Source organism: Leptodactylus fuscus, chromosome 3, assembly GCF_031893055.1.
Source record: "Leptodactylus fuscus isolate aLepFus1 chromosome 3, aLepFus1.hap2, whole genome shotgun sequence".
Lineage (NCBI taxonomy): Eukaryota > Metazoa > Chordata > Amphibia > Anura > Leptodactylidae > Leptodactylus > Leptodactylus fuscus.
The window spans coordinates 57,073,385-57,217,563 of NC_134267.1; the positions used below are offsets into that span (position 1 = coordinate 57,073,385).

At 46.1% G+C, this 144,179-nt stretch overlaps 2 protein-coding genes across 2 annotated transcripts; both read left to right on the plus strand.

Moving 5' to 3' along the window:
- Nucleotides 1-25,355: 25,355 nt before the first annotated feature.
- LOC142196886 (sulfotransferase 6B1-like) lies at nucleotides 25,356-87,548 on the plus strand. The gene is made up of 7 exons (XM_075266871.1): nucleotides 25,356-25,566; nucleotides 28,356-28,465; nucleotides 30,330-30,419; nucleotides 40,885-41,011; nucleotides 43,395-43,489; nucleotides 83,610-83,766; nucleotides 87,418-87,548. The coding sequence occupies exons 1-7, from the start codon at nucleotides 25,356-25,358 to the stop codon at nucleotides 87,546-87,548; spliced, it is 921 nt and encodes a 306-aa protein (XP_075122972.1).
- A 20,180-nt stretch (nucleotides 87,549-107,728) lies between these two features.
- On the plus strand, nucleotides 107,729-132,966 carry LOC142197382 (sulfotransferase 6B1-like). Its single transcript, XM_075267619.1, has 7 exons — nucleotides 107,729-108,002; nucleotides 113,466-113,575; nucleotides 115,861-115,950; nucleotides 117,585-117,711; nucleotides 120,235-120,329; nucleotides 123,781-123,937; nucleotides 132,805-132,966. Exons 1-7 carry the CDS (start codon nucleotides 107,780-107,782, stop codon nucleotides 132,933-132,935), a joined length of 933 nt encoding a protein of 310 aa, XP_075123720.1. The 5' UTR covers nucleotides 107,729-107,779; the 3' UTR covers nucleotides 132,936-132,966.
- The last annotated feature ends 11,213 nt before the right edge of the window (nucleotides 132,967-144,179 follow it).

Below are 144,179 nucleotides of genomic sequence, written 5' to 3' on the forward strand. Positions count from 1 at the left end.
ATGAACACTCCCTCCTGACTAGGCCCATTCATTTGTGCCTAATCCAAAGCGGAATGCCGTGACTGGATGCCGGTGCACTGGACCTGATTCTGAGGCGGCCTCCACGTCAAAATCTGGTCCAAAAATTCCCATCTGAACCCAGCTTTAGAAAATCCTAGGAGTTGGAGTCGATCTACCAAGTGACATGCCCAGGCTCGGACTGGCCCGCCGGGGAATCCCCCGGTAGGCCCCGAGCCTTGACTGACAGTGCTCATTTCCTCAATGCAGAAGCACTGGTCAGGGGCCCGATCGGGATGTCAGGGGCTGGTTCGGGCCCCTGTCCAGTGCATTTGCATTGATAAACTGAGCACTGCTAGTGGAAGGGGCCGATCGGTAAGCTCGGGGCCCCAGGCTGCCGGCAGCGCTGTAATGAATAAAGAAGCACGGCTGCTGGCAGTTTCCCAGGGCCCCGACACTTACACAGAGGGGCCTCCTGTCAGGGGTATACTTTCCCTATTAATATAGTATACCCCTGACAGGAGGCCCCTCTGTGTAAGTGTCGGGGCCCTGGGAAACTGCAGGCAGCCGTGCTTCTTTATTCATACATGGGAAGCACACCAGGGGCAGCAGCTATCCCTGCAATCTTAGGAAGCGCTCTCTCTGCAAGCCCGGACTTTTCCCCCCTCCCCCTCCTCTTCAGAGTGAGTCATCGCTTACATCGGCCCGTGTGGGACAGAGGAGTCTGCTGCTGCTGCTTCACAAATGTGAGTATATTTTTTTCTTTTTTTTTTGGTAATATTTAATATGTATGTGTACATTTGTTTAACCCTTAAGTCCTATCATGGTGTCTATCATACACCACTACTGTCAGGATACAGAGTCGCCGCGGTCTCCTTGCTGCGCGGCGTCTCCCTGGGAGACGTGTTAGGAGTTCTATTGGGTGTGCTTAGGTCATTAAGGGTTAATCTTTTCCTTGCTCTCAGTCTCCATGCCATTAGCCATCAGGTGTGTTCTCTGCTGCTATTTAAACCCCACCCAGGCATGGATCCTTGCCAGCCATTCACTTGTGTTTCCTGGTCCCCCTGCTCAGTCTGATTCCCTGTCTGTTTGTATTCGGTCTGTTTCTTGGTTTTTATACCCGGCTTGTATTTTGACTATCCCTTGTCTTTTGATTTGGTACCTTAATTATATCTCCTGGCTCGACCTTTTGCCCGTCTGACCTCGCCTTCTCTTCTGTGTCTTGCTGGGACTTGTGGTCCTCCCTGGTTCCATGCTGTTTTAGTCTTTTGTTTTGCATTGCAGTTACACTGTGCTTTCTGTTTAGGTGTGACCCCCGTGACTCCAGTCCCTAGGACTTTCAGGGCCTCCTCTTCCCTTATCCTAGCCGCCGGGATAGAAGTGTAGGAGTTGTGGTAGGCGCACTTCAATTAGGAAGTGCATTGGTCTGCCTCATCTCAGATATTACAGCATAGTCATAGCCGCAGGGCCTACGACCCCTTTTGTCCTTAGCTGCACAGTGTTGCTTTGCCAGCTGTGTCACTTTGCACTGCCTGACCCTGACTCCAATCCTTACAACTATCATACACATATCATTATGATAGACACCATGATAGTACTTAAGGGTTAAAGCGTGTATCTTGTATACTGTGTGAGGACTGTATGTTTGTATACAGGTATGTGTGTGTATATACAGTATGCTATAATAATGTGTGTATGTATATATGTGAGTGTATATATAGTATATAAATGTGTATATGCTATGCTAATTATATATATATATATATATATATATATATATATATATATATATATATATAATGTGTGTGTGTGTGAGTATATATGAATGTATATGTACGAGTGTATAGGTAACTGTTGCAGTTTTTGGAAATCGCAGCACTTATACCTACGGAAACACCTACAGTGTCCCTATAGGTATAATGGAAGCCGAAAGTCCTCAGAACAAACCTCTGTGGAGTTTCTGCAAAAAGCACTGCAGGAAAACTGATATGTTGCCGCCGGGTTTTTTTTCCTGCAGCGCTTTTTGGCAGTGGGACGCTGTGTTAGGTCTTATCCTTATAGTGTGATGTACAGTATATTGAGATGTTAAAGAGGAGCTTTCACCTCCTGGGGCACATGCGGTTTTATATACCGCCGACAGTGCGCTGAATTCAGTGCAGCTTTCCTGTTCTGTGCCCCCGGTGAAGAGCTATCGGTCCCGGTACCATAGCTCTTCACTGTCAGAAGGGAACGTCCTTCATCCCAGCAGCGCCTATTGTGCTGTACTATGAGATCGGGGAGGAACGCCCCCTCCCCTCCTGATAATGCTCGTCCATAGACGTGTACTGGGGGGAGGTAGCGTTCCTCACCACTCAACGTCATCACTAGGTGGTAAGCAAAGCCCCCTCACACAGTACAGCGCAATAGACGCTACTGCACCGACACACGAGCGGCCGCTCGTAGACTCGGTCGGCTTTTTCCGAAACCTAGTGCCGTGCAACGCGCATGCGCACTGGGGTAAGCACACGAGCGGGTCCGACCGCTCTCCCTAGACACGAGCATCTCGGAGTGGCCAATTATTTCTATCCAATGACGCTAGATGTCTCTGTAATCCACAGGGACAATCTATATTTGGCCATGTGTCTGTTCAGTCTCATGGCCTTATTTCTGGAAATCCTGTATCTAATTGGTTTCAGTGGTCCCATGAGGTGCAGGACTCCCAGCATGGAGGCGCCGGCACGAGACTAAATGGACACTGGCGGCGGACAATGGAGCAATGGGGACAGGTGAAGGCGCTTTTTATTTATTTTTTATTTTACACCTCCCGCCAGGCACATGGGTTGATTCAATTCCTGGACAAATCTTTAAAGGATTGATCCATCTTTATAATATTGATGGTCTGTCCTTAGGATAGGCCATCAATATTACATCTGTGATGATACAACAGCCAGGACCTCTACAGATCAGCTCTTCCAGGACAGTGTGGCTACAGGTAATGGTAACATTTCTAGGAGCTGCGCTGTTCACTTTCCATACAGAGTGTAGCAGTAGGTTTAGGTAGTATGTTGTTGCACATTGTATGGCAGGTGAGCAGCATGGCTCCCGAGATGGTATTACTATTAGCCGCCCTGTCTCGGTATCGCTAGTCTGCAGGGTCCTGGTGGTGGGCCCCTAGAAACAATTCCACTGGTGGGCCCTAGACACCCCAGTCCTACCCTGCCTGTACACATTATTATTCTCCATAGTGGCCCCTGCACACAGTATTATGCCACATAGTGACCTCTGTACACATTATTATTCTCCATAGTGGCCCCTGCACACAGTATTATGCCACATAGTGGCCTCTGCACACAGTATTATGCCCCATAGTGGCCCCTGTACACAGTATTATGCTCCATAGTGACCTCTGCATACAGTATTATGCCCCATAGTTACCCCTGTACACAGTATTATGCTCCATAGTGACCTCTGCACACAGTATTATGCCCCATAGTTACCTCTGCACACAGTATTATTCCCCATAGTGGCCCCTGCACACAGTATTATGCTCCATAGTGACCTCTGCATACAGTATTATGCCCCATAGTGGCCCCTCTACACAGTATTATGCCCCATAGTGGCCCCTGCACACAGTATTATGCCCCATAGTGGCCCCTGCACACAGTATTATGCCCCATAGTGGCCCCTGTACACAGTATTATGCCCCATAGTGGCCCCTGCACACAGTATTATGCCCCATAGTGGCCCCTGTACACAGTATTATGCTCCATAGTGACCTCTGCACACAGTATTATGCCCCATAGTGGCCCCTGTACACAGTATTATGCCCCATAGTTACCTCTGCACACAGTGTTATTCCCCATAGTGGCCCCTGCACACAGTGTTATTCCCCATAGTGGCCCCTGCACACAGTGTTATTCCCCATAGTGGCCCCTGCACACAGTGTTATTCCCCATAGTGGCCCCTGCACACATTATTATGACCCACAGTGGCCCTTGTACTCAGTATTGTGCCCCATAGTGGCCCCTGCACACAGTATTATGCCCCATAGTGACCTCTGCACACAGTGTTATGCCCCATAGTGGCTCCTGCACACAGTATTATTATTATTATTATTATTATATTATCATATTCACGCTAAAAATAGGCGAATGTATGCGAATGATATTATCATATGACCATATTCTTGCTAAAAAGGCGAATGTATATAAATGGTATTTGTCGTCAACAGTATCTTCTTGACATTAATTCCTTTAACCCATTGTAATGGTGTTTAAACTGTCCAGGACGTTTGTACATCTGAAACATCTACATACAGTTTTGTAAAGCAGCATCAGGGACCGCTGCTTCCATAATATAGTTTGCCCAAACACCAACTCCTAGATAGAGCCTTAAGAAGCTCTTTGCAGTCTGCCTAAACTGACTAGCATCCATCTAAACAAGCTACCGTAAGAATTTAATAGGCAGGTTCTGTCAGTGTGCTGCTAGTGCCGGTCTTTGTGGCCGGACGGGTACGCGCATGCGCAAGAAGTCCGACACACGAGCGGCCGCTCGTAGACTCGGTCGGCTTTTTCCGAAACCTAGTGCCGTGCAACGCGCATGTGCACTGGGGTAAGCACACGAGCGGGTCCGACCGCTCTCCCTAGACACGAGCATCTCGGAGTGGCCAATTATTTCTATCCAATGACGCTAGATGTCTCTGTAATCCACAGGGACAATCTATATTTGGCCATTACGGGAGTGTTTTAAGTTACTGACGAGGAGCTTTGAAAAACTCCTGACACGTGACCCTCCCTACCAGCCCGCCTAGGTGTAATAAGCCCGCGTTACACACGTAGCTCATACACTCCACGCTGTGCATCACATTCTACTCGTGCAAGGAAGCTCCTGCCCCTGATCCATGCTCCTGACTCCTTGTCTGGTATAGTTATCTATATTACCATCATTTATTGTCTTTGTCTAGGCTATGCTTATAAAAGAACTCTGTTATTTTACACCTTTATCATACCATTTGCTGACCTTCACTGTACACTCTATGGGTTTTGTAGCCATTGCTAACTGAACACTCCATGTGGTTTACAGCCATCACCAATTGCTGGGGATAGCAACTATGTTGGACTTTGCTAAAACAATGTCAAATAATGCTAAGGACTTTTGTAACGGAACATTTATATTTGTGACTTGCCATCCTACCTATTTTTTTTTTTTTTAATATATATATATATATATATATATATATATATATATATATATATATATTTATATGTTTATTTGTATTTATTATGCTATTTGTTGTTTTTATTAGGGTACATTGTGTGTTTCTGTTACACTTGAAAAAGGGGAATCCCCGAAACGCTGTGTTGTAGCGTCGTGTTTTTAAGAAAGTGGAATAAAGTGCGTGTGTTGGTTTATCCCAAGAGAGTAGCGCGGTTTTCTTCATATCCATTGGTCATTCTCCTGCATCTGCACACAGTATTATCCTCCATAGTGGCCCCTGCACACAGTATTATGTCCCATAGTGGCCCCTGACCACAGTATTATTCCCCATAGTGGCCCCTCTACACAGTATTATGCCCCATAGTGGCCCCTGCACACAGTATTATGCCACATAGTGGCCCCTGTACACAGTATTATCCTCCATAGTGGCCCCTGCACACAGTATTATCCTCCATAGTGGCCCCTGCACACAGTATTATGCCCCATAGTGGCCCCTGCACACAGTATTATGCCCCATAGTGGCCCCTGTACACATTCTTTTCAGACCCCAGATTATAATAATCAAAAACCCAGGGGAGGATACAAACATAAAAAACGCTGTTACTTTCCTCTCCTGAGCTCCAGCACACTCCTGCCTGATGTCAGCCATCTTCAATGATGGAAGAGACATCACTTGAGCTGGGGCTTGCATTGCAATGTATACGTATGCCACGAGTAGGCCCAAAGCCTTCTGGAGCCAGAAGAAGTGAGTAAAGGGTGCATTCAGACTACGTAACGCCGGGCGTGTATGAGAGCCGTACACGCCGGCATTACGGCAGACTGCCGAACACTTCCCATTCACTTCAATGGGAGCGCTCGTAACAGCGGCGTTTACGAGCGCTCCCATTGAAGTGAATGGGAAGTGTTCGGCAGTCTGCCGTAATGCCGGCGTGTACGGCTCTCATACACGCCCGGCGTTACGTAGTCTGAATGCACCCTAACAGTGTTTTTTATGCTCCCTCATCTCTCCTGGGCCTCCAGTCATTATCTGAGGCCGGGTCCTGTGGCAGTTGCTACCATTGCTACCCCGGTAGTTACGCCCCTGCTATGAGCTCAGTCCCCTTTACTTATATCAAACGTACTTGAGATTCAAGATATGACCCCTGGTGTCTGCTATATTTGGTGGCTTTTGATGACTCAGTCTTCAGTCTTCTTTGAGGTAATATGTTGTGTATAGAAGAGAGGACGCGCAATGTTATTGTCCCCAGCACAGAGACTGACCCCCATAACACTTCGGACAGGATTTATGTGTGATGTACTCTTGGTATATGGCATCTCCCATAGTCCCCAATCCTGCCACCATGTACACTTGGATCAGCAGCTGAATCTAGTTCTGGATTACTTGGTGGCGGCGATCACTCTCATCATAGCTAGTATGTAAAGACAGATCCAAATAGAAGACAAAAAACACCATAAAGTTGTTTATTTTTCTTTTTTTTTTATTGAGTAGCAACATTGTAATAAAGTTATTACTGGACCTTTAACATAGAATAAATGGGTCACTGACTGAGTGGTCAGGCCGGTGGATACCATGGAGCTCGCTGCATTCTGACCACCATGTCCTGAGATGAAAGCCATCTGACCCAAAGGATCCAGAGGAAGGCGAAACGAACTCCCCGGAGCGTTATACATCAGGGGGGCAAAAAATTCCTTCCTGACCCCACGTGTGGCGATCGGATATCTCCCTGGATCCAAACTGTCCTGCTGCATACTGCTTTATATTTGTATATTTTTATTTGTTGTGGAGATCTGACCCTGTAAGGAAAGAAAGAGACATCCTGCTCCTAGGAGCTTACAATCTAATACAATACACATTCTGCCCTTAAGAGCTTACAATCTAATACATTACATAATGATATGATATTAATTATGTTAACCACTTCCGGACCGCCCATATACTATAAACGTCCGGGAAGTGGTTGCCTAGTTCTGACAGGACGTACCGGTACGTCCAATCAGAACACAGCAGCTGGATGGAGATCGTGCAGCTGCTGAAGCTGGGAGCCGGCTGTAACTTCAGCCGGAGCTCCCAGAGAGATGGCAGGGAAGGTTTATTCTTCCTGCAACTGAGGCTAAATGTACCAGCCTCAGTTCTAGGGGAAATCAGCCTCCCTAACACAAAAAAAAAGTGATCAGATGTCCCCAAAGGCCTCTTATGACCTTATGGGGACACAATCTGAAAAAAAAAAAAAAAAAGTTTTAAAAAATGAAAATAAAATAATTAAAAATAAATAAATAAACAATACGCTAATAAAACGCCGTTATGAAAGGTTATAGCCCCACCCACGACAACACCATCCAAAATAAAAATTACCGTAACGGAGAGGAAAAACTATTTTATAAAGTTTTTCAGTGACACTTTGTGTTATTAAATAAAAAAAAAATAATAATAAAGTGAAAACCAGACACAATTTCCCTCCTATTTTGTTTATATTTTCCCAGATATAAAAAAAATTAAAACACATTTGAAAATGTGTCCCCGAAAAAAGACGCAAAAATTAGTTGAATGAGACGTACGAGAAAAATGTTACAGCCTTCAAAACCGCACATACAAAAATCCCGAAAATGTGTCTGGTCCTTGATCACAAATTGGCCCGGTACTGAAGTGGTTAATCACAATCACACAGCGCTGGCAGGCCTTAAGACCCAAAGACTATAATGGGGTCCGCATGGTCACCTGACAGACACCCAGAGGACTCCATTATAGTTAATGGGGTCTGCCCATGTACGTTTGTTACCGTAGAAACAGTGATCCGGCCTCTGTTGTTCAGGTCCCCCGGTGTCCTGAATAACGAAGAGAAAACCGCTTGTATGAACCTAATGTCAGCAAGATTTTGGGGGGCTAATGGTTCAGTTCTGTGCCGCACCACGCAAGTCTCAGCCTGGTCTACCTGGTCATACTGTCCTCTTCAAGCTATTAAGCTCAAGTGACCCAAGATGGTGTCAGTGCACAACGTTACACACTCCATTCTGATTGTGATGTCATGCGGAATGTGTGATGTCAGCTGCCTTGTGATGTCGTCATAGCTGCCACTGTTATTTTATGTATACTGACTCAACTAGAAACGTAAACCTATAAATAGCGAAATAAAACTACATTTTATTGATATTCATTAAAATATGGGATCCTAAATACGGTGATATAATTGTCAATTTCAACACAATAAATGAACAGAGAAAGATAGAAATTGATACAAATAGAGAAGCAGCCAGCATGGCCATGAAGCCCTCTCTGCAGGGCCCCACAGTAATCTATGAGGCCAGTGGTGTAACTAGGAATGGCAAATTTTTGACATGGGTTCGTCAGGGACTCCGTCTCCTATCCTGCTTGACAAATGTCCTGCATTTTTCAGGTGGAAACCTAGTGGATCCCATTATAGTCTATGGGATTCATTGGTTTCCACACGTAACCACTAGAGTTGATTGGAATAGTATTCGAAACATAGATTTGAATACCTCGCTCCCATAGGAATGAATGGGAGAGGCTGAACAGCAAGGGGTTAAGCGCCGGCTGCCAGATTCCATTCATTCCTATTGAGCGAGGTATTCGAAACTAGAGTTTCAAATACTATTCGCTCATCTCTAGTAACTAGAGAAACGGCCCGCACCCATAGGAATGAATGGAAGCGGCCGGCACGCCGGCTACGTCAATTCATTCCTATGGGTGCGTGCTATTCGAAACTGGAGTTTCGAATAGTACTCGCTCATCTCTACTAGTAACCACTTTTCAAAATCCCACAATGCCGCCACCCTATCCTAGACTGACCGAGGCCTTATCCAAATGACCCATAAATAACCTAAATCTGTTATTGTAAAAAATATAAACTGCGGCTCAATAAAACATGGCTCCATAAACTCCTAAATTCTAAGGAGTCTAAGGGTACGTTCACACACAGGATTTTTTGTACCGGCATCCAGTTGCACACTCCGCACCAGATTAGGCCCAATGGATGGGCCTAGTCCGGAGGAGAGAGTGTCTTCAGGCTAAATCACAAGGCGAAACGGCCTGAAGAATGAGCACCTCGCTTCTTTTTCCAGGAAAAAACACCTGACCCGCACCCATTGATTTCAATGTGAGCCGTCTTTTTGGTCAGGATTTGGAGGCGAATACAGCCTCAAAATCCTCACCAAAAAACTCAGTGTGAATGGACCCTTATAAGGGGGCATTCACACAGAGTAACACCGGGCGTGTATCACAGCCGTACACGCCGGCGTTACGGCAGACTGCCGAACACTTCCCATTCACTTCAATGGGAGCGCTCGTAACGGCGGCGTTACGAGCGCTCCCATTGAAGTGAATGGGAAGTGTTCGGCAGTCTGCCGTAACGCCGGCGTGTACGGCTGTGATACACGCCCAGCGTTACTCTGTGTGAATGCCCCCTAAGACGTGCAGGACTACTCTGCATCCCTGAAGCAACTTCAGTCACGGCACAGAGTAGTTTCTTGCAGTTGCAAAATGAATAGACCTTAGGCTGCTCTTTACTTAGTTGGGAGAAATTTCCAGCAGCAGAAAGATTTTCCGCTGCTCTCTCTGCGATGGTCAACCCGCAAACTAAACCCAACCCACTTGAAAAGTGTCCGGGTGTGAGCGCCGGTGAGCGTTTTATGCTCTCCGCGGCGAAACCGTTTTTTGTTTTTTTTTTAACTGGACACAAAGTCGAACATGCAGGACTTTGTGTTTATATAAAACGGTTTCGCCACAGAGCGCATGAAACGCTCACCAGCGCTCACAGCCGGACACTGTCTGACAGGTTTCCGTCTTCTGCCAGCAGTAGATGGAAACCTGATAACGGAGACCGAATGCTGGTGTGAACCCAGCGGCAACTAAACTTGCCAACTTTTTGTATACGTCAGATGTAGTATTAGGCTCATGTCATTTTAACGGATACTTTTTTTAATTAAAAAAAAAAAAACTGATGCAAACTGATGTCAATTCATTCATCAAAAAACTGATCCATTAACAGATGTGCATCAGTTTTTTATGTTTACCTCTGCCACCCCCACATGTGCTTCATCTAATACTATCAGGGGCAGCACATGGGGGTGCAATCATTAGGATAGCACACTTTGGGGGTGCAATGAATCGCTAATGGCTGCCCCCCTTGTCAATAGCGTAACTAGGTATGATGGGGCCCCCCTTCCTCCCGAAGACCCTGACCAATCAATCCTCACCTTACCCCGCATTCCTGCACGCACTATTATGCCCCATAGTGGCCCCTGCACACAGTATTGTGGCCCTGTACACAGTATTATGCCCCATAGTAGCCCCTGTACACAGGGTCGGACTGGCCCGCCTGGGAATCGGGGAATTTCCCGGTAGGCCCCGAGCCTTGACTGACAGTGCTCATTTCCTCAATGCAGAAGCACTGGTCAGGGGCCCGATCGGGATGTCAGGGGCTGGTTCGGGCCCCTGTCCAGTGCATTTGCATTGATAAACTGAGCACTGCTAGTGGCAGGGGCCCGATCAGTAAGCTCGGGGCCCCAGGCTGCCGGCAGCACTGTAATGCATAAAGAAGCACGGCTGCCAGCAGTTTCCCAGGGCCCTGACACTTACACAGAGGGGCCTCCTGTCAGGGGTATACTTTCCCTATTAATATAGTATACCCCTGGCAGGAGGCCCCTCTGTGTAAGTGTCGGGGCCCTGGGAAACTGCAGGCAGCCGTGCTTCTTTATTCATACATGGGAAGCACACCAGGGGCAGCAGCTATCCCTGCAATCTTAGGAAGCGTTCCCCCCCTCCCCCTCCTCTTCAGAGTGAGTCATCACTTACATCGGCCCGTGTGGGACAGAGGAGTCTGCTGCTGCTGCTTCACAAATGTGAGTATATTTTTTTTTCTTTTTTTTTTTTGGTAAAATGTAATATTTAATATGTATATGTGTACATTTGTTTAACCCTTAAGTCCTATCATGGTGTCTATCATACACCACTACCATACACATATCATTATGATAGACAGCATGATAGTACTTAAGGGTTAAAGCATGTGTGAGGACTGTATGTTTGTATACAGGTATGTGTGTGTATATACAGTATGCTATAATAATGTGTGAGTGTATGTACTGTGTATATATATATATATAGTATATATAATATGTGTGTGTGTGTGTGAGTATATATGAATCTATATGTATGAGTGTGTAGGTAACTGTTGCAGTTTTTGGAAATCGCAGCACTTATACCTACGGAAACACCTACAGTGCCCCTATAGGTATAATGGTGCAGAAAGTCCTCAGAGCAAATCTCTGTGGAGTTTCTGCAAAAAGCGCTGCAGGAAAACTGATATGTTGCCGCCGGGGTTTTTCCTGCAGCGCTTTTTGGCTGTGGAACGCTGTGTTAGGTCTTATCCTTATAGTATGATGTACAGTATATTGAGATGTTAAAGAGGAGCTTTCACCTCCTGGGGCACATGCGGTTTTATATACCGCTAGAAAGCCGACAGTGCGCTGAATTCAGTGCAGCTTTCCTGTTCTGTGCCCCGGTGAAGAGCTATCGGTCCCGGTACCGTAGCTTTTCACTGTCAGAAGGGCGTTTCTTACAGTCAGTCAGGAACGTCCTTCTTCCCAGCAGCACCTATTGTGCTGTACTATGAGATCGGGGAGGAACACCCCCTCCCCTCTTGATAATGCTCGTCCATAGACGTGTACAGGGGGGAGGTAGCGTTCCTCACTGCTCAGCGTCATCACTAGGTGGTAAGCAAAGCCCCCTCACACAGTACAGCGCAATAGACGCTACTGTGAGGAAGGGCGTTACTGATTGACTGTCATAAACGCCCTTCTGACAGTGAAGAGCTACGGTACCGCCACCGATAGCTCTTCACCCGGGGCACAGAACGGGAAAGCTGCACTGAATTCAGCACACTGTCGGCTTTCTAGCGGTGTATTAAACCGCATGTGCCCCAAATGGTGAAAGGTCCTCTTTAAGGATTAGGTGCAACAGTGAGACGCAGTGTTTTTCATTGAGCTTTTGCCCCCAGCGCCCCGTTATCCTCCTGCCTGTGTCTGTTCAGTCTCATGGCCTTATTTCTGGAAATCCTGTATCTAATTGGTTTCAGTGGTCCCATGAGGAGCAGGACTCCCAGCATGGAGGCGCCGGCATGAGACTAAATGGACACTGGCGGCGGACAATGGAGCAATGGGGACAGGTGAAGGCGCTTTTTATTTATTTTTTATTTTACACCTCCCGCCAGGCACATGGGTTGATCCAATTCCTGGACAAATCTTTAAAGGATTGATCCATCTTTATAATATTGATGGTCTGTCCTTAGGATAGGCCGTCAATATTACATCTGTGATGATACAACAGCCAGGACCTCTACAGATCAGCTCTTCCAGGACAGTGTGGCTACAGGTAATGGTAACATTTCTAGGAGCTGCGCTGTTCACTTTCCATACAGAGTGTAGCAGTAGGTTTAGGTAGTATGTTGTTGCACATTGTATGGCAGGTGAGTAGAATGGCTCCCGAGATGGTATTACCTTTAGCTGCCCTGTCTCGGTATCGCTGGTCTGCAGGGTCATGGTGGTGGGCCCCTAGAAACAATTCCACTGGTGGGCCCTAGACACCCCAGTCCGACCCTGGACATGCCTACACTCAGCCTGGCTGCAGTCAGGAGGAATTTGCAATGGGGATAGGGGTGGGGGGAAATCAGTGGAGGTTTCTGCAGTTAGACCCCCGCCGATCGGGTATTCATCCTATAGATAATGGATCAATATTTTCATGTCATGACTCCTTTAAAGGGGTTAAGAAAAAAGTCAAATTTATCTTTTCTAGGTCCTCTGTGTCCAGTGGAAGTTGCTTATTTCTTTTTATTCTCAGTTGTTAGCACATGATGGTTCTGTTTGTATCAGGAGACCACTGTAGGTAAATACTGGACATCGTTGTCACTGCCACAATATCGCTAAGGCCAGTAATTGGCTGATGGTCGTCAGTGGTCAGTGATCATGCACCAACATCTGGAGAATCTGACAATAGAAAGTAACAAGCTGCTGATGTTTGACCTAGAGAACCTGAAAAAAAGGGGAGTAGACTTTTTCCCAACTATTTATAGCAAAGGGGCCTCTTTTTAAAAGATTTGGAGAACCTTTTTAACCCCTTCCCACCGCGGGCATTTTTTGATTTTCATTTCAGACTCCCCGCCCTCCAAACCCCATAACTTTTTTATTTTTCCACTCTCAGAGCCATATGAGGTCTTACTGTTTGCGGGACAAATTTTTCTTCAGGATGCTACTATTAATTATTCTGTACAATGTACTGGGAAGCTGGAAAAAAAATCAGAATGGGGTGGATTTGAAGAAAATGTGCATTTGTGTGAGTTTCTTACGGGCTTCGTTTTTACGCTGTTTACTGTGCAGCCAAAATGATTTGTCACCTGTATTCTATGTTTCGGTACAATTCCAGGGATTCCAAATGTGTATGATTTTATTTACATTTTAACCCCTTTAACAAAGTCGCCATATTCTTTTAAAATATTTTTATTAATTTTCCAATAAAAACAAACACAACAAAGAACAATAGGGGTCGCCACAAAGACTGCATTGATATGAATACATTAGTCATTTATACATTGATAGTTAAATTTCCAAGGGAATGTTTAATGTCCATAAAACATTAGGTAGGTACGGTCAACGCTTAGAAGGTAGAACCTAAGAGGGAAGAACAAGGTTAAGGGGAAACAAAAGGAACAAGAAAAGTCCTTACCAGTCTAGAGCGATGGTTTATATCTATCTATCTATCTATCTATCTATCTATCTATCTATATATATAACTGAAAATCTGTAGTAGTCTGCTCTATACAAATCCACAGTTCTCACCCGATTTGGGTGAAATTTGGCACGCCCCTTCTCCACGCACAGGAGCAGAATATTGCGCATGTTATCTCTTGCTAGCGTCCCCCCGTCATGAGATTGGGGCCCCCAAAGTTAGGCCCTATACATATAATGGGGAAAAGTGAATACGAAAGTGCTGAGGGGAAAACAACAGTTGTGACTGACAGGGATGGATTATAGTGACGGCGCCAAAGAGTCGCTGCTAAAGGGGCCGCCCCACCACACACAACATATAAACATTTCACAAACCCCATATAAACATCACACAGACAGCACACATACACCAACCCACAAGCACAATACCACACAAATGCCACAACACACCACACAAACACTAGACCACTCTAGACACACACAACACAAACACCACCCCATAAATACCACATACACACCACACACACACATATACATACACACGCACGCGCACACGCAAGGACCACACACGCACGCAAACACACTCAGATGAATGCACACTACGCATATGGACAAACAGAGCACATGCATACTGACACACAACTACCGCACAGATGGACACTTGCACTGTGCACGAACAAACACATGGATCACATGTGCACAGACACATTTACGCGGACCACACACGTGCATGCACACACGCATACATACGGATCACACACGTGCACACACACATGACATGTACTGACAAAACACGTCTGGTATCCTTAGTGGCTGTTTGCACACTACAGTATTTTTCAAGGGCTTCCAGGCCATGGCTTTGGCTGTTCCATAGATTTCTTTGTGCACAAAGCTGTGTATTTTGGCAATTATGGCTCAGATTTCCAGTGGAAATGGGGAACTATTTTTCCTAGATGCACCAGGAGGTTTTGGTAAAACATTTTTAATTAATTTGTAGACATTGGCTTAAACAATGACATTGCCTTGGCTGTTGCATCATCTGGGATTGTGGCCACTTTTAGATGGAGGGCGTATGGCTCATTCAGCACTAGGATTGCCCTTTACTCTAGAGCTGTCTGTAATATCACTTAGGCTGGGTTCAGGCAAGGTTTTTTGGTGCGGATCTTGAAATGGAATCCGCGTCCAAATCCGGCTCAAAAAAAGCGCTTCCATTGAATTCTTGACGCGAATTCCGCAGCTGAATCAGCCGTGGTTGTCCGCAGCACAACACTCCCTCCCGGCTAGGCCCATTCATTTGGGCCTAATCCGGAGCAGAATGCTGCGACTGAATGCCGATGCACTGTATGTACTTCATCAGCATCCAACCATGGCTACCTATTTTTTGGACAGAACTCTGAGGCGGCCTCTGCATCTGAACTCATCCTAAGGGCTATGGGAAAGCTAAGGTATTACAAACTTGCAAAGTAATTGTTTGGGATGAATGTACCATGGCGCGCAAGAAAGTGGTCAAGGTCCTTGATCGCACCTTGAAAGATCTGCAGGGAACCGGTTGTTTAATAGGGGGAATTGTTGTAATTTTTGCAGGTAACTTCTACCTGACGCTACCTGTTCTTAATGGAGCAACATCAACGAATAAGCTGAATGCCTGTCTAAAATCTTCTTATCTGTGGATACATGTTCAGAAGCATACTCTTACTACTAATATGCGGGTTCATTTGATGGGAAATACAACTGCGGATAAAAAAAATTTTGATTCAAAGATTTTCATTGAATTTTTAACAACAAACATTAAAGATTCATTATAGTACAATACATATGGATAAGTGCACATCTCATAGAATAGAATAAGTACCATAGGCTATATAATAGACATCAGGAGAATGCTTGGCTACTGCAAAATAAAACATATAAGCAGTTAAGTCATTCCCATAAGCATCAGTAATGTATTGTGCAACTTCCAATTAGAATTAGACGTACTTAGACCAGGGGAGGAAGGAGGGTAGAAGAAGACAACAAAAAGGGAAGGGGATATAGGGAAAGGAAGGTGGGGATGGGAAAGGGGAAATTAGTACAAGACGGTGGGGAAGTGCGAGGAAGATAACTGCGGATAAATTTACACACCAGCTACTATGTCTTGGAAATGACAAGTTCCCTACTGATTCCACTACTGGTTGATTTCTTTTCTGGAAGATTTTTGTGAAATGACATCTTCGGTAATGGAGCTTATTGACTAAGTTTTCCCTGATATTTTAACAACCATCAGTGGCTTTGTGAATGTGCAATCCTTGCGCCTAAAAATGATAGTGTCAGCTCCATAAATGTACTAATTCGGGGAAAGCTGCCTGGTCTAGTAACCACATAAATGTCCATTGATTCAGTCATGGAGAGTGAACAAGCCGTAACGTATCCATTGGAGTTCCTGAATTCTTTGGAGCCTCCTTGAATGCCACCGCATAAGCTCACTTTAAAAATAGGAGCCACAATAATTTTGCTTCAGAACCTTGACCCACCAAAAATGTGTAACGGCACAAGATTGTGCAGTAAGAGTCTCATAACCAATGTTATGGAAGCCACTATTCTTATGGGAAACTGTAAGGGAGCAGTGACGTAACTAGGAATGGCGGGGGCCCGTGGCGAATTTTTGACATGCCCCATAGTGGCCCATGCACACAGTATTATGCCCCATAGTGGCCCCTGCACACAGTATTTTGCCTCATAGTGGTCCCTGCACATACTATTATGCCCCATAGTGGCCCCTGCACACAGTATTATGCCCCATAGTGGCCCGTTCACATAGTATTATGCCCCATAGTGACCCCTGCACACAGTATTATGCCCCTGCACATAGTATAATAATCGGAGACCGTGGGGGGATACAAACATAAAAAACACTGTCACTTACCTATCCCCTATTATCTAGACCAGAAATAATAAAAATACATTCTATTTATGTAGTGCCAACATATTTAGAAAGCAGCAGCACTTTAGAAATTGTAGGGTTCAAGTACACACAAAAAGATACAGACTTATATCACATATACAGGAGCAGAACTAGCAAAGACTGGGCCCCATAGCAAACTTTGTCTTGGGCTCCCACCCCCACACAGTATAGCGCGCCCTTTCCTGGTTCCTACATGGTATAACGCTCCATTTAGACGCACTATTATGTCCCACAGTGGCCTCCACCCAGTATAATGTCCCATAGCAGCCTCTTCACACACTATAATGACCTATAGTGGTGCATCTACACACTACAATGCCACATAGTGGCCCCTCCACACACTATAATGTCCTATAATGACCCATGCAGTTTTCTTTATGAATGTTCCAAACATTTCAATCTTATATCTGAAATTTTTGGAGGTTCGCCACCATTATTAACCATTATCATACTCTTTGGTTTCTTCAGATGACCCAAGGCCCCAGGGAGGTGATTAAATATAATAAACATGATTACTCACCTCTCTTGGATCCGGCACTAATCTTCTGGCATCCTCATCTTATTTGAGATGTCATGAATGACACCAGCGTAACGTCACACCAGTGTCAATTTGCGCCATGACACTGACATCAGAGACTGCAGTGGCCATGATCGGTCCGGTGACTGGATGTCAATAGAGATGAGCGAACAGTGTTCTATCGAACTCATGTTCGATCGGATATTAGGCTGTTCGGCATGTTCGAATCGAATCGAACACCGCGTGGTAAAGTGCGCCATTACTCGATTCCCCTCCCACCTTCCCTGGCGCCTTTTTTGCTCCAATAACAGCGCAGGGTAGGTGGGACAGGAACTACGACACCGGTGACGTTGAAAAAAGTAGGCAAAACCCATTGGCTGCCGAAAACATGTGACCTCTAATTTAAAAGAACAGCGACGCCCAGCTTCGCGTCATTCTGAGCTTGCAATTCACCGGGGACGGAGGTTTCCGTCCAGTTAGCTAGGGCTTAGATTCTGGGTAGGCAGGGACAGGCTAGGATAGGAAGGAGAAGACAACCAACAGCTCTTATAAGAGCTAAATTCCAGGGAGAAGCTTGTCAGTGTAACGTGGCACTGACGGGCTCAATCGCCGCAACCCAGCTTTCCGCGGATCCTGAATGGAATACACTGACAGTGTATTCCCGTATACCCGATATATACCCCCGATACCCGTTCCAACGGTGTGCCCCCCCACCTTCACCCCAGAAATACACTGCAAGTCCCGTAGCAATAGAATTGGGGCTATATACACCCACTATTTTTGCTACTGCCATATAGTGCCATTGTCTGACTGGGAATTCAAAGAATATATTGGGGTTACGTGCACCCACAATTTTTGCTACTGGTATATAGTGCCATTGTCTGACTGGGAATTCAAAGAATATATTGGGGTTATAAATGCCCTCATTTCTTGCTACTGGTATATAGTGCCAGTTTCTGACTGGTAATTCAAAGAATATATTGGGGTTATAAATACCCTCATTTCTTGCTACTGCCATATAGTGCCATTGTCTGACTGGGAATTCAAAGAATATATTGGGGTTACAAATACCCTCATTTCTTGCTACTGGTATATAGTGCCATTGTCTGACTGGGAATTCAAAGAATATATTGGGGTTATAAATACCCTCATTTCTTGCTACTGCCATATAGTGCCATTGTCTGACTGGGAATTCAAAGAATATATTGGGGTTACAAATACCCTCATTTCTTGCTACTGGTATATAGTGCCATTGTCTGACTGGGAATTCAAAGAATATATTGGGGTTACAAATACCCTCATTTCTTGCTACTGCCATATAGTGCCAGTTTCTGACTGGTAATTCAAAGAATATATTGGGGTTACGTGCACCCACAATTTTTGCTACTGGTATATAGTGCCATTGTCTGACTGGGAATTCAAAGAATATATTGGGGTTACAAATACCCTCATTTCTTGCTACTGCCATATAGTGCCAGTTTCTGACTGGTAATTCAAAGAATATATTGGGGTTATAAATACCCTCATTTCTTGCTACTGCCATATAGTGCCAGTTTCTGACTGGGAATTCAAAGAATATATTGGGGTTATAAATACCCTCATTTCTTGCTACTGGTATATAGTGCCATTGTCTGACTGGGAATTCAAAGAATATATTGGGGTTACAAATACCCTCATTTCTTGCTACTGCCATATAGTGCCAGTTTCTGACTGGGAATTCAAAGAATATATTGGGGTTATAAATACCCTCATTTATTGCTACTGGTATATAGTGCCATTGTCTGACTGGGAATTCAAAGAATATATTGGGGTTATAAATACCCTCATTTCTTGCTACTGGTATATAGTGCCATTGTCTGACTGGGAATTCAAAGAATATATTGGGGTTACAAATACCCTCATTTCTTGCTACTGCCATATAGTGCCAGTTTCTGACTGGTAATTCAAAGAATATATTGGGGTTATAAATACCCTCATTTCTTGCTAATGCCATATAGTGCCATTGTCTGACTGGGAATTCAAAGAATATATTGGGGTTACAAATACCCTCATTTCTTGCTACTGGTATATAGTGCCATTGTCTGACTGGGAATTCAAAGAATATATTGGGGTTATAAATACCCTCATTTCTTGCTACTGGTATATAGTGCCATTGTCTGACTGGGAATTTAAAGAATATATTGGGGTTATAAATACCCTCATTTCTTGCTACTGGTATATAGTGCCATTGTCTGACTGGGAATTCAAAGAATATATTGGGGTTACAAATACCCTCATTTCTTGCTACTGCCATATAGTGCCAGTTTCTGACTGGTAATTCAAAGAATATATTGGGGTTATAAATACCCTCATTTCTTGCTACTGCCATATAGTGCCAGTTTCTGACTGGTAATTCAAAGAATATATTGGGGTTACGTGCACCCACAATATTTGCTACTGGTATATAGTGCCAATTTCTAACTGGGAATTCAAAATGCGCAAGGCTCCCGGAAAGGGACGTGGACGAGGCCATGGGCGAGGTCGGGGGAATGGTTCTGGGGAGCAAGGTAGCAGTGAAGCCACAGGGCGTCCCGTGCCTACTCCTGTGGGGCAGCAAGCATTGCGCCACTCCACAGTGCCAGGGTTGCTTGCCACATTAACTAAACTGCAGGGTACAAACCTTAGTAGGCCCGAGAACCAGGAACAGGTCTTGCAATGGCTGTCAGAGAACGCTTACAGCACATTGTCCAGCAGCCAGTCAGACTCTGCCTCCTCTCCTCCTATTACCCAACAGTCTTGTCTTCCTTCCTCCCAAAATTCCCAAGCTTCACAGAACAATAACCCCAACTGTCCCTGCTCCCCAGAGCTGTTCTCCGCTCCTTTCATTGTCCCTCAACCTGCCTCTCCACGTCACGATTCCACGAACCTAACAGAGGAGCATCTGTGTCCAGATGCTCAAACACTAGAGTCTCCTCCATCTCCGTTCGATTTGGTGGTGGATGACCAGCAACCCACCCTCATCGACGATGATGTGACGCAGTTGCCGTCAGGGCATCCAGTTGACCGGCGCACTGTGCGGGAGGAGGAGATGAGACAGGAGTTGGAAGAGGAAGTGGTGGATGATGAGGACACTGACCCGATCTGGACAGGGGGGATGTCAAGCGGGGAAAGTAGTGTGGATGTTGAGGCAGGTGCAGCACCAAAAAGGGTAGCTAGAGGCAGAGGTCAGCAGCTTAGGCGAAGCCAGGCCACACCCGGAATCTCCCAAGATGTTCCAGTTCGTACCCAGCCCCGAAAAACTCCCACCTCGAGGGCACGTTTCTCGAAGGTGTGGAGTTTTTTCAAGGAATGCGCCGAGGACAGATATAGTGTTGTCTGCACAATTTGCCTCTCGAAATTGATTAGGGGCTCTGAGAAGAGCAACCTGTCCACCACTTCAATGCGCCGTCATTTGGAATCCAAGCACTGGAATCAGTGGCAGGCAGCAACGGCAGGACAAAGGCCGCCTGCCGTTCACGCCACTGCCTCTGCCACTGCCTCTGCCACTGCCACTGGTGACTGTGCTGGCGATGCACTCAAGAGGACGAGCCAGGACACCACTTCATCTGCCTCCGCCACTTTGTTGACTTCTCCCTCATCCTCCCCTGTTCCTGTCTTATCTCCTTCTCCTGCACCATCAAAGGCACCATCAGGCGCTTCTTTACAACAACCCACCATCTCTCAGACATTGGAGCGGCGGCAGAAATACACTGCTAACCACCCACACGCGCAAGCCTTGAACGCCAACATCGCTAAACTGCTGGCCCAGGAGATGTTGGCGTTCCGGCTTGTTGAAACTCCCGCCTTCCTGGACCTGATGGCAACTGCGGCACCTCGCTATGCCGTCCCTAGCCGTCACTACTTCTCCCGGTGTGCCGTCCCCGCCTTGCACCAGCACGTGTCACTCAACATCAGGCGGGCCCTTAGTTCCGCGCTTTGCACAAAGGTCCACTTGACCACCGACGCGTGGACAAGTGCATGCGGACAGGGACGCTACATTTCACTGACGGCACACTGGGTGAATGTAGTTGAGGCTGGGACTGCTTCCCAAACTGGCCCGGTGTACCTCGTCTCCCCGCCTAACATTCCTGGCAGGGACACGAGAAGAACACCCCCCTCCTCCTCCTCCTCTACCGCCTCCTCCTCCTCCTCCGCCACCGCCTCCTCCTCCGCTGTTAGATTGACCCCAGCTACGAGTTGGAAACGTTGCAGCACTGGAGTTGGTAGACGTCAGCAGGCTGTGCTGAAGCTGATCAGCTTGGGGGACAGACAGCACACTGCCTCCGAGGTGAGGGATGCCCTCCTCGATGAGACGGCAATATGGTTTGAGCCGCTGCACCTGGGCCCAGGCATGGTCGTTTGTGATAACGGCCGGAACCTGGTAGCAGCTCTGGAGCTTGCCGGACTCCAACATGTTCCATGCCTGGCCCACGTCTTCAACCTAGTGGTGCAACGTTTCCTAAAGAGCTACCCCAATGTTCCAGAGCTACTGGTGAAAGTGCGGCGCATGTGCGCCCACTTTCGCAAGTCGACAGTAGCCGCTGCTAGCTTAAAATCTCTCCAGCAACGCCTGCATGTGCCACAACACCGGCTTTTGTGCGACGTCCCCACACGCTGGAACTCAACGTTTCAGATGTTGAATAGAGTGGTTGAGCAGCAGAGACCTTTGATGGAATACCAGCTACAAAACCCTAGGGTGCCACAAAGTCAGCTGCCTCAGTTTCACATCCATGAGTGGCCATGGATGAGAGACCTTTGTGACATCCTACGGGTCTTTGAGGAGCCCACAAGGAGGGTGAGCTCTGAGGATGCGATGGTGAGCCTTACAATCCCGCTCTTGTGTGTTCTGAGAGAATCCCTGATTGACATCAGGGATAACTCAGATCACACAGAGGAGTCAGGGATAGCATCCGATCCGTCACAGCTGGAGAGTAGGTCCACACATCTGTCCGCTTCATCGCGTTTAATGGAGGAGGAGGAGGAGGAGGAAGAAGAGTTGTCCGATGATGTGATGGTGATACAGGAGGCTTCCGGGCAACTTCGAATCGTCCCATTGTTGCAGCGCGGATGGGTAGACATGGAGGATGAGGAGGAAATGGAGATTGAACTTTCCGGTGGGGCCAGAGGAGTCATGCCAACTAACACTGTGGCAGACATGGCTGAGTTCATGTTGGGGTGCTTTACAACCGACAAGCGTATTGTCAAAATCATGGAGGACAACCAGTACTGGATCTTTGCTATCCTTGACCCCCGGTATAAAAACAACATCTCGTCTTTTATTCCGGTAGAGGGGAGGGCCAATCGCATCAACGCTTGCCACAGGCAATTGGTGCAGAATATGATGGAGATGTTTCCAGCATGTGACGTTGGCGGCAGGGAGGGCAGTTCCTCCAGTAGGCAACCAAGTTCTCACCGGTCCACACAAACGAGGGGCACACTGTCTAAGGTTTGGGACACCTTGATGGCACCCCCTCGCCAAAGTGCCGCCACGGAGGGTCCTAGTGTCACCAGGCGTGAGAAGTATAGGCGCATGTTGCGGGAATACCTTTCCGACCACAGCCCTGTCCTCTCCGACCCCTCTGCGCCCTACACGTATTGGGTGTCGAAGTTGGACCTGTGGCTTGAACTTGCCCTATATGCCTTGGAGGTGCTGTCCTGTCCTGCCACCAGCGTTCTATCTGAGAGGGTGTTCAGTGCAGCCGGTGGCATCATCACTGACAAGCGCACCCGTCTGTCAGCTGAGAGTGCCGACTAGCTCACTTTGATAATAATGAACCACCACTGGATAGAGCCTTCATTTTTGTGCCCACCTGTGTAAAGCACCCCAACATGAAACTCCATGTCTGTACTCAACCTCTCCAATTCCTCTGCATCCTCATACTCATCCACCATAAGCGTTGCACAATTCTGCTAATACTAGGCTCCCTCCACCCTGATTTCCCCCAACTCTGCTGGTTAGAGGCTCCCTCCACCCTGATTTCCACCAACTCTGCTGGTTAGAGGCTCCCTCCACCCTGCTTTCCCACAACTCTGCTGGTTAGAGGCTCCCTCCACCCTGCTTTCCCACAACTCTGCTGGTTAGAGGCTCCCTCCACCCTGCTTTCCCACAACTCTGCTGGTTAGAGGCTCCCTCCACCCTGATTTCCACCAACTCTGCTGGTTAGAGGCTCCCTCCACCCTGATTTCCACCAACTCTGCTGGTTAGAGGCTCCCTCCACCCTGCTTTCCCACAACTCTGCTGGTTAGAGGCTCCCTCCACCCTGATTTCCACCAACTCTGCTGGTTAGAGGCTCCCTCTACCATGAATTGGTCCAAACTGGGCTGTTTAGAGGTTCCCTCCACCATGAATTGGTCCAAACTGGGGTTTTTAGAGGCTCCCTCCACCATGAATTGGTCCAAACTGGGGGTTTTTAGAGGCTCCCTCCACCATGAATTGGTCCAAACTGGGCTGGTTAGAGGCTCCCTCCACCATGAATTTGCCCAAACTGGGCTGGTTAGAGGCTCCCTCCACCATGAATTTGCCCAAACTGGGCTGTTTAGAGGCTCCCTCCACCATGAATTTGCCCAAACTGGGCTGTTTAGAGGCTCCCTCCACCATGAATTGGTCCAAACTGGGGGGTTTTAGAGGCTCCCTCCACCATGAATTGGCCCAAACTGGGCTGTTTAGAGGCTCCCTCCATCATGAATTGGTCCAAACTGGGGTTTTTAGAGGCTCCCTCCACCATGAATTTGCCCAAACTGGGCTGTTTAGAGGCTCCCTCCATCATGAATTGGTCCAAACTGGGCTGGTTAGAGGCTCCCTCCACCATGAATTGGTCCAAACTGGGTTTTCTAGAGGCTCCCTCCACCATAAATTGGTCCAAACTGGGCTGGTTAGAGGCTCCCTCCACCATAAATTGGTCCAAACTGGGCTGGTTAGAGGCTCCCTCCACCATGAATTGGTCCAAACTGGGCTGGTTAGAGGCTCCCTCCACCATGAATTGGTCCAAACTGGGCTGGTTAGAGGCTCCCTCCACCATGAATTTGCCCAAACTGGGCTGTTTAGAGGCTCCCTCCATCATGAATTGGTCCAAACTGGGGTTTTAGAGGCTCCCTCCACCATGAATTGGTCCAAACTGGGGTTTTTAGAGGCTCCCTCCACCATGAATTTGCCCAAACTCTGCTGGTTAGAGGCTCAATCCACCCTGATTTTCAAAACAAATGTTGGTGCCAACCTCAACTTACTACAAGGGCCAAATTCACTGCTGGTGACAAGCTCTCCTCACTGCAAGTGCCAAATACACATGTTTCAAGGTGTTTTCCTACTGTCAGAGAGGTGGTATTGAGTGTGTAAAGTGTGTAGTTGTTAGGCTGTGATGTTGGGGTAATAGAGGGTCTTTGGTGTGTTAGATGCCCCCAGACATGCTTCCCCTGCTGTCCCAGTGTCATTCCAGAGGTGTTGGCATCATTTCCTGGGGTGTCATAGTGGACTTGGTGACCCTCCAGACACGGATTTGGGTTTCCCCCTTAACGAGTATCTGTTCCCCATAGACTATAATGGGGTTCGAAACCCGTTTGAACACACGAACAGTGAGCGGCTGTTCGAATCGAATTTCGAACCTCGAACATTTTAGTGTTCGCTCATCTCTAGATGTCAACCCTCAATCAATCATTTATTTACTGACAATCCTGAAGATAAGCCAAAAATATAGCCACACAATCTCTTTAAGTAACCAAATGTACAAAACAATTTGAGACGCTTTCAGGTGTCCATAGCCATTATTTACCTGCAAGCTAGTATGGGTTACAGGGATAATACTTTATCAATTGTTGACTGTTTCCCTGGAATATTATGTTGCACTGACAAAGGATTTTGGCATTATTCCCCTTTGTGTGCACACTACTGTCATCTATATAAACTAGGTTCAGCAGAACATAGCGGAGACCCCTGATTAGGATCACTACTGAAAGATGACTGATTCTATGCAGACGTGTAATGATGACCGTAAAATGTTGCTGGAAATGTTGGAATCAAATACCAAAACATCAGCTGAAGACTTGCTGATGTCTTATAATGGGATATTATATCCACGACTACTTTGCAGCTTGGAGACATTTCAAGCATTGGAAAGTTTTGAAGCCAGAGAAGATGATATACTGCTTGTTACCTATCCCAAAAATGGTGAGTGGTATTAAATAGAATAATAGTAATGATAGCTAAATAGAGCTGGTGATACTATAAGAAAGTCAAAAAGGGAAAGTGATCCTGTAAAAATCCTAACATTAATATGTAAAAAACAAGATTACATTCTGTACCCTTCATTTGACAGTGAGAACTGTTGTAGAATTAGACTGCAGACTGACATTGGGAAGATCAATGATATTGAGGCAACTTCATTGATCCTGTGGAAACTGAGAGGGTAGCCTATGAAACTTTTTTTTTTTTCAGTATGTCTTTGGAATATGGGATGGAAATTCATGCAAACACGGGGAGAACATACAAACTCCTTGTAGATGTTTTTTTGCCTTTGGCGGGATTTGAACACCAGGACTCCAGTGCTGCAAGGCTGCAGTACTAACCACTAAGCCACCGTGTGGCCCCTTAGCCTATGAAACTTTAAAGGAATAAAAAAAAAAATTAAAAATAGGAGGTTTACTTATTATTACTGTAGCTGATCTAATACAACCAGAAAACAAACATTCTGCTTGGGCAGGGGTCATATCATTTATAGGTGGTTGACCTTATCCCTTGAACAAGTGCAGTTTGCCATCATGGAGTCCTATAAACGGTGTTCTGCGTCTTGGGAGACAGCCATCTACTGTAACAACAGCTATGTGATAAAGCATAGACATTTACAGGAAGTTCTTAAAGGTCTTCTTGTCCATAAGTGTGGCCACTTCAGTCCCTATCCATCACCATACTATACTACTGGCTCTGAAGTGGGGGTCCTCACACTAGCTATCCTTTTTACAGACTAGAAAACAATGGCTGTTATACATCCTAATGTATATCCACAATGTCCGATGTGTATGCTATCCATGTACCATCAGTGTGTCATTCTTATTTTATCATATTTTCTATTTTATTTTATTTTTTTTTTGCATACCCTACCAATATCTGTGAATATAAAATGATCTCTCTATGCAGTGCTTTTTTTCATGGACCCATAGACTTGAATGGCCATGATGAGTCGAAAAAAGAGAAAAAAAATTGCAAGCCATGTGTCTCTTTGTCTGAAAAACAATGACTCCATTCATCATAATACATCAATGTGGCATCTGATTTTTGGATAACGCACAGACAGAAAAGCAGTGTCTTTACTCAGGAGTGAAGTACATGTACAGAGCATGTTATTGTTGTGCATTGTGGGATCTATAGTGTAAACTACACAATGGGATTGATATGTAATGATGTAAAAAAGACAATAGTTTTTCCTGAATAATATTTTACATGATATGATGTCATTCTACTTGTTTCGGAGCTGTAGCCTAATGCAGATTCTATTCATGGATATCTTGGTATAGTGCAACTCCTGAAAACATGATATGCCTGGGAACCGGCAAAATTAAGGAGACCATTTGGTGCACAGGTGGCCTTAACAACAAAACAGGATTAAATGTGTTATATCCTGATATCACATCTACACTGGGATTAGAACACATTGAAGTGCTCAATTATGTGAGATTATAGGGGATTAGAACTGGAAACACTTATGCAAGTATGTGTTTGGGCATAGCCATTGGAGGGGGCAGAAGGTGGGAGGGTAGGTGGAATGGGGGAGAGTTAAAGAGGGAAGCAGTTAAAGCATGCCTCCAATTATAAAACAGCTTTTCATAAATGAATATTACAGGTGAATAAGAAATCTATTAATCTATAAACTATCTATTGTATTTAAGAAATGTCTTTTCTCCATTTATCAAGCTAAATTAGTATTTTCATATTAGTCTATGAAGAGGGAAGGGGGAGGAAGAGGATGCTAGTAAAGACATACAAGTAACTTCAGCTGCTCTTTCAACCCCGTTTCAAGATAACAGGCTATCACTGCACCGAATAAGGCAACAAAATAAATTAACAGCCTGGCATAGAGCGATGTATTGCCCACATGTATTAGTAGAGCCATGAACATATGCATACATTTCTAAATTCTCGTGAATCTCATACACACATTGCAGAAAAATATGCACAGCGGAAATGCTTCAGATCTACTGAATATAGGGTATCTGCAGTGCTCCTGTTCCGTCAGGAAGGAGTTAATAGGAGAACTGCAGATACCCTATATTCAGCCAGACTGAATTCCAAGTGGAGGAAGAAAAAACAGTCCTCAAGCTCAGGGAAGGGGCAGACAGATAACCAAAACACCCCCCCTCCCCTTTCCCAGCATCTACTGCACCCAAAAACTCCGACCATTTTAATTTTTGAAATTTTCCAGTAGCTGCTGCATTTCCCCCTTAGGCTTATACTTGAGTCAATAAGTTTTCCCAGTTTTTGGTGGTAAAATTAGGGGCCACGGCTTATATTCGGGTCGGCTTATACTCGAGTATATACGGTAAGTATAATTAAACAGAAAGTCCACAGAGGTAAATTCTGCAGACTTTCTGTGAAAAAATTTGTGGGTAAAACTGTTTTTCCACCGCTGGTTTTCCCACAATGCTTTTTTGCTGCAGCCTGCTACATACATTTATCATCTATAGCATCAGCCACTGTGGTGCATTTTTAGACTGTATAGAGAGACTTAAATTTCTTGAGCCCCCAAGGCAAAGTATATAATGTGGCCCCCACTTACCATGTGATATCTATAATACTGGAGTCTTCTTATGTTGTAAAGAGGACATTGGGTCCCCTGAGATTCCAGGGCCCAGTAATGATTGCTACCTCTGCACCTCTTTATAGCTATGACCCTGACTGCACAGTCTGTTCACACTGTCTAAATTTTAGGATTAGTAAATTGGCTCCAATGTTATTTGTTTCAGGAACTAACTGGACGATCCAGATTCTGTATGAAATGGTGTCCATACTTCACAATAGAGAACCGGTGCTCGATTCAACATGGATTGAATTTGGAGGTCTAGATGTGCTTGCGGTGAGTGCAACATTATTCAATAACAGATGCTAGGTCCTGTATTATATCTGATCTATATTCCTGCATTGCTGATGGTAATATTTCTAATTTCTGTATTGTAGATATACAGGTTTAATATATTGTCAGCACAGAAAGATAAACATATTACACAATGGTAATGAATAGAGATGAGCGAGTAGTGAAATATTCGAAAATTCGATTCGATTAGACCACAATATTCGACTATTCGTTCGAATATCGAATCCCAATATAGTCTATGGGAAAAACATGCTTGTTTCAGGGAAACCAAAATTCGACCAATTGGAGTCACCAAGTCCACAATGACACCCCAGGAAATGATGCCAACACCTCTGGAATGCAACTGGGACATTAGGGGAAGCATGTCTGGGGGCATCTAACACGCCCAAGTCCCAGTATTATTATTATTATTATTATTGCTGCTTCTGCTACTCCTACTACTGATTTAGCCAGCCAATGACTGTATACGTTTTTTTTCTTCCAATGCCTACGTTGTCCTAGTTCCTGTCCCAACTCCTCTGCATAGTTATTGGTGTAAAAAAAGCGCCAGGGAAGGTGGGAGGGGAGTCAAATTTTTACTGCATTTACAGCGTGGTATTCAACCGAGTACGAGTATTTTGAATACCTACTTGATTGAATACCTACTTGATTGAATACTACTTGCTCATCTCTAGTAATGAATAATCGCTATTATTAACAGTAGGGGAATGTTATAACTGCAGACACCAAACACTGATGCACCTTGTGGCACTTATACTTTTCCTTGTCCATTGTAGTGGCATTGCAGCTGTTTTTAGAACCCCGGTTGAAGTGATTGTAGAGATCTGGGTATGTGTGGCCACCTCTCATAGCAGCTTTTACCAGGCCAGACATGGGATCAGTGAGCAAACATTCTGAGGATACATTAGGTGTGGGCAGGGGCATTACTTGAGGGGATCGTATAAGGCCCAAGAGCCTTATGGGGCCCAGAAGGTGTTTCTTCCCAATCTGTGGAGAACAGTACTATCAACAATATATTATATATGAGAGGCAGATGAAGGGCATTTGAGGGGCTTGTTATGCCTCTGGGTGTAATACCTATATCTATGTGACCAGTGTCAGACTGGGGTGCCTAGGCCCCAGCAGTAAAATTCATTCTAAGGGCCTACTATACAGCTACATGCAAATGTTAACTGATACCTGTTCCAACTTCATATAATGTCACTAACATAATTTTATTTATTTCCAGTAGTAAATAGCTGATATTGTTTCTATCCTCGGGTTCTGTCACTATCCGGTGTCTGGCTCTTGCTTTACCACTAGAACGCATTTAGCTCTGTAAAGCAGCCATATGTGTCCACACAGCAGCAGACCTCAGGTAGCAGCAAGATGCTGCAAGATGATTGGTTACTGGGGCCCCTGCAGGGTGATTGAGAGGATGGGGCCCAGGGTAGAAGATTACTGCTTGGCCTGACTCTGCACCTAGATATTATATTAGCCACCCAGTGTGAATACAACAGATAAAAATAAACTGGGTAGTCTGGTAAATCATCTATCCTGTATATTATACTGATACATAGCCTTGTTGAGATGCTATACGATGTTTATGTATATAAAGGACAGTGTGTGTACTATGCCATGTTGGGTTGAACTGGGAGCCCACCTGGTTCAGGGGCCCATCGGGAGATTTACCATTTCAGCTGTGGACCCGTCCGAACAGGTATGAGGTGTTTATGGCATAGTCTGTGACTTTTGTTATCTTCTGAGATAGGATGTCACACTGCAGGAAGTAAAGTTAAACCGTGCTACATCTGTAAATTTCTGAGATAGGAATATTCCTTTAATTTTATTTAAATGTTCCGTTTAGAGATTTAAAGACAGACCTTCACCAAGGATCCTTACAACACATTTGCACTTCAAAGATATTCCAAAGTCTTTTTTTGAGAAGAAAGTTAAGGTAAGTGCTTTGAATAACAGCAAATAAAGGTTATTCATTACATAAAGTAATTCAGTTCTCTAGAACTCCTGCCGAGTGCAGCAGAACAAAAGAAATGATCACAGACATCAATGACCTATTACAGATCCAGTCGCCTCTATATTGAAGACGCATGGCGTTTTTGTAGCCCAACTGCTCCTTCATTTTGTCAAATGTTGGATTTCAGACCCCCCACAATCATACGTTGTTAGCTTATCTTAGCAATATACTCACAAATGACACACTATTTTATATAGAAACCAGCCCATTCATCATCATTGTGTCTGACTGAAGCCATACTCTTTAGATATGGTATAGCAGGACTATTGGGAATTTTACCTAACGGGGGAACTATAACCTTCAGACACCTTAAATAAGACACATAGACCTTGATGTGGTTAAGCTGAGGTTGGCCACAGCATATTTAATATTAACAATAATTTAACCAATAACAATACATTACAACTTTAGCCCTCGCATGTCCCGCCCCTCTTCCTCGAAGTCCTGTCGAAGCAAGCCCACAGACGGACATCTGACATGTGGGCAAAAAACCATCCTGGGGCGGGGCATGTACCTTCCGCCATGCTGTGACAAAAACTGCGAAAACAAGAAAGAAAAAACCAGCAAAAAGCAGTAAAACAAAAAAGAAAACCAAGCAGAAGAAAACAAAACAAAACAAAACAAAAAAAAAAACAAAACCGCATGGGTAGGGTGGGAGGGAGTTCTTCCCACCGCGATCCGGCTGAAGGTGGCTGGCTCCGCCCACGTACCCAAGTTTTAAAACTTAAACTCCGCCCTCTGGGCACGCCCAGACTCCGCCTCCCCACTTTCCCACCATTCACCAAAAGAGCGCGAAAGGCTAGTGGAAGAAGAGAGGGGGAGGTGAGGTAAAGAACAAGATGTCTGATTAACCCCTTCTTTGCCGAAAAACCATCTCCCAACAGTCTCTGCCCCTTTCCCTAGGCGGTTCACGGGCTACCAGACTATTGGGAATTTTACCTAACGGGGGAACTATAACCTTCAGACACCTTAAATAAGACACATAGACCTTGATGTGGTTAAGCTGAGGTTGGCCACAGCATATTTAATATTAACAATAATTTAACCAATAACAATACATTACAACTTTAGCCCTCGCATGTCCCGCCCCTCTTCCTCGAAGTCCTGTCGAAGCAAGCCCACAGACGGACATCTGACATGTGGGCAGAAAACCATCCTGGGGCGGGGCATGTACCTTCCGCCACGGGAGAAGGCAATGTATACCTACATTTGCCTGCGACCAATCCCATCCAGCAAAGCCAAGGCCCTTTCCACGCCCTCTTGCAAACCGGCCAGGAAAATGTCCGAGCCGATCGCATTTAAATGAACTCCGTCGGAAAGAAGCAATTTGCTGTTATTGCCTTCAAGCTCAGTATGACGTATCGCGACACCCCCAATGGACTTAACATAACGGGAAACCCGGAGATTCAAAAGCCTCCTGGCCCTTTCAAGTGCCGCCATATCACGAGCCCCCCGCCAGTATTTGCGCGGCACCACCTCCGACCAAACCATTACAACCCGTTGGAAACAATGAGAAAAACGAAGAAAATCTTGTTTGACTACCGCGATAAGATCTCCCAATTTAACCTTGCCCAAGTCGTTGCCTGCCGCGTGTACCACTAGAACAGCTCCCCCGGATCCCCACGACTCAGACTAAAAACTTGAGGAAGCACATTAACCCATCTCAAACCCCGAATACCTGTCCAACTGACGTCAACGCCTTGTAAACCCAAACACAATCCGCCAGGGAGAACAGCAGCACGCTTGTGAGCCCAGTATACGTAAGAGTGTCCCAATATAAAAACTGGAACAGGGCCAGAACCTGTAAAACAGAAAAACACAAGCATAGAAAAGAACAACAACACCAGGGAAAGGAGCAGAGTGAGGAAATAGAGAAGGGAGAGGGAAGGGAGGAAAAACATACGCAGCCAAAATCAGTCAGTAAGTAAATCGGGGCGTATATACGAACGGTAGCATTCAGACCGCCACCTACCCAGACGTTTCACACCATCCCCATCCATACCGCAAGCATCCGCAACAGTCGCTGCACCAATCCGGAACGAGTGCGTACCGAATTCAGAAGCATTCAAACCAAGACTAACCAGACAACGTTTGAAAACGGAAGAGAACTGAAACTTAGTGAGCGCAAAACCAGACTCATGAGACAAGAAGCGGTCACCCAACACACGCACGCTTAGAAAATCACGAACACACCTATAAGGACAAGATATACCACCCACACTGCGCAATGTCAACCACGTGCCTCTACCAAAGACATCCGTTTTCGATCTACGTACACAAACCCGCACAGCGTCAGAACTAAGCAAAACATCCCCAAAACCCAAACCCCCGGCGCCTTTACCACTACTAGACACCAGCTCGCCTATGCGCAGAGCACCAAAAAAGGCTATAGAGAAAGCGGCCCTAAAAAGAAATACCTCGTAACCATCCCGACAGACGACGTCCAAAATAGCCATCAAACGCTCTAAAAGGGGCAAGGAAACCGGACGCCTAGAATCCCGACCCACAACCTCCCTGGACCAGCCCTTAACTATTTGCTTAACCAAAAAATGCTTAGTCAAATCCACGCGCCCGTTCATCTTCAACATGAAAGCAACGCCAGCCAGACTCTTTTTAACCATCACTGCCGAGGCGCCCTTACGGCGTAAACAGCTCAGAAAGTCCAAGGTAATTGAAAGAAGACAGGAATCCTCTGCGGGTAACCCACCGCCGGAGTAGAAAAGCCACTCCTCCCAAGATTTCTGATGACAGCTCCATGTAGAAGACGCTAAGGAACCCTGTAACAAACTAACTAAACAGGATCTACCAGCCTCCATAAGTACTCCGGGCACTCCGTTCCCACCTCCTCTGCCGACGGATGCAACAACCGGAAATCCTGGAAATTGGAACGAGACAAGGCATCAGCAATTGAATTCTGAACCCCCGGCACATGCCGAGACCTAAACCAAATATTAGCCTGTAAACAACGCAACACTAGGTGACGAAGCAATGCCAACACCGGCAAGGAAGAGGACGACTGACTATTAATGCATTGCACTACAGCCGAATTGTCCGACCAAAAACATACTCTACAATTACTGAAAAACTCGCCCCAAATTTCCACAGCAACTATAATCGGGAACAATTCCAGTAAAGTCAGATTCTTGACAAGACCGGAATCCCTCCAGGCTGGGGGCCACGCCCCCCTACACCATCTGTTACCAAAAACTGCTGCAAAGCCATCGCTGCCAGCAGAGTCCGTGAACAAGGAGAGCTCAGCACTAGAAACCTCTGAAGACTGGCAGATAGCAGAACCGTTGAAGGAAACCAAAAACCGAGACCACACCAACAAATCCTCGCGCAGAGGCCTCGTAATTCTAATAAAATGACGAGGCGATTGGACGCCCTTAGTAGCCAGAGATAAGCGACGACAGAAGGAGCGACCCATGGGAATGACTCTGCAAGCAAAATTCAATAAACCCAACAAAACTTGCATCTGGTGCAGAGTAACCTTCTTCGCATGGGCCGCTCCCTCCACCGCCGCAACAAGGCGAGACAATTTGTCCGCCGGAAGCCTGAAAACCATAAGCTCCGAGTCTATCTCTATACCCAAAAAGGACAGACGAGTAAGAGGACCCACCGTCTTTTCCTGCGACAAAGGCACGCCAAAACGCTCCATTAACACTTTAAAAGAATGTAGCAAATACGCACAAACATTAGAACCCGCTGGACCAACGAAAAGAAAATCGTCGAGGTAGTGCAGTATCGACGAAAAACCCGTCTCATACCGCACTACCCACTCTAAAAATGAACTAAAAATTTCAAAATAGAAACAAGATATGGAACAACCCATTGGAAGACACATATCCACAAAGAATTTCCCATCCAGGCAACAACCTAAAAGATGGAAACAATCAGGGTGGATAGGCAACAACCGAAAAGCAGATTCTATGTCGGATTTGGCCAAGAGGGCACCAGGGCCCGCACTCCTGACCAAATCCACGGCCTTGTCAAAAGAGGTGTAGGAAACGGCGGCGTCCTCTTTAGGGATACCATCGTTTACCGAATCACCCCGGGGAAAAGAAAGGTGGTGAATGAGGCGGAACTTGCCTGTTTCCTTCTTGGGTACCAAACCCAAAGGGGAAACCCGAAGATTCACATAAGGAGGGCCATCAAAAGGGCCCGCCATACGCCCAAGCTCCACCTCCTTCAACACCTTCTCCCATGTCAAATCAGGGCGCTCCAAAACTGATTTCAAATTAGGGCACAACGAGGAAACCGAGGAACCAGAGAAGGGTATGAAAAAACCAGACCCAAAACCATCAATTAACAGGCCTGCCTCCCGTCTCCTGGGGTACAGGCTTAGCCACGGCAACATGGCCTCCTTTCTCACTGGTGTTCTCATGGACACCGGCGGGACCCAGTTTGGACAACTGTTTTCCCCGTCGTGCACATTTAAGAGCCGGGTGCGAACCTCCACAAATGGAGCATTCGTGCCGGAATTTACAAGCCGAGAAGAACCGGCAATGCCCTTCGTTATAGAGCCAGCAGGAACCCGTGGCTCTATGCGGAAGGGACCCGTGGGCCGAACCCCCTCCCGTGGGCCCCGACGGAAAGGAACGCTGGGGACGTTGGGAGAGGATCAACTGAATCCAAACGTCGGTGGCTTTGGTAGCCCAACCAACCGCCGGAGTCAGAGCCAGACGACGCCTGAATTCTTCATCATAGCGCCACCAAGCCGCACCTCCGTGCAGCTTGTGGGCGCTATAAATGGTATCAACATAAGTAAAGAGATCAGGCCCAACAGAAGGTGAATGTTGACACAAAATATGAGACAGGATGGAGAACGCCTGCCACCAGTTGCCAAACGTCTTGGCAGCCTTCGGCTTGCGATCCGCACCCCTCTCAAACGTCCTCTCTTTGTCGACGGTACTCATATCCGGGGACAAAAGAGACCAGATATCAACGTACTCGTAACGAACAATCTTCTCCCGAGTGTCCGCCGGAACATGCGTTCCAAGCGGAGCCACCCCGCAAAAGATTGAGTCACGAAACGTAAGACCCTGCGGCAAACCCCCAGGAGAGGGCGGAACATCACCGGACCCACTAGCTGAGACCGGAGTACCCGCAGGGTTTTCCAAACGGGAAAGCATATCACGCAACAACATGGCAAAGTCAGTAGAAGAAGCAGAAATCGGTAAGGCAGGCCAAGGTTGAGCTGAAGGAGACTTACCGGCAGACCTGGCCCCTGTCTCCCCTGGAATCGTGTGCGGAATCGCATTGGCGGCAGCGGGCTGTTCCGCGGGACCCTGGGATGTCCCCGGAGAAGGGAGCTGGGGCGAGCGTGGGTGAAGATCTCGGGAAACCACCGATGAGGGAGACTTGCCACGACGTCCGGATGAAGATCTTGAATGCCTGGATAAAGGGCGAGAAGAAACACTGGACGATCCCCTAGCGCTCCTGCGCGAACGACGTGGAGACCCAGCAGAACCCCAACTCCGCCTGTAAGAAGAGCTCCGCTGACGACTCCGCCGACGATGCCTGGAAGTGGAACGCCTCCGAGCGTGTCTCATGTCACTGCGCCGGCGGGGGCTCTGAGAGGGGGAGGCGGTCACGACGTCCATGGTCGCCATTCCTCCCGCGGCGGGAACCTGCCGAAACAGAAGAACGAGGGACAGAAGCGTTGCGCAGCACCTCGTGACCAGACACCGGAACCCCAGAAGAAAGGGCTCCACACTGAACCACCCCCGATTGCATAACAGGCAGGGATGTAACAGCAGACAAAGGCCTAGCAGTGACATTAGCAGTAATAGGCACAGATGGAGAGGGCAAAACTGACATATCCTGCGTATATAGCACCACTGGTAACAATTCCCCACTACCCGCCCCCATCACATAACCCACAGGCTGCAGGGGACCTCCCCCAACCTGCGAACCTACAGCGGTGACCGCAGACGTACGGCCGTCGCCTGCAGGCCGCAGCACGGCCCCAGCAGCAGATGAAGGCCCAGCATCTTCAAATAGTAGAGGGCTTCCGGGCGATGCCGACGTGTCCATAGCCGGCCCTGTCGCCTCCGCGCATGTCCCCACAGCACTGGATGCACCAGGGGTTAAAAAAGGCCCAGCCGACACGTCCACAACACCAGGCCCCGACACCGCCACTGCCCGGTCAGCGCCCAGACATGCACCCTGCTTGTGGACCGCAGCCCCCTCCCTCCGGGACTCCCGAGGGCCGGATGGGACCCGGGTCACAGGAATGCCGATGGTATGTGAACCGGACGAAGTACCCGGACCCTGCAGAGGCAGCGAACAACCCTGGAGAGATCTCCTCTTACCTCCTCTGAGGGGACTGGGGCTGAGTCTTCTTGGAGGCCGCGCCTCCCACCGTGGACGCCGAGACTCCTCCGCTGCATCTCCCGACCGATCCGACCGCTGCCCGGAACGCTGCTCCCTCGCTCTCTTCAGGACACCCGCGATCCAGTCTTCTCCATCTTCGCTGATCCTCTTCAACAGCAGGCCCTCCAACTCGTCCGCCATCTCGCAGGTAAGCCGAAGTTCTTCCCACCGCGATCCGGCTGAAGGTGGCTGGCTCCGCCCACGTACCCAAGTTTTAAAACTTAAACTCCGCCCTCTGGGCACGCCCAGACTCCGCCTCCCCACTTTCCCGCCATTCACCAAAAGAGCGCGAAAGGCTAGTGGAAGAAGAGAGGGGGAGGTGAGGTAAAGAACAAGATGTCTGATTAACCCCTTCTTTGCCGAAAAACCATCTCCCAACAGTCTCTGCCCCTTTCCCTAGGCGGTTCACGGGCTACCACGCTCCAATTAGACAACTCTTAGGCCTCAATCACATGGGACCGCGTATTTTGGTCCTGATTCTGATGCGGGAAGCTACGTCAGAATAGGACCAAAATGCGCCTGCCGCAACTGTCGTGGCTTCCGACAGTCGCGGCTTCCCGCTGCGGAGTAGGCCCTAATGAATGGGCCTTGTCTGGAGGGTGCTGCCACGAGGTGGATGCTGGGGATGACTCAGCTAGGGAATCTGCCTGAAGAAAGGGCAGCTCACTTCTTTTTTCCATGAGCCGGAACACACCACTCACGGAAAAAAGGAAGCTAGCGGTCTACATAGACCTCTATTGTGTGCAGGCGAATTCTGAGGTGGATTCAGCGTCAGAATCCGCCCCCTCTTGCCCCATGTGAATGAGCCCTTAGACTTGCTAACTACCTGAGTATGATTGACATCTTCCTTTTGATGTCAGCGAGTGAGGGAACTGTGAGCACCAAACAGGATTGAGTATTTGTTGCACATAATTATTTGAACAAGCTACATGTCCAAAAATTATTATTATTATTGTTTATTTATATAGCACCATTAATTCCATGGTGCTTTACATTTGGGGGTTACATACAGTACACAAAATATACAGGCAGATGTAAAACTAACAGTGACCGACTGGCACAGTGGGGTAGAGGGCCCTGCCCGCGAGGGCTTACAATCTATGAGGGAAGGGGGTAGAGACAGAAGGAGAGGGGGAGACAGTTCAGATGGCAGTGTGGTGATAGTGTTATTGGAGGTTGTAGGCCTTCCTGAATAGGTGAGTCTTTAGGGACTTCTTGAATCCTGTGATTGTGGGGGTCAGTCTTATGTGTCTTGGTAAGGAGTTCCAGAGTATGGGGGATGCACAGGAGAAATCTTGGAGACAGTTGTGTGAAGAGCGGATGAGAGCAGAGCGGAGTAGGAGATCATTAGAGGATCTGAGGTTACGTGTGGGCAGGTAGCGGGAGATTAGGTTGGAGATATATGGAGGGGACAGGTTGTGGATGGCTTTGTATGTTAATGTTAGTAGCTTGAACTCAATTCGCTGGGCTATGGGTAGCCAGTGTTGGGACTGGCAGAGGGGAGCAGCCGATGAAGATCGGGGGGTGAGGTGAATTAAGTGAACAGGACAGTTTAAGGTGGACTGGAGGGGGGCGAGGGTGTTAGCTGGGAGTCCATGGAGAAGGGTGTTGCAGTAATCTAGGCGGGAGATTATGAGGGCCTGGACGAGCATCTTAGTCATTTCAGGGGTGAGGAAAAAGCGGATTCGGGGGATGTTCTTGAGTTGGAGGTGGCAGAAAGTGTTGAGGGTTTGAACGTGTGACTTGAAGGATAGGTTGGGGTCCAGCGTTACTTCAAGGCATCTGGCCTGTGGGACAGGAGTAAGTGTGGTTCCGTTGACTTTGATAGATGGGCCGCGTGGAGGGGCCATACGGGGTGGGGCAAAGATGATGAACTCCGTTTTCTCCATATTGAGTTTGAGAAAGCGGGAGGAGAGGAAGGAGGCTACAGCCGTTAAACAATCTGGAATTCTGGCCAGCAGGGAGGTCATGTCTGGTCCAGAGATGTATATTTGGGTTTCATCAACATACCAATGGTACTGGAAACCATGAGATTCTGAGTTGGCCCAGGCCAAGGATGTAGATGGAGAACAGGAGAGGTCCTAGGATGGAGCCTTGGGGGACACCTACAGAGAGGGGGCGTGGTGAGAAGGTGGTGTGCGAGTGGGAGACGCTGAATGTGCAGTCGATGGGGTATGAGGAGATCTAGGAATGGGCCACATCTGAGATACCAAGGGATGAGAGAATTTCTAACAGGAGGGAGTGGTTGACTGTGTCAAAGGCTGAGGAGCGGTCAAGGAGGAGGAGGACAGAGTAATGGCACTTGGCCTTGGCGGTTAGCAGGTCATTAGTGACTTTTGTTAGGGCAGTTTCAGTGGAGTGACGGGGTCTGAAGCCTGACTGTAGTCTGTCAAAGAGCAGGTTGGACGAGAGTTAGGAGGAGAGTTCTGAGTGGACGTGCTGCTCAAGCAGTTTTGAGGCGTACGGGAGAAGTGAGATGGGACGATAGTTGGCAGGAGAGGACGGGTCGAGGGACGGTTTCTTATGTATAGGTGTGACTGTGGTGTGTTTGAAGGTGGAGGGGAAGGATCCATTGGCTAGGGATAGATTGAAGAGATGGGTTAGGGCTGGAGTAATGACTTCAGTGAGTTTGGGGATGAGATGTGGCTGGATTGGGTCAAGTGCGCAGGAGGTGAGGTGGGATTTAGAGATTAGGGAGGAGAGTTTTTCGTCAGTGATAGTGGAGAAACAGGTCAGGGATGAGGAGCAGCAAGTAGTTGTGTAAAGGGGTTGTCGGGGGAGTAGGGCGAGACTGTCTCTGATGGTGTCGATTTTAGTTTTGAAGTAAGAGGCAAAGTCGTCAGCTGAGATAAGTGATGTCGGACAGGGCACAGGAAGACAGAGGAGGGAGTTGAAAGTGGTGAATAGCTGTTTGGGATTGCGAGAGAGTGCAGATATGAGTGTGGTGAAGTAGATCTGCTTTGCGGAGATGAGTGCGTTCTTAAATGCGAGAACTGCCTCTTTGTAACTGAGGAAGTCCTCATGGGAGTGGCTTTTCTTCCAGAGGCGCTCTGCAACCCACGCGGCACGTCTCAGTTTTTTAGTTAGGAGAACAAAGGAGAAGAATCCCTAGGTGAAGAATAAAGGAGATCACTAGCGCTGGTCCATGGAAGAAGTCTTTATTTACAGCATAAATACAACGCATTTCGGGCAAGGGATGCCCTTTTTCAAGTGCAAAATATGACAGTCCATCTGTAGTTTGTGGTGTGTGTATACTTTAATGTAACCATTGCTCCCTCCTAATAGCTAGTTCAAAATGGCCTAGATGGTATGCAGTTTGCCGAAGCAATCATCCAGCCTCTCTTATTCCAGTGATACACCCCCTCTCAATGTCTGTTAACAGGGTAAAATGTCTCTGAGTTTGTTATAGACACATAGCAGGCAACGATCTCTCACCAGGAGGTACACTACCCAAAAGTATTCTCTAAGGACTTTTCCTAGGGCAGTGACAGAGGCACCTTTGTAGCCTCTTGTGGCATGGCAAGACCCAGCGTCTAATCAGACTACAATTGTAATCAATTACATATCTGCCTGGGGAATAACTGCATGTTGAGTTTTGCACCAATCTGACATTTCTATCTGGGTGAGTTATTTGTCAATGAGTTTGCTTTCTAAAGAAAACGTATGCAGTCAATTAGTGTATGTTTAACTTTGATAAATTTGTTGATGACCCCATCCCCTGTCCACCCTGGCCATACACACTTTTCAGGGAAGCGGCAAAGTCGTTGCAGAAGTTAAAAAAAATAAAAATGGTGATTTTCGCAAAAAAACTTGACTTTTTATGCCCCACTATTTTGACATTATCACAATAGGTGCATTCTATAGATTCACAATCTATTGAGACATTACTGCAAAAGAGAATACCCTATGAAAATCATCCATAAAGCTCATCTTGGAAATTACAATAAAGCCATAGAATTAATTTGGCAAAAAAAATGTTGTTTAAATATTTGATGTTTTACTATTTTGACAGATATTGCTGGTTCTGCGTAACCCAAAAGACACTGCTGTCTCCTTTTATAATTTTTACAATACTATGCCTGCTCTTCCTTCTTATAATTCCTGGGACTTGTACTTTAAGGATTTTACAGATGGAAAAGGTACTTTCTCTACTATTGCTTCTATAGACTGAACAAGGACTTGCCTCGGCCTTCCTTACTATTGGTAGTAACACATTCCAAAAAATGTAAAAATTACCTCTATTTATCTTAAAATTTGCTTCCTGAACGCAAAAGTAAACCCAAAAAGCAATGCTAAGGCTACATTTACATCTGTCCATTGGAAACTCAATTGCAGTGTCCACCGAAAATTGGTAGGAAAAAATCCTGCATGGGGGAGTTTTCCTCCATCAGTTCAGTTTTATAACAATATGCACCCAACGGACCCCATTATAGTTAATGCAGTTTGCTACCGCTGTTCTAGTGGTCCGCCTCTCTATTGTTCAGGTCCCGAGATGGACCCAAACAACAGAGAAGCGACCCAAGTATGAACCTAGAGTAACATTTTTTACTCACTTGCCTCTCAAAAAATGAATAAAAAGCAATCAAAAAGTTGTATGTACCCCAAAGTAGTAGCAGTAACAAAAAAAATTACAGCACAAAAACATGTTTTTTGGGGTTTTTTTTTTTTTTTTAGAATTTTTTTTTTTTATTGTGTAAAAGAAATAAAATATTAAAAGAACTATTTCATTTTTGTATAACTGTTTCGTACTGACCTGCTGAATAACATACATGGAATAAATACCATAGGAACAACAGCATACAAATATATAATGGCTTCCATGATACTATTCCACAAAATCTGCACTCCCGAAGCCAAATGAAGTCCCTTCCCTGGTATATGCCCAGATAACATTTTATGGCCACATATGAGGTTTTGCTCTACTCAGGAGAAACTTATGGGGTTTGTCTTCAATATTCCTTGTGAAAATTAAAACTTTTGAGCTAAAGCTACATATTTATTGAGAAAAGTTCAGCATTTTTTTCATGGACCAATACTGATAAATTATTTGCAATGTCTTTGGCCTCAAAATGCTCACTACACCCCAAGATATATTTCTTGAAAGGGGTAGTTTCAAAAATGGGATCAACACAAACACAACATTGTGCCCGTGAAGCATTCTACCAAAACCTGTGCCCAAGAAGTTGCTAATCTCATATGGGGTATTGCTGTACATTATGAAAAATAGCACAACAAATGATAAGGTGCGTTTTCTCATGTTAACCCTTGTGAAAAAGTTGCAGTGGAAGCAAATGTCAAATAAAGAAAATTTGGGGCTAAAGCAATATTTTATTCGAAAAAAAAAAAAAAAAAAGGTTTATTGCTCAGTGTTAATACATTCAATGAAACACTGGTTGAGTCAAAACTATCACTACACCCCAAATTAAACTCCTTGAGGGCTGTAATCTTCAAAATAAGGTAATTTTGATCTTTTTGCTGTATTTGCACTTTAGAGGTCCTGCTGATACAGCTCGGCATTTTAAAAACAATTTCAGAAAAGTTTGAAAAAGCCAATGGGCACTTCTCTCTTCTGAGCCCTGCTGTGTAACATACAGTACTACATAACCATACATGGGGTATTGCTATACTCAGTACTAATTTGCATAGCAAATCATGGAGTTCTTTTTCCTCTTAAGTTATTACTAGAGATGAGCGAGTAGTACTCGATCGAGTAGGTATTCGATCGAATACTACGGTATTCGAAATACTCGTACTCGATCGAGTACCACTCGCTGTTCGAATGTAAAAGTTCGATGCAGAACCAGCATTGATTGGCCAAATGCTATACAGTCGGCCAATCAAAGCTGGTTCTTCTCCTACCTTTAGAAGTCTTCTCCGTGCAGCTTCCCTGCGGCGTCTTCTGGCTCTTCATTCACTCTGCCAGGCATCGGGCCTGGGCAGAGCCGACTGCACATGTCCGCTTGTAGTGCGGACATGCGCAGTTGGCTCTGCCCAGGCCCGATGCCTGGCAGAGTGAATGAAGAGCCGGAAGATGCTGCGGGGACGCTGCAAGGAGAAGACTTCTCGGAGGATCAAGCCCTACCCTCACTCATGGACTTGGTAAGTATAATTTGATCGAACGTTGCCTACCCCTGAAATGAGCATTTTCCCCCCATAGACTATAATAAGGTCTATAAAAAAAATCCATAAAGTCCGCTTTCAATTCTAAAGATTAGTCTGGTTCACATCTGCATTCATTATTCTGTTCAGGGAGTCCACTTGGGGACCCCCTGAACGGAAACGTATATGCATTAAAAAGCGGTTAGCTAAGAAACACACGGACCCCATAGACTGTAATGGGGTCTATGTGGTTTCTGCTTGGTGTCCTCATGAGAGAAAAGTGCTGCTTGCTGCGTCTATTTTTAGATGGATTGGCTAGAATCCCATCCCATTTGCAGTGCCTGTAAAACACTGCGGTTTTTGCCACGGCGTTAGTGCCACGTGGGGCAACGGACTAAAATAGTTTTCTATATTCTTCTGTAGTGTGTTATGGGCAGTATTTTGATTATGTTGTGGCCTGGGAGGAACACTTCAATGACAAGACTATGATGGCTATTACATTTGAAGACATGAAAGAGGTAAAGTGGTGCCCCTGTTAATGCAGCTTTTTAATACCGTATATCCTCGAGTATAAGCCGACCCAAATATAAGCCGAGGCCCCTAATTTTACCTCAGAAAACTGAGAAAACTTATTGACTCGAGTATAAGACGAGGGGGGGGGGGGGTTAATTGCAGAAGCTACTGGAAAATTTCAAAAATTAAAATGGTCGGAGTTTTTGGGTACAGTAGACGCTGGGGAGGGGGTGTTTTGGTTGTCTGTCTGCCCCTTCCCTGAGCTTGAGGACTGGGGCTTTTTCCCGCCACTTGGAATTCAGCCTGACTGAATATAGGGTATCTGCAGTGCTCCTATTAACCCCTTCCTGATGGAATAGGAGCACTGCAGATACTCTATATTCAGCCTGGCTGTAGTCAGGCTAAATTCCAAGAGGGGGGAAAAAAAAAAAAAACGTCTCAGGGAAGGGGCAGTTAGACAACTTTTTTTTTTCCCTGCTACAGCGTTTACCGTACAGGAAAAATATTTTTATAGATTTGTAGAGCAGGCGTTTTCGGACACAGGGATACCTAACGTGTCTGTGTTTCACAGTGTTAACAGTATTAGTTAATTATATGTGTTCTAGGGAAAGGGGGAAGATTTGAATTTTTAATACTTTATTTATTTTTTTTGCATTTATTAGACCCCCTAGGGGTCTTGAATAGAGATGAGCGAACACTAAAATGTTCGAGGTTCGAAATTCGATTCGAACAGCCGCTCAATGTTCGTGTGTTCGAACGGGTTTCGAACCCCATTATAGTCTATGGGGAACAGATACTCGTTAAGGGGGAAACCCAAATCCGTGTCTGGAGGGTCACCAAGTCCACTATGACACCCCAGGAAATGATGCCAACACCTCTGGAATGACACTGGGACAGCAGGGGAAGCATGTCTGGGGGCATCTAACACACCAAAGACCCTCTATTACCCCAACATCACAGCCTAACAACTACACACTTTACACACTCAATACCACCTCTCTGACAGTAGGAAAACACCTTGAAACATGTGTATTTGGCACTTGCAGTGAGGAGAGCTTGTCACCAGCAGTGAATTTGGCCCTTGTAGTAAGTTGAGGTTGGCACCAACATTTGTTTTGAAAATCAGGGTGGATTGAGCCTCTAACCAGCAGAGTTTGGGCAAATTCATGGTGGAGGGAGCCTCTAAAAACCCCAGTTTGGACCAATTCATGGTGGAGGGAGACTCTAAAAACCCCAGTTTGGACCAATTCATGGTGGAGGGAGCCTCTAAAAAACCCAGTTTGGACCAATTCATGGTGGAGGGAGCCTCTAACCAGCCCAGTTTGGGCAAATTCATGGTGGAGGGAGCCTCTAACCAGCCCAGTTTGGACCAATTAATGGTGGAGGGAGCCTCTAACCAGCCCAGTTTGGACCAATTAATGGTGGAGGGAGCCTCTAACCACCCCAGTTTGGACCAATTCATGGTGGAGGGAGCCTCTAAACAGCCCAGTTTGGGCAAATTCATGGTGGAGGGAGCCTCTAAAAAACCCAGTTTGGACCAATTCATGGTGGAGGGAGCCTCTAACCAGCCCAGTTTGGACCAATTAATGGTGGAGGGAGCCTCTAAACAGCCAAGTTTGGACCAATTCATGGTGGAGGGAGCCTCTAAAAACCCCAGTTTGGACCAATTCATGGTGGAGGGAGCCTCTAACCAGCCCAGTTTGGGCAAATTCATGGTGGAGGGAGCCTCTAAACAGCCCAGTTTGGGCAAATTCATGGTGGAGGGAGCCTCTAACCAGCCCAGTTTGGACCAATTAATGGTGGAGGGAGCCTCTAACCAGCCCAGTTTGGACCAATTAATGGTGGAGGGAGCCTCTAACCACCCCAGTTTGGACCAATTCATGGTGGAGGGAGCCTCTAACCAGCCCAGTTTGGACCAATTCATGGTGGAGGGAGCCTCTAAAAAACCCAGTTTGGACCAATTCATGGTGGAGGGAGCCTCTAAACAGCCCAGTTTGGGCAAATTCATGGTGGAGGGAGCCTCTAAAAACCCCAGTTTGGACCAATTCATGGTGGAGGGAGCCTCTAACCAGCCCAGTTTGGGCAAATTCATGGTGGAGGGAGCCTCTAAAAAACCCAGTTTGGACCAATTCATGGTGGAGGGAGCCTCTAACCAGCCCAGTTTGGGCAAATTCATGGTGGAGGGAGCCTCTAACCAGCCCAGTTTGGACCAATTAATGGTGGAGGGAGCCTCTAACCAGCCCAGTTTGGACCAATTAATGGTGGAGGGAGCCTCTAACCACCCCAGTTTGGACCAATTCATGGTGGAGGGAGCCTCTAACCAGCCCAGTTTGGACCAATTAATGGTGGAGGGAGCCTCTAAACAGCCAAGTTTGGACCAATTCATGGTGGAGGGAGCCTCTAAAAACCCCAGTTTGGACCAATTCATGGTGGAGGGAGCCTCTAACCAGCCCAGTTTGGGCAAATTCATGGTGGAGGGAGCCTCTAAACAGCCCAGTTTGGGCAAATTCATGGTGGAGGGAGCCTCTAACCAGCCCAGTTTGGACCAATTAATGGTGGAGGGAGCCTCTAACCAGCCCAGTTTGGACCAATTAATGGTGGAGGGAGCCTCTAACCAGCCCAGTTTGGACCAATTAATGGTGGAGGGAGCCTCTAACCACCCCAGTTTGGACCAATTCATGGTGGAGGGAGCCTCTAACCAGCCCAGTTTGGACCAATTCATGGTGGAGGGAGCCTCTAAAAAACCCAGTTTGGACCAATTCATGGTGGAGGGAGCCTCTAAACAGCCCAGTTTGGGCAAATTCATGGTGGAGGGAGCCTCTAAAAAACCCAGTTTGGACCAATTCATGGTGGAGGGAGCCTCTAACCAGCCCAGTTTGGACCAATTAATGGTGGAGGGAGCCTCTAAACAGCCAAGTTTGGACCAATTCATGGTGGAGGGAGCCTCTAAAAACCCCAGTTTGGACCAATTCATGGTGGAGGGAGCCTCTAACCAGCCCAGTTTGGACCAATTAATGGTGGAGGGAGCCTCTAACCAGCCCAGTTTGGACCAATTAATGGTGGAGGGAGCCTCTAACCACCCCAGTTTGGACCAATTCATGGTGGAGGGAGCCTCTAAACAGCCCAGTTTGGGCAAATTCATGGTGGAGGGAGCCTCTAAAAAACGCAGTTTGGACCAATTCATGGTGGAGGGAGCCTCTAACCAGCCCAGTTTGGACCAATTAATGGTGGAGGGAGCCTCTAAACAGCCAAGTTTGGACCAATTCATGGTGGAGGGAGCCTCTAAAAACCCCAGTTTGGACCAATTCATGGTGGAGGGAGCCTCTAACCAGCCCAGTTTGGACCAATTAATGGTGGAGGGAGCCTCTAACCAGCCCAGTTTGGACCAATTAATGGTGGAGGGAGCCTCTAACCACCCCAGTTTGGACCAATTCATGGTGGAGGGAGCCTCTAAACAGCCCAGTTTGGGCAAATTCATGGTGGAGGGAGCCTCTAAAAAACCCAGTTTGGACCAATTCATGGTGGAGGGAGCCTCTAACCAGCCCAGTTTGGACCAATTAATGGTGGAGGGAGCCTCTAAACAGCCAAGTTTGGACCAATTCATGGTGGAGGGAGCCTCTAAAAACCCCAGTTTGGACCAATTCATGGTGGAGGGAGCCTCTAACCAGCCCAGTTTGGACCAATTAATGGTGGAGGGAGCCTCTAACCAGCCCAGTTTGGACCAATTAATGGTGGAGGGAGCCTCTAACCACCCCAGTTTGGACCAATTCATGGTGGAGGGAGCCTCTAAACAGCCCAGTTTGGGCAAATTCATGGTGGATGGAGCCTCTAAAAAACCCAGTTTGGACCAATTCATGGTGGAGGGAGCCTCTAACCAGCCCAGTTTGGACCAATTAATGGTGGAGGGAGCCTCTAAAAACCCCAGTTTGGACCAATTCATGGTGGAGGGAGCCTCTAAAAACCCCAGTTTGGACCAATTCATGGTGGAGGGAGCCTCTAACCAGCCCAGTTTGGGCAAATTCATGGTGGAGGGAGCCTCTAAACAGCCCAGTTTGGGCAAATTCATGGTGGAGGGAGCCTCTAACCAGCCCAGTTTGGACCAATTAATGGTGGAGGGAGCCTCTAACCAGCCCAGTTTGGACCAATTCATGGTGGAGGGAGCCTCTAACCAGCCCAGTTTGGACCAATTAATGGTGGAGGGAGCCTCTAACCACCCCAGTTTGGACCAATTCATGGTGGAGGGAGCCTCTAACCAGCCCAGTTTGGACCAATTCATGGTGGAGGGAGCCTCTAAAAAACCCAGTTTGGACCAATTCATGGTGGAGGGAGCCTCTAAACAGCCCAGTTTGGGCAAATTCATGGTGGAGGGAGCCTCTAAAAAACCCAGTTTGGACCAATTCATGGTGGAGGGAGCCTCTAACCAGCCCAGTTTGGACCAATTAATGGTGGAGGGAGCCTCTAAACAGCCAAGTTTGGACCAATTCATGGTGGAGGGAGCCTCTAAAAACCCCAGTTTGGACCAATTCATGGTGGAGGGAGCCTCTAACCAGCCCAGTTTGGACCAATTAATGGTGGAGGGAGCCTCTAACCAGCCCAGTTTGGACCAATTAATGGTGGAGGGAGCCTCTAACCACCCCAGTTTGGACCAATTCATGGTGGAGGGAGCCTCTAAACAGCCAAGTTTGGACCAATTCATGGTGAAGGGAGCCTCTAAAAACCCGTTTGGACCAATTCATGGTGGAGGGAGCCTCTAACCAGCCCAGTTTGGGCAAATTCATGGTGGAGGGAGCCTCTAAACAGCCAAGTTTGGGCAAATTCATGTTGGAGGGAGCCTCTAACCAGCCCAGTTTGGACCAATTAATGGTGGAGGGAGCCTCTAACCAGCCCAGTTTGGACCAATTAATGGTGGAGGGAGCCTCTAACCACCCCAGTTTGGACCAATTCATGGTGGAGGGAGCCTCTAAACAGCCAAGTTTGGACCAATTCATGGTGGAGGGAGCCTCTAAAAACCCCAGTTTGGACCAATTCATGGTGGAGGGAGCCTCTAACCAGCCCAGTTTGGACCAATTAATGGTGGAGGGAGCCTCTAAACAGCCAAGTTTTGGGAAATTCATGGTGGAGGGAGCCTCTAACCAGCCCAGTTTGGACCAATTCATGGTGGAGGGAGCCTCTAAACAGCCCAGTTTGGGCAAATTCATGGTGGAGGGAGCCTCTAAAAAACCCAGTTTGGACCAATTCATGGTGGAGGGAGCCTCTAACCAGCCCAGTTTGGACCAATTAATAGTGGAGGGAGCCTCTAACCAGCCCAGTTTGGACCAATTAATGGTGGAGGGAGCCTCTAACCACCCCAGTTTGGACCAATTCATGGTGGAGGGAGCCTCTAAACAGCCAAGTTTGGACCAATTCATGGTGGAGGGAGCCTCTAAAAACCCCAGTTTGGACCAATTCATGGTGGAGGGAGCCTCTAACCAGCCCAGTTTGGGCAAATTCATGGTGGAGGGAGCCTCTAAACAGCCCAGTTTGGGCAAATTCATGGTGGAGGGAGCCTCTAAAAAACCCAGTTTGGACCAATTCATGGTGGAGGGAGCCTCTAAACAGCCAAGTTTGGACCAATTCATGGTGAAGGGAGCCTCTAAAAACCCGTTTGGACCAATTCATGGTGGAGGGAGCCTCTAACCAGCCCAGTTTGGGCAAATTCATGGTGGAGGGAGCCTCTAAACAGCCCAGTTTGGGCAAATTCATGGTGGAGGGAGCCTCTAACCAGCCCAGTTTGGACCAATTAATGGTGGAGGGAGCCTCTAACCAGCCCAGTTTGGACCAATTAATGGTGGAGGGAGCCTCTAACCACCCCAGTTTGGACCAATTCATGGTGGAGGGAGCCTCTAAACAGCCAAGTTTGGACCAATTCATGGTGGAGGGAGCCTCTAAAAACCCCAGTTTGGACCAATTCATGGTGGAGGGAGCCTCTAACCAGCCCAGTTTGGACCAATTAATGGTGGAGGGAGCCTCTAAACAGCCAAGTTTTGGGAAATTCATGGTGGAGGGAGCCTCTAACCAGCCCAGTTTGGACCAATTCATGGTGGAGGGAGCCTCTAAACAGCCCAGTTTGGGCAAATTCATGGTGGAGGGAGCCTCTAAAAAACCCAGTTTGGACCAATTCATGGTGGAGGGAGCCTCTAACCAGCCCAGTTTGGACCAATTAATGGTGGAGGGAGCCTCTAACCAGCCCAGTTTGGACCAATTAATGGTGGAGGGAGCCTCTAACCACCCCAGTTTGGACCAATTCATGGTGGAGAGAGCCTCTAAACAGCCAAGTTTGGACCAATTCATGGTGGAGGGAGCCTCTAAAAACCCCAGTTTGGACCAATTCATGGTGGAGGGAGCCTCTAACCAGCCCAGTTTGGGCAAATTCATGGTGGAGGGAGCCTCTAAACAGCCCAGTTTGGGCAAATTCATGGTGGAGGGAGCCTCTAAAAAACCCAGTTTGGACCAATTCATGGTGGAGGGAGCCTCTAACCAGCCCAGTTTGGACCAATTAATGGTGGAGGGAGCCTCTAAACAGCCAAGTTTGGACCAATTCATGGTGGAGGGAGCCTCTAAAAACCCCAGTTTGGACCAATTCATGGTGGAGGGAGCCTCTAACCAGCCCAGTTTGGGCAAATTCATGGTGGAGGGAGCCTCTAAACAGCCCAGTTTGGGCAAATTCATGGTGGAGGGAGCCTCTAACCAGCCCAGTTTGAACCAATTAATGGTGGAGGGAGCCTCTAACCAGCCCAGTTTGGACCAATTAATGGTGGAGGGAGCCTCTAACCAGCCCAGTTTGGACCAATTAATGGTGGAGGGAGCCTCTAACCACCCCAGTTTGGATCAATTCATGGTGGAGGGAGCCTCTAACCAGCCCAGTTTGGACCAATTCATGGTGGAGGGAGCCTCTAAAAAACCCAGTTTGGACCAATTCATGGTGGAGGGAGCCTCTAAACAGCCCAGTTTGGGCAAATTCATGGTGGAGGGAGCCTCTAAACAGCCCAGTTTGGGCAAATTCATGGTGGAGGGAGCCTCTAACCAGCCCAGTTTGGACCAATTAATGGTGGAGGGAGCCTCTAACCAGCCCAGTTTGGACCAATTCATGGTGGAGGGAGCCTCTAAACAGCCCAGTTTTGGCAAATTCATGGTGGAAGGAGCCTCTAACCAGCAGAGTTGTGGGAAAGCAGGGTGGAGGGAGCCTCTAACCAGCAGAGTTGGTGGAAATCAGGGTGGAGGGAGCCTCTAACCAGCAGAGTTGGGGGAAATCATGTTGGAGGGAGCCTAGTATTAGCAGAATTGTGCAACGCTTATGGTGGATGAGTATGAGGATGCGGAGGAATTGGAGAGGTTGAGTACAGACATGGAGTTTCATGTTGGGGTGCTTTACACAGGTGGGCACAAAAATGAAGGCTCTATCCAGTGGTGGTTCATTTTTATCAAAGTGAGCCGGTCGGCACTCTCAGCTGACAGACGGGTGCGCTTGTCAGTGATGATGCCACCGGCTGCACTGAACACCCTCTCAGATAGGACGCTGGCGGCAGGACAGGACAGCACCTCCAAGGCATATAGGGCAAGTTCAAGCCACAGGTCCAACTTCGACACCCAATACGTGTAGGGCGCAGAGGGGTCGGAGAGGACAGGGCTGTGGTCGGAAAGGTATTCCCGCAACATGCGCCTATACTTCTCACGCCTGGTGACACTAGGACCCTCCGTGGCGGCACTTTGGCGAGGGGGTGCCATCAAGGTGTCCCAGACCTTAGACAGTGTGCCCCTCGTTTGTGTGGACCGGTGAGAACTTGGTTGCCTACTGGAGGAACTGCCCTCCCTGCCGCCAACGTCACATGCTGGAAACATCTCCATCATATTCTGCACCAATTGCCTGTGGCAAGCATTGATGCGATTGGCCCTCCCCTCTACCGGAATAAAAGACGAGATGTTGTTTTTATACCGGGGGTCAAGGATAGCAAAGATCCAGTACTGGTTGTCCTCCATGATTTTGACAATACGCTTGTCGGTTGTAAAGCACCCCAACATGAACTCAGCCATGTCTGCCACAGTGTTAGTTGGCATGACTCCTCTGGCCCCACCGGAAAGTTCAATCTCCATTTCCTCCTCATCCTCCATGTCTACCCATCCGCGCTGCAACAATGGGACGATTCGAAGTTGCCCGGAAGCCTCCTGTATCACCATCACATCATCGGACAACTCTTCTTCCTCCTCCTCCTCCTCCTCCTCCTCCATTAAACGCAGTGAAGCGGACAGATGTGTGGACCTACTCTCCAGCTGTGACGGATCGGATGCTATCCCTAACTCCTCTGTGTGATCTGAGTTATCCCTGATGTCAATCAGGGATTCTCTCAGAACACACAAGAGCGGGATTGTAAGGCTCACCATCGCATCCTCAGAGCTCACCCTCCTTGTGGACTCCTCAAAGACCCGTAGGATGTCACAAAGGTCTCTCATCCATGGCCACTCATGGATGTGAAACTGAGGCAGCTGACTTTGTGGCACCCTAGGGTTTTGTAGCTGGTATTCCATCAAAGGTCTCTGCTGCTCAACCACTCTATTCAACATCTGAAACGTTGAGTTCCAGCGTGTGGGGACGTCGCACAAAAGCCGGTGTTGTGGCACATGCAGGCGTTGCTGGAGAGATTTTAAGCTAGCAGCGGCTACTGTCGACTTGCGAAAGTGGGCGCACATGCGCCGCACTTTCACCAGTAGCTCTGGAACATTGGGGTAGCTCTTTAGGAAACGTTGCACCACTAGGTTGAAGACGTGGGCCAGGCATGGAACATGTTGGAGTCCGGCAAGCTCCAGAGCTGCTACCAGGTTCCGGCCGTTATCACAAACGACCATGCCTGGGCCCAGGTGCAGCGGCTCAAACCATATTGCCGTCTCATCGAGGAGGGCATCCCTCACCTCGGAGGCAGTGTGCTGTCTGTCCCCCAAGCTGATCAGCTTCAGCACAGCCTGCTGACGTCTACCAACGCCAGTGCTGCAACGTTTCCAACTCGTAGCTGGGGTCAATCTAACAGCGGAGGAGGAGGCGGTGGCGGAGGAGGAGGCGGTGGCGGAGGAGGAGGCGGTAGAGGAGGAGGAGGAGGGGGGTGTTCTTCTCGTGTCCCTGCCAGGAATGTTAGGCGGGGAGACGAGGTACACCGGGCCAGTTTGGGAAGCAGTCCCAGCCTCAACTACATTCACCCAGTGTGCCGTCAGTGAAATGTAGCGTCCCTGTCCGCATGCACTTGTCCACGCGTCGGTGGTCAAGTGGACCTTTGTGCAAAGCGCGGAACTAAGGGCCCGCCTGATGTTGAGTGACACGTGCTGGTGCAAGGCGGGGACGGCACACCGGGAGAAGTAGTGACGGCTAGGGACGGCATAGCGAGGTGCCGCAGTTGCCATCAGGTCCAGGAAGGCGGGAGTTTCAACAAGCCGGAACGCCAACATCTCCTGGGCCAGCAGTTTAGCGATGTTGGCGTTCAAGGCTTGCGCGTGTGGGTGGTTAGCAGTGTATTTCTGCCGCCGCTCCAATGTCTGAGAGATGGTGGGTTGTTGTAAAGAAACGCCTGATGGTGCCTTTGATGGTGCAGGAGAAGGAGATAAGACAGGACCAGGGGAGGATGAGGTAGAAGTCAACAAAGTGGCGGAGGCAGATGAAGTGGTGTCCTGGCTCGTCCTCTGGAGTGCATCGCCAGCACAGTCAGCAGTGGCAGTGGCAGAGGCAGAGGCAGTGGCAGAGGCAGTGGCAGTGGCGTGAACGGCAGGCGGCCTTTGTCCTGCCGTTGCTGCCTGCCACTGATTCCAGTGCTTGGATTCCAAATGACGGCGCATTGAAGTGGTGGACAGGTTGCTCTTCTCAGAGCCCCTAATCAATTTCGAGAGGCAAATTGTGCAGACAACACTATATCTGTCCTCGGCGCATTCCTTGAAAAAACTCCACACCTTCGAGAAACGTGCCCTCGAGGTGGGAGTTTTTCGGGGCTGGGTACGAACTGGAACATCTTGGGAGATTCCGGGTGTGGCCTGGCTTCGCCTAAGCTGCTGACCTCTGCCTCTGCCTCTAGCTACCCTTTTTGGTGCTGCACCTGCCTCAACATCCACACTACTTTCCCCGCTTGACATCCCCCCTGTCCAGGTCGGGTCAGTGTCCTCATCATCCACCACTTCCTCTTCCAACTCCTGTCTCATCTCCTCCTCCCGCACAATGCGCCGGTCAACTGGATGCCCTGACGGCAACTGCGTCACATCATCGTCGATGAGGGTGGGTTGCTGGTCATCCACCACCAAATCGAACGGAGATGGAGGAGACTCTAGTGTTTGAGCATCTGGACACAGATGCTCCTCTGTTAGGTTCGTGGAATCGTGACGTGGAGAGGCAGGTTGAGGGACAATGAAAGGAGCGGAGAACAGCTCTGGGGAGCAGGGACAGTTTGGGTTATTGTTCTGTAAAGCTTCGGAATTTTGGGAGGAAGGAAGACAAGACTGTTGGGTAATAGGAGGAGAGGAGGCAGAGTCTGACTGGCTGCTGGACAATGTGCTGTAAGCGTTCTCTGACAGCCATTGCAAGACCTGTTCCTGGTTCTCGGGCCTACTAAGGTTTGTACCCTGCAGTTTAGTTAATGTGGCAAGCAACCCTGGCACTGTGGAGTGGCGCAATGCTTGCTGCCCCACAGGAGTAGGCACGGGACGCCCTGTGGCTTCACTGCTACCTTGCTCCCCAGAACCATTCCCCCGACCTCGCCCACGGCCTCGTCCACGTCCCTTTCCGGGAGCCTTGCGCATTTTGAATTCCTAGTTAGAAATTGGCACTGTATACCAGTAGTAAAAATTGTGGGTGCACGTAACCCCAATATATTCTTTGAATTCCCAGTCAGACACTGGCACTATATGGCAGTAGCAAGAAATGAGGGTATTTGTATTCCCAATATACTCTTTAAATTCCCAGTCAGACAATGGCACTGTATACCAGTAGTAAAAATTGTGGGTGCACGTAACCCCAATATATTCTTTGAATTACCAGTCAGAAACTGGCACTATATGGCAGTAGCAAGAAATGAGGGTATTTATAACCCCAATATATTCTTTGAATTCCCAGTCAGACAATGGCACTGTATACCAGTAGTAAAAATTGTGGGTGCACGTAACCCCAATATATTCTTTGAATTCCCAGTCAGAAACTGGCACTATATGGCAGTAGCAAGAAATGAGGGTATTTGTATTCCCAATATACTCTTTGAATTCCCAGTCAGACAATGGCACTGTATACCAGTAGTAAAAATTGTGGGTGCACGTAACCCCAATATATTCTTTGAATTACCAGTCAGAAACTGGCACTATATGGCAGTAGCAAGAAATGAGGGTATTTATAACCCCAATATATTCTTTGAATTCCCAGTCAGACAATGGCACTGTATACCAGTAGTAAAAATTGTGGGTGCACGTAACCCCAATATATTCTTTGAATTCCCAGTCAGAAACTGGCACTATATGGCAGTAGCAAGAAATGAGGGTATTTGTATTCCCAATATACTCTTTAAATTCCCAGTCAGACAATGGCACTGTATACCAGTAGTAAAAATTGTGGGTGCACGTAACCCCAATATATTCTTTGAATTACCAGTCAGAAACTGGCACTATATGGCAGTAGCAAGAAATGAGGGTATTTATAACCCCAATATATTCTTTGAATTCCCAGTCAGACAATGGCACTGTATACCAGTAGTAAAAATTGTGGGTGCACGTAACCCCAATATATTCTTTGAATTCCCAGTCAGAAACTGGCACTATATGGCAGTAGCAAGAAATGAGGGTATTTGTATTCCCAATATACTCTTTGAATTCCCAGTCAGACAATGGCACTGTATACCAGTAGTAAAAATTGTGGGTGCACGTAACCCCAATATATTCTTTGAATTACCAGTCAGAAACTGGCACTATATGGCAGTAGCAAGAAATGAGGGTATTTATAACCCCAATATATTCTTTGAATTCCCAGTCAGACAATGGCACTGTATACCAGTAGTAAAAATTGTGGGTGCACGTAACCCCAATATATTCTTTGAATTCCCAGTCAGAAACTGGCACTATATGGCAGTAGCAAGAAATGAGGGTATTTGTATTCCCAATATACTCTTTGAATTCCCAGTCAGACAATGGCACTGTATACCAGTAGTAAAAATTGTGGGTGCACGTAACCCCAATATATTCTTTGAATTACCAGTCAGAAACTGGCACTATATGGCAGTAGCAAGAAATGAGGGTATTTATAACCCCAATATATTCTTTGAATTCCCAGTCAGACAATGGCACTGTATACCAGTAGTAAAAATTGTGGGTGCACGTAACCCCAATATATTCTTTGAATTCCCAGTCAGAAACTGGCACTATATGGCAGTAGCAAGAAATGAGGGTATTTGTATTCCCAATATACTCTTTGAATTCCCAGTCAGACAATGGCACTGTATACCAGTAGTAAAAATTGTGGGTGCACGTAACCCCAATATATTCTTTGAATTACCAGTCAGAAACTGGCACTATATGGCAGTAGCAAGAAATGAGGGTATTTATAACCCCAATATATTCTTTGAATTCCCAGTCAGACAATGGCACTGTATACCAGTAGTAAAAATTGTGGGTGCACGTAACCCCAATATATTCTTTGAATTCCCAGTCAGAAACTGGCACTATATGGCAGTAGCAAGAAATGAGGGTATTTGTATTCCCAATATACTCTTTGAATTCCCAGTCAGACAATGGCACTGTATACCAGTAGTAAAAATTGTGGGTGCACGTAACCCCAATATATTCTTTGAATTACCAGTCAGAAACTGGCACTATATGGCAGTAGCAAGAAATGAGGGTATTTATAACCCCAATATATTCTTTGAATTCCCAGTCAGACAATGGCACTGTATACCAGTAGTAAAAATTGTGGGTGCACGTAACCCCAATATATTCTTTGAATTACCAGTCAGAAACTGGCACTATATGGCAGTAGCAAGAAATGAGGGTATTTGTATTCCCAATATACTCTTTGAATTCCCAGTCAGACAATGGCACTGTATACCAGTAGTAAAAATTGTGGGTGCACGTAACCCCAATATATTCTTTGAATTACCAGTCAGAAACTGGCACTATATGGCAGTAGCAAGAAATGAGGGTATTTATAACCCCAATATATTCTTTGAATTCCCAGTCAGACAATGGCACTGTATACCAGTAGTAAAAATTGTGGGTGCACGTAACCCCAATATATTCTTTGAATTCCCAGTCAGACACTGGCACTATATGGCAGTAGCAAGAAATGAGGGTATTTGTATTCCCAATATATTCTTTGAATTCCCAGTCAGACAATGGCACTGTATACCAGTAGTAAAAATTGTGGGTGCACGTAACCCCAATATATTCTTTGAATTCCCAGTCAGACACTGGCACTATATGGCAGTAGCAAGAAATGAGGGTATTTGTATTCCCAATATATTCTTTGAATTCCCAGTCAGACAATGGCACTGTATACCAGTAGTAAAAATTGTGGGTGCACGTAACCCCAATATATTCTTTGAATTCCCAGTCAGACACTGGCACTATATGGCAGTAGCAAGAAATGAGGGTATTTGTATTCCCAATATATTCTTTGAATTCCCAGTCAGACAATGGCACTGTATACCAGTAGTAAAAATTGTGGGTGTATATAGCCCCAATTCTATTGCTAGGGGACTTGCAGGGTATTTCTGGGGTGAAGGTGGGGGGGCACACCGTTGGAACGGGTATCGGGGTATATATCGGGTATACGGGAATACACTGACAGTGTATTCCATTCAGGATCCTGGGAAAGCTGGGTTGCGGCGATTGAGCCCGTCAGTGCCACGTTACACTGACAAGCTTCTCCCTGGAATTTAGCTCTTACAAGAGCTGTTGGTTGTCTTCTCCTTCCTATCCTAGCCTGTCCCTGCCTACCCAGAATCTAAGCCCTAGCTAGCTGGACGGAAACCTCCGTCCTCGGTGAATTGCAAGCTCAGAATGACGCGAACCTGGGCGGTGCTGTTCTTTTAAATTAGAGGTCACATGTATTCGGCAGCCAATGGGTTTTGCCTACTTTTTTCAACGTCACCGGTGTCGTAGTTCCTGTCCCACCTACCCTGCGCTGTTATTGGAGCAAAAAAGGCGCCAGGGAAGGTGGGAGGGGAATCGAGTAATGGCGCACTTTACCACGCGGTGTTCGATTCGATTCGAACATGCCGAACAGCCTAATATCCGATCGAACATGAGTTCGATAGAACACTGTTCGCTCATCTCTAGTCTTGAACCCAGGGGGTCTGATCACTAATGCAATGCATATCATTCTTATCTTTGATTTTAGATATGGACTAATAAAAGGAGATAAATAGAGATGAGCGAACACTAAAATGTTCGAGGTTCGAAATTCGATTCGAACAGCCGCTCAATGTTCGTGTGTTCGAACGGGTTTCGAACCCCATTATAGTCTATGGGGAACAGATACTCGTTAAGGGGGAAACCCAAATCCGTGTCTGGAGGGTCACCAAGTCCACTATGACACCCCAGGAAATGATGCCAACACCTCTGGAATGACACTGGGACAGCAGGGGAAGCATGTCTGGGGGCATCTAACACACCAAAGACCCTCTATTACCCCAACATCACAGCCTAACAACTACACACTTTACACACTCAATACCACCTCTCTGACAGTAGGAAAACACCTTGAAACATGTGTATTTGGCACTTGCAGTGAGGAGAGCTTGTCACCAGCAGTGAATTTGGCCCTTGTAGTAAGTTGAGGTTGGCACCAACATTTGTTTTGAAAATCAGGGTGGATTGAGCCTCTAACCAGCAGAGTTTGGGCAAATTCATGGTGGAGGGAGCCTCTAAAAACCCCAGTTTGGACCAATTCATGGTGGAGGGAGCCTCTAACCAGCCCAGTTTGGGCAAATTCATGGTGGAGGGAGCCTCTAAAAAACCCAGTTTGGACCAATTCATGGTGGAGGGAGCCTCTAACCAGCCCAGTTTGGGCAAATTCATGGTGGAGGGAGCCTCTAACCAGCCCAGTTTGGACCAATTAATGGTGGAGGGAGCCTCTAACCAGCCCAGTTTGGACCAATTAATGGTGGAGGGAGCCTCTAACCACCCCAGTTTGGACCAATTCATGGTGGAGGGAGCCTCTAACCAGCCCAGTTTGGACCAATTAATGGTGGAGGGAGCCTCTAAACAGCCCAGTTTGGACCAATTCATGGTGGAGGGAGCCTCTAAAAACCCCAGTTTGGACCAATTCATGGTGGAGGGAGCCTCTAACCAGCCCAGTTTGGGCAAATTCATGGTGGAGGGAGCCTCTAAACAGCCCAGTTTGGGCAAATTCATGGTGGAGGGAGCCTCTAACCAGCCCAGTTTGGACCAATTAATGGTGGAGGGAGCCTCTAACCAGCCCAGTTTGGACCAATTAATGGTGGAGGGAGCCTCTAACCAGCCCAGTTTGGACCAATTAATGGTGGAGGGAGCCTCTAACCACCCCAGTTTGGACCAATTCATGGTGGAGGGAGCCTCTAACCAGCCCAGTTTGGACCAATTCATGGTGGAGGGAGCCTCTAAAAAACCCAGTTTGGACCAATTCATGGTGGAGGGAGCCTCTAAACAGCCCAGTTTGGGCAAATTCATGGTGGAGGGAGCCTCTAAAAAACCCAGTTTGGACCAATTCATGGTGGAGGGAGCCTCTAACCAGCCCAGTTTGGACCAATTAATGGTGGAGGGAGCCTCTAAACAGCCAAGTTTGGACCAATTCATGGTGGAGGGAGCCTCTAAAAACCCCAGTTTGGACCAATTCATGGTGGAGGGAGCCTCTAACCAGCCCAGTTTCGACCAATTAATGGTGGAGGGAGCCTCTAACCAGCCCAGTTTGGACCAATTAATGGTGGAGGGAGCCTCTAACCACCCCAGTTTGGACCAATTCATGGTGGAGGGAGCCTCTAAACAGCCCAGTTTGGGCAAATTCATGGTGGAGGGAGCCTCTAAAAAACCCAGTTTGGACCAATTCATGGTGGAGGGAGCCTCTAACCAGCCCAGTTTGGACCAATTAATGGTGGAGGGAGCCTCTAAAAACCCCAGTTTGGACCAATTCATGGTGGAGGGAGCCTCTAACCAGCCCAGTTTGGACCAATTAATGGTGGAGGGAGCCTCTAACCAGCCCAGTTTGGACCAATTAATGGTGGAGGGAGCCTCTAACCACCCCAGTTTGGACCAATTCATGGTGGAGGGAGCCTCTAAACAGCCCAGTTTGGGCAAATTCATGGTGGCTGGAGCCTCTAAAAAACCCAGTTTGGACCAATTCATGGTGGAGGGAGCCTCTAACCAGCCCAGTTTGGACCAATTAATGGTGGAGGGAGCCTCTAAACAGCCAAGTTTGGACCAATTCATGGTGGAGGGAGCCTCTAAAAACCCCAGTTTGGACCAATTCATGGTGGAGGGAGCCTCTAACCAGCCCAGTTTGGGCAAATTCATGGTGGAGGGAGCCTCTAAACAGCCCAGTTTGGGCAAATTCATGGTGGAGGGAGCCTCTAACCAGCCCAGTTTGGACCAATTAATGGTGGAGGGAGCCTCTAACCAGCCCAGTTTGGACCAATTCATGGTGGAGGGAGCCTCTAACCAGCCCAGTTTGGACCAATTAATGGTGGAGGGAGCCTCTAACCACCCCAGTTTGGACCAATTCATGGTGGAGGGAGCCTCTAACCAGCCCAGTTTGGACCAATTCATGGTGGAGGGAGCCTCTAAAAAACCCAGTTTGGACCAATTCATGGTGGAGGGAGCCTCTAAACAGCCCAGTTTGGGCAAATTCATGGTGGAGGGAGCCTCTAAAAAACCCAGTTTGGACCAATTCATGGTGGAGGGAGCCTCTAACCAGCCCAGTTTGGACCAATTAATGGTGGAGGGAGCCTCTAAACAGCCAAGTTTGGACCAATTCATGGTGGAGGGAGCCTCTAAAAACCCCAGTTTGGACCAATTCATGGTGGAGGGAGCCTCTAACCAGCCCAGTTTGGACCAATTAATGGTGGAGGGAGCCTCTAACCAGCCCAGTTTGGACCAATTAATGGTGGAGGGAGCCTCTAACCACCCCAGTTTGGACCAATTCATGGTGGAGGGAGCCTCTAAACAGCCAAGTTTGGACCAATTCATGGTGAAGGGAGCCTCTAAAAACCCGTTTGGACCAATTCATGGTGGAGGGAGCCTCTAACCAGCCCAGTTTGGACCAATTAATGGTGGAGGGAGCCTCTAACCAGCCCAGTTTGGACCAATTAATGGTGGAGGGAGCCTCTAACCACCCCAGTTTGGACCAATTCATGGTGGAGGGAGCCTCTAAACAGCCAAGTTTGGACCAATTCATGGTGGAGGGAGCCTCTAAAAACCCCAGTTTGGACCAATTCATGGTGGAGGGAGCCTCTAACCAGCCCAGTTTGGACCAATTAATGGTGGAGGGAGCCTCTAAACAGCCAAGTTTTGGGAAATTCATGGTGGAGGGAGCCTCTAACCAGCCCAGTTTGGACCAATTCATGGTGGAGGGAGCCTCTAAACAGCCCAGTTTGGTCAAATTCATGGTGGAGGGAGCCTCTAAAAAACCCAGTTTGGACCAATTCATGGTGGAGGGAGCCTCTAACCAGCCCAGTTTGGACCAATTAATGGTGGAGGGAGCCTCTAACCAGCCCAGTTTGGACCAATTAATGGTGGAGGGAGCCTCTAACCACCCCAGTTTGGACCAATTCATGGTGGAGGGAGCCTCTAAACAGCCAAGTTTGGACCAATTCATGGTGGAGGGAGCCTCTAAAAACCCCAGTTTGGACCAATTCATGGTGGAGGGAGCCTCTAACCAGCCCAGTTTGGGCAAATTCATGGTGGAGGGAGCCTCTAAACAGCCCAGTTTGGGCAAATTCATGGTGGAGGGAGCCTCTAAAAAACCCAGTTTGGACCAATTCATGGTGGAGGGAGCCTCTAAACAGCCAAGTTTGGACCAATTCATGGTGAAGGGAGCCTCTAAAAACCCGTTTGGACCAATTCATGGTGGAGGGAGCCTCTAACCAGCCCAGTTTGGGCAAATTCATGGTGGAGGGAGCCTCTAAACAGCCCAGTTTGGGCAAATTCATGGTGGAGGGAGCCTCTAACCAGCCCAGTTTGGACCAATTAATGGTGGAGGGAGCCTCTAACCAGCCCAGTTTGGACCAATTAATGGTGGAGGGAGCCTCTAACCACCCCAGTTTGGACCAATTCATGGTGGAGGGAGCCTCTAAACAGCCAAGTTTGGACCAATTCATGGTGGAGGGAGCCTCTAAAAACCCCAGTTTGGACCAATTCATGGTGGAGGGAGCCTCTAACCAGCCCAGTTTGGACCAATTAATGGTGGAGGGAGCCTCTAAACAGCCAAGTTTTGGGAAATTCATGGTGGAGGGAGCCTCTAACCAGCCCAGTTTGGACCAATTCATGGTGGAGGGAGCCTCTAAACAGCCCAGTTTGGGCAAATTCATGGTGGAGGGAGCCTCTAAAAAACCCAGTTTGGACCAATTCATGGTGGAGGGAGCCTCTAACCAGCCCAGTTTGGACCAATTAATGGTGGAGGGAGCCTCTAACCAGCCCAGTTTGGACCAATTAATGGTGGAGGGAGCCTCTAACCACCCCAGTTTGGACCAATTCATGGTGGAGGGAGCCTCTAAACAGCCAAGTTTGGACCAATTCATGGTGGAGGGAGCCTCTAAAAACCCCAGTTTGGACCAATTCATGGTGGAGGGAGCCTCTAACCAGCCCAGTTTGGGCAAATTCATGGTGGAGGGAGCCTCTAAACAGCCCAGTTTGGGCAAATTCATGGTGGAGGGAGCCTCTAAAAAACCCAGTTTGGACCAATTCATGGTGGAGGGAGCCTCTAACCAGCCCAGTTTGGACCAATTAATGGTGGAGGGAGCCTCTAAACAGCCAAGTTTGGACCAATTCATGGTGGAGGGAGCCTCTAAAAACCCCAGTTTGGACCAATTCATGGTGGAGGGAGCCTCTAACCAGCCCAGTTTGGGCAAATTCATGGTGGAGGGAGCCTCTAAACAGCCCAGTTTGGGCAAATTCATGGTGGAGGGAGCCTCTAACCAGCCCAGTTTGGACCAATTAATGGTGGAGGGAGCCTCTAACCAGCCCAGTTTGGACCAATTAATGGTGGAGGGAGCCTCTAACCAGCCCAGTTTGGACCAATTAATGGTGGAGGGAGCCTCTAACCACCCCAGTTTGGATCAATTCATGGTGGAGGGAGCCTCTAACCAGCCCAGTTTGGACCAATTCATGGTGGAGGGAGCCTCTAAAAAACCCAGTTTGGACCAATTCATGGTGGAGGGAGCCTCTAAACAGCCCAGTTTGGGCAAATTCATGGTGGAGGGAGCCTCTAACCAGCCCAGTTTGGACCAATTAATGGTGGAGGGAGCCTCTAACCAGCCCAGTTTGGACCAATTCATGGTGGAGGGAGCCTCTAAACAGCCCAGTTTTGGCAAATTCATGGTGGAAGGAGCCTCTAACCAGCAGAGTTGTGGGAAAGCAGGGTGGAGGGAGCCTCTAACCAGCAGAGTTGGTGGAAATCAGGGTGGAGGGAGCCTCTAACCAGCAGAGTTGGGGGAAATCATGTTGGAGGGAGCCTAGTATTAGCAGAATTGTGCAACGCTTATGGTGGATGAGTATGAGGATGCGGAGGAATTGGAGAGGTTGAGTACAGACATGGAGTTTCATGTTGGGGTGCTTTACACAGGTGGGCACAAAAATGAAGGCTCTATCCAGTGGTGGTTCATTTTTATCAAAGTGAGCCGGTCGGCACTCTCAGCTGACAGACGGGTGCGCTTGTCAGTGATGATGCCACCGGCTGCACTGAACACCCTCTCAGATAGGACGCTGGCGGCAGGACAGGACAGCACCTCCAAGGCATATAGGGCAAGTTCAAGCCACAGGTCCAACTTCGACACCCAATACGTGTAGGGCGCAGAGGGGTCGGAGAGGACAGGGCTGTGGTCGGAAAGGTATTCCCGCAACATGCGCCTATACTTCTCACGCCTGGTGACACTAGGACCCTCCGTGGCGGCACTTTGGCGAGGGGGTGCCATCAAGGTGTCCCAGACCTTAGACAGTGTGCCCCTCGTTTGTGTGGACCGGTGAGAACTTGGTTGCCTACTGGAGGAACTGCCCTCCCTGCCGCCAACGTCACATGCTGGAAACATCTCCATCATATTCTGCACCAATTGCCTGTGGCAAGCATTGATGCGATTGGCCCTCCCCTCTACCGGAATAAAAGACGAGATGTTGTTTTTATACCGGGGGTCAAGGATAGCAAAGATCCAGTACTGGTTGTCCTCCATGATTTTGACAATACGCTTGTCGGTTGTAAAGCACCCCAACATGAACTCAGCCATGTCTGCCACAGTGTTAGTTGGCATGACTCCTCTGGCCCCACCGGAAAGTTCAATCTCCATTTCCTCCTCATCCTCCATGTCTACCCATCCGCGCTGCAACAATGGGACGATTCGAAGTTGCCCGGAAGCCTCCTGTATCACCATCACATCATCGGACAACTCTTCTTCCTCCTCCTCCTCCTCCTCCTCCTCCATTAAACGCAGTGAAGCGGACAGATGTGTGGACCTACTCTCCAGCTGTGACGGATCGGATGCTATCCCTAACTCCTCTGTGTGATCTGAGTTATCCCTGATGTCAATCAGGGATTCTCTCAGAACACACAAGAGCGGGATTGTAAGGCTCACCATCGCATCCTCAGAGCTCACCCTCCTTGTGGACTCCTCAAAGACCCGTAGGATGTCACAAAGGTCTCTCATCCATGGCCACTCATGGATGTGAAACTGAGGCAGCTGACTTTGTGGCACCCTAGGGTTTTGTAGCTGGTATTCCATCAAAGGTCTCTGCTGCTCAACCACTCTATTCAACATCTGAAACGTTGAGTTCCAGCGTGTGGGGACGTCGCACAAAAGCCGGTGTTGTGGCACATGCAGGTGTTGCTGGAGAGATTTTAAGCTAGCAGCGGCTACTGTCGACTTGCGAAAGTGGGCGCACATGCGCCGCACTTTCACCAGTAGCTCTGGAACATTGGGGTAGCTCTTTAGGAAACGTTGCACCACTAGGTTGAAGACGTGGGCCAGGCATGGAACATGTTGGAGTCCGGCAAGCTCCAGAGCTGCTACCAGGTTCCGGCCGTTATCACAAACGACCATGCCTGGGCCCAGGTGCAGCGGCTCAAACCATATTGCCGTCTCATCGAGGAGGGCATCCCTCACCTCGGAGGCAGTGTGCTGTCTGTCCCCCAAGCTGATCAGCTTCAGCACAGCCTGCTGACGTCTACCAACGCCAGTGCTGCAACGTTTCCAACTCGTAGCTGGGGTCAATCTAACAGCGGAGGAGGAGGCGGTGGCGGAGGAGGAGGCGGTGGCGGAGGAGGAGGCGGTAGAGGAGGAGGAGGAGGGGGGTGTTCTTCTCGTGTCCCTGCCAGGAATGTTAGGCGGGGAGACGAGGTACACCGGGCCAGTTTGGGAAGCAGTCCCAGCCTCAACTACATTCACCCAGTGTGCCGTCAGTGAAATGTAGCGTCCCTGTCCGCATGCACTTGTCCACGCGTCGGTGGTCAAGTGGACCTTTGTGCAAAGCGCGGAACTAAGGGCCCGCCTGATGTTGAGTGACACGTGCTGGTGCAAGGCGGGGACGGCACACCGGGAGAAGTAGTGACGGCTAGGGACGGCATAGCGAGGTGCCGCAGTTGCCATCAGGTCCAGGAAGGCGGGAGTTTCAACAAGCCGGAACGCCAACATCTCCTGGGCCAGCAGTTTAGCGATGTTGGCGTTCAAGGCTTGCGCGTGTGGGTGGTTAGCAGTGTATTTCTGCCGCCGCTCCAATGTCTGAGAGATGGTGGGTTGTTGTAAAGAAACGCCTGATGGTGCCTTTGATGGTGCAGGAGAAGGAGATAAGACAGGACCAGGGGAGGATGAGGTAGAAGTCAACAAAGTGGCGGAGGCAGATGAAGTGGTGTCCTGGCTCGTCCTCTGGAGTGCATCGCCAGCACAGTCAGCAGTGGCAGTGGCAGAGGCAGAGGCAGTGGCAGAGGCAGTGGCAGTGGCGTGAACGGCAGGCGGCCTTTGTCCTGCCGTTGCTGCCTGCCACTGATTCCAGTGCTTGGATTCCAAATGACGGCGCATTGAAGTGGTGGACAGGTTGCTCTTCTCAGAGCCCCTAATCAATTTCGAGAGGCAAATTGTGCAGACAACACTATATCTGTCCTCGGCGCATTCCTTGAAAAAACTCCACACCTTCGAGAAACGTGCCCTCGAGGTGGGAGTTTTTCGGGGCTGGGTACGAACTGGAACATCTTGGGAGATTCCGGGTGTGGCCTGGCTTCGCCTAAGCTGCTGACCTCTGCCTCTGCCTCTAGCTACCCTTTTTGGTGCTGCACCTGCCTCAACATCCACACTACTTTCCCCGCTTGACATCCCCCCTGTCCAGGTCGGGTCAGTGTCCTCATCATCCACCACTTCCTCTTCCAACTCCTGTCTCATCTCCTCCTCCCGCACAATGCGCCGGTCAACTGGATGCCCTGACGGCAACTGCGTCACATCATCGTCGATGAGGGTGGGTTGCTGGTCATCCACCACCAAATCGAACGGAGATGGAGGAGACTCTAGTGTTTGAGCATCTGGACACAGATGCTCCTCTGTTAGGTTCGTGGAATCGTGACGTGGAGAGGCAGGTTGAGGGACAATGAAAGGAGCGGAGAACAGCTCTGGGGAGCAGGGACAGTTTGGGTTATTGTTCTGTAAAGCTTCGGAATTTTGGGAGGAAGGAAGACAAGACTGTTGGGTAATAGGAGGAGAGGAGGCAGAGTCTGACTGGCTGCTGGACAATGTGCTGTAAGCGTTCTCTGACAGCCATTGCAAGACCTGTTCCTGGTTCTCGGGCCTACTAAGGTTTGTACCCTGCAGTTTAGTTAATGTGGCAAGCAACCCTGGCACTGTGGAGTGGCGCAATGCTTGCTGCCCCACAGGAGTAGGCACGGGACGCCCTGTGGCTTCACTGCTACTTTGCTCCCCAGAACCATTCCCCCGACCTCGCCCACGGCCTCGTCCACGTCCCTTTCCGGGAGCCTTGCGCATTTTGAATTCCTAGTTAGAAATTGGCACTGTATACCAGTAGTAAAAATTGTGGGTGCACGTAACCCCAATATATTCTTTGAATTCCCAGTCAGACACTGGCACTATATGGCAGTAGCAAGAAATGAGGGTATTTGTATTCCCAATATACTCTTTAAATTCCCAGTCAGACAATGGCACTGTATACCAGTAGTAAAAATTGTGGGTGCACGTAACCCCAATATATTCTTTGAATTCCCAGTCAGAAACTGGCACTATATGGCAGTAGCAAGAAATGAGGGTATTTGTATTCCCAATATACTCTTTGAATTCCCAGTCAGACAATGGCACTGTATACCAGTAGTAAAAATTGTGGGTGCACGTAACCCCAATATATTCTTTGAATTACCAGTCAGAAACTGGCACTATATGGCAGTAGCAAGAAATGAGGGTATTTATAACCCCAATATATTCTTTGAATTCCCAGTCAGACAATGGCACTGTATACCAGTAGTAAAAATTGTGGGTGCACGTAACCCCAATATATTCTTTGAATTCCCAGTCAGAAACTGGCACTATATGGCAGTAGCAAGAAATGAGGGTATTTGTATTCCCAATATACTCTTTGAATTCCCAGTCAGACAATGGCACTGTATACCAGTAGTAAAAATTGTGGGTGCACGTAACCCCAATATATTCTTTGAATTACCAGTCAGAAACTGGCACTATATGGCAGTAGCAAGAAATGAGGGTATTTATAACCCCAATATATTCTTTGAATTCCCAGTCAGACAATGGCACTGTATACCAGTAGTAAAAATTGTGGGTGCACGTAACCCCAATATATTCTTTGAATTACCAGTCAGAAACTGGCACTATATGGCAGTAGCAAGAAATGAGGGTATTTGTATTCCCAATATACTCTTTGAATTCCCAGTCAGACAATGGCACTGTATACCAGTAGTAAAAATTGTGGGTGCACGTAACCCCAATATATTCTTTGAATTACCAGTCAGAAACTGGCACTATATGGCAGTAGCAAGAAATGAGGGTATTTGTATTCCCAATATACTCTTTGAATTCCCAGTCAAACAATGGCACTGTATACCAGTAGTAAAAATTGTGGGTGCACGTAACCCCAATATATTCTTTGAATTACCAGTCAGAAACTGGCACTATATGGCAGTAGCAAGAAATGAGGGTATTTATAACCCCAATATATTCTTTGAATTCCCAGTCAGACAATGGCACTGTATACCAGTAGTAAAAATTGTGGGTGCACGTAACCCCAATATATTCTTTGAATTACCAGTCAGAAACTGGCACTATATGGCAGTAGCAAGAAATGAGGGTATTTGTATTCCCAATATACTCTTTGAATTCCCAGTCAGACAATGGCACTGTATACCAGTAGTAAAAATTGTGGGTGCACGTAACCCCAATATATTCTTTGAATTACCAGTCAGAAACTGGCACTATATGGCAGTAGCAAGAAATGAGGGTATTTATAACCCCAATATATTCTTTGAATTCCCAGTCAGACAATGGCACTGTATACCAGTAGTAAAAATTGTGGGTGCACGTAACCCCAATATATTCTTTGAATTCCCAGTCAGACACTGGCACTATATGGCAGTAGCAAGAAATGAGGGTATTTGTATTCCCAATATATTCTTTGAATTCCCAGTCAGACAATGGCACTGTATACCAGTAGTAAAAATTGTGGGTGCACGTAACCCCAATATATTCTTTGAATTACCAGTCAGAAACTGGCACTATATGGCAGTAGCAAGAAATGAGGGTATTTGTATTCCCAATATATTCTTTGAATTCCCAGTCAGACAATGGCACTGTATACCAGTAGTAAAAATTGTGGGTGCACGTAACCCCAATATATTCTTTGAATTCCCAGTCAGACACTGGCACTATATGGCAGTAGCAAGAAATGAGGGTATTTGTATTCCCAATATATTCTTTGAATTCCCAGTCAGACAATGGCACTGTATACCAGTAGTAAAAATTGTGGGTGTATATAGCCCCAATTCTATTGCTAGGGGACTTGCAGGGTATTTCTGGGGTGAAGGTGGGGGGGCACACCGTTGGAACGGGTATCGGGGTATATATCGGGTATACGGGAATACACTGACAGTGTATTCCATTCAGGATCCTGGGAAAGCTGGGTTGCGGCGATTGAGCCCGTCAGTGCCACGTTACACTGACAAGCTTCTCCCTGGAATTTAGCTCTTACAAGAGCTGTTGGTTGTCTTCTCCTTCCTATCCTAGCCTGTCCCTGCCTACCCAGAATCTAAGCCCTAGCTAGCTGGACGGAAACCTCCGTCCTCGGTGAATTGCAAGCTCAGAATGACGCGAACCTGGGCGGCGCTGTTCTTTTAAATTAGAGGTCACATGTATTCGGCAGCCAATGGGTTTTGCCTACTTTTTTCAACGTCACCGGTGTCGTAGTTCCTGTCCCACCTACCCTGCGCTGTTATTGGAGCAAAAAAGGCGCCAGGGAAGGTGGGAGGGGAATCGAGTAATGGCGCACTTTACCACGCGGTGTTCGATTCGATTCGAACATGCCGAACAGCCTAATATCCGATCGAACATGAGTTCGATAGAACACTGTTCGCTCATCTCTAGTCTTGAACCCAGGGGGTCTGATCACTAATGCAATGCATATCATTCTTATCTTTGATTTTAGATATGGACTAATAAAAGGAGATAAATAGAGATGAGCGAACACTAAAATGTTCGAGGTTCGAAATTCGATTCGAACAGCCGCTCAATGTTCGTGTGTTCGAACGGGTTTCGAACCCCATTATAGTCTATGGGGAACAGATACTCGTTAAGGGGGAAACCCAAATCCGTGTCTGGAGGGTCACCAAGTCCACTATGACACCCCAGGAAATGATGCCAACACCTCTGGAATGACACTGGGACAGCAGGGGAAGCATGTCTGGGGGCATCTAACACACCAAAGACCCTCTATTACCCCAACATCACAGCCTAACAACTACACACTTTACACACTCAATACCACCTCTCTGACAGTAGGAAAACACCTTGAAACATGTGTATTTGGCACTTGCAGTGAGGAGAGCTTGTCACCAGCAGTGAATTTGGCCCTTGTAGTAAGTTGAGGTTGGCACCAACATTTGTTTTGAAAATCAGGGTGGATTGAGCCTCTAACCAGCAGAGTTTGGGCAAATTCATGGTGGAGGGAGCCTCTAAAAACCCCAGTTTGGACCAATTCATGGTGGAGGGAGCCTCTAACCAGCCCAGTTTGGGCAAATTCATGGTGGAGGGAGCCTCTAAAAAACCCAGTTTGGACCAATTCATGGTGGAGGGAGCCTCTAACCAGCCCAGTTTGGGCAAATTCATGGTGGAGGGAGCCTCTAACCAGCCCAGTTTGGACCAATTAATGGTGGAGGGAGCCTCTAACCAGCCCAGTTTGGACCAATTAATGGTGGAGGGAGCCTCTAACCACCCCAGTTTGGACCAATTCACGGTGGAGGGAGCCTCTAAACAGCCCAGTTTGGGCAAATTCATGGTGGAGGGAGCCTCTAAAAAACCCAGTTTGGACCAATTCATGGTGGAGGGAGCCTCTAACCAGCCCAGTTTGGACCAATTAATGGTGGAGGGAGCCTCTAAACAGCCAAGTTTGGACCAATTCATGGTGGAGGGAGCCTCTAAAAACCCCAGTTTGGACCAATTCATGGTGGAGGGAGCCTCTAACCAGCCCAGTTTGGGCAAATTCATGGTGGAGGGAGCCTCTAAACAGCCCAGTTTGGGCAAATTCATGGTGGAGGGAGCCTCTAACCAGCCCAGTTTGGACCAATTAATGGTGGAGGGAGCCTCTAACCAGCCCAGTTTGGACCAATTAATGGTGGAGGGAGCCTCTAACCACCCCAGTTTGGACCAATTCATGGTGGAGGGAGCCTCTAACCAGCCCAGTTTGGACCAATTCATGGTGGAGGGAGCCTCTAAAAAACCCAGTTTGGACCAATTCATGGTGGAGGGAGCCTCTAAACAGCCCAGTTTGGGCAAATTCATGGTGGAGGGAGCCTCTAAAAACCCCAGTTTGGACCAATTCATGGTGGAGGGAGCCTCTAACCAGCCCAGTTTGGGCAAATTCATGGTGGAGGGAGCCTCTAAAAAACCCAGTTTGGACCAATTCATGGTGGAGGGAGCCTCTAACCAGCCCAGTTTGGGCAAATTCATGGTGGAGGGAGCCTCTAACCAGCCCAGTTTGGACCAATTAATGGTGGAGGGAGCCTCTAACCAGCCCAGTTTGGACCAATTAATGGTGGAGGGAGCCTCTAACCACCCCAGTTTGGACCAATTCATGGTGGAGGGAGCCTCTAAACAGCCCAGTTTGGGCAAATTCATGGTGGAGGGAGCCTCTAAAAAACCCAGTTTGGACCAATTCATGGTGGAGGGAGCCTCTAACCAGCCCAGTTTGGACCAATTAATGGTGGAGGGAGCCTCTAAACAGCCAAGTTTGGACCAATTCATGGTGGAGGGAGCCTCTAAAAACCCCAGTTTGGACCAATTCATGGTGGAGGGAGCCTCTAACCAGCCCAGTTTGGGCAAATTCATGGTGGAGGGAGCCTCTAAACAGCCCAGTTTGGGCAAATTCATGGTGGAGGGAGCCTCTAACCAGCCCAGTTTGGACCAATTAATGGTGGAGGGAGCCTCTAACCAGCCCAGTTTGGACCAATTAATGGTGGAGGGAGCCTCTAACCAGCCCAGTTTGGACCAATTAATGGTGGAGGGAGCCTCTAACCACCCCAGTTTGGACCAATTCATGGTGGAGGGAGCCTCTAACCAGCCCAGTTTGGACCAATTCATGGTGGAGGGAGCCTCTAAAAAACCCAGTTTGGACCAATTCATGGTGGAGGGAGCCTCTAAACAGCCCAGTTTGGGCAAATTCATGGTGGAGGGAGCCTCTAAAAAACCCAGTTTGGACCAATTCATGGTGGAGGGAGCCTCTAACCAGCCCAGTTTGGACCAATTAATGGTGGAGGGAGCCTCTAAACAGCCAAGTTTGGACCAATTCATGGTGGAGGGAGCCTCTAAAAACCCCAGTTTGGACCAATTCATGGTGGAGGGAGCCTCTAACCAGCCCAGTTTGGACCAATTAATGGTGGAGGGAGCCTCTAACCAGCCCAGTTTGGACCAATTAATGGTGGAGGGAGCCTCTAACCACCCCAGTTTGGACCAATTCATGGTGGAGGGAGCCTCTAAACAGCCCAGTTTGGGCAAATTCATGGTGGAGGGAGCCTCTAAAAAACCCAGTTTGGACCAATTCATGGTGGAGGGAGCCTCTAACCAGCCCAGTTTGGACCAATTAATGGTGGAGGGAGCCTCTAAACAGCCAAGTTTGGACCAATTCATGGTGGAGGGAGCCTCTAAAAACCCCAGTTTGGACCAATTCATGGTGGAGGGAGCCTCTAACCAGCCCAGTTTGGACCAATTAATGGTGGAGGGAGCCTCTAACCAGCCCAGTTTGGACCAATTAATGGTGGAGGGAGCCTCTAACCACCCCAGTTTGGACCAATTCATGGTGGAGGGAGCCTCTAAACAGCCCAGTTTGGGCAAATTCATGGTGGATGGAGCCTCTAAAAAACCCAGTTTGGACCAATTCATGGTGGAGGGAGCCTCTAACCAGCCCAGTTTGGACCAATTAATGGTGGAGGGAGCCTCTAAACAGCCAAGTTTGGACCAATTCATGGTGGAGGGAGCCTCTAAAAACCCCAGTTTGGACCAATTCATGGTGGAGGGAGCCTCTAACCAGCCCAGTTTGGGCAAATTCATAGTGGAGGGAGCCTCTAAACAGCCCAGTTTGGGCAAATTCATGGTGGAGGGAGCCTCTAACCAGCCCAGTTTGGACCAATTAATGGTGGAGGGAGCCTCTAACCAGCCCAGTTTGGACCAATTCATGGTGGAGGGAGCCTCTAACCAGCCCAGTTTGGACCAATTAATGGTGGAGGGAGCCTCTAACCACCCCAGTTTGGACCAATTCATGGTGGAGGGAGCCTCTAACCAGCCCAGTTTGGACCAATTCATGGTGGAGGGAGCCTCTAAAAAACCCAGTTTGGACCAATTCATGGTGGAGGGAGCCTCTAAACAGCCCAGTTTGGGCAAATTCATGGTGGAGGGAGCCTCTAAAAAACCCAGTTTGGACCAATTCATGGTGGAGGGAGCCTCTAACCAGCCCAGTTTGGACCAATTAATGGTGGAGGGAGCCTCTAAACAGCCAAGTTTGGACCAATTCATGGTGGAGGGAGCCTCTAAAAACCCCAGTTTGGACCAATTCATGGTGGAGGGAGCCTCTAACCAGCCCAGTTTGGACCAATTAATGGTGGAGGGAGCCTCTAACCAGCCCAGTTTGGACCAATTAATGGTGGAGGGAGCCTCTAACCACCCCAGTTTGGACCAATTCATGGTGGAGGGAGCCTCTAAACAGCCAAGTTTGGACCAATTCATGGTGAAGGGAGCCTCTAAAAACCCGTTTGGACCAATTCATGGTGGAGGGAGCCTCTAACCAGCCCAGTTTGGGCAAATTCATGGTGGAGGGAGCCTCTAAACAGCCAAGTTTGGGCAAATTCATGGTGGAGGGAGCCTCTAACCAGCCCAGTTTGGACCAATTAATGGTGGAGGGAGCCTCTAACCAGCCCAGTTTGGACCAATTAATGGTGGAGGGAGCCTCTAACCACCCCAGTTTGGACCAATTCATGGTGGAGGGAGCCTCTAAACAGCCAAGTTTGGACCAATTCATGGTGGAGGGAGCCTCTAAAAACCCCAGTTTGGACCAATTCATGGTGGAGGGAGCCTCTAACCAGCCCAGTTTGGACCAATTAATGGTGGAGGGAGCCTCTAAACAGCCAAGTTTTGGGAAATTCATGGTGGAGGGAGCCTCTAACCAGCCCAGTTTGGACCAATTCATGGTGGAGGGAGCCTCTAAACAGCCCAGTGTGGGCAAATTCATGGTGGAGGGAGCCTCTAAAAAACCCAGTTTGGACCAATTCATGGTGGAGGGAGCCTCTAACCAGCCCAGTTTGGACCAATTAATGGTGGAGGGAGCCTCTAACCAGCCCAGTTTGGACCAATTAATGGTGGAGGGAGCCTCTAACCACCCCAGTTTGGACCAATTCATGGTGGAGGGAGCCTCTAAACAGCCAAGTTTGGACCAATTCATGGTGGAGGGAGCCTCTAAAAACCCCAGTTTGGACCAATTCATGGTGGAGGGAGCCTCTAACCAGCCCAGTTTGGGCAAATTCATGGTGGAGGGAGCCTCTAAACAGCCCAGTTTGGGCAAATTCATGGTGGAGGGAGCCTCTAAAAAACCCAGTTTGGACCAATTCATGGTGGAGGGAGCCTCTAAACAGCCAAGTTTGGACCAATTCATGGTGAAGGGAGCCTCTAAAAACCCGTTTGGACCAATTCATGGTGGAGGGAGCCTCTAACCAGCCCAGTTTGGGCAAATTCATGGTGGAGGGAGCCTCTAAACAGCCCAGTTTGGGCAAATTCATGGTGGAGGGAGCCTCTAACCACCCCAGTTTGGACCAATTAATGGTGGAGGGAGCCTCTAACCAGCCCAGTTTGGACCAATTAATGGTGGAGGGAGCCTCTAACCACCCCAGTTTGGACCAATTCATGGTGGAGGGAGCCTCTAAACAGCCAAGTTTGGACCAATTCATGGTGGAGGGAGCCTCTAAAAACCCCAGTTTGGACCAATTCATGGTGGAGGGAGCCTCTAACCAGCCCAGTTTGGACCAATTAATGGTGGAGGGAGCCTCTAAACAGCCAAGTTTTGGGAAATTCATGGTGGAGGGAGCCTCTAACCAGCCCAGTTTGGACCAATTCATGGTGGAGGGAGTCTCTAAACAGCCCAGTTTGGGCAAATTCATGGTGGAGGGAGCCTCTAAAAAACCCAGTTTGGACCAATTCATGGTGGAGGGAGCCTCTAACCAGCCCAGTTTGGACCAATTAATGGTGGAGGGAGCCTCTAACCAGCCCAGTTTGGACCAATTAATGGTGGAGGGAGCCTCTAACCACCCCAGTTTGGACCAATTCATGGTGGAGGGAGCCTCTAAACAGCCAAGTTTGGACCAATTCATGGTGGAGGGAGCCTCTAAAAACCCCAGTTTGGACCAATTCATGGTGGAGGGAGCCTCTAACCAGCCCAGTTTGGGCAAATTCATGGTGGAGGGAGCCTCTAAACAGCCCAGTTTGGGCAAATTCATGGTGGAGGGAGCCTCTAAAAAACCCAGTTTGGACCAATTCATGGTGGAGGGAGCCTCTAACCAGCCCAGTTTGGACCAATTAATGGTGGAGGGAGCCTCTAAACAGCCAAGTTTGGACCAATTCATGGTGGAGGGAGCCTCTAAAAACCCCAGTTTGGACCAATTCATGGTGGAGGGAGCCTCTAACCAGCCCAGTTTGGGCAAATTCATGGTGGAGGGAGCCTCTAAACAGCCCAGTTTGGGCAAATTCATGGTGGAGGGAGCCTCTAACCAGCCCAGTTTGGACCAATTAATGGTGGAGGGAGCCTCTAACCAGCCCAGTTTGGACCAATTAATGGTGGAGGGAGCCTCTAACCAGCCCAGTTTGGACCAATTAATGGTGGAGGGAGCCTCTAACCACCCCAGTTTGGATCAATTCATGGTGGAGGGAGCCTCTAACCAGCCCAGTTTGGACCAATTCATGGTGGAGGGAGCCTCTAAAAAACCCAGTTTGGACCAATTCATGGTGGAGGGAGCCTCTAAACAGCCCAGTTTGGGCAAATTCATGGTGGAGGGAGCCTCTAACCAGCCCAGTTTGGACCAATTCATGGTGGAGGGAGCCTCTAAACAGCCCAGTTTTGGCAAATTCATGGTGGAAGGAGCCTCTAACCAGCAGAGTTGTGGGAAAGCAGGGTGGAGGGAGCCTCTAACCAGCAGAGTTGGTGGAAATCAGGGTGGAGGGAGCCTCTAACCAGCAGAGTTGGGGGAAATCATGTTGGAGGGAGCCTAGTATTAGCAGAATTGTGCAACGCTTATGGTGGATGAGTATGAGGATGCGGAGGAATTGGAGAGGTTGAGTACAGACATGGAGTTTCATGTTGGGGTGCTTTACACAGGTGGGCACAAAAATGAAGGCTCTATCCAGTGGTGGTTCATTTTTATCAAAGTGAGCCGGTCGGCACTCTCAGCTGACAGACGGGTGCGCTTGTCAGTGATGATGCCACCGGCTGCACTGAACACCCTCTCAGATAGGACGCTGGCGGCAGGACAGGACAGCACCTCCAAGGCATATAGGGCAAGTTCAAGCCACAGGTCCAACTTCGACACCCAATACGTGTAGGGCGCAGAGGGGTCGGAGAGGACAGGGCTGTGGTCGGAAAGGTATTCCCGCAACATGCGCCTATACTTCTCACGCCTGGTGACACTAGGACCCTCCGTGGCGGCACTTTGGCGAGGGGGTGCCATCAAGGTGTCCCAGACCTTAGACAGTGTGCCCCTCGTTTGTGTGGACCGGTGAGAACTTGGTTGCCTACTGGAGGAACTGCCCTCCCTGCCGCCAACGTCACATGCTGGAAACATCTCCATCATATTCTGCACCAATTGCCTGTGGCAAGCATTGATGCGATTGGCCCTCCCCTCTACCGGAATAAAAGACGAGATGTTGTTTTTATACCGGGGGTCAAGGATAGCAAAGATCCAGTACTGGTTGTCCTCCATGATTTTGACAATACGCTTGTCGGTTGTAAAGCACCCCAACATGAACTCAGCCATGTCTGCCACAGTGTTAGTTGGCATGACTCCTCTGGCCCCACCGGAAAGTTCAATCTCCATTTCCTCCTCATCCTCCATGTCTACCCATCCGCGCTGCAACAATGGGACGATTCGAAGTTGCCCGGAAGCCTCCTGTATCACCATCACATCATCGGACAACTCTTCTTCCTCCTCCTCCTCCTCCTCCTCCATTAAACGCAGTGAAGCGGACAGATGTGTGGACCTACTCTCCAGCTGTGACGGATCGGATGCTATCCCTAACTCCTCTGTGTGATCTGAGTTATCCCTGATGTCAATCAGGGATTCTCTCAGAACACACAAGAGCGGGATTGTAAGGCTCACCATCGCATCCTCAGAGCTCACCCTCCTTGTGGACTCCTCAAAGACCCGTAGGATGTCACAAAGGTCTCTCATCCATGGCCACTCATGGATGTGAAACTGAGGCAGCTGACTTTGTGGCACCCTAGGGTTTTGTAGCTGGTATTCCATCAAAGGTCTCTGCTGCTCAACCACTCTATTCAACATCTGAAACGTTGAGTTCCAGCGTGTGGGGACGTCGCACAAAAGCCGGTGTTGTGGCACATGCAGGCGTTGCTGGAGAGATTTTAAGCTAGCAGCGGCTACTGTCGACTTGCGAAAGTGGGCGCACATGCGCCGCACTTTCACCAGTAGCTCTGGAACATTGGGGTAGCTCTTTAGGAAACGTTGCACCACTAGGTTGAAGACGTGGGCCAGGCATGGAACATGTTGGAGTCCGGCAAGCTCCAGAGCTGCTACCAGGTTCCGGCCGTTATCACAAACGACCATGCCTGGGCCCAGGTGCAGCGGCTCAAACCATATTGCCGTCTCATCGAGGAGGGCATCCCTCACCTCGGAGGCAGTGTGCTGTCTGTCCCCCAAGCTGATCAGCTTCAGCACAGCCTGCTGACGTCTACCAACGCCAGTGCTGCAACGTTTCCAACTCGTAGCTGGGGTCAATCTAACAGCGGAGGAGGAGGCGGTGGCGGAGGAGGAGGCGGTGGCGGAGGAGGAGGCGGTAGAGGAGGAGGAGGAGGGGGGTGTTCTTCTCGTGTCCCTGCCAGGAATGTTAGGCGGGGAGACGAGGTACACCGGGCCAGTTTGGGAAGCAGTCCCAGCCTCAACTACATTCACCCAGTGTGCCGTCAGTGAAATGTAGCGTCCCTGTTCGCATGCACTTGTCCACGCGTCGGTGGTCAAGTGGACCTTTGTGCAAAGCGCGGAACTAAGGGCCCGCCTGATGTTGAGTGACACGTGCTGGTGCAAGGCGGGGACGGCACACCGGGAGAAGTAGTGACGGCTAGGGACGGCATAGCGAGGTGCCGCAGTTGCCATCAGGTCCAGGAAGGCGGGAGTTTCAACAAGCCGGAACGCCAACATCTCCTGGGCCAGCAGTTTAGCGATGTTGGCGTTCAAGGCTTGCGCGTGTGGGTGGTTAGCAGTGTATTTCTGCCGCCGCTCCAATGTCTGAGAGATGGTGGGTTGTTGTAAAGAAACGCCTGATGGTGCCTTTGATGGTGCAGGAGAAGGAGATAAGACAGGACCAGGGGAGGATGAGGTAGAAGTCAACAAAGTGGCGGAGGCAGATGAAGTGGTGTCCTGGCTCGTCCTCTGGAGTGCATCGCCAGCACAGTCAGCAGTGGCAGTGGCAGAGGCAGAGGCAGTGGCAGAGGCAGTGGCAGTGGCGTGAACAGCAGGCGGCCTTTGTCCTGCCGTTGCTGCCTGCCACTGATTCCAGTGCTTGGATTCCAAATGACGGCGCATTGAAGTGGTGGACAGGTTGCTCTTCTCAGAGCCCCTAATCAATTTCGAGAGGCAAATTGTGCAGACAACACTATATCTGTCCTCGGCGCATTCCTTGAAAAAACTCCACACCTTCGAGAAACGTGCCCTCGAGGTGGGAGTTTTTCGGGGCTGGGTACGAACTGGAACATCTTGGGAGATTCCGGGTGTGGCCTGGCTTCGCCTAAGCTGCTGACCTCTGCCTCTGCCTCTAGCTACCCTTTTTGGTGCTGCACCTGCCTCAACATCCACACTACTTTCCCCGCTTGACATCCCCCCTGTCCAGGTCGGGTCAGTGTCCTCATCATCCACTACTTCCTCTTCCAACTCCTGTCTCATCTCCTCCTCCCGCACAATGCGCCGGTCAACTGGATGCCCTGACGGCAACTGCGTCACATCATCGTCGATGAGGGTGGGTTGCTGGTCATCCACCACCAAATCGAACGGAGATGGAGGAGACTCTAGTGTTTGAGCATCTGGACACAGATGCTCCTCTGTTAGGTTCGTGGAATCGTGACGTGGAGAGGCAGGTTGAGGGACAATGAAAGGAGCGGAGAACAGCTCTGGGGAGCAGGGACAGTTTGGGTTATTGTTCTGTAAAGCTTCGGAATTTTGGGAGGAAGGAAGACAAGACTGTTGGGTAATAGGAGGAGAGGAGGCAGAGTCTGACTGGCTGCTGGACAATGTGCTGTAAGCGTTCTCTGACAGCCATTGCAAGACCTGTTCCTGGTTCTCGGGCCTACTAAGGTTTGTACCCTGCAGTTTAGTTAATGTGGCAAGCAACCCTGGCACTGTGGAGTGGCGCAATGCTTGCTGCCCCACAGGAGTAGGCACGGGACGCCCTGTGGCTTCACTGCTACCTTGCTCCCCAGAACCATTCCCCCGACCTCGCCCACGGCCTCGTCCACGTCCCTTTCCGGGAGCCTTGCGCATTTTGAATTCCTAGTTAGAAATTGGCACTGTATACCAGTAGTAAAAATTGTGGGTGCACGTAACCCCAATATATTCTTTGAATTCCCAGTCAGAAACTGGCACTATATGGCAGTAGCAAGAAATGAGGGTATTTGTATTCCCAATATACTCTTTGAATTCCCAGTCAGACAATGGCACTGTATACCAGTAGTAAAAATTGTGGGTGCACGTAACCCCAATATATTCTTTGAATTACCAGTCAGAAACTGGCACTATATGGCAGTAGCAAGAAATGAGGGTATTTATAACCCCAATATATTCTTTGAATTCCCAGTCAGACAATGGCACTGTATACCAGTAGTAAAAATTGTGGGTGCACGTAACCCCAATATATTCTTTGAATTCCCAGTCAGAAACTGGCACTATATGGCAGTAGCAAGAAATGAGGGTATTTATAACCCCAATATATTCTTTGAATTCCCAGTCAGACAATGGCACTGTATACCAGTAGTAAAAATTGTGGGTGCACGTAACCCCAATATATTCTTTGAATTCCCAGTCAGAAACTGGCACTATATGGCAGTAGCAAGAAATGAGGGTATTTGTATTCCCAATATACTCTTTGAATTCCCAGTCAGACAATGGCACTGTATACCAGTAGTAAAAATTGTGGGTGCACGTAACCCCAATATATTCTTTGAATTACCAGTCAGAAACTGGCACTATATGGCAGTAGCAAGAAATGAGGGTATTTATAACCCCAATATATTCTTTGAATTCCCAGTCAGACAATGGCACTGTATACTAGTAGTAAAAATTGTGGGTGCACGTAACCCCAATATATTCTTTGAATTCCCAGTCAGAAACTGGCACTATATGGCAGTAGCAAGAAATGAGGGTATTTGTATTCCCAATATACTCTTTGAATTCCCAGTCAGACAATGGCACTGTATACCAGTAGTAAAAATTGTGGGTGCACGTAACCCCAATATATTCTTTGAATTCCCAGTCAGAAACTGGCACTATATGGCAGTAGCAAGAAATGAGGGTATTTGTATTCCCAATATACTCTTTGAATTCCCAGTCAGACAATGGCACTGTATACCAGTAGTAAAAATTGTGGGTGCACGTAACCCCAATATATTCTTTGAATTACCAGTCAGAAACTGGCACTATATGGCAGTAGCAAGAAATGAGGGTATTTATAACCCCAATATATTCTTTGAATTCCCAGTCAGACAATGGCACTGTATACCAGTAGTAAAAATTGTGGGTGCACGTAACCCCAATATATTCTTTGAATTCCCAGTCAGAAACTGGCACTATATGGCAGTAGCAAGAAATGAGGGTATTTGTATTCCCAATATACTCTTTGAATTCCCAGTCAGACAATGGCACTGTATACCAGTAGTAAAAATTGTGGGTGCACGTAACCCCAATATATTCTTTGAATTACCAGTCAGAAACTGGCACTATATGGCAGTAGCAAGAAATGAGGGTATTTATAACCCCAATATATTCTTTGAATTCCCAGTCAGACAATGGCACTGTATACCAGTAGTAAAAATTGTGGGTGCACGTAACCCCAATATATTCTTTGAATTCCCAGTCAGAAACTGGCACTATATGGCAGTAGCAAGAAATGAGGGTATTTGTATTCCCAATATACTCTTTGAATTCCCAGTCAGACAATGGCACTGTATACCAGTAGTAAAAATTGTGGGTGCACGTAACCCCAATATATTCTTTGAATTACCAGTCAGAAACTGGCACTATATGGCAGTAGCAAGAAATGAGGGTATTTATAACCCCAATATATTCTTTGAATTCCCAGTCAGACAATGGCACTGTATACCAGTAGTAAAAATTGTGGGTGCACGTAACCCCAATATATTCTTTGAATTACCAGTCAGAAACTGGCACTATATGGCAGTAGCAAGAAATGAGGGTATTTGTATTCCCAATATACTCTTTGAATTCCCAGTCAGACAATGGCACTGTATACCAGTAGTAAAAATTGTGGGTGCACGTAACCCCAATATATTCTTTGAATTACCAGTCAGAAACTGGCACTATATGGCAGTAGCAAGAAATGAGGGTATTTATAACCCCAATATATTCTTTGAATTCCCAGTCAGACAATGGCACTGTATACCAGTAGTAAAAATTGTGGGTGCACGTAACCCCAATATATTCTTTGAATTCCCAGTCAGAAACTGGCACTATATGGCAGTAGCAAGAAATGAGGGTATTTGTATTCCCAATATACTCTTTGAATTCCCAGTCAGACAATGGCACTGTATACCAGTAGTAAAAATTGTGGGTGCACGTAACCCCAATATATTCTTTGAATTACCAGTCAGAAACTGGCACTATATGGCAGTAGCAAGAAATGAGGGTATTTATAACCCCAATATATTCTTTGAATTCCCAGTCAGACAATGGCACTGTATACCAGTAGTAAAAATTGTGGGTGCACGTAACCCCAATATATTCTTTGAATTACCAGTCAGAAACTGGCACTATATGGCAGTAGCAAGAAATGAGGGTATTTGTATTCCCAATATACTCTTTGAATTCCCAGTCAGACAATGGCACTGTATACCAGTAGTAAAAATTGTGGGTGCACGTAACCCCAATATATTCTTTGAATTACCAGTCAGAAACTGGCACTATATGGCAGTAGCAAGAAATGAGGGTATTTGTATTCCCAATATACTCTTTGAATTCCCAGTCAGACAATGGCACTGTATACCAGTAGTAAAAATTGTGGGTGCACGTAACCCCAATATATTCTTTGAATTACCAGTCAGAAACTGGCACTATATGGCAGTAGCAAGAAATGAGGGTATTTATAACCCCAATATATTCTTTGAATTCCCAGTCAGACAATGGCACTGTATACCAGTAGTAAAAATTGTGGGTGCACGTAACCCCAATATATTCTTTGAATTCCCAGTCAGACACTGGCACTATATGGCAGTAGCAAGAAATGAGGGTATTTGTATTCCCAATATATTCTTTGAATTCCCAGTCAGACAATGGCACTGTATACCAGTAGTAAAAATTGTGGGTGCACGTAACCCCAATATATTCTTTGAATTCCCAGTCAGACACTGGCACTATATGGCAGTAGCAAGAAATGAGGGTATTTGTATTCCCAATATATTCTTTGAATTCCCAGTCAGACAATGGCACTGTATACCAGTAGTAAAAATTGTGGGTGCACGTAACCCCAATATATTCTTTGAATTACCAGTCAGAAACTGGCACTATATGGCAGTAGCAAGAAATGAGGGTATTTGTATTCCCAATATATTCTTTGAATTCCCAGTCAGACAATGGCACTGTATACCAGTAGTAAAAATTGTGGGTGCACGTAACCCCAATATATTCTTTGAATTCCCAGTCAGACACTGGCACTATATGGCAGTAGCAAGAAATGAGGGTATTTGTATTCCCAATATATTCTTTGAATTCCCAGTCAGACAATGGCACTGTATACCAGTAGTAAAAATTGTGGGTGTATATAGCCCCAATTCTATTGCTAGGGGACTTGCAGGGTATTTCTGGGGTGAAGGTGGGGGGGCACACCGTTGGAACGGGTATCGGGGTATATATCGGGTATACGGGAATACACTGACAGTGTATTCCATTCAGGATCCTGGGAAAGCTGGGTTGCGGCGATTGAGCCCGTCAGTGCCACGTTACACTGACAAGCTTCTCCCTGGAATTTAGCTCTTACAAGAGCTGTTGGTTGTCTTCTCCTTCCTATCCTAGCCTGTCCCTGCCTACCCAGAATCTAAGCCCTAGCTAGCTGGACGGAAACCTCCGTCCTCGGTGAATTGCAAGCTCAGAATGACGCGAACCTGGGCGGCGCTGTTCTTTTAAATTAGAGGTCACATGTATTCGGCAGCCAATGGGTTTTGCCTACTTTTTTCAACGTCACCGGTGTCGTAGTTCCTGTCCCACCTACCCTGCGCTGTTATTGGAGCAAAAAAGGCGCCAGGGAAGGTGGGAGGGGAATCGAGTAATGGCGCACTTTACCACGCGGTGTTCGATTCGATTCGAACATGCCGAACAGCCTAATATCCGATCGAACATGAGTTCGATAGAACACTGTTCGCTCATCTCTAGAGATAAATAAAGAAAACATGGTAGTGTCAAAGTTTCATATGTATTAATCAGTGTTGAGCGAATAGTATTCGATTGAATACCTCGCTCCCATAGGAATGAGTATAAGTGGCTGAACACTAAGGGGTTAAGCGCAATAAATATTCACTGCGCGTAACCCCTTAGTGTTCGGCCGCTTACACGCATTCCTATGGGAGCGATGTATTCGATGGAATACTATTCGCTCATCTCTAGTATTAACCTACAACTGGTATGTTACTTTGACCACCTATTTGCTGCAATGTTCATATGAAGTAATACTCATTCTTTTCTGATTTCTTTACTTTATAATTAAGGATTTTCTGGCTGTACTGAAAAAAATATCAGAATTTCTTCAATTTTCATTGAGTGAGGAACAAATTAATTTGGTAGCAAGCCGCACATCGTTCAACTCTATGAAAGGAAAATCTGAAAGTACTCATGGAAAACTGGGCGAGACGTTCTTCAGAAAAGGTAACGAAGACACGATACCATAGAAGTTAAAAGTTTTTAAAAAATTTAAGAATTAAAATACAGAAAATTACACGTGATATGTGTAAAATGCCACATGCCAATATTACTTATGATGTAACAGTGACCCCAGGGCATATCAGTGTGGGGATGGTGCATTCAGGAGTAGCCCAAGATGGCAACCTCACTGGTCACGGTGGCCAAATCCTCTTACAGTTATGAGCCTGACATAATGCTGAAGGCGACTCACTGAGGTGGTGAGGTTGGGTCCCCTGCGGCACTCGCTACCAAGTGTATCAAAGCAAAGTAGATAGGCTGGTGATTGGTACAGGCGCAACTAGTAACTCGGTTTACTTTGTGAGATACATCCAAATTCCAATTCAGATTTATCAACACATTATGGCTCTGGATTGTATGCAGCTATGTAGAAGTCTATGGGAATCTGTTATGCTTTTGAAGTCATTCCAGGGTAAAGGTTTCTCTTGTTGGTCACCCTTGTATGACTTTTCGTCTGTCCATCAACTTTTCAATAAAAATTGTATAAAGTACATATAACATAGAATATAATCTATCTAAAAAGTACATCTGGATTAAAACGTAAAAAAAAAACTAGATAACATTGGCATCCCTGGAATCATACAGGCCCATAGAATACAGGTGGCCGCACAATTATTGCTGTAATAAGTAAATCAATAAGAATGTCACACAAATGCAGTTTTTCTCCAATTCCATTCAGATTTTTTTCCCAGCTTCCCAGTACATTGTACAGAATATTAGATGGTACAATTACAAAGTACAATTTGTCCCACAGACATTAAGCCCGTATGTGGCTGTGAGCCGAAAAATAAAAAGCTATGTGGTTTTGAAGGTGGGGAATCAAAAACAAAAATAAAAAATGCCTGTGGTGTGAAGGGGTTAAAAGCACCAAAGAAGGCAGTGCATGCTGACAACTTTCCACAGTCCTATGTGCGTAGTCAAGTCCTTTACAACATATGACTGATGTAATCTCAGGCCTCGTTCACATCTGCGTCGGTAATCCATTCGGGGGAGTCCGCATGGGGATCCCCTGAACAGACTACCGAACGCATTGACAAAACCCATAGATTATAATGGGGTCTGTGTGCTTTCTGCACGGTCTCCACATGAGTCATGTGGACAGGAAAGTACAACGTGAAATGCTTTTCTGTCCACATGTTCTGTGCGGAGACCGTGCAGAAAGCACACAGACCCCATTATAGTCTATGGGGTCCATGTGCTTTCACTGTACACCAATTGCCAATGCGTTTGGTAGTCTGTTCAGTTAATAGAGCAGCTGCAAAATATGCCTTTCATTCTAGGATCTGACATATCCGTGGATATAATTGACAGCTCATTCATTTGCTGGGGACAAGTTAACTGGCAGTATCTGTTATACATCTTGTTTCAAGTTGTGGAAAATCAAATTTACTGCTTGTCCTATAAAAGAAAGATGGATATTACTGAAAGCACAATTAGAGATTCTGTGAAAAATGTCAAAGTGTCAAATGTATTGTTGACATTAAAAAAAAGAGGAATTTGTATACCCATCCATAAAAAGGAGCAGTATTGTTGTATACCTGTACATACATTTTGTTTTTCCTATGCTGAATTTATAAGATAAGTTGGTAGGACAGTGACTAAATTTGCGTAACAAAAGTTTTTGGCTAAGTACCAGCAAAGTGAATGAGATTTCATCGAACACATTAATTTTAGCTGCAGAATTGTGAATATTTTCCGTATAGATTAAAACAACGCTGAGGAAAATGCAGCGAAAACTAAAGAAAAAACATTTCAGAAAAAAAATGCAACATGTGTTTTGCTACATGGGGCCTTGGCCTTTGTCACTAAAAATCAAAAGCAGAATAAGACTGAAAAAGTGCACATCTGTAGATAAATAATAGACTGTCTTAATGACAGCAAAATTTCAACGGAGGCAATAAGACTTTCACTGGGTGCAACTGGTGTTTCTGTTAGTTCAAGAAAAACTGATCAGATCTTTGACTTAGGCTGGTTGCAGACGACCGTATGCTTCCTGCCGGCCATGAATTAATGGCATGGGTGGCACATGGGGGACACGTGGATGTAAACAGTGTGCCGCCTGTGCACTGGCCATGATTCCGCGGCCCCTTTTATTAAATGAATAGGTGCCACGGACGCAAGGGCCGCAAAATAGGAAAGGAATAGGACCTGTTCTATATTTTGTGGGCCAGACTATCGCCCCCAACACGTGACCATGTAATTCACGGTCATGTGTACGTGCCCATAGAAATGAATGGGTCAGTGTGCTAACCATGAAATACCCGGACCCACACCACGGTTGTCTGCTAGAGGTCTAAGAGGAAGGATTGAAAAAGAGCCGAATGTGATGCTAAAGAACCACCAGAAAATATTACAGTGGGAATTGCACACTGAATGGAAGCAAGTTATTAGATGTGATGGAAGTAAGATATCCTTATGTGAACATGACGGGTGAAAATATGTGAAATGCAAAATAAAATTGATCAGCCTGCAACACATGAAAAATAAGCAAGCAATGGTTCATAGAAAAGGGAACTTGATCGTTGATCTAGCCAGGAAACAGCCTTGACCTTAATTCAATAAAAATACGTAGTACCATTTAACCCATTAAAGAGGACCTTTCACCATTTTGCCCACAGGCAGTTCTATATACTGCCGGAAAGCTGACAGTGCGCTGAGTTCAGCGCACTGTCGGCTTTCCCGATGTGTGCCCGGTGTGAAGAGCTTACGGCCCGGTACCGTAGCTCTTCTATGGTCAGAAGGGCGTTTCTGACTGTTAGCCAGAGACGTCCTTCTGCCTCGCGGCGCCAATCGCGCTGTGCTGTGGAGCGGGGAGGAACTCCCCCCTTCCTCCCTGATAATGCTCGTCTATGGACGAGTACTGCGAGCAGAGGGAGGGGGCGTTCCTCCCGGCTCTCACAGCACAGCGCGATTGGCGCCGCGAGGCAGAAGGACGTCTCTGGCTAACAGTCAGAAACGCTCTTCTGACCATAGAAGAGCTACGGTACCGGGCCGTAAGCTCTTCACACCGGGCACGGATCGGGAAAGCCGACAGTGCGCTGAACTCAGCGCACTGTCAGCTTTCCGGCAGTATATAGAACTGCCTGTGGGCAAAATGGTGAAAGGTCCTCTTTAAAGCTCTGCACTGTATTATCAAGTCACGATGAGTGTATAGTCAACTCTTAGCAGCATAATAGTAAAACGATGTAATGCCGTAGCACAAAAGCTGCGCCTGCAGCACTACATCTGGTCTTTGCTGGTGTTGGTAGAAACTTTGCTGCACTGGGAATCTGAGATGTAGATTCAGTAGTTTTCCAAAATACATTGCTTTATCAATGCTGCTTTGTTTGTCTGCTATGTAAAATTATTTCTCCCATTGTTTACACATCATTTTCTATGGAGCACGGCCTATGTAATAAGCAGGATGGCTGATGTGGGTCACTGCTCTCTGGGGGGGCTGAGTGATCTACAGCTCAGTGGTCAGGTCAATCAGGTCAGTTCTCAGGCTGAAATATTTTATGGTGGTTCATGGTTTACTTTATGTTGTGTATAGAAATTCATTGGTGTTTTTTTTTTTTATGCTGATAATCACACTTTGCACTTTTCTTTCTTAAATAGGAGAGATTGGGGACTGGAAGAATAGTTTTACTGAAGAACAGAGCAAAGCGGTGGATACAATGTTTGAAAAATATCTCGCAGGAACTAAACTGGGAAAGCTCTTGAACTATGACAAATACTGCAAGTGCTAGATGTTCAAGGAAATAGAATAAGTAGCACTTACCTAACTCTGAATACTTTAGTAAAAGTAATGCATGTCTTATTGAGTTTATATCATTTACTCACTAACAATTTATAAATGATCTTATGTTAGGTTTATTGAAATCTTGAGCTTCCTATCTGCAGTGCCATTAAATGCTCATATATGGCAGAATCATTTTACATCTTTTTATTCAGTCAATAAAAATAATGGTAACGAAAGAGTTTGGTGGAATTGTCAATCCTCTGGTTAAAAGCATCCCACAAAATTGTATAGGTATTCAATTTATATCATGTCATCACCAGTCTATTGGTTATTCAGTGGTACAGGGGTAGGCAACTTTACCTGTCCAGCCTCAGCCATTGCTGGAGAGGGACCAGTTACACCACTCACAATCATTACTGGTTCCTTATCAGTCACATGGGGTGCAGGACTTCTAGGAACTACTAGGGCATTGCACAAAACCAAATGAATAGCAGAGCAATGGGAACAGATGAGTATAATTTAAATTTTTTATATTACACCTTCTTTATCCAAATCAAGGACCAACTCTTTAATACATAAAACTTTTACAATGGTATACATGTTATTACATTACCAACAGCCACCAGTAGATGGCAGTGGTTATACTTTGACATTTGTATGTAAAATACTGTTTCTGCCCTTTTAAAGGGGCTCTCATTGGAATAATGTGTTTTTGATATTCAAATGCATGAATATCCTTTAAAAAGGCTATTCAGGTGCTGCCACTCTTTTTTTTTTTTTTTTTTTTTTTTTTTTTATACATATATATAAAAGACCCCCCCCCCCCGTTTTTATTATATACCAGTAAAACCGATATGTAAATGAGCCTGTCCATGCACCCTCGGTGTTCCTCCAAGCCCATACCTCCCGACCGTCCCGATTTCCGCGGGACAGTCATGATTTGGGTGACATTTCCCGCGGTACCGGTTGGAGGGAGGTATGTCCCGATTTCGATTTCCAGAGGACGCAGATCTGAGTTGGACACATATGTGGCTGAAGCAAGGAGCTGACACAGGTCAGCTCCTCGCTTCTCCGCTGCGCGCCTCTCTCGCTGACACATGCGACTGAAGGAAGGAGCTGACACAGGTCAGCTCCTCGCTTCGCCACTGCGTGTCTCTCCTCGCTTCGCCGCTGCCGCCGGCTCCTGGCTTGTCACATCGCGTCTACAAGCCAGGAGCCGGCGGGTAGCGGCGAAGCGAGGAGCTGACACAGGTCAGCTCCTCGCTTCAGCCGCATATGTGTCAGCGAGAGAGACACGCAGCGGCGAAGCGAGGAGCTGACCTGTGTCAGCTCCTTCCTTCAGCCGCATGTGTCAGAGAGAGAGGCGCGCAGAGAGTGGCGAGGGAGCAGAGGAGAAGGTAAGTGTAATGTGGAGGTGGAATGTGAATCTGGGGGCAGATGAAGGAGAGGACGGCATGACACTGGGGGCAGAGATGGAGAGGACGGCATGACACTGGGGGCAGAGATGGAGGGGACGGCATGACACTGGGGGCAGAGATGGAGAGGACGGCATGACACTGGGGGCAGATGAAGGAGGGGACAGCATGACACTGGGGGCAGAGATGGAGAGGACGGCATGACACTGGGGGCAGAGATGTGGGGACATGAATCTAGTGGCAGAGATGGAGAGGACATGAATCTGGGGGCAGAGATGTGGAGACATGAATCTGGGGGCAGAGATGGGGGATATGAATCTGGGGGCAGAGATGGAGGGGGGACATGAATCTGGGGGCAGAGATGGAGGGGGGACATGAATCTGGGGGCAGAGATGGAGGGGGGACATGAATCTGGGGGCAGAGATGGAGGGGGGACATGAATCTGGGGGCAGAGATGGAGGGGGGACATGAATCTGGGGGCAGAGATGGAGGGGGGACATGAATCTGGGGGCAGAGATGGAGGGGGGACATGAATCTGGGGGCAGAGATGGAGGGGACATGAATCTGGGGGCAGAGATGGAAGGGGGACATGAAACTGGGGGCAGATGAAGGGTGTATATGAAACTGAGGGAGAGATAGAGGGGGGACATATAATTTACGGGTGACTGTAGGAGGATTATACTGTGTGCGGGCACATGAAAAATTAACGAGTGGGTGGAGTCAACACGCGCGTGCCGCAAATTTTGTCCCTCTTTCGGTTCTTCAAAAGTTGGGAGGTATGCAAGCCTGCGTGCACCCCCATGTGTCATACCTTAAAGCTGCCCCCTCTGCAGCTTGTACTCAAAGTTAGTCCTCCTCCTCTCTCCATGTAAACCCGCCTCCAGCGTCTCTCATCTCGCTCCTGTACATTGAAATGTTGGGCATGCGTAGTAACGCTCCCTTCTGAGCGCTACTGCACATGCCCGAGCGCCATATTCTTGTCCGCTTTCTTCCACTGTCCACAAGAAAATGGGGCTCGGGAATGTGCAGTAGCGGACATTAGCATCGGACACTAGCTGTGTCCGTTACATTTTGCATTGATTTAAATGGACATCGGGTGCGTTCTTTTACTGTCCGTGGATGTCCTTAACTGTCCATTCACAATGATATCCGATTTTTGCTGTCCGCGAAAATATATATATTTTTTTTTTTACTGTAATTTTTATTGAAATTTTTCAAAAACATTTAACAATATGCAGAAAAGGAGACAAGGCAAAACATATACCCCAAATAGCAAAAAGAAGCAATACTGCATTATCTCAACTGCAAAATAGGCATACAACTTAAAAGCAAAATAAGGGGTAACAACAAACGTACAAAAACAGAATAGGAAGGAGGGTGGGAGAAGGGAAGGGAGGTTCCAAGATTAAAGGCCACCGAGCGCACAGTAGGCGTCCCAAGGGGACCAAACAGAATGGAAAGCATCCAATGTGTTATTAAGACTAGCAGTGAGAAATTCAAGACTACGTGTATCCTTAATACGAGCTAGAAGCTCAGCGCCGGATGGAGGGTTAACGCTCCTCCAGTATTTAGCCATAAGAGTTTTTGCGGCTGTGCATAGATGGAAAAAAGTCTTGAAGTCTTACTACCCAGATGTCTAAGAGGGAGGTTCAGTAAATATAAAAGGGGATCTAAAGGAACCCCCTGTGTAAAGAGGACATCAGTCAAAGAGGACAAGACCAAAAAATGTGAAATAAAGAACCTACCGCAAGATTGCAGCGCCAACACTCAGCAGGATGCGCAGGGTTAAGGGTGTGAAGAAGAGCCGGAGTATGATACCAGTGCATTAAGATTTTAAATTGCGTTTCCCTGAAGGTTATACACTGAGACGATTTCTGGGCTCGAGACCATACAATCCACCACTGTCCCTGGGAGATGGAGATCCCCAATGCCTCCTCCCATTTGATCATATATCGATGTTGAATAGGAGAACCAATAGTCTTAGAGGCAAGGATTTGGTATACAGAGGATATAAGGCCCCTTGTAGAAGTACCAGCCCGACAGATCTTTTCAAGACTCTAACAGAGCCATAGAGGGAGCGTACAAAATGAACTACCTGGAAATAATGAAACCATTCTGTCTGAGGGAGGCCTAGATTAGCTACTAAGTACTCAAAGGGCCTAAGCGCCAACGTTGTAGGGTCAATCAGATCGGCAATCTGGAGTAGGCCTGCTGCCGACCACACTCTGACCATAGTGGGTGACAAACTATCAGGGAGAAGAGGGTTATACAAAACAGACACCATAGAGGAGCGCAGGGACATCAGGGAAAACTTAGCATTACACGTAGACCAGATAGATCGAGTAAAACGCATGGGGCCGAGCAAGTGGGGGGAGAACCCACCCACAGGAAAGCATTGGGATGCATAGGGGCCAACCAAAGCTTTTCTATCTCCATCCACCTAGTATGCGCCTGGGCAGAAGCCTAGAACGGGATACAGCGCAGATGGGTTGCCCAGTAGTAATGTAAAAGATCTGGGACAGCTAAACCCCCAGACTCCCTCCTCGCCGTCATGACCGATCGAGGGATTTGGTGGCGTTTGGCCCACCCTATGAATCGAAAAATGGCTTTTTGCAAGACGCGGAGATCATTCCGTGGAACTGCAACGGGTAACGTCTCGAAATAATAAAGAAGTTTCGGAAGAAGGGTCATTTTTACCGCTGCTATCCTCTCCAACAGGGAGATCGAAAGGGGTTGCCACTTATCCAGAAGTGATCGTAGATTGCGGAACAGCCTCGAATAGTTGGCTGAGTAAAGAGTATGGTAAGAAAGAGAGATCTGAATCCCCAAATAACAAATTGAAGACGATCGCCACTGGAAGTCGAAGTTAGAACGTAAAAGCATAAGATCATCATATGAGATATTTAAAGGAAGAGCCTCAGTTTTTGAAGGGTTCACCTTATACCCTGACAAGTCGCCATACGTCGCAAGAAGTCGTAGGAGATTAGGGAGAGTAGTATGGGGAGACGAAAGAGTAAGGAGAACATCATCGGAGAATGGAAGATTATATAGATAATCTGTTTTCCCTTAGCCCAAACAGCAGCACAAGATGGGGTATTCCTGCCCCTGTGTACTGTTAGGACAGGTGGAACTTTTAATAAACTAACAAGTTCCCTCCCATAAAAGGCCTAGGAGACCTCCCCCTCCCTGTGTTAGTCTCCAAGTACCATATAGCATAAGACCGCATATAATTTTAACAAGCCAAGGGAGGGAGCTTTGTGCTGCTGTTTGGGCTAAGGGAAAACAGATTATCTATATAATCTTCCATTCCCCCTACGCCCAAACAGCAGCACAAGATGGGGATTTAACAAGTAATACCCCTTCTAGGGAGGGCGATCCTGACAGGCCGAGGTCAGGATTGAGTAACCAAAGGACTTCGCCTTGGAGGTATGCCAGTCCAATCTATAGTGCCTGGCGAAAGTCAAGTGGGAAGACCAAGATGCAGCCGCACAGATCTGGTCTACTGAGAGGGACTGCCTCTCTGCCCAAGACGCCGCTACCGCCCTGGTAGCATGGGCTCGCAAAAATTCTGGGACCGGTAGCCCCTGTGTCTGAAGGGCCACTGAGATGGCTTCTCTGATCCACCTTGACAGAGTAGTCTTGGACGCCTTATTATCCCTGTTGTGACCAAAAAAATTGACAAGTAGGTTTTCTGACCTGCGGAATGGACCTGTCCGGTCCAGGTATATCCGCAGAGTTCGCACCAGATCCAAACTATGCATTTTCTGTTCCCACTCCGAGGAAGGAGAGGGGAAGAAGGTAGGTAAGGTTATAACCTGGTTTATGTTTTCCACTGAGGGAACTTTAGGCAGAAAACCTTGAATAAACCTAAGCTGGACTCGGTCCGGAAAAAAGGTCGTGTATGGCTCTGATGCCGCCAAAGCCTGGAGCTCTCCTACTTGCTTGGCAGATGTGATTGCCAGAAGAAAGGTTACTTTCCATGAGAGGTATTTGAGCTCCACCTTTGTCAAGGGTTCAAATGGAGTGCCGCATAGTCCTTGTAGGACCGCAGCTAGGTCCCATTGGGGGGCCGGGGGCCGTACCGGGGGTCGGAGCCTAGAGGCCCCTTTCTGGAATTGCCTTATGAGAGGATTCTGAGACAATCTAGTCCCCAATAGAGCGGATAGCGCCGAGACATGCACTCTCAAGGTGGCCGGGGACAATCCCTTGTCCAACCCTTCTTGTAAGAACTCCAGGACTGATTCAATGGACGATGTATCACACTGTCTCCTGGCCCCCCAGTCCTTAAATACTCGAGCGATCCTCTGGTAACTGCGATTGGTTGAGTCCGCTCTAGAGTGGGCCAATGTTTTTAAGACGGCCTGGGACAATCCTCTGTCTCCACGTATGGTGCGGTCAACCTCCAGGCAGTGAGGCTGAACCTGTCCAGATCCTGGCAGAGCTGACTGTTTAGAGTTACCAGGTTTTGGACACACGGAAGCCTCCAGTAGGTCCCTCGACTCATTACCATGAGGTGGGTAAACCATGCCCTTTTCAGCCAGAACGGCATGATGACAATGGCCGAAGTCTGGTCCTGCCTGAGTTTCGCCAACACCCTGGGAATCATTGGAATCGGAGGGAAAACGTATACTAGTTTGAAGCTCCAGGGTATTGACAGGGCATCGATCGCCAAGGGATTGCCGTCCCGATACAGGGAGCAGAATTGTCCCACCTTGGCGTTGTGTTGGGTGGCCATCAGATCCACCTCGGGGAGACCCCACATCCTGGTGAGTTGTTTGAAAACTTCCGGGGACAGAGACCATTCGGCTGTTGTTATTAGTCCCCTGCTTAACTGGTCTGCCAGGACGTTGAGGTGGCCTTTGATATGCACCGCTGACAGCCGGGACAAGTTCTTCTCCGCCCAGGAGAATATCAGGTTGGTCACCCTCATCAGACCTGGTGCCTCCCTGTTTGTTGATATATTGGACGGCCGTTGAATTGTCTGTCCTTATTCTGACAGCCTTCCCCTGAAGGTGGGGAGTCAGAGTCCGTAGTGCCAGATAAATTGCCGTAAGCTCTCGCCAGTTGGAGGAGCGTGTTTTCTCTTGTTGGTTCCAGGTTCCTCGTATTAGGGTCTCCCCCAGATGCGCTCCCCAGCCTGTAAGGGAGGCATCTGTGGTCAACAGGGTCCAGGAAGTCTGGACCGTGGACCTCCCGTCCTTGAGTTGAGACCACCATTCCAGTGATCGACGGGCACTGATGGAAAGCTGGATAGGCTTCTGAAGTCCCGAAGGACTGTGGTTCCATACTCTCAGGATCTCGAGTTGTAAGGGGCGCATATGCCATAGTGCCCAAGGAACTGCCTCGATGGTTGCGGACATGAGACCTAGGACCTTCATCGCTGTCCTGATTGTAACCTTCCTGGTTCGGGATAGGTAGTGAACCGCTCGACCAATCTTCTCCTTCTGAGGAGAGGGCAGGGAGATCATCATACTGAGAGAATCCAAGTTGAACCCCAGGAACTGAATCCGGGTTGATGGAACCACTACCGACTTTTGCCAGTTTACCAGCCAGCCCAACTCACTCACAAAGGCCACTGTGATACCCAACTGTGTGGCTAAGACCTCCCTTGACTGAGCTTTTATCAGCCAGTCGTCTAAATAAGGGACAATAAATATCCCCTGGAGGCGCAGGGCGGCTATGACCGGGGCCACTACCTTTGTGAAGGTGTGGGGGGCCGAGGATATACCGAACGGGAGAGCTGTAAACTGGAAGTGATGTAATCTTCCGTTTAAATACGTGGCAATCCTTAAGTACTTCCTGTGTGGAGGATAAATGGGGATATGGAGGTATGCGTCCCTCAGATCCAAGGTGACGAATAGTTCTCCTGGCTGCAGAAAGGGGAGAACCGATCTTATGGTCTCCATACGGAACCGGACCTTGCGGATGAATTGATTTACATACCTCAGGTCGATAATCATGCGCCACCCTCCGGTGGACTTTGGTACTAGAAACACGGGTGAATAAACGCCTTGACCCTGTTCGTCTAGAGGGACGGGTTCCAACGCAGCCTTGTCCACATACTCCAGCACGGATCTTTGAAGATGAAGCTGTTTGGTGCCCTGAAGAGGGCGGGTCCTCCTGTATCTGTCTGGAGGGGGGGATAGGAAGCTTATTTTGTAGCCTTCCCGTAAAAGCTGGAGAACCCATGGATCCTGGATATGATGGTGCCAGGCGGCTAGATGTAAGGAAAGCCGACCCCCCACCTTGGCCCTGCAGGCGAGGGAATCGTAATAGTCAGAAGGTGGATCTTTTCCCACCACCACGGGAGGAACCTCGACCACCTCTTGGGCCAGAGGGGCGCCCTCGAAACTGGCCTCTTGACATGCCTCTCGCGGGGGCGTAGCCACGAAAGGATCGTTGCCTGGATCCTGTTGACTGAGGCAGGTTCTTACCTTTTGAATCGGCCAACCCCTCCATTATCCGATCCAGTTCACTCCCGAATAGCCTGCCTGGCTCAAAGGGCAGGGCGCATAAATTGAATTTTGAGGCGTTATCTGCCTTCCAGGGCTTGAGCCAGAGGGGGCGCCTCGCAGCGGTAGACAATGCCATGGTTCTCACTGCCAGCTTGGTCTGATAGAAAGCGGTCTCAGAGAGGTAGTCGGACATGAGGCTAATGGTTGTCATAGCCTTTAACAGATCGTCCCGATGGACACCGGAGTCGATGTCCCTCTCCAGATTTGAGACCTCCGATCGCAGTTTAGCGACTACCTCACTAGCCGCGATGCCCACCGAAGCTTGAGCTGAGGAAGAGGCGTAAATACGCCTCAGGGACCCCTCCGCCCTGCGATCCATCACATCCTGGAGGTTAGAGCCATCCTCCGCTGGCACTACCGTGCGTTTAGTTTGGAGACCGCTATGTCGACCTTGGGCGGGGGGCCCCAGGAGCTGGCCTGGGCCTCAGCCAAGGGAAAAAGCGCCCTAAAGCGCCTAGAAGCATTGAATGGACGTTCTGGGAATCTCCATTCAGCTTCAAACCTCTTGACCATATCAGGGTTGGCCTTAAAGGTTTTGAGGGAGGTAGACGGAGTCTCCTCCGTAGAATCCTCTACGTCCTTGGCCCGTAAGACCCTAAGCAACTTAGGCATCCTATCCACCGGGAAGACCGGCTTAGTTGGGTCCAGGTTGTCCTCTTCTGAGGAAACCTCATCCAAAATTTGCAGCGCCTCCATTGGCGGAAGCGAAGGGGGTGAAGACTCCATACACGGTCTCTTAGACAGCTGAGAGATTGAGACTTTCATCTCTCTCATTAACTCCTCAACGAATATCTTACTCCGGACCCGAAAGATCTCTTTCGTTGCAACTTCCCCCCACTTCTGGCGTCTATCAGGGCTGATTGTACTCGATGGTCCGCTGGAGCCTTTACTTGGTTCGGGAGATGCGCGATTTTTAAAATGAACATTCTCCCTCGTCTTCTCTACTTGATGCAGGCGCTTCCCATTCACATCCCTCTGTCTTTTCTTAGATCCCTCACTTCCGTCCAACTGAAGTTCATCTGGTCGGGCAGACCCGCCCGAGTGAGCAAGGCTTTTCTCTTTCGTCCCAAGAGTTGCGGTGGTTTATCGCTTCCGGACCTGAAGTCCTATTACTTGGCTACCCACCTGACTCGTGTCGTGGACTGGTGTAGGCATGCTGTTTCTAAACCTTGGGTCTACATCGAACAGGCATTCTCTCCGATCCCTTTGCAGGTTGCCCCATGGTTGGACTCCTCCTCATTGTCATCTCTCTTTTCTCACCCTACCCTTGGTCCCACGCTTCGGATTTGCTCCAGGGGCCTTGTTCGCTCCACTCTCCTCCCTAAGGATTCCGCTCTTTTCCCAGTGCTGGGCAATCCTGCCTTTCCACCTGGAATGTTTGACCGAGTTTTTCGTAATTGGCGCCGTCATGGGATTTTCCGTGCCTGTCACTTCCAGGACGCTGGGGGATGGACTACACTTCTGAATTCCCAGGCCCCTCCTGAGCTGCCCCCTTTGGGCGCTTGGCGGGGGATGCAACTTCGTCACTTTTTACATTCTCTCCCTGCTCCTGCAGAGTTCCGCGTCGAACCTACCCCCTTGGAGAAGATTTTTGTTGGTGCTGGCCCCCTTCGCCACTCCCTCTCGCTCACTTACCGGATCCTGGTTGAACCTCCGGAGGACTTTGTTCCGCCGTTCTTGTTGAAATGGGAATCTGACTTATCCCTTTCCCTCTCTCAGGAACAGCGTAGGCGCATTTTTCGCCTTTCTCATACTGCTTCCATCAGCTCTCGCCACCAGGAGGCCAGCTACAAAATCTTGTCCCGATGGTATAGGGTTCCTACGAGACTCCATGCTATGTTTCCTCAGGTCTCCCCATTATGTTGGCGCTGTGGCGACGAGGAAGGCACGCTGCTACACATTTTTTGGTCCTGTCCTGCCCTTTCGTCCTTCTGGGAGGGGGTCAAGCGGATAACCCTCCAGCTTACTGAAACTTCTCACCATTTGGGCCCTGCCCTGTTCCTCCTTAATCATTGTGAGTCTTCTGTAAAGGTCTTTAAGCGTTCCCTACTTAGATTCCTGATCCTCGCTGCCCGGGCTTGTATCCCCCTTTTTTGGAAACGAGTGGATCCTCCTCCTCTCTCCCTCTGGATTTCGAAGGTCAACGAGATAATGCGCATGGAAAATCTCACGTCTTTCCTGCATGGCACGACTGAGGCGTACATCAAAACCTGGTTCTACTGGTTCAGGTTTCAACAGTCTGCAGAGTACCGGACGCTCCTGGGCTCTGACCCCTCCTCTGATTGATACTCTTGTTGTTCGTCTCAGGTATTTGACCAGTGGTTGCTCCCGAGCCCTTCCCAACTGGCTGTGGTATGGATGACCTGGCGAGCGCTCTCACTGGTTTCCTGACTGCTCACACTCACCCCTACCTACCCTTTCACCCCCCACATTTAGTCCTCTCCCCCACTCATCTGTCCCACTAACCCCTCCCTCCCCCCCCCCCTTTTTTTCCTTTTTCTTTTTTTTCTATGTTGCTTTCTTTGTCTTTAATTTTTTTTTTATTTTTATTTTTTTTTTTTTTTAATTTTTAATTTTATTCTTCTGATTGTATTTTGTGTTGCACTGTGTGCTTTTTCTGTTCGCAGGGCGGGTGTTCGCCTTGTAACTTGTAATTGTTTTTTCTTTTCTTATTGTTTAAAAAAATTTTCAATAAAAATTTGAGTTATAAAAAACTCCTCAACGAATTCTCTCACCCAACCAACCATATCACGGACAGAAGTGTCTTCTGAAGGGGGACCTCGGCATCCGCGACAACACTGGTAGGCATAGCCGTCCGGTAAAGGCACCTCACACTTAACACAAGCAAGGTGATGACATTTGCTAGAAGCTTTCCTCCTAGGATTCTCCGCAACAGAGGAGGAAGATGACATCTAAAGAGAAATATATTGCTCATTATTCCTCTTACCTTAAAGCTTCTACCCTCAGGCCCCACCAGGGGGCATACATCACCTTGGTTATAGTTCAGAAAATCTCCAAAGTAGGGAAATTCAGCCTTCTGGTTCTGGTTGCCCAGGAACAGTAGCAACCTGCAAGCTAGAGCTGACAGGCAACCTACACTGGGCAAACCAGAGCTAAATAAGGGAGAAAGGGGGGGGCGGAGTTATGTTAGCTCCGCCCTCTACCCCTTCCTTGCCCCCTACAATGGCTGGGGATTGCAAAACCTTCCCCCAGCCTAACCTAATTACAGACCAAGGCAGGGGGGGGGGAACCTGTCCCCCTGAAACAGCCTTCTAAGAAGGCACTGAGCGCAGGAACGAAGCGCCCTGGACTGCGCATGCGCGAGCCGGCAAAGCCGCGCATGCGCGAAGCAAATTCCCCCGCGCATGCGCGGAGAAGCGGAAGTCCGCGGCGCACCAGATAGTGCCCGCGGCAGAAACTTGTAGAGCGCCGCAAGGTTCCTCTTCCCCCGGCCGCCGGCGCCTCTGCACATCCAGGCGGCGGGGGAAGCGCGGCGGGACCGGAGACACAGTCCGAACATCGAGGATGCGCCGCAAGCCTCACTCCCCCCCCCCCGGCCGCCGGAGCATCATTACCCAGGCGGCGGGGGAGCAGAAAGCGAGCGGAGCCGCAAGGGATCCCCCTACCCCAGGTAAGACCCAGAGGGGGAGGGGAAAACCTATAATCCAAAAGAAAGGAAATCTTTTTTAAAATTGTGGGAGAGGAAAGGAGACCTCTCCCTCCACCTGTCCTGGTCCACAGGACAGAAAAAAACACAGGGAGGGGGAGGTCTCCTAGGCCTTTTATGGGAGGGAACTTGTTAGTTTATTAAAAGTTCCACCTGTCCTAACAGTACACAGGGGCAGGAATACCCCATCTTGTGCTGCTGTTTGGGCGTAGGGGGAAAAGGGAAACCTTAAATACCTTATCCCGAACTGGGATACCCTTGACATCAAGGTTTCTACGGATCTTAGCCGCCAATGGTTCAATACATAGTGCAAAGATTAAGGGGGAAAGGGGGCAGCCCTGGCGAGTGCCATTTCGGATAAAAAAAAAGAGGGAGAGGAAGCATGGGGAAGATTGATCGACACTGAGGGATTAGAATAAAGAGCCCGGATAGCCATTAAAAAGGGCTCAATAGCCCAAAGGCCTTCAGAGTTTCCTGCCTAATCGCCCAGTTAAGGCGATCAAATGCCTTTTCAGCATCCAGGCTCAAAAGCAGAGCCGGAATAGAATGATAGTTGGCTACCTCTACCAAGTCCATAGTTCTCCTAGTGTTATCACATCCCTGACGACAGGGGACAAAGTCAACCTGATCCTTATGGATGAGGAGTGGGAGCCAAGTATTCAATCTGTTTGCTAACAGTTTAGTAAAGAGCTTCAAATCAGTATTTAATAAAGCTATTGGGTGATAATTGGCACAATACTGAGAGTCTTTGTCCGGCATAGGAATTAGTGTGAGAAAAGACCTAGACATTGAGGGAGGAATCGGAGAGCCGGAAAGGAAAGAATTAAAAAGAGCCAAAAGATGAGTAGAGAGTTTGTTGCAGAAGGCCTTATAATAATAGTAAGTAAACCCATCTGGACCTGGGGACTTACCATTAGGAAGTTCCTTTAAAACACCTATCAACTCCTCTACCGTGGCAGGGGAATTTAGGGAATCTAATGCAGAAGAAGAAAGACGCGGTAGGTGACAATCCGCAAGGTAGGTAGCCAGACTAGAAGGACCGTCCACCTGTGCAAGCACCCTTGGGAGGGGCAAATTATAAAGTTTAGAATAATAGGATTGGAAAGCTCAGACCACAGCGTCAGGGTGATGTTGGAGGATGCCCGCAGAATCGAACACAGAATGGGGAGTAGAGGATAGCCGCTGATCCCTGAGAGTCTTAGCCAATAATGTATAGGGGTTTATTGCCCCGCTCAAAATAACGTTGACGTGAATAAAGTAGGAGGCGTTGCATATGGCAGGTCTCCAAGGAGCGAAGATCAGCTCTAACAAGAGTCAAACGGCGAAGGACCCCCAGGGATGGGCAGGTTGTCAAAGAAGCATTAAAGAAGCAATCTGATTGCGGAGGAGACGCTCCTGGGCGCGTCGGTCTTTCTTAAGTTTGGACGCCAGCGCAATACAGTGTCCTCTCATCACAGCCTTATGGGCTTCCCGAAGAATCTACCGAACCTAAATTATCATTAAAATAGCTAAATTATCATTAAATTAGCGAAGAAGGACATTTGAGCAAAGTCTCATTTAAACGCCAGTAGCAGCAACGAACTGCTCGCGGGTCAGAGGAAAGCGTGATAACTACCAGGGCATGATCAGACCACGATATGGGGCCAATATCAGTATCTGCGAGTTGGCGTAGGGCCGGAGCATTTTCAAAAAAATAATCAATACGTGTATGCGTACTATGAGGGTGAGAGAAAAAAGTATAGGAGCGAGCCGTGGGGTTATATATACACCAGAGATCATAGAGAGAGTGAGAACGAATCAGCTAACAGAACTCCCGAGCTAAGAGGACTTGTTGGTGAGGGACCTGAGTTGGAGAGGCCGAGAGACGATCAACACATTCGGAAAAAATCATGTTAAAATCGGCCCTGACCAACCAAATCCCTGAAGGAAGAGAACGTAGGCAGGAGAGAACGCAAAAAGGAAATCTGACCGGTTTTGGGAGCGTAAAGATTGCATAAAACTATGGGAGTACCTTGGAGCATACCCTCCAAGATAACAAAACGTCCTCTTGGATCGAGATGGGATGCCGTTACCAGGATCGGGCACAAACGGGCCAGGAGTATTGCCACTCCAGCCCTACGACGATTGTGAAAAGCAGAAAAAACATTCGGAAAGTGATGTTTAGCAAAATTAAACGTCCCCGTATGGTCCAAATGGGTCTCCTGCAAAAATGCTACATCTGCATTCAGAGAGCAGAGTTCCTTAAGCACAAGACGCCTCTTAACATCGGAGCCCAGGCCCTTAACATTAATTGACACGAACCTAATAATTAAAAACTAAAAATAAGGGACAGTAGCAGATTGAAAATGGACTCACCCATCGGGCCATGGAGCCCCCCAAGAAAGTGAGAAATAAAGCTCCAAAATGAACTATCAGGTCTCTGAATTCGAGAGTAAACCCCCAGTGAAATCTTTTATAGAGCTGAGGACCATCTTGGAACCTAAGAAGAAAAAAAAAAGTGGGAAGAGGGAAAAGGGAAGGGAATACACAAGAGGAAGAGACACAAAATTCCAACATAACACACGAAAAAGAAAAAACAAAAAACAACCATTGAGACAAATAAATACAACAATACAATATATCGTGGGCAAAGTTAACTCACTCGCCAGGGACTAAAGAGTTCAGTAAACAGGGTCACAAACCAAGAAAAACCGTGTCCCCTTAAAGGGGAGTAGTGACCTGAAAGTTTGGAGTGAGGGTCAAGGTGCTAGAAAGAAAAATAAAGAACTACTGGCACCCCACCCTGTCCTGCACAAAAAAAAAAAAGAAAAAGAAAAAACTGTAGAATTCACGGGACCAAAAAAAACAAAACAAAATTAAAAAAAAGAAAAAGAAAAAAAAAAACAAAAGAAAAAAACAAAAACAAACATAAAATAATTCAACTTTTCAAAGGCAGTCTCCAGACTAGGCTTCTGAGATTTAGCCGTTCCAGGGGATGGTTGACTACTCCTGGAACCTGAACGTTGCCATACTGCAAGGAAGGGGGGAGGTGGAGATTAGAGATGAGCGAGTACTGTTCGGATCAGCCGATCCGAACAGCACGCTCCATAGAAATGAATGGATGCACCTGGTACTTCCGCTTTGACGTCGGCCGGCCGCTTAACCCCCCGCGTGCTGGCTACGTCCATTCATTTCTATGCGAGCGTGCTTTTCGGATTGGCTGATCCGAACAGTACTTGCTCATCTCTAGTGGAGATGCCAAATCCCAGTCAGTCAGCTCTGGCATAGGAATACCTAATGAGACACAAAAAGTAGGCAGGTTGTTGTAGGAACGAAGCGTAGTAGAGCGGCTGTCTCTATGGGCGGTCAATGCAAAAGGGAAGCCCCATCGATATAGAATCTGATGTTCACGTAAAATTTGCAGAAGGGGGTGTAGATGGTGTCTTTTCTAAAGCGTTATGAGAGATAAATCCTGATAAAGTTGCAATTTGGCCCCTTTAAAATCAAAGTCCATAAATTTCCGTGCATTGCTCATTATAGCTTCCTTAAGAGAATAATCGTGTACACAACAGATAACATCACGTGGTGAGGAAGAGAAGTCTCTGGGGCGAAGGGCCCTATGAGCCCTGTCAAGCTTAATCTTATGGGTCGGTGGTTCCTGAAGGATAGAATTAAATACTGCTTCTAAAGTGGTATGTAGGTCTTCAGCCTGAGTGATCTCAGGAAGTCCTTTAACACGTTCAGTATATTGTTTCGCCGATCCCTATTATCAAGGTCCTCCAAATGGCGTTGCATATCACGAATTACCGAAGTCTGTTTAGTGCAAGTGTCATGCAAAGATGTGACATATGCCCTAGTTGCATCGTGGTCCTCTTCTAACGTTTCCACCTGAGTAGCAATAGAGTGTAAATCACTGCGCAGCGTAATAAACTCAGATCGAAAAAACGTTGTGATTTCTGTGACCATAGCTTTAAGATCTTGTTTAGTAGACAACTGAAGTAGGCATTCCAACCAAGATGGAGGCTGAGATGGACTTGGGAGGTATGCCTGAGGGGAGGAAGCAGGCAAAGGCAGAACAGGCAATGAGGAAGAGGAGGGATTTCAACCTATTGTGATCTGGCGAGGCTGTCCCAATGAATCCCCCATAACAGACACCTCCAAGTGTTCAATGTCCCCAGTATCTGGAGGAGGGGGCATAGATGCAGGGGTCAGCAATGGGAGGGCCTCAGAAGTCTCTCCCATAATCACGGTGGGGGCCTCAGAAACAGTTTGAGGAGGGGTTCAGGCAACCAAACTGACCTCTGACACAGGTGACACAGGTGAGGAGCTGGATCCCCCAGAAGCTGGGTTGTGCTGCACACCTGGATACATGGACGGAGCTGGAGACTGGAGGCTGGAAAAGGCTGGGAGGACATCACAGGAAGAGGAAGCTGGGTCAAATGAAGGAGAAGATCTCGACTGCCCAGAGGTGGATGGAGAGCACTGAGGTAATGATTCAGCCATAGACAGGCTGGCTGCAGGCAAGCTATTGCACGGAGAGGAAGGGAGGCTTCGCTGTACACCACGAGGTGGAGAGGAAGATGGCACCGGCGGCAGCAAATGTGGATGCTGCCGTACAGCAGACTGTCTGGTCTGTCCGGTCTGGTGGGAGAGAAGACCCTCAATGGTGGCCCAATGGAGGCAGCCAGAAGGAGCGGGAGTGCCCAGAGGAGCTTTCCTGGGCATTCGCTTTACCATTACACCGGCTGGGGCTGTGCTGGAGGTCCCAATGAGCGGCAGCAGGACGGAGAGGGAGAGGGAAGAGAGACACGTCTCACTCCATTGACATGCAGGCCATGCCCCTCGTAAACCAATATTTCTACAGAACGGCGGTGCAGAGAAGACAATGAAAGGTAGGAGACGAATAGCCTTTCTTAAGGCTATTCCGACGTGTTAGGCACAAAAAATGTCATCTGAATGATAGGATCCTTTTAAGCTTAAGGCCCCACGTGTCGTCCTGCAGCAAAAAGCGCTGCGGGAAAAAAAACGCAGCCATAACACATCATGTTTCTTCCTGCAGCCTTTTGCACAGAAAGTTTGCAGAGTTTCCTCTGTGTATTTTCTGCTTCAATTATATCTAAACCGCCAGAATTTCCATAGGTATACTGCAATGACTAAAACCGAGACTATTTTGGACATTACAGCGTTTCTCTTATTTTACCGCAAAGTGGGGATAGGGCCTCACGTGGCGAAAACACCACTGGAAAAGCCAACATTTTACAGTTCCTGCAAAGTGAATGGTATTCTAGCAAATCCCATCCACACATTGTGGAAAAATATGTGCAGTGGACACGCTGTGATTTCCAAAACTGTTGGGGTTTTGGAAACCGCAGCATATCAATTATACCTATGAAAACACCGGTGGTTTCCCTTTAGGTTTAATTGAAGCAGACAGTGAAAAGCGCTGCGGGAAGAAAACACAATGTGTTGCTGCTGCGGGTTTTTCTGCAGCGCTTTTTTGTTGCAGTTTGCAATGTGAGGCCTTAGTCTTAATAAAGCCCAAGCGCCACATTCATTAAATTAATTGCCCCCTCATAGTATGCCCTTGATTTCCCCTGACATAAATACCGCACCCTTAATGACCCCTTTTATCAATGACCACCCCTTTAAGTTTATAATGCCTCCTAATATAACTTCCCCTTATATTTGTAATGTCCCCTAATAACCCTTATATAAGTGACCCCCCTTATGTCCATAATGCCCCCTCCTTATAATTATAATTTCCCCCTCCAAACAACCCCTTGTACTATTAAAATACCCACAACTAAGCTAAAAAAAAACCAAAAAAATAAATTATACACCTACCTGTGATCCTGATGAACGGAGTCGCCGCTTCCTTTACATCCAAGCGCATGACGTCTGTGTATCAGCACAGACGATCTAGTTAAAAGTAAGATATATTAATGGCGGTGCCTGGGTGGGCCCAGGGGAGCCACCATTGGCGTAACTAAAGTTTTGTGGGCCCGGGTGCAAATTTTTGTCCGGGGCCCCCTATCCCCTCCCTAGAGTGAATTCTTGATAGTGACGGTTACAGGCGCTAAAGCAATATCTCAGATACTTGAAAGTGATAAAGCTTTAGCACCCACAACTGCAGTTAACAAGAATACAGTGAGCAAGCAGCGCGGCGCCCGGCATGTAAGCAATACTGGGACAGTACAACGTGCTCCACAATGGCCCCCAAACAGTATTACATGCTCCATGGTGACCCCCATACAGTACAACGTGCTCCACAATGGCCCCCAAACAGTATTACATGCTCCATAGTGACCCCCAAAAAAGTGTTAAGTGCTCACCAGTGACCCCCTCCACAGTATTATATGCTCACAGTGCCCATCCCCCAAGCCTGAACCCCCCATTCTCCCCTTCTTGCTCACACAGCCTGCCCCCCCATGTTTCCCCTCTTACTCACACATGCTGTCTCTTCTCTCCTTCCATCAGACTGTTCCCAGCAGATTCATCTTCCTGTGTAACACCACCCTGTTCTGTACGATCCGGTGTACCTCCGCCCACATATGACGTCATCACAGGTCCTGCAACTTGCTGCAGCACAGAGTCTCTCTCCCCTCAGTACCTCACAGAGTCAGCACCCTCAGGAGGTTGGGGCCCTTCCTGGGTGCTGACGCTGGGCCTGGGTAGAGGCCTTACCGAACCACCACTGCCTATTAAAAAAAGCCAGCGGAGGTCCAGTAGGGCCCCATAAAGGCTCCCATAATGAGGACTATTAGTCAAGGCTCGGGGCCCACCGGGGGATTCCCATGTCCCTCGGTGGGCCAGTCCGATCCTGGCTCCAGATTAGGCCCAAATGTCTTAGGTACAAGTGTCTTGTGCCTCGCGACATCCACCTGAAAGAATGAGCATCTTGCTTCTTTTTCCGGGAGCAGGAAAATCCTTTTTGGTCAGTATTTTGAGACGGATACAGCCTCAAAATCCTGACCAAAAAACCCTGTGTGAACTTACCCTCAGCCCAAACACCCCTGCAAATGCGTCTGCAGTAGAGCTGAAGGTTACAGGTTAGGGCACAAACACAGTGGCTAAGGCTACTTTCAAACCTGTGCCTGATCTACGTCCATCCATGAATCCACTTAAAAAATGCAAGCAGAACTTTTCTCTCAGCATTTATCAGGCGAAAACCAGCGGACCCCATTATAGTCTATGGAGGTCTGTAGGTTTCCATGGGTAACCGCATTTTAAGCGCAGTGGGTTCCGTTCTTTGAGTCCCCAAGTAGACCTGAAGAACGGAAACCCGAATGCAGATGTGAGCCTAGCGTAACGCCAAATAAAATTTAATATCCTGCCCCTTATTTCCGTGTGTAAAATTCAGGTTGACTTTGGATCGTTCTAGATTTACTCATAAGAGTCGTTTCTACTAGAGCGAGTAGTATTCCATCGAATACCTCTCCTGCATAGTTATTGGTGTAAAAAAGTGCCAGGGAAGGTGAGAGGGGCATTGAATTTTTACTGCGTTTATCGCATGGTATTCGACCAATTACACCAATAACTATGCAGGGAAGTTATTCGATCGAATACTAGTCTCTCATCTCTAGTTTCTACAAATATTTGCATGGCTTGTTCATTTCAGGTTGAACCAGAAGTTCTATTATTATACTCTGTGGTCTTGTCAGGAGCACAGGGGAGGTGCAACAGAAAAACAAACAGTTATACTCAATTTGCCTCACACCTTGTGACCTCTGAGACCCATTACAGACCCTGAGGTAGGTGTTATTATCCAGGAGGCCAGAAAATGCTGGGAGAGAACAATGAAGGCAGTCTGAAGAGACCCCGGAGTATAATAGAGAGTTGTGACTGATGAACTCCATATGTTAAACCCAAAACCTTTAAAAAATTTGGTTACAAACAATCTGGATTGATCGGAAATTCACCTCATCTGGCCGATGTACAGATAGGCCTTTTAGGCCTGGATTACCTGTGTGCATGAGGCCTTATGGTGGTTCCACACAGTATTCTTAATGGAGTCTAAGGCTGTATTCACACAGAGTAACGCCAGGCGTTTTTTGTGTGCTTTTTGCACATAGCGCCGTGTTAACGCCGCGCTATTTTGCGGTGGCGTTGACCGGCGTTAACGTGGCGTATACGCGGCGTTAACGCGGCGCTATGTGCAAAAAGCACACAAAAAACGCCTGGCGTTACTCTGTGTGAATACAGCCTAAGTGTGTACAGGTCTGGGACCTCGGGGCGTTTATCCCCAGCCTAGTAGCAGAGTTTCACCTAAGGCGAGGCACCTGTGGCCTCACAACTGAAGACACATATAACTGCATTAAGAATACTATGTGTCAGTGTAACAAAATGCAGATTATTGGCAGCACATTCCTGTTTAAACAAGACAATGGCCTGGATGTGGCTATGGCTGCAGATTACATTATTTCACTTCTTTAGCGTGTTGACTCTTTAACCCTTGTCTTGTGTCATAAAGCCACAAACTGGGGAAATCTACAGACATGAAGCTTTTAGTGCTTTGGTAGAAGCTCCATCTCCTCTTGTCTAATAACATGAGCTCAGTGGGTGTGTGTGTATAGTGTGAACACTCCCCTGCTAGTGCCTCACATAAAAAGGAAGTGCCTGTGAACAGTGTTCATTCATACAGCAGTGTATACACAGCAGAAAGATGTCAGGATCAGAGGAACAAAACAAGCCCAACCGGGAGAAATTCCTTGAAGAAATTAAGAAGGTTGTTGAAGAAGCCAAAAACAAGACTCCGGAGGAGCTGAAAGTGAATTATAAAGGGATTCTGTATCCCAGTGTCCTATGCAGTGAGGCCACTTTTAAGGCATTGGAGTTATTTGAAGCCCGAGAAGATGATGTGTTGATAATAACATATCCCAAATGTGGTGAGTAGGGGAAGGGAGTAGGACTACATGAATATCAGGGGAGTAACATTGCGTGTATTAGTCTCCCAACCATAGAACAGCCTTAGGGCTCCTTTAGATGTATATATTTTATTTTGTGTATTGCATTTAAAACCGGTGTGTTTTTCAGATATTTCTATAAAGGATGTGGGAAAAATTACTGTACTAGCAAGCTGTGTTAGGGTGAATTCACACTGAGTAAACGCTAGCTTATTCTGAACGTAAAACACATTCAGAATAAGCGGCGTCTAAAGCAGCTCCATTCATTTCTATGGGAGCGGGGATACGAGCGCTCCCCATAGAAATGAATGGGCTGCTTCTTTCACTCCGTGCAGTCCCATTGAAGTGAATGGGGAGTGCCGGCGTATACGGCAAGCTCTGCTCATGCCGGAGCGTACACGCCGGCACTCCCCATTCACTTCAATGGGACTGCACGGAGTGAAAGAAGCAGCCCATTCATTTCTATGGGGAGCGCTCGTATCCCCGCTCCCATAGAAATGAATGGAGCTGCTTTAGACGCCGCTTATTCTGAACGTGTTTTACGTTCAGAATAAGCTAGCGTTTACTCAGTGTGAATGCACCCTTAATGTGCAAAACGACAAAAAACGGTATAATGCAGTGCTAAAACATTAGTAGGGCTAGTTCACACAGGGCCAAAGGGGCGGATTTTGACAGCGGAATCCACATCATAATCCGCCCCTTTACAATGGTGGTCTATGGAGACCACTAGTGTGTTTTTTTTTTTTTTTTTTTTTTTTTTTCCGCTATCGGCAACTGCCCATAGCGGAAAAAAAGAAGCGAGCTGCCCTTTCTTCAGGCGCAACCTCCGGCGTCGGCCCATTCATTTGAGCCGACTCCGGGGTGGGGGAAGATGCGACCGAGACATCTTGGCAGGCAGGTTTTGACCATATTTTGACTTGGCTCCCCGAGTCAAAATATGGTCAAAATCCACCCTCCGTGTGAACGAGCCCTTAGACTAAGGCTGCGTTCACACAGAGTTATTTGGTCAGGAATCTGCCTCAAAATCCTCCTCCAAAAAATGCCTCACCATACAGTCCTATGTCACCTGCTTTTTTCTTTTTTTTCCCATTAGATATGATTGTAACTGAAAAGTCTGTGGAGGGAAAACTCCCTGAAATTTCTGTTCCAAGCGCTGCAGGAAGAACCGCAATGTGTTTTCATGCTGCGGTTGTTCCAGCAGCGCTTCAGTGCTGCGTTTCAGGCCTGTGGGGCCTTAGCCTAAAAAAGCTGCATTTCTGCAACGTAAAAACTTATCCTCAAAAACTTTTCTCTATAGGATTTCAATATGCCACATAGACTTCAAGGCTAAAATCCTATGTTGTGAAAACGCAGCGTTTTTGCTGCAGCAGAAACATCACAGAAAAACTTACAGTACCAGCAAAGTGATTAAGATTCTGGCTAATCCCATCCACATGTTGCAGAAAAAAAAATCAACTGTTGAAAAGCTGCATTTTAAAAAATGCCGGCATTTTACACACACACACACACACACACACACACACACACACACACACACACACACACACACACACACACACACACACACTATAGTTATCCATTGACACAAACTATAATGTTCCAAAGTGTATACTATCCCATAGCGGCTCCTAAACACAGTATAATGTCCCTCAGTGGCCCCTACATATATTGAAAAATTTGGGGTTTAGACATGGGTTACACTGGACATGGGTGAAAACACTGGAAAAAAATAAAAAAAAAAATTCTAGTAAGTATATAGAATATTTTGCAGCATCCCAGAGCAATGCTGCTATATGTTTTGTGTTTGTACCTCAGAGTTGTCTCATGTGTCTTGTCTGTGTATGTGTTTATGGTGAAAACAATGTCTGCCATTTTACTGTACATATGCACTTTTCTTTGCACCTTCTTGCTGTTTGAATGATGTATACTACCTTATGACCAATCACAGGCCACTGGGCGGGGCTTAAGGAAAGGGTTTATAGTCTCTATCAGTTGTAGTAAAGTCATTCCAGTGGTTGGGAAGTCCAGTGGTTAGTAGTCCAGTCATTGAGAAGTCCAGAACAGGTCTAGTTGCTGAAATACAGAGTTCCAACTTCAGTCATCAACCCGAGTTCTAGAAGTCAAGCCATTCTATTTCAAGGTACAACCAGAGGCTGCCTCGGAGTTAGTGAGAGAACTTTGGGGGTTCCCGAGAGACATTGGTGTCCGTGCCATTAGGAGTTACAGAGGTACCGTATAGGTACGGAATCAGGACCCATAGCCCCTTACAGTCTGCTGAGTTAGGGAGTGGTACGAGAGGAGGATAGGAGAAAAGTATGTCAAGTACTACAGTGTTATATTACCGTGGCTAAACTATTAAAGGGATTCTACTATTAAAATCAAATTTATTTATTTTTTTGTCGCTGGCACGTAGGAATAGCCTTAAGAAAGGCTATTCTTCTCCTACCTTTAGATGTCTTCTCCGTGATGCTATTCGGTATAAATCTTGGTTTTTGTTGGTATGCAAATGAGTTTTCTCTCTCAGCACTGGGGGCGGACCCCAGCACTCAAACAGCACTAGGGGCATCCCCAATGCTGTGAGAGAACTCTCCAGTGCCGTCTCCATCTTCTTCAGGAACGGCCTCTTCACGCGTCTTCTCCCGATGCTGGGGGTCAAACTTCTAGGCCTTGGGCAGAGCCGCAGGGCATGCCCGCGGTCACAAGAAAAACTCCCCGAACAGTTTACCAAACTCAGATGTGAATGAGGCATAAGCCAATTCCAGAAGTAAACCTATACAGAGAAAAATATAATGAAAAGATGTGTACCTCTTAGCTTTCTTGTAGGTCAAAGAAGTACTGTGGAGTAATGATAGGAAATGGTTTTCATTGTTGAACATGTTTTTTTTTTTACCTTTCCCTCTCTTACCATTTTATATCCTCATAGTAGAAGTTATAAAACATAAGAATAAAGTAATCCTACTACTGCCCATTAAATGAATCTGGCTGGTGCTAGCTAAGAACAAAGCCAGATTGTATGTTATGGCTTTCCCTGGTCACTACTTACAACACTTCCTTATGGGTTTTAAAAAATGTGAAGCCAAGGTTTTGTAAAAATTGTCAGATGTTGAAATTGTATTCTTACCTGACCTTGGAACCTTCTACTTAGTTCCACTTCTGATTTTGCAATTCAATCTAGCCACATGTGTAATCCAAATAACACTCCAATGTTTTTCACCATTTTACTCACAAATTTCTATCATTTGTATCATCATAAACATGCAGTAAGTTAAACATTATCACTATTTGGCTTCCGACTTGTGACCCTGAGTTTTGGCAGGGTATTCTGAATGTGACGTATCTGTGTCTAAAAAAACTTTTCTCCTCTGTCTTGGCAGTGTCTGTCACCACTTTTCAGTTCATCTGAATTAAAGGGGTATTTCCATAACTCTTGTTCTGCAGCCTCCAGGCTCTGTGCTCTCTTCACTTCCTGGAATTCTCGGCACATTGGTGGGCGAGGTTTCACTTGCTCTGCTATCTACTATGTTTGCAGGGTAATGAGGGATTGGTTGTAAATACATTACCACAGTATAAAGCTGATGTGGAAACTGATATAGCAGAGCTGGATTTGAGTCAGCTTGCATTACATACAGAGGTAATGGACTCCTTATTTCAGACCTTATCAGCCAAATTCAATTAAACCGGCTGATAAGTGGAAAAGCTGAAGATAGACAGCACAGTAATCCCAGAGCTCTCACCTCCCCCTCCCCTCTATGAGGAGCTCCATTGCTTGTCAGCCCCTCCCTCCCCCCTGAGAGCAGGCAGCTACCTCACTTGGGAAATGAGCAGATAAGCCCAGTGGCCATAGAAACGCAGTGTCAACAATGAAGTGAATAAATTAAGATAGCGGCCAAACAAAGCAGTTTTGATAAAGCAATGTATTTAGGAAAAGTCTTAAATCCACATAAACTAACAGTATAGATAGGATGCTTTTCATGGGACAACCCCTTTAAGGAGTCCCCAGGACTTTAGGCACAAACAATGGCCATTCTCTTGAGGACAACATTTCATTCAAGATACTGAGAATAGTGTTAATGGTTGTCTGCACTTGCTGCTGTTAGCAATATGCTCACATGGTCCCAAACACTTTTTTGAGATATTTTGCTTTTACCCCATTGTAATTGATACCACAGAACTGGGAATACATACTGTGATCATGGCTGTACATTCATATACCTTCTATCACTTAAACTTCCTATATCTACCCATCACATAGATAAATGACACTTGACTGAGCAAGTCACAGAAGATAATCTGACAAATAATTCTTTGTATGAAGTGCAATAGAAGTGCTGTCTCACCATACAGGAGAAGTAGTAGATGTTTCCCAGAAATGTAAAGTCTTTTGCTAGTGGGCCTCTCCCATCATAACTTTATTAAATGGAACCTGTCAAGTGTTTTTCCCACCCTAAACCGGCCCCAGCATGTCCCATCTTGACTTTTCAACAACAAAAACTTTAGCGAGGGCACCATAGGAAAGGTTATTGTTTGATGCACACAGTGGAGTTAGTTTAGGGTGGAAAAACCTGACAAGTTCCCTTGAGGTGGCTTCACAGATTCTGCAAAATTCTAGAGCAGTCTTATAAAATGCTCCTTCTTGTACATTTCCTTATATAATCTGTCTATAACCAGCATATCTTTGTTGTATTGCCTGTGATTTACACCAGTAGATTCACACCGATCACATATGTAGTACTTTTAACATAGTATTTTTAGGTGTAAAATTAGGGCGTGGCATGCAACCTAAAATTTGTTAGACAATAAGTGGTTCTCTTTTTTATGGAACTTTGTCAGTAACTCCCACCACTAATACCTTAAGTTTACTTCTGTTCACCTCTGTGCTGGAGTATCCGAATGGAGATTCCTTTGCAGCTTGTGTCCAATATCACCAGACAAAAAAGTCTTGCCAGTTCGACTATTTTGTCTGATGGTTTCCATTTTAAAGAACGGACACCCAATGGATCCCATTATAGGTAATGGGGTCCGTCGTGCTCAGGTGTGACCACTGGTGTAGTAGTCTACCTTTCTTACTGTGGTTTGCTGAGAACTCTTCCCCATGTGCCCCTGTGAACATGTCTGCTTGGGCACCTGATTTTTATTTTATTTTTTTGGTCCTGCCCATTGGTGTCTAGCACCACCCCTTAGAAAGAAACATTTACAGGCGGAGAGCACAAAATTTAGGTGTGCCATTGCAAGATAAATTAAACTTTTACAGAAATCATATTGTATGTCATTTTTTTGTTTTTAGGAAAAGAGACAACTATAGGAAATGCTGTATATATTGTTCTATGTTACTGTATGTACAGTAGTATTTTATATAGTGTAGCATAGTATATATTAAAAACCTTTAATTGTACTGTACTTTGTCATGAACAATACCTACAGAATTTGTGCTTTATTGTGTTTTAGGAACAAATTGGTCAATACAGATACTTCATCAAATGCTATTTGAGCTTCACAACAAAGAGCCTACAATAGACCAAGCTATGCTTGAGTTCGGAAAACCAGACAAATTTGAGGTTTGTTGTTTAAGTAAGATTTCCCATTAAATAACTTTTCATCTAAATGTAGATACTGTATATAGGTCTGCCATGTATAACTCAAGAGCAAGAAAGAGCACGTCAAAATCTGGTCCAATAAACACTGTGTAAATCCAGCCTGATAGTGGGGAGATATTAGTGCCGAAACCAATGGCACAGATATCTCCACCACCAGTGCACACGCAAGGAAAGCCATCATTGCGCTTTTGGCTTTCTAGTGGTATCTAAAACCTCACATTCATGAATGGTCCTCTTTAACCCCTTAAGGACCAGGCCATTTTTTGGTTTCGCATTTTCGTTTTTCCCTCCTCACATATTCAAGAGCCATAACTTTTTCATTTTTCAGTTCACAGAGTCACATGATAGCTTATTGCTTGCGGGACAAATTGTACTTTGTAATGGCACCATTCAATATGCTGTGCAATGTACTGGGAAGCTGGAAAAAAATTCAGAATGAGGCGCAATTGGAGAAAAAATGCATTTGCGCCATTTTCTTATGGGTTTAATTTTTACAGCGTTCACTGTTTGGTACAAATGACATGTTACCTGTGTTCTACGTGTCAGTACAAACGCGGTGATACCAAATTTATATAGTATTTGAAATTTTTTGATACTTTTAAAAAAAAAAATGATAAACTTTGCAAAATAGAAAAAAAAAATTGTGTCATCATGTTCTAACACCTGTAACTTTTTCATATTTACATGTATGGAGCTGGTTGTGGTGTCTTTTTATGCGAGACAAGATGACGTTTCTATTGATACCATTTGGGGAAAGATCCGATGGTTTGATCACTTTTTATTCAATTTTTTATAGGAGGCAAAGTGTTGAAAAAAACGCTTTTTGGCTGTTTTTATTTTTTTTGCCGCTACGCCGTTCACAGTACGGGATAAATGTTTTAATATTCTAATAGTTCAGGCGTTTTGGAGCGCAGGGATACCTAATATGTTTATGTTTAATGTTCTTTAATTACTTTTATAGCTGATCTAGGGAAAGGGGGGTGATTTGAACTTTTATATATTTTTTTTTTTTTAATACTTTTAAAAACTTTTTTTTTTCTTCTGTTACATTTATGATCAGACCCCTTAGGTACCTTGAAACCTAGGGAGTCTGATCGCTCATACTATTCACTGCAATACTACAGTATTGCAGTGAATAGGAAAATCGCAGCACTTCTATTAGACGATGCCTCACCGCCCTCTTGTGACGTTCAGGAGGGAGGCGATCGGCAAAACATGGCGGCGCCCAAGCCGCCGCCGCCGTTTACACACTGCGGTCACGTTTGACCGCAGTGTGTAAAGGGTTAACAGCAGCGATCGGCTCGGGCACCGACCGCTGCTGTTAGTGGCAGGTCCTGGCTGTATTATACAGCCGGCATCTGCCGTGTATGGAGCGAGCTCAGCGTGTGAGCTCGCTCCATACATCCCCATGCGACCCATGACGTACAGTTACGTCAAGGGTCGCTAAGGGGTTAAGATTGAGGGAATTTATTTAAACCAGTGTTCTGTTCATCAATGTCTTATGGTAAGTTCACACAGAGACTTTTGGTCAGGATTTTGAGGCAGTATTCACCTCAAAATCCTGACCAAAAAGACGTCTCCCATTGATTTCAATGGGAGCCGGTCGGGTGATCTTTCCGGGAGCCGGCTTGTTTCAGCTCCTGGAAACAGAAGCAAGATGCTCATTCTTCTTCTTTTTTTTTTTTTTTTTTTTTTTTTTTTTAATGTAGATTGTGAGCCCCACATAGAGCTCACAATGTACATTTTTTTTTCCCCCTATCAGTATGTCTTTTTGGAATGTGGGATGGAAATCGATGCCAACACAGGGAGAACATACAAACTCCTTGCAGATTGTTTTTTGCCCTTGGCGGGATTTGAACACCAGTACCCAGCGCTGCAAGATGCTCATTCTTCAAGCCGTTTCGCCTCGTGATTCGGCCTGAAGACACTCCCTCCTCCTGACTAGGCCCATTCTTTGGGCCTAATCCAGAGCAGAGCGTGTGACACCCCATGTGAACTTACCCTTAAGTAAACTCTTCCTATGTCAGTCCACCAATGGCACAATACTTGTAACTTTATTCCTTATGCTTCATTGATATTACTTTTAATCTGCTACTCCATATTTGTCAGAATGTAAAACTTCTCCACAGTCTATACCAAGCATTTTGATAAATTCTGTATTAAATTCTATAATACTTTTAGTAGAATCTACTGTTCTCTGAACAATGCTGCCTAGACTGTTTTCCTTTTTTTTTTTTTTTCTTAAGGACCTGAAGCAAAGACCTTCACCAAGAGTGTTCTCATCGCATGTTACTTATGAGAATATCCCAAAATCTTTCTTTGAAAAGAAGACAAAGGTATAGTAGCTGTCAGTATATAGCTAGATTCTTCATAAAAGGTAGGAATTTTTCATGATAGACTCATCTCACTCAGATATATGAACTGCCTAATTCATTAAAACCTACCAGCTATTCATCAATAAATAATACTGGTGAATATAAGAAACTTTATAATATATATTAGATTTTATTAAAAACGTTTCTTCACAGGAGAGCAGTATTAGAGGTTTGCTGTAAGAAGTAAAATCCTCCAAATAAATAGGCGTATCTCTGTCCCTTGTTTTGCTTGTTGCTGGTATACCTTTAAGATCTGCTTTTCACCAGTCTCTGAATAAAGTAGAAGTATGGCATGGCTTAGTTCCAGACCTCCCAATTTTCTTAAACGTGGCAAGCACAGCATAAAACAGTAAAAAGATGTAAATATGCTTGCAAACAAATTAGCAAATTTTGATATAAAAAAATAGGTCTAGGCAATTTAATAATACCTTTCAATAACACAATATATCAAAGAGGTTATTGTCATATTCATAAAATAGGATATCAATTTTAGGTTGGTCGGGGTGCAACTGCCAGGACTCTCAGGGAGAAGTGGGTTGGCAACAGCGATCACTCGCCATACTTTTAATAGTAGTGGTCATGAGAACTGCAGCGGTTGCCTTAGACTTCAATAGAACAACCACTGTAGTACCTAAACCCACTACAATTAAATATAGTGAGTGAGTGTCTCTGTTTCAATGTCATGAATGTCCTTGGAGCAATGGAGTGATTCAGCACTGGTTACTCTTATTCTGCACTGCTTCTGTGTGACTGTCCTAGTACACAATGGTTATTGACTTGCAATAATGCAATAAGATGGTTAGTATTTATAGTTTTTGTATAATGTTAGGTCCCAGGGCCATGAAAGTTCCCCTAAAAGTACCTTCACCAATCTCTATAGATTTACATATTTAGGGGTAGATGCTATTTTATTATTTACATGCAAATCACCATCCATTGTGTATGCTGAACATTAAATTGTTTTAAGGGTGCATTCACACTAAGTATACGCTGAGCTGATTCTGAACGTAAAACACGTTCAGAATCAGCGCGTACAAAGCAGATCCCATTCATTTCAATGGGAGCCGGCATACGAGCGCTCCCCATTGAAATGAATGGGCTGCTTTTGTTCCCTTATTGGTTTCAATGTTATACGCGCGTATCACATTGAAACCAATAGGGAAAAAAGCAGCCCATTCATTTCAATGGGGAGTGCTCGTATGCCGGCTCCCATTGAAATGAATGGGATCTGCTTTGTACGCGCTGATTCTGAATGTGTTTTACGTTCAGAATCAGCTCAGCGTATACTTAGTGTGAATGCACCCTAAGGGTGCATTCACATGGAGGAAAATGGTGCTGAATTTGGTGTGGAATCCACGTCAGATTCAGCGCTGAAAAAATCCTCCCTTTGACTTCAATGGGTTCCTTTTTCTGCGCCATTTTCCTCCGTGTGAATGCACCCTTAAACTGTTAACTTTCTAGCTGTGTATAAAACCTGCAAATCCCAAACGTGATGTCTTGCCTTTTCCTTTCTATAAACATAAGTTGTTTATAAGGACCTGGCATTAATACTACGAGAATTCCTAGTAACTTGGTACTTAATATTTTTATTACAGATCTTGGTAATTCTTCGAAACCCAAAAGATGCCGCTGTGTCTTATTACCATTTCACAAACAGCAACCCCGTGCTTCCCACATACGGTTCTTGGGACTTGTTTTTCAAGGATTTTATGTCTGGAGATGGTAATTTAACAATACATAAATTATGTGACTATGCAGATGATTATTTTATTTTGGAAATGCCTAACATATACTTGAGGAACCCATCAGGTTGTACATGTAGATCCAACTGTAGGCAGCATGTAATATAGCAGGATTGACTGATATTTTCCCAAAAAAAAATATATTATTCAGCTCCGCTCCTTCGGCTCTTGGACATGCAAGCCACAAATTGGACTGCATTCCCAACAAGATAGGTTCCTGAGAAATGTAGACCACTTAAGGCTAAGGCCCCAGGTAGTGTCTTGCAGAAAAAAACAGTGGCAGTGACATTGCTTTTCACAGAAAGTCCAGAGGTTTCCTCTGTGAACTTTGTGCTTCCTCTATACCTATAGGGAAACCGTTGGTGTTTACGTAGGTATAATTGACACAATGCGATTTCCAAAACCGCCACACTTGGCTCCAGCCTAAAATTAGACCTCGCAGGCAAAAAATTTACCGCTATTTTGACTGTGATTTGGGGCATTATAGTTGACATTTTTATCACTTACACCAGTCCTTGGTTGGTTTTCTTTAGACAAATATTTTTCAACTATCAACGTTCTTCTTGCAGCGCTTTAAGGGCTCATTCACACGGGGGGCAAAGGGGCGGATTTTGACAGCGGATTTCGCTTCAAAATCCGTTCCTTTTACAATGGTGGTCTATGCAGACCGCCAGGCTTCTTTTTTCCGCTAGCGGTGGGCTGCTGCTAGCGGAAAAAAGAAGCGACATGTCCTATCTTCTGGCGGAAGCCTCGCGGGTTAAGCCGCGCGGCTTCCGCCCCCGGCAGCACTCTCCTATGTCGGCTCATTCATTTGAGCCAACAACGGAGGGGAAAGCCACGACCGCGATGGTTGCAGGCAGGCTCGCCGTGTCTCTCTTGGTGTCAGAACCCGCATGGGCAGTTCACGTGTGAACTAACCCTAAACATAATGTTTGTGGAGTTTTCCTCCGAACTTTCTGTTGCAATTATATCTACAGGAAAGCTTCCCCTGTTTCTGCAGATATAATTGACAGGCTGCAATTTCCAAAACTGCACCAGTTTTAACCGCAAAGTGGGAATAGGATTCGCATGAATCCCATCCACTTTGCCTGTACTGTATAACGCTGTGATTTTCCCTGTGGTGTTTCCGGGAAAATCGCGGCGTTTCCGGACTGTGAGGCCCTGGCCTTAAAGGGGTTGTCCCATAACAAGGATCCTATCTATACTGCTAGTTTATGTGGATATAAGACTTTTTTCTAAATACATTGCTTTATCAAAACTGCTTTGTTTGGCCGCTATCTTAATTTATTCACTTCATTGTTGACACAGCCCTTGCGATTATCTGCTCATTTGTCAAGTGAAGTAGCTGCCTGCTCTCAGGGGAGGAGGGAGGGGCTGACAAGCAATGGTGCTCCTCATATAGGGGAGGGGGAGGTGAGAGCTCCAGGATTACTGTGCTGTCTATCTTCAGCTTTTCCACTTATCAGCCGGTTTAATTGAATTTGGCTGATAAGGGCTGAGATAAGGAGTCCCTTACCTCTGTATGTAATGCAAGCTGCTTAAATCCAGCTCCTCTGCTATATCAGTTTCCACATCAGCTTTATACTGTGGATCATAGCAGATAGCAGAGCAAGTGAAACCCCGCCACCAATGTGCGAGAAATCCTGGAAGTGAAGAGAGTACAGAGCCTTCAGGCTGCAGAACAAGAGTTATGGGAATACCCCTTTAATAAGAATGTGACCAGTGAAGGCGATGCTATGCAAACATCCATAGTTTACAGGCCAGTTGGTGAATACTGTCCCTAGTGTATTGGTGCAGTGTCCTAGTGATCTTCTTAATAGTATTAGTCCTTTATTTTATGCTACTGCATATTAGGTGATTCTCAGAGATCTAATTCTGCAAACTTTGTATACTGTGTATTGACTTGCATCTTAATATATTGCCTTTATTTCTAGGATATGTTCTTTAACATATTTGAGTTCATAGCCCAAAGAGAGTTGTATGAATTTAGAAGGCAATGTATGCATTTTATTTTGAAATGTAACCCGCATGGGCAATGTCTGGTATTACTGTTCAGCCATATTCGGGGGTGGTTGAGCTGGAATACTATAGCCCTGTGACAAGTGGTAGAGCAAATGGAAAAACTTTCATGTGATCTCTTTTGCTAAAAGAATGTGTTTGTGCTGTTTGGTGTCCTCATCTAGAGCAGTGCAATGTTATGTGTACACTCGTAATGTGTTTACAGGGAACTTTACGGCATGCTGATACTGTACTTTAGTAGATATATGGCAGGTAAATATTCATCTCTGAAACACAAATTAGAATCATGGATCACAGTACAACTAAATAACAGCAGCTACAACAGCTCCAGCGAAGACTTGTAGGAAGGGGAAATTTTAGTGCAAAAAAAAATCTGAATTTGTCAAAGGACAATATTGAATGATAAATGTAATTCCCCTTGTTCTCAATGCTATACACAATTCTGTAAAGTCTTTTATTACTAATTGTTTACTCTCTATCTTAGTAATTTATGGATCATACTTTGACTATACTCTTGGCTGGGAAAAACATATTGATGATGAGAATATACTTATACTCACATTTGAAGATATGAAAGCGGTGAGTAAAAGATTTTATACAAATATTAGAGATTTGTATTTTTTAAAGAGGTTAATGGTAAAGAGCCATATTTCCTAGGAAAAAAGAGAATTTGTATGCCTATAATGTTCTGCGGACATTAGCATAACAATTATCATGCAGGTGGGCTTTATTATACCTGCATATTTTTGTGTTAGCAAAGTCTTTTTTTTTCTGTTGGTTTAGGTATGTATCTGAAAATCTAGAAACAGTGCTTTGTATGTGGCACCCAAAGGAGCCTGTATGAAGCACATGAAGGCAGAGTAGCTCCATATTAGGGTAAGTTCACACAGGGTTTTTTGGACCGGATTTTGATGTGGAATCCACCTCGGAATCTGGCTCCAAAAAACATCTTCCATTGACTTCAATGGGAGCTGTTTGCTTTTTTTTTTTTTTTTTTTTTTTTTTTTCTGCTCATGGAAAAAAGAAGCAAGCTGCCCTATGTTGTGGCTTTCCCTCCCAACTAGGCCCATTCATTTGGGCCTAATCCAGCATCCGGGCCAAAAAATGGCTAGCCGCGACGGAATGCTGGATTAGGCCCAAATGAATGGGCCTAGTTGGGAGGGAATGCCACAACATAGGGCAGCTCGCTTCTTTTTTTCCACGAGCAGAAAAAAAAAAAAGAAAAAAGTTAACAGCTCCCATTGACGTCAATGGGAGATGTTTTTTTGGAGCCCGATTCTGAGGCGGATTCTGCTTCAAAATCCAGTCTAAAAAAACCCATGTGAACTTACCCTTAAGGTGTTTGTCCATGAGGCTTAGGAAAAATGTAGAATCACAGATTTTGTATTTCTTTTGTTGAAATAAAGGCATGTATGTAAGGCCTTGTTCACATCTGCGTTGGTAATCCGTTTGAGGCAGTCCGCATGGGGACCCCCCCCCCCCCCCCCCCCCGAATGGACTGCCGGATGCATTTACCAGCAGTGTGCAGTGTAAGAACACGGATCTACATAGACTATAATGGGGTCCGTTTGTTTGCCGCACCTGTAATCATCACTATCAAGAACTTGCTGTAGGGATGATGTAGGGGGCCCTGGACAACAGATTGCACAAGACTTTAGTTACGCCACTGGCTAGAACTCCCTGGGAACAAGATTGCAGGGGCCTGATGCCTTTGTATGGCTGTTAGGGACCTATTGAAGATTCCCAGGGCTGCCTATTTAAATTCCTATTAGGCCATGAATTACACCACTTGCTTATAAACAAGATCTAGAGATTGCAAAAAATAGTGGTTACAAAAAAAAAAAAAAAGATTTAAAAAAAAAACAAAAAAAAAACCTTACACATTAATTTCCTATCCTAAAATGTTAAAAAAACAAAAAAACAACTAAAAATCAAAATCTATCACACATATTGGATATTTGGATATTGCCGCGTCTGTAAGGACCTTAGAAATTCAACTGTAATATTATTTTAACCTCATTATCAGATTTAAAGAAAATATTAACCAAAAAAGCTTTATAGAAAGCAATCAAAAAGCGTTATGTTCCCTAAAACGACATAAATAAAAGCATCAGGTCTTCCCACAAAAAAATAAACCATACACAATCCCGTTAACAAAACAATGAAGTTATGGATCTTAGAAAATGGCAATGAAAAAAAAAATATTACAAATAGAGGTTTTAGCTTGCAAATGTAGTAACATTTACAAAACTATACAGTCAAGTTATTTGACTTAAAATTAATAGCATGAAAGGGCAATAGCAAAATTACTTTCCAAAAAAATAGTTAATAAAAATTAATCAATGATATAGCTCTACCTCATAATAGTGAAATACAACACTACCAAAAAATGCTCTCATACAGTTAAATTTATGGAAAAATAAAAAGATATAGGGGTTAAGCATGTGATAAAGGAAAAATGCAAAAAAAATGTTTTGATTACCAAAATGCTAAACAGGCGGGTCACTAAAGGGTTAAATAGATTGTTGTTTCCATGAGTCTTGTATGTGAGTAGAATACAGTACAGCTTCTGTTGTATCTTCATTGAAAGAAGCAGAGATATCAATCCAGCCTGACACCACCATCTACCTGACTTCTTTCTACACTGAAGATACAGGAGAAAGCATTCCATTTCTTCTTGTATATATTTTTATATCCCTAGTAGAAAACTAAATTGTGATATTTATGGCCACTGAAATAGTACACAGTAAGGTAAGGCATAATGTTAACAGTCTCCCAATTACCGTATTTTTCGGACTATAAGACGCACTTTTTTTCCTCCCAATATGGGAGGAAAATGTGTGTGCGTCTTATAGACCGAATGCAGCGTGTGCAGCGTCTGTGTCCTGTCTATGAGGAGCAGCACGGAGAGCAGCACGGTGCCTGCCTGCTCTGCCCCTCCTTCCCTGTCTGTGTCGCGTGTTTGCAGGAGCGAGATATGAGAGGCAGCGAAGTAGGGGCGGGCCAGACAGGTGAAGGAAGCCTGGTTTCAAGCTTGCCGAGAAAACCACGCCTCCTTCTCCCGTCTGGCCCGCCCCTCCTTCACTGCCTCTCAGATCTGGCTCCGGCAATGATGCCACACAGACAGGGAAGGAGGGGCGGGCCAAACGGGAGGAGGAGGCGTGGTTTTCTCGGCAAGCTTGAAACCACTCCTCCTTCACCCGTCTGGCCCGCCCCTACTTCCCTGTCTGTGTGGCTTCATTGCAAGAGCCAGATCTGAGAGGCAGTGAAGGAGGGGCGGGCCAGATGGGTGAAAGAGGTGTGTTTTCAAGTTTGCTTAGAAAACCACACCTCCTTCACCCGTCTGGCCCGCCCCTTTTTCTCTTCTTGCATAGCTTCACTTCCATGGATGAGATAGATTAGATATAGATGGATAGAAAGACAGACAGACACAGACAGATAGATGGATAGATAGGAGATAGATAGGTAGATAGATAGATAGATGGATAGATAGATAGATAGATAGATAGATAGATAGATAGATAGATAGATAGATTAGATAGAATAGATAGATAGATTAGATAGATATATGTTCAAATCACCCCCATATCCCTAGAATACATATAAAACAAAAACATTACTGTGAAACACATACACATTTGGTATCCCTGTGTCCGAAAGCCCCCGGTTCTATTTACATTGGTGAAATATTATATTATTAGGTTATTAAATATTTCACCAATTTTTTTTCCTTAAAATTTTTTTTTCCCTATTTTCCTCCTCTAAAACCTTAGTGCGTCTTATGGTCCGGTGCGTCTTATAGTCCGAAAAATACGGTATGTCTTGAGCCATCACCATACCGTATACTCACAGCATGGCCCATAAATATATGGCATGGTGTGATTTACAAATGGATTTTATAGCCCAAGCCTCATGACTATAGTTGTTGGTAAAGTGCTCATGACTTTTAATATCCAGGTGTATAGATAATGCTCAGTGTGCCCTGCGATAAAGAAATATTTTAGTACAATGTGCTACTTTTTTCTTAAAGGATCTCCTTGCTGAACTGAGAAAAATTAATGACTTCTATGGATTAAATCTGACTGATGAACAACTGCAGAAAGTTCAAGAGAAAAGCACTTTTAAGTCCATGAAAGAAAATTCTGGTGATACACATGGGAACCTTGGAAATGTTTTCTTTAGAAAAGGTGAGTAGTTAAAACCTCTGAGGATTTCCTTTTTGTTTTGCCCTTTTGTGTTTTTCTTAACCTAAACTCATACCACGTGAGAGGTGTACTGTTACCAATAAAATCTCTTGATTTATACACCAAGGGTAGGCTCACATTACTGTTATTAATGTCCATTGCGCTCATCCATAACAGGAGAAATAGACAGTAAACAATACATATAGATATGGCCCCCTCTTCCTGGTGTCCATCTGGAAAGAAGCTGGGAAGCTTGTTTCATGTTTTTACTTTTCTGATGGGGAAAAAAGTCCAGCATTCCAAAGTTATGAAAGCAAATGGTAAAACAGGTTGTGATATTCCATTTTCTATCCATTCTGTATTCCTTGCCTGGTTTCTTGCACTGATTTTTACTGAACTAGGGTTGTGTACTGGCTCTTGTATAATGCAGGGAAGCTGAAGCTGGAAGGTCAATTGAAACAGTTACATCTCAGATGTTACAAAACGGTGGTTTTGGCATCATATGAAAGACAAGGTTCTTCTCTCTTCTTACACGAAGATCCCTAATAGAGATGAGCGAACAGTGTTCTATCGAACACATGTTCGATTGGATATCAGGGTGTTCGCCATGTTCGAATCGAATCGAACACCACGTGGTAAAGTGCGCCAAAATTCGATTCCCCTCCCACCTTCCCTGGCGCCTTTTTTGCACCAATAACAGCGCAGGGGAGGTGGGACAGGAACTACGACACCGGGGGCATTGAAAAAAATTGGAAAAAGTCATTGGCTGCTGAAATCAGGTGACCTCCTTTTTAGACGAATAGTGGATTTCAAATCCGGGTCATATGAGAATGTGAACTTTGTGACTATGAGACAGGGATAGCTGTACAGGCAGGGATAGCTAGGGATAACCTTTATTTAGGGGGGAATGTTATTAAAAATAACTTTTTGGGGCTCTATCGGGTGTGTAATTGTGATTTTTGTGAGATAAACTTTTTCCCATAGGGATGCATTGGCCAGCGCTGATTGGCCGAATTCCGTACTCTGGCCAATCAGTGCTGGCCAATGCATTCTATTAGCTTGATGAAGCAGAGTGTGCACAAGGGTTCAAGTGCACCCTCGGCTCTGATGTAGCAGAGCCGAGGCTGCACAAGGGTTCAAGCGCACCCTCGGCTCTGATGTAGGAGAGCCGAGGGTGCACTTGAACCCTTGTGCACCCTCAGCTCTGCTACATCAGAGCCGAGGGTGCGCTTGAACCCTTGTGCACACTCTGCTTCATCAAGCTAATAGAATGCATTGGCCAGCGCTGATTGGCCAATGTATTCTATTAGCCTGATGAAGTAGAGCTGAATGTGTGTGCTAAGCACACACATTCAGCTCTACTTCATCGGGCTAATAGAATGCATTGGCCAGCGCTGATTGGCCAGAGTACGGAACTCGACCAATCAGCGCTGGCTCTGCTGGAGGAGGCGGAGTCTAAGATCGCTCCACACCAGTCTCCATTCAGGTCCGACCTTAGACTCCGCCTCCTCCGGCAGAGCCAGCGCTGATTGGCCGAAGGCTGGCCAATGCATTCCTATGCGAATGCAGACTTAGCAGTGCTGAGTCAGTTTTGCTCAACTACACATCTGATGCACACTCGGCACTGCTACATCAGATGTAGCAATCTGATGTAGCAGAGCCGAGGGTGCACTAGAACCCCTGTGCAAACTCAGTTCACGCTAATAGAATGCATTGGCCAGCGCTGATTGGCCAATGCATTCTATTAGCCCGATGAAGTAGAGCTGAATGTGTGTGCTAAGCACACACATTCAGCACTGCTTCATCACGCCAATACAATGCATTAGCCAGTGCTGATTGGCCAGAGTACGGAATTCGGCCAATCAGCGCTGGCTCTGCTGGAGGAGGCGGAGTCTAAGATCGCTCCACACCAGTCTCCATTCAGGTCCGACCTTAGACTCCGCCTCCTCCAGCAGAGCCAGCGCTGATTGGCCGAATTCCGTACTCTGGCCAATCAGCACTGGCTAATGCATTGTATTGGCGTGATGAAGCAGTGCTGAATGTGTGTGCTTAGCACACACATTCAGCTCTACTTCATCGGGCTAATAGAATGCATTGGCCAATCAGCGCTGGCCAATGCATTCTATTAGCGTGAACTGAGTTTGCACAGGGGTTCTAGTGCACCCTCGGCTCTGCTACATCAGATTGCTACATCTGATGTAGCAGTGCCGAGTGTGCATCAGATGTGTAGTTGAGCAAAACTGACTCAGCACTGCTAAGTCTGCATTCGCATAGGAATGCATTGGCCAGCCTTCGGCCAATCAGCGCTGGCTCTGCCGGAGGAGGCGGAGTCTAAGGTCGGACCTGAATGGAGACTGGTGTGGAGCTATCTTAGACTCCGCCTCCTCCAGCAGAGCCAGCGCTGATTGGTCGAGTTCCGTACTCTGGCCAATCAGCACTGGCCAATGCATTTCTATGGGGAAAAGTTAGCTTGCGAAAATCGCAAACTGACAGGGATTTCCATGAAATAAAGTGACTTTTATGCCCCCAGACATGCTTCCCCTGCTGTCCCAGTGTCATTCCAGGGTGTTGGTATCATTTCCTGGGGTGTCATAGTGGACTTGGTGACCCTCCAGACACGAATTTGGGTTTCCCCCTTAACGAGTTTATGTTCCCCATAGACTATAATGGGGTTCGAAACCCATTTGAACACTCGAACAGTGAGCGGCTGTTCGAATCGAATTTCGAACCTCGAACATTTTAGTGTTCGCTCATCTCTAATCCCTAAGTGTATAATTTTCAGAGATATCACTAGTTGAAAACAGTCAGGATAGGCGTGTGTGTATATATATATATATATATATGTGTGTGTATATAGTGCCTTGCGAAAGTATTTGCCCCCCCCTTGAACTTTTCAACCTTTTGCCACATTTCAGGCTTCAAACATAAAGAGATAAAATTTTAATTTTGGGTGGAAGAATCAACAACAAGTGGGACACAGTGGTGAAATGGAATGAAATTTCTTGGATATTTTAAACTTTTTTTAACAATGAAAAAACTGAAAAGTGGGGCGTACAATGTTATTCAGTCCCTTTACTTTCAGTGCAGCAAACTCTCTCTGTTCAGTGAGGTTCTGTAAATGATCCACTGTTGTCCAAAATGACTGATGATGATAAATAGAATCCACTTGTGTGTAATCAAGTCTCTGTATAAATGCACCTCCTCTGTGATAGTCTCAGGGTTCTGTTTAAAGTGCAGAGAGCATCATGAAGACCAAGGAACACACCAGGCAGGTTCCGAGATACTGTTTTGGAGAAGTTTAAAGCTGCATTTAGATGCAAAAAGATTTCCAGACTTTGAACATCCCAAGGAGCACTGTGCAAGCAATCATACTGAAATGGAAGGAGTATCAGACCACTGCAAATCTACCAAGACCCGTCCGTCCCTCTAAACTTTAATCTCAAACAAGGAGAAGACTGAGCAGAGATGCAGCCAAAAGGCCCATGATCACTCTGGATGAACTACAGAGATCTACAGCTGAGGTAGGAGAGTCTGTCTATAGGACCACAATCAGTCGTACACTGCACAAATCTGGCCTTTATGGAAGAGCGGCAAGAAGAAAGGCATTTCTCAAAGATATCCATAAAAAGTCTTGTTTAAAGTTTGCCACAAGCCACCTGGGAGACACCAAACATGTAGAAGAAGGTGCTCTGGTGAGATGAAACCAAAATCCAACTTATTGTCCACAAAACGTTATGTTTGGTGTAAAAGCAACACAGCTCATCAGCCTGAACACACCATCCCCACTGTCAAACATGTTGGTGGCGGTATCATGGTTTGGGCCTGCTTTTCTTCAGCAGGGACAGGGAAGATGGTTAAAATTGATGGGAAGATGGATGAAGATGAAGAAAACCTGTTGGAGTCTGCAAACGACCTGAGACTGAGACGGAGATTTATCTTCCAACAAGACAATGATCCAAAACATAAAGCAAAATCTACCATGGAATGGTTCACAAATAAACGTATCCAGGTGTTAGAATGGCCAAGTCAAAGTCCAGACTTGAATCCAATCAAGAATCTGTGGAAAGAGCTGAAAACTTCTGTTCACTAACGCTCTCCATCCATCTTCACTAAGATCAAGCTGTTTTGCAAGGAAGAATGGGCAAGAATTTCAGTCTCTTGATGTGCAAAACTGATAGAGACAAACCCCAAGTGACCGGCAGCTGTAACCGCAGCAAAAGGTGGCGCTACAAAGTATTAAAGCAAGGGGACGAATAATTTTGCACTCATCTTTTCAGTTTTTTCTTTGTTAAAGTTTAAAATATCTGATAAGTTTCGTTCCACTTTACAATTGTATCCCACTTGTTGTTGATTCTTCCCCAAAAAATTTAAATGTGATATCTTTATATTTAAAGCCTGAAATGTGGCAAAAGGTTGAAAAGTTCAAAGGGGCCGAATACTTTCACAAGGCACTGCATATATTGCAACATTTATTAATGTTACAAATCATGTAAGAAAAGCAAAAGTTAATTAAAAGTTTATGCACAATATAACATTTCAAATTGTATTAATTTTCATTATGAGGAACTTGAGTGCTTAAGGCATGCCTCTTAATTAAAACAAACAAACAACCTTTCATACATTCTACAGGTAAATATAAGTATACTTTGTAATATATCTTATTTAAGAAATACAGTCCTATGAAAAAGTTTGGGCACCCCTATTAATCTTAATCATTTTTAGTTCTAAATATTTTGGTGTTTGCAGCAGCCATTTCAGTTTGATATATCTAATAACTGATGGACACAGTAATATTTCAGGATTGAAATGAGGTTTATTGTACTAACAGAAAATGCGCAATATGCATTAAACCAAAATTTGACCGGTGCAAAAATATGGGCACCTCAACAGAAAAGTGACATTAATATTTAGTACATCCTCCTTTTGCAAAGATAACAGCCTCTAGTCGCTTCCTGTAGCTTTTAATCAGTTCCTGGATCCTGGATGAAGGTATTTTGGACCATTTCTTTCTACAAAACAATTCAAGTTCAGTTAAGTTTGATGGTCGCCGAACATGGACAGCCCGCTCTCAAATGATCTGAAAACAAAGATTGTTCAACATAGTTGTTCAGGGGAAGGATACAAAACGTTGTCTCAGAGATTTAACCTGTCAGTTTCCACTGTGAGGAACATAGTAAGGAAATGGAAGACCACAGGGACAGTTCTTGTTAAGCCCAGAAGTGGCAGGCCAAGATAAATATCAGAAAGGCAGAGAAGAAGAATGGTGAGAACAGTCAAGGACAATCCACAGACCACCTCCAAAGAGCTGCAGCATCATCTTGCTGCAGATGGTGTCACTGTGCATCGGTAACAATACAGCGCACTTTGCACAAGGAGAAGCTGTATGGGAGAGTGATGAGAAAGAAGCCGTTTCTGCACGTACGCCACAAATAGAGTTGCCTGAGGTATGCAAAAGCACATTTGGAGAAGCCAACTTCATTTTGGAAACAAAGATTGAGTTGTTTGGTCATACAAAAAGGCGTTCTGCATGGCGTCCAAAAAGAAACAGCATTCCAAGAAAAACACTTGCTACCCACTGTAAAATTTGGTGGAGGTTCCATCATGCTTTGGGGCTGTGTAGCCAATGCCGGCACCGGGAATCTTGGTAAAGTTGAGGGTCGCATGGATTCCACTCAGTATCAGCAGATTCTTGAGAATAATGTTCAAGAATCAGTGACGAAGTTGAAGTTACGCCGGGGATGGATATTTCAGCAAGACAATGATCCAAAACACTGCTCCAAATCAACTCAGACATTCATGCAGAGGAACAATTACAATGTTCTGGAATGGCCATCCCAGTCCCCAGACCTGAATATCATTGAACATCTGTGGGATGATTTGAAGCGGGCTGTCCATGCTCGGTGACCATCTAACTGAACTGAACGCGAATTGTTTGTCCAAAATACCTTCATCCAGGATCCAGGAACTGATTAAAAGCTACAGGAAGCGACTAGAGGCTGTTATCTTTGCAAAAGGAGGATCTACTAAATATTAATGTCACTTTTCTGTTGAGGTGCCCATACTTTTGCAGCGGTCAACTTTTGGTTTAATGCATATTGCACATTTTCTGTTAGTACAATAAACCTCATTTCAATCCTGAAATATTACTGTGTCCATCAGTTATTAGATATATCAAACTGAAATGGCTGTAGCAAATACCAAAATATTTAGAACTAAAAATGATTAAGATTAATAGAGGTGCCCAAACTTTTTCATAGGACTGTATGTTACCTTTTTCCATTTATCAAGTTGAGTTACTTTTTACATTTTGATCTATGAAAAAGGGAGGGAGAGAAGATGAAGGAAAATACACAGATAAGTGCTAGAGATAACAGGCTATTAGTGTAAAGAATGAGGCCATTTAGCAGCCTGTTCTCTCCATAGAGTTCTGTGTGTGAGCTGGATATGGCTACAATCCTATGTAAACAAATAGGCTGATAAGAAGAGTAGCCTGATAAATGGAAAAGCAATAATATAATATTATTATTATTTTATTATTATTTATTTATTTTATAAGATATATTCTTATATTCACCTTTACTATTCAGTTATAAAAAGTTGTTTCATTATTGGAGGTACATCTTTAACCAAGCTCAGGTTAGGGTATATGGTAAGAGAAAGGCGGCCCTGCCATATCTAAACTTGTGCCATACAATACATTTTTAGGCATAATACTTAGGACAGAGCCTAGATCACATAGCTTGTATGGTAGTGCATGGAGGCTACAGTCTGAGTGCTGCTGTACATAATCCGCTAAATGTCCTATACATGGAGTTATTCTTCCTAGAAGCAATACTTGTTTCATGAAAGGGTGCCAGCTATTCATAACAGCGGAGGAAGCTGCCACAGGGCCTGGGACATTAGGGGCCCGGTGACAACTGCTACCTCTGCTATCATTATACTAGGGGGTCTTTGCAGACCCCCGAGTATAATGATCGGCGGACCAGGAGAGGTAAGGGAACGAAAAAACACACCTCTCCACGATCCTGCCAGGCCTCCTTCCATCTTGTCTGACGTCACATGAACCTAGCCTGCTTCCTGGGTCATGTGACGTCCGACGTCATAGAACAAGGACGGCAGCGGAGAAGACAGAGTAGGAGCCGGGGACAGGTAAGAAACAGTAATTTTTTTACGTTTTTATTCCCCCGGATCTCCGATTATTATACTCTGGAGTCTGAAAAGACCCCAGAGTATAATAATTGTTTATGGGTATCCACTATGGGCTATAATACTGTATGCAGGGGCCACTATGGGGGATAATACTGTATGCAGGGGCTACTATTGTGGATAATACTGTATGCAGGGGCTACTATTGTGGATAATACTGTGTGCAGGGGCCACTATGGGGGACAATACTGTGTGCAGGGGCTACTATTGTGGATAATACTGTGTGCAGGGGCCACTATGGGGGACAATACTGTGTGCAGGGGCCAGTGTGGGGGATAATACTGTATGCAGGGGCTACTATTGTGGATAATACTGTGTGCAGGGGCCACTATGGGGGACAATACTGTGTGCAGGGGCTACTATTGTGGATAATACTGTGTGCAGGGGCCACTATGGGGGACAATACTGTGTGCAGGGGCCAGTGTGGGGCATAATACTGTGTGCAGGGGCCACTCAGGGACATAATGCTGTGAGCAGGGGCCACTATGGGCTATAATACTGTGTGCAGGGGCCACTATGGGGGACAATACTGTGTGCAGGGGCTACTATTGTGGATAATACTGTGTGCAGGGGCCACTATGGGGGACAATACTGTGTGCAGGGGCCAGTGTGGGGCATAATACTGTGTGCAGGGGCCACTCAGGGACATAATGCTGTGAGCAGGGGCCACTATGGGCTATAATACTGTGTGCAGGGGCCACTAATGGACATAATACCATGTGCAGGAATTACTAAGGGATATAATAGAATGCGGAGGAGGGGGTCGGTCGAGGTCTTCGGTGTCGGTTGGGGGGGGGGGGTATGTCAAAAGTTCGCCACGGGGCCCCGCCATTCCTAGTTACGCCACTGTAGCTAACTGCTATTTACATCCATATCTATAGTCAGAGTAAACCTATTAGTAAATCTGCTTTTAGTCTCTTACCTGATATGCCCTTCATGAACAATCTCCGTTTTTGGTTTGTAGACATTACTACTGGACACCAGCTATCTGCCATACAAGGCATAAAAAGTTGCTAATGAAATCTAGACCAGCACATATCAGTGTGCAGATGCATGACCCAGTGGAGGGTGCCCTTTAGTTTTTGAAGAGGCATGCACCTCATAAAGGCTATGGCCCCACGTGGCCTCCTGCAACAACAAAGCACTGCGGAAAGAACCGTGGCGGCAATGCAGAGTGATTCTTTCCTGAGCATTTTAGACAGAAAGTTTGCAGAGGTTGCCTCTACAGACTTTGTTTCAATTATACCTATGGGGAAACCGCCGGACTTTCCGTAGTTATAATTGACATGCTACGATTTCCAAAACCCTGCTGGTTTCTGAAGTTGCTGCATGTTTGCAGCGTGGTTTTTACCACAAAGTGGGCATGTGGTTTACTAGAATCCCATCCACTTTGCTCTGACTGTAAAATGCTGCGATGTTTTTCTGCAATTTTTTTTTCCCAGCCAAATGAGGCTTACCCTCCGCTGATGCAGGGATATGAAGACTGCCATTGAATACACCTGTCCTCATAAATTTCTCCCTATATTTTTTGGATTTAGTTGAGTGTTTTTTTTTTTTTTGTTTTTCCTGCTTTAAAATTTCGATAGTCTTTTCCGAACATGTGATATTCAAGGTCAACTCTAGCAGTAAAAATTCAGTAAAAACTATCTTGTTTTTTTTCCAAGGTGAAATTGGGGACTGGAAGAGCCTTTTTACAGAGGAACAGAGCAAAGAGCTGGATGCCAAGTTTGAGAAGTATCTTGCTGGAACAAAACTTGGAGAGAAGATAAACTATCCCAAATATTGTACATTTTAAATAGAATATTAAATTTCATGATTTAATAAAATTAGTTGTATATTGTTGTTTTCAGATTACAAGCACGGTTGGGATGTTTCTTTTGAAGACTTTCTAGAACAGACAGGTCTCTTTTAAATACAAAAATCTACTGTACTCGCTTGTAAAAGACTTGTATGTCCACAATAGTATAATAAAGACAAGTTTCTTCTAAGACTCTCCCAGTTGTGTTTTGTTCAATGGCTTTTTAGATGGTTTGAAAAGCAAAATTTTTTTGGAAAATTAGTGACATTTAACATGCAACTTAAACAAACGGAAGTGGCTTTAAAAGTGACAGTGCCCCCTCCCCTTACCTACAGGTGACACATATTGTTCCATACCTAGGGGACCATTGTAAAGGGTATGAATTTAAGGATTAACAAAAAAAACAAAAAAAATGCATTTAAAAGACTTTGTTCAACCATCTGATAACATGGTACAAGAAGACACCCAGTAGGTGTCTCTCTCTCTCTCTCTCTCTCTCTCTCTCTCTCTCTCTCTCTCTCTCTCTCTCTCTCTCTCTCTCTCTCTCTCTCTCTCTCTCTCTCTCTCTCTCTCTCCACAAGTTCTCTTTTTTCTTTCTCAAGTGTAAAGCAGCAATGCACAATACCAATCCTTCAATAATTCATGAGAATTGATCACTAATCTGTAGTTATGAACATTTGAGCATTGTGGTGCATTACAAAAAGTTTCATGGTCAAATAAGTTCAAACAGAAAAATGTAATTCATGTAAGCAGCAGAAATGAGAAATATATTCAAGACCATCCAACCATACTCTACAATAAAAATTTCACAGGACTCTATGTAAGACTTCATCATATGTTAATTTGCTTTGTCCTATATATATATTTTTTTTTTTCTTATTTTCTATCATTGTGTCTTTTCAGGGTATGTTCACATCTGTGCTCGGGAAATCCGTTCCCCCATTCTGCTTTAAAAAATGCGGAGAAGAAGTCCTGCATGCAGGACTTTTTCTTTCTAGTAGAAAAATATTCCAGTCCGCACTCCTGAGATTCACTTAAAAATTAGTCTTTAATTGTCCATATAAAAATGGGTAAATCCAATGTAAAAATTATATGTGACAGTGATAAACACAAAAGTGCATTTAAAAACCCAAGAACTGGCTGACGCGTTTCTGGGTATGCTGTACCCCTTAGTCATAGCCTAATACTACACTGGTATCCTAGGTTTCAAATACCCTTCACACTTGCAAGAAAACACCTGAACTGAATAACTTTGTTGCCTGCTATCTCAATATCGTATAGTACAACGTACAAATCGGACTAATAATCTATCAACATCCAATAGTATTAAACATCTTAATCATTAAACTTTGAACAGTACATTATTATAACACATACCTTTACAATATTTCAAAAAACCGGAACTTTATAGACTCACAAGAGTGCCGTAGTTCTGTAACCTTCTACTAGGATGTAACCAAACCTTCTTTTTCTGAATGAGATAGTCACGTGACCTAAAACCACCAATGAACAGCACCCGCCGCTCATAGGCTGTCTGAATCACGTGACCAGCATTAACCAATGAAAAAGTCCTGCCTATATGCAAGTTAAATAAACGATCCTACCGTGTCTGACGAATCCTAAACAGGAAACCTACAGCATGTCAGTATGGTAGATTGTTGATATAGTATATAGTGGAAAGGTTTAATAAATGTACATAAGATCCGATCTTAAATTGAGCCCATATGGACTCCGACTATTAAATTTGAAAATATAAAACGCTTCTCTTTCCAAGAGGAGTTTTCTACAATTACCCCCCCAGTTAGGGAACACACGATTACACAAAATCTAATCGATGCGGATTATTATCGTGAGAATGCCATTAAGACCATTGATTCTTTCCCTGTAACCAGAACAAATGCTGATTTCTACCCCATTAATTCCAGGGGTTGTAATTATATATTATACCAACAGAAAGTTGAAGAAGAGTTAATTAGATTAGAAAAAGAATGCAATTTTAAAAAAATCAAGCACAATCTAAACAATAAAGAATTCAAGGCATTACAAGAACTTAAGAGAGATAAAAACTTAGTCATCAAAAAGGCGGACAAAGGGGGCAAAATCGCAGTGCTTAATAGAACGGACTATGTGAACGGCTGTTTAAAAATTATTCAGGATGAAAAAATATACAAACTCCTTACCTTCAATCCCACCAATAAATTTAATGAAGAACTCAAGACCTTAATCCAGGAAGGGGAATCGCTAGGTATCTTTGATAAAAGAGAGAGTGAATATCTTTATATTAGCAAACCCCAAATTCCGATCCTATATGGCCTTCCTAAACTCCACAAAAACCTAAATCCACCACCTTTGCGCCCTATTATCTCCAGTCGCAATTCTATCTTTGAAAGGATTTCTAGTTGGCTTGATTCCATTCTCCAGCCTTTAGTTAAAAGAACAGGAGGCTATATAAAGGACAGCAAGGAAATTCTTAAATGTTTTTCTAATTTTCCCTGGAGACATGATTTTAGTTGGTTATCATGCGATATTTGCGCATTGTACCCCAGTATACCACATCAGGAAGCGTTGGAGGCTCTTGGCTTCCACTTATATAAATACAGCACCTTCACCGCACCCGTGTGTGAATATATCATTTCGGTAGCTTCTTTTTTGTTAAGTCACAATTATTTTTTATTTGAATATAAGTTTTATTTGCAAATTTGTGGGGCACCTATGGGTGCCCCATTTTCACCTTCTTTATCTAATTTAGTGCTAGCTCATTGGGAAGAGGTATCTATTTTTAATTTGTCTAATCCGTTTTCTTCATTTCTGTTCTGGTATGGGCGCTACATTGACGATATCCTTATCGTCTGGATGGGTGATGTAGCGCCCATACCAGAATTTATTTCTTATTTAAATAATAATTATTTGGGTTTAGAATTTACGTTCATTCATGATTTACACAGCATTTGCTTTTTAGATGTCAAACTCACGGGTGTGGTGAAGGATAATGCAGTGAGTACAACACTTTATAGAAAGCCCTCTTCGGGAAATACCATTCTAAGAGGTAATAGCTGCCATCCTAATCATACTCTCAATAGTATTCCAGTTGGTGAATTAATCAGATGCAAACGAGCATGCAGTGGAGAAGTAACATATAAAGAACTAAGCTTGGAAACGATCAATAGATTAAAAGACAGAAGTTATTCAGACAGAATACTTAATGAAGCAGTAAAAAAAGTTGATCTAAAGGAAAGAATTTATTTATTAGATGACAACAAAAAAGATACACAGGACAAATTAGAGGACAAAAGAATTGTATTTTCCACTCCATATAGCTTGGAATACAATAAAATTGTTAACATAATAAAAAAGAATTTACCCATATTACAAACTGATCCAATTACTAACAAAATATTGGATGGAGGAATACGCTGTGTAGCTAAAAGATGTAGAACTCTAGGTGATGATCTGTCCCCTAGCTACTTACCTGCCGAAGTAGAGGTTAGTTCACATCGCATAGGATTTAGGGGCTGCGGTTTTCCAAAATGTATTGTCTGCAAATACGCTATATTTTCCAACGAATTCAATAGCCTTGCATCTAATTTTACTGTTAAGTTAAGAGCACATCTTAACTGTCAAAGTTTTAATGTAGTTTATTGCATTAGATGTATTATATGCGATAAAGATTATATTGGATGTACTACACGCAAACTAAAAATTCGCATATCAGAACATCTAAGGGATTGTACTAAAGTTGGCACGGAAAACATATCGGGAGCAGCACAACACTTTGCGTCTGTACACAAGGGTCAGCTTGAGTCGCTGCGTTTTTTTGCATTAGAGGAAATCAAAGAACCAGCAAGGGGGGGTAATTGTAGAAAACTCCTCTTGGAAAGAGAAGCGTTTTATATTTTCAAATTTAATAGTCGGAGTCCATATGGGCTCAATTTAAGATCGGATCTTATGTACATTTATTAAACCTTTCCACTATATACTATATCAACAATCTACCATACTGACATGCTGTAGGTTTCCTGTTTAGGATTCGTCAGACACGGTAGGATCGTTTATTTAACTTGCATATAGGCAGGACTTTTTCATTGGTTAATGCTGGTCACGTGATTCAGACAGCCTATGAGCGGCGGGTGCTGTTCATTGGTGGTTTTAGGTCACGTGACTATCTCATTCAGAAAAAGAAGGTTTGGTTACATCCTAGTAGAAGGTTACAGAACTACGGCACTCTTGTGAGTCTATAAAGTTCCGGTTTTTTGAAATATTGTAAAGGTATGTGTTATAATAATGTACTGTTCAAAGTTTAATGATTAAGATGTTTAATACTATTGGATGTTGATAGATTATTAGTCCGATTTGTACGTTGTACTATACGATATTGAGATAGCAGGCAACAACAAAGTTATTCAGTTCAGGTGTTTTCTTGCAAGTGTGAAGGGTATTTGAAACCTAGGATACCAGTGTAGTATTAGGCTATGACTAAGGGGTACAGCATACCCAGAAACGCGTCAGCCAGTTCTTGGGTTTTTAAATGCACTTTTGTGTTTATCACTGTCACATATAATTTTTACATTGGATTTACCCATTTTTATATGGACAATTAAAGACTAATTTTTAAGTGAATCTCAGGAGTGCGGACTGGAATATTTTTCTACTACTCGACCTTTCGTCTTTCCTTGGAGTCCGGGATTATTCAGCCGTGCACCCTGAAGATTGGTGAGCCTATGTTTTAAACTTTTTCTTTTTGCTTCACACGTTTACTTTTTCTTTCTGCATTTTTTTGGGCAAAAACCAGGCGGAAACTAGGTGGACCCTATTATAGTCTATAGGGTTCGCAGCTTTTTAAGCAGATTAGGTTTCCGTTTCTCGGGTCCCCAACCTTGTGTCAATGATATACAGTATTTGAAGGTTGTGTTTAGTGCAGGATATACAGTCCTAATCTGCACACTTCTCTGAGGCACTTCTGAATTTCATTTTACTATGCACAATAACCTGAGACTAAATTTGAAGGTGATTCAAAGGTGATTTCTCTACTAAGCAGAAGACGTTGTGCAGTATAATTTTACCTGAAACAACCTTTATATACAATAAGTTATTTTATGGAAGCAATAAAATAACAAATATAAGCATTATAAAGTAGTTGATACAATACCTGTAGTACCAACTTTTTTTTCACTTCTGGGCTTTATCTAGGTGTGGTGTGTGTTTGTTTTTTTTTTTTTGTTTTTTTTTCCCCCCCCCCCCATTATACACTAATCTTCATACTGTACATTGATCCCATTGACTCTAGTTGGTCAACTAGATTGGTTAATTAACCCTTAAGTACTATCATAGTGTCTATTCTACACCTTCCAATCTTTATTTCCCCATAATTCCACATAATTCCACCTTCTGATCAGAAGCTCCACCCACATACCTTTCAACCAATAGAAACAAAGTGTGGTGTTGATTTGTTCAGTGCTTTGTTAGTTCTGATAACAGGAGGACCTGCCGGTGCCTCAGAGACACACGATAGTAAGTATGTAACTTTTTTTTTTTTTTTTTTTTTTTTATGATTATGGACATGATGCATAACTAATTAACTAATTTAATTTATTGTGTTTCCACTTATAGATTAGAAACTGTTGAACTCTGCACCATAATGAATCCACAACCTGGTCCTTCTTGGCCTAAACAAACCAGAAATGACTTTTTGCTTTTTATAATGCAAAGCAAATCAAATTATATTGTAAGGTTTCTATATGAATGTAGGAAGTGTAAGAGCAAAATACAGATTTTTTTTTTTTTTTATTTATTTTTTTAAATTCAAAAAAGGGGGACAATAGAGGAATCCCACAGACGCCTTTATAGTACTTTATGTGAGAAATCCTGACGATATCTAAGGGTTAAAGGAGTTTTCCAGGCAAAAAATAAGTTTACACAAAATGTCTGTTAGTGCTATTAATTTGTTAATAAATGCCACCAATTACCTTTAGCAGTGTTTTGAGATACTTCTGGGGTTCTCAGTGAGCGTATAGCATCTGTTGCAATTGTTTACATCCATAACTTCCTCTTCTGTGTTTCCTACAAGTTCCATGATACCTCACTTCTCCCTCTCACTGACCAACTCCCTTTCTCACACACTCCCCCCTCCCTGTTTCCTTAGCTAGCCCTCCCACTACACCCTCAGCAGCCATCATTAGAATCCTAGATTTCCATCAACACACCTCCCTCTCACACTCACTGTCCCCCTCCCTTTCAAAACACTCCCCCTCCCTTTTTCCCTAGCTAGCCGGCCCACTTCACCGCCAGCAACCATCTTTGTCATAACACCAGGCTGCTCACGCATGCGCAATAGCTCACTGCGCGCGTATGGAAAGGTAAGTATGCCAGGTGGAGTGTGGGGAGGGGACTGGAAGTGAGACAGGAGGGGTGGGCTGTGGACGGGAGAAGTGTAGTTAGAGGAGGGGGTGGGAAGTGAAGGGACAGGAGGGCTGGGGATGGACGAGTATAGTGAAGTGAGGGGAGGGCTGGCGAGGGGAGCAGAGGGGGAAATATAATATGGGACCCCTGTCTCTGTAAGCGGCGAGACAGAGAGTCACAGGAAAGTAGCTGGGGGGGGGGAGTTATGAATGTATGAATGTCTTACTGAGACTCTGGGAATCGCTGAAGGAGTTTCCTAGCTGATGAAACTGTTACTGATGTCCGGGGTTGCTTACACAACTTAGTTGGTGATATGTTTTTGTCTTTCGTCATTTGTGTAATTGATATTACAAAAGTAAGGAACATGATAATCCCTTTCATAACAATCAATCAGTTATAACCATTTATTGAAATGAATGTCTTTAAATTGCCCAATCACTGTGTTTCTCTTTAAATGGATATCTGAACATAAACCTGGTTTCTTGCTAAAAATGCATGTAAACCAGATCTAAGTAACAACAGTATTTTAACTTACATAATATAACCACCCAACCCTTACTTTGTGCTGAAATTAAAGCTGACTGCACATGCTCACGGCCACAATAAAAATGGCTGCTTACATAGTATTATAAGTATTGTAAGCGGCCATTTTCTCGTGGCCGGTGGGAATGAGCAGTCGGCTTTCCCTAAGTCCGAGGCCTAAAAGTTAGAAAACACCACCAGAAGAAGACGTGGTGAAGACCTCATTCCAGACGAAGATGGAGGCGGCGCTGGAGAGTTCTCTGGCAGCATTGGGGACGCCCCCAGTGCTGCGAGAGAACTCATTTACATACCGACAAAAAAAAGGATTTTAGGCAAACGGCGGCGCGGAGAAGACAACGAAAGGTAGGAGACAAATAGCCTTACTTAAGGCAATTCCGACGTGTTAGAAAAAATAGGGTTTGAAAGACAGGATCCCTTTAAATTAGTGTGTATACACTGAATGGCTACTTTATTACAGCTGTAATAGCACCAAATTAACCGGTTAAGGACCGCCGTACGTAAATTTACGGCCTGCGGTTCAGGTACCTAAAGACCGGACTATTGTCAAAATACGTCCTGTCTTTAGGTACCTTCTTGGCGGGGGGAGGGGTGCGGGGAGGACGGGGGTTAGGTGTTACTAACACCTAACCCCTTCCTCAATAACGTCCAGTCGGAACTGAGTCCGACTGGACGTTTTAACCCTTTCGATCGCGCCGTGAAACATCACGGCGCAATCGAAAGGCATCCGCCAACAATTGAAGTTGATCGGCACCCCCCGAGGCAAGATCGGGGGGTGCCGATAGCAGTAAAAGGTAGTCTGGGGTCTGGCCAGTGACCCCAGACTGCCCGGAGCCCCCACATACCTGGTGATCCTGCCAGGACCTTCTGATGTCAGGCTGTGCGTCTACACAGCCTGACATCCAGCTACGGAATGCCATGTGGGACACCTGCATGCTGTGTCTCACATGGCATTCTATATCAGCACAGTATTGCTGATTGAAGTGTCTTAAATGGACACATGAAAAAGTAAAAAAAAAAAAAAATGAAGTGTATGAAAAAAATTAATAAAGCCCAAAAATCGCTTTTTCTCTATAGAAAATGAATTATATAAAAAAAGAACTAAAAAGTAATAAAAACAATGCATATTTGGTATTGTCGCGTCCGTAACAATCTATACAATAAAACTGAAATAATATTTAATGTACACGGCGAATGCCGGAAAAAAAAAAAACGGAAAAAACTCGCCGGAAGTAATGATTTTTCGCCGTCTCACCATACAAAATATACTATAAAAAGTGATCAAAAAGTCATATGCATCCGATAACAGTACCAATAAAAAGCGCAGGTTGTCCCGCAAAAAATAAGCCCTCAACCAACACTGTCAACCGAAAAATAAAAATGTTACGCCTCTCAGAAGATGCTATGCAAAAAAACATTGATTTATTTCCCCAAATGTGTTTTTCCTCTGCAGAACTAGTAACACATAAAAAAATAACATAAATGAGGTATCGCCGTAACCGTACCGACCCGCAGAATAAAGGACACATGTTACTTATACTGTACGCTGCATGGCACAAAATTAAAAAAGTAAAACTCAATGCCAGGATTGATTTTTTTTTTAAATCCAGCAAAAAAGGGTTAATAAAATGTATTCAATAAGATGTAGACACCCAAAAACTGTGTCATTACGAAATGCATCTCATCCCGCAATTAGCAAGTCCTTGTATGGCCGCGTCACTAGAAAAATAAAGAAAATATAGCATCTAATAATGTGAAGACAAAAGTCCGCAAAAATCGCCAAATTATTAGAACACAACTGGCTGCGGCAGGAAGGGAATATATAAGCTGTGCGAGCGGATATCAGGGGACACCCCATATTTACAGCTTATGAGGGAACAGACACCAGAAGTGACCCCCAAAGTGACCCCCAGAGTGACTCGACCAATCATAGGAGATACTGGGACATAGTAGGGAATGTGGTGTTTGCAATGTTCTCCGCACAGCTTATATATTCCCTCTTCGCCATCCGCTGTGCAGTCACATCTGGCATACTAATCCTCACTACACCCCCTGATACATTCTTTGAGGGGTGCAGTTTTCAAAATGGGGTCACTCCTTTGGGGAATCCAGTTTTCTGGTACCTTACAGGCTCTACAAACATGACATGGCGTCCAGATACCAAACATCTGAATCTGTACTCCAAAAGCCGCATAGCGCTCCTTCCCTTCTGCGCCCTGCTGTGCGCCCAAACTGCAGTTTATGCCACATGTATGCCACTGGTGTACCCGGGATAACGGACGTAATGTCATATGTGGGTATAAACTGATATTAGGGCACAGCCGGACACAGAAGGGAAGAAGGGTTATTGGGTTTTTGGAGCGCAGACGGTTTGGTTTTTGGATGCCATGACACTTTTGCAGAGCTGAAACGCCAGTAACGTGGAATCCCCTGATATGAGATGTTATTTTGGAAACTACACCCCTGAAGGATTTATCCAGGGGTACAGAGAGCATTTTTAACCCCCAAGTGTTGCTATAACTTATTATCCATAAATGAATACGAAGCTGATTGTGAAAGGTGAAAATGACCATTTTTCCAGGAATACGTCCTTTCAGTGCGTAATATGTTATGCCCGACTTGTATCAGAGATGAACGCTCTAAAAGCTGTTGTGCACAGGATACCCGCTTAACAGTTTTTGGAGTGTCTCTGCTGACATAAGTCGGGCACAACATGTTGCACACTGAAATGGCAAATCAGTAAAATTTTCATTTTTAACTTCTCTATCAGTTGCGATTTCATTTCTGGAAACTAAATAAATGCAACACTCAAGGGTTAAAAAAATCTCGCTACACCACTTGATAAATCCCATCAGTGGGCTAGTGTCCAAGATGGGGTGACATGTCTGCAGATGGCAATTCAGGGGCTTTGCAAAAGTGGCATGGTGTGCTCCAAAAACCAATATAGCGCTCCTTTCCTTCTGTGCCCGAACAGCCATTTATACCCACATATGGCATTAAGTCCGTTATCCGGGGTACACCAGTGTCATACATGTGGGCATACACTGCTATTTGGGTACCCAGCAGGGCGCAGATGTGAAGGAGCAATATGTGCTTTTGGAGTGCAGATTTAGATTCTTCGTTTTTGGACACCATGTCACATTTGCAGAGACCCTAAAATTGCCCCTACAAAATGGGGTCACTTCTTGGTGAATTCCAGTTTACTGGCACCTCCAGGGCTCTGCAAAAACAACATGGTGCCCAGAGGGTCCCTCTAAATCTCTACCCCAAAAGCTAAAACGCACAGTGCTCCTTCCCTTCTGAGCCCTGCTGTGTGCCCAAGCAGCAGTTTACACCAACATATATAATTTTTTGACCCCCGGGATGGCCCCTTAATAGTTTTAGGAGTATAGGTCTCTGACAACACAAAGTGGGTGCAACGTATTGGGCACCGAAATGGCATATTTTTAAAAATTTCAATTTTCATTTTGTACATTAATTTTTGGGAAGCATTTTAGGCTCAAAATGATAATACCCCTTGATTCATTCCTTGACAGGTGTAGTTTCTAAAATGGGGTCACTTTTGAGGGGTTTCCACTGTATTGGTACTTTAGGGGCTCAGCAAATGCGACATGGCACCTGAAAACTATTCCAGCAACATCTGCCCTCCAAAATCCAAATAGCGCTCTTTCCATTCTGAGCCCCAACATGTACCCATACAGCAGATTTTGGCCACATATGGGGTATTGCCGTGTTCAGAAGAAATTGTGTAACAAACTGTGGGGGGCTTTTAATTCTTAAACTATTTGCAAAATTAAAAATATGGCGCTAAATGGACGATTCATTGGGAAAAAAAGTAATATTTCATTTTCACGTCCCAATGTTAATAAAATCTGTGAAACACCTGTGAGGCCAAAATACTCACTCTACCCCTAGATAAATTCTATGAGGGGTGTAGTTTCCAAAATGGGGTCACTTTTAGGGGGTTTCCACTGTATTGATACTTTAGGGGCTCTGCAAATGCGACATGGGATCTGAAAAATATTCCAGCAAAATCTGCCCTTCAAAAGCCAAATAGCCCTCTTTCCATTCTGAGCCCCGCCATGTTCCCATACAGCAGATTATGGCCACATATGGGGCATTTCTGTGTTCAGGAGAAATTGTGTAACGAACTTTAGGGAGCTTTTTCTCCTTTATCCTCTTGTGAAAATTAAAAATTTGGGGCTAAATTGACAGTTTGTTGGAAAAAAAGTAATTTTTCATTTTCAAGGCCCAATGTTAATAAAATCTGTGAAACAGCTGTAGGGTCAAAATGCTCACTCTACC

Excerpts from the sequence above, each read along its gene's own strand:
- LOC142196886 (XM_075266871.1), top strand. The coding sequence starts at position 25,356 with ATGACTGATTCTATGCAGACGTGTAATGATGACCGTAAAATGTTGCTG. Across the intron at positions 25,567-28,355 it reads TGTTACCTATCCCAAAAATG|GAACTAACTGGACGATCCAG; the intron begins GTGAGTGGTATT and ends TATTTGTTTCAG. Across the intron at positions 30,420-40,884 it reads TTTTTGAGAAGAAAGTTAAG|ATATTGCTGGTTCTGCGTAA; the intron begins GTAAGTGCTTTG and ends CTATTTTGACAG.
- LOC142197382 (XM_075267619.1), top strand. The coding sequence starts at position 107,780 with ATGTCAGGATCAGAGGAACAAAACAAGCCCAACCGGGAGAAATTCCTT. Across the intron at positions 115,951-117,584 it reads TCTTTGAAAAGAAGACAAAG|ATCTTGGTAATTCTTCGAAA; the intron begins GTATAGTAGCTG and ends TTTTTATTACAG. Across the intron at positions 117,712-120,234 it reads GGATTTTATGTCTGGAGATG|TAATTTATGGATCATACTTT; the intron begins GTAATTTAACAA and ends TCTCTATCTTAG.